Genomic DNA, 108,111 nt, shown 5'->3' on the forward strand with positions numbered 1-108,111 from the left:
AATAAAGAAAGCTCATTTTTATAGAGATTCAAATAAAAGGATTTAAAATAGTAATTTCCTAAGTTATGGAACAATTCTAGTCGGCATATGCGTGGACCAGTTTGACTAGTTAATCTTAATTTATCGTGTCCTCGACTGGTAAAGAGAATACAGTTGGAGAAACATGTGGACGACCCGCACGTCATTTCACTTCAAACCTCATTAAACTATGATCTAGTGTAACATTATATATATATATATATATATATATATAATGTTAAAAGCGTATATATCTTGATTTCTCGTGAAGCTCGAAAAATCTTCTCAACTTTTGTCTGGTGCATGATATCTAAGCATTCGTCAAAATACCGAATTCGGAATCGACAAGCGACCCTTCACATCCTACGTCGTAATAATTATGCTCGTTTAATCATTTTAATCTGAACGAATAAAATGATATTCAATTTTTTTTTTTTGGTTGGGTAGAATAATCTTCAATACTGGAAGCAAGATGCGACCAGATCTGACATCCATAATTGATCCCGATTAATTGTTATTAACAAAGGTACAAGAAGAAATGCTTGATCTCAATTTGTAATGGCGGATACGTTACTCTCACTTTTTAACTCGACCTGACAAATGGCATATGAATTTTAATTATTATTCATAATATATTCCTTGGATGCTGAATTCGAAGAGCATTGTCACGTGTATACTTTTTTATTTTTATGTGACTAATGTGAACAAACTGCCAAACATCAACAATGTTGTCTTGAAATGGAAAATTTAGAAGAAAAGCGATAAAATAGACAATACAAAAATAAGTTTCTAATGTGTTTGGTTTCAAAAAAAATTTAAACTCTATTCAACTCAACTTCACTTATTTTCAATTCAACACAATTATTACTTTTCTCATTTTTAAAATTTTTTTAATCATTTAATTTTTAATATTAAATTTTCTCAACTATTCATTTTTTTTCACAATTCAACAACACAAATTATTATTTAATCATTATTTTTCCTCAACTATTCATTACTTTTTTACACTTTTTCTCATAATTCAACAATACAATCATTACAAACCAATTAAAACCAAAATTCAACTCAACTCGATTCTAAAACCAAACAGGTATAAGCTCGGTTATTTCTTTTTTTTTTCTTTATTTCCCTTCATGTAAAAATCTATTAATTGTTTTGAAAGTGGAAGACATGACTTGATGGAGAAGTTACAGCGATCATGGGAATTCAGTTCGACTTAAAAGCCCAATGATCTTTGGTTTAAAATAAAACCTCTAATGATCATTTCCATCATCAAACAAACTTTCTACTCGAAATCACCTCTATTTCTCCTGCAAATCTCATGTAATTTACTTATTATTGTTCCATGGTGATATGACATCTGGTGTGAAAATTCCTCAGTAAATAGTGATTCTTGACATAATCTCTTTGTTTATTTGAGCAATGCTAAATCATTTGAATCTAGAAATACCGAACACTCTATAGGGGGTAACATGGAAAAACGTACACGTTTAATGCATGAAAAAGAGTAGGAGATTCTTCCTCCGAAAACAGTCCGAGGAAAAGTAATTTCCCTTTTTATTTATTGGTTTCGATCATATATCATGCATTGAATAGTCCAATCAAGATCAACTTTCTTTTCTTTTTTTTTCGGCAGGTCAAATTTTCAATTTTTTTAAAACCCGAAAAAGAAAGGCCTTTTTGTAATTTTCGATGAAAAGGGCAATACAACTTGGACCTCATTCCTAAGCCCACTCAAAAACCTGGGCCACCCTGTGTTGTCTTTAGCCCACCAAGGAGTGTAACTAAATAAATCAAAACAGATAATTCATTAAAAAAATAAAAAAAGATAATCGATATTAATAATTTAATCACCGAAAAACAAATAATTAACAACGACACTAAATGAGACTTTTTTTTTTTCTTTTTTAAATATGATCACGTTAAACGATGTTTGGGAGAGGCCCGTACTGTCGTCCGGATCATGAATGGAGATTCCTCCACCACTCGCTCTCTTACACGCGCCCTCACACTGACCAATAGGAGACGAGATGAGGCGTAGCTTTCCTTTGATGGTGGCGGCAGTGAAGCGCATGGCCCACGTGACGCGTCGGATGCGGATTGAGAAGTACCCGTTGCCGATTTTTGTCCGGCCACGTCGAAAAAGCAACACGTTAAAGTCTCACTCTTGACCGAGCGGGAGGAGCTGTCGATACCATTCATCATCGGAATATAAACCGGTCAGGGCCCCCGTCTTTGGTTATCGATTTGATTTAGAATCCGATGGATTAGACAATCCGTCTTAGTTAATAATTAAGACCGAGTAGCTCTTCACGGAGGGGCCGGTGGGAACTTATTATCGGCTAAAAGGAAGTATTTGATTGTGCTGCGCGTCCTAAGATTGATTTGGAAAAATATACTTATTGACAAACTTCATTCAAAAATAGGCGTGTCTGGCTGGTGAAATGGTTGTCTATCTATATCTGCATGGAATCGATTATTGATATGAGATCACCCGATAAATGTGTACAATTTGGGAGAGCATTTAATGTGTTTGTTTAGTTGGTTGTCAATCAATAAATGATTTTCCACTTTGGCTTTTCTATTGCAAATTGAGAGAAAATCTTAGATGATTTTATTTGAAAAAGAACTAATAATCATAATTTTTATGACAATAGTGATTAATGCCAATTATTTCATTTCATGTAATTTAATTGATACTTACTCATACCTCGATATAATATATAATTATCGAAGAATTGTCTTCAAACTGAGGTCTCAGTAAACGAATTTTACCTATATAACATAAGAGTTCGAAACTTAACGAGAATATTTTGTGATCAATAATAAGTTGGCAGCTTATTGGCGTCCTACTAAATTAGTGATAGGTTGAGAATAATCGTGATTTTTTTAATAAATAATCGCGATTTCACTAAAAAAAAACATCTAGATTTCTTTCCTTTACATTATTACCTGAAAAATATATATTGCGCAAGAAACTAGAATATAGAAAAATGTACAAAAAAAAAATAATAATAATAATAAATGCTTCGAGAAGGATAATAAAGAACCTCCATTTCCATTCCATCTCTTCTTCCCATTGATATCTCCCCACATAAAATACCCATTACCAGTGCAGAGATAATCATACGCACCGCCCCCACAGAGCTATACCGAACGACTCTCTTCATCTCTCTCTCTCTCTCTCTCTGTGGCTGCAATTTTAGTTCAGTATACGAAACAGGAGGGAAAGGGGGAAAGCACGGTTTAAAGAATTCCGCCATGGCTGCTACCTTGCATCTTCAGCATCCACTCTCTCTCTCTGCTTTTTTCTGTTGTCCAATATGTAAATAAACAAAACTGACCAACCAAGCAAATGAAAGGGAAAGCAGCAAGCGGCTGAACTGAACACGGCACACTCCATGCTTTCTCCTCCACTTCCCCCAGTGCATCCCCACTACCTCGTCGTGACCCTCTCCCTCAAATTTCTCCAACTTCAGTACCCAGAAGCCGTTTTTAGCCTCGGGAGTTGATTTCCCCATTTTCAGCTCAGCACCTGCATCGTAAAAGATCGTGTTTTTGCTGCCTCTGCGGCAGATTCTCCATGAAACTGACGGACCCTTCCGTCTGAGTGCAATGTCGAAGACCCCATCTCTTCAATCTCCCCAGGTCCCCGCCTCCGAAGCTACTCCAATTTCGGAGCTCTGCAAGCGGCTGAAGCGACTCAGGCTGTTCGAGCCCTCGGTGGGCGTCCTGGGCTTCTTCATCGTGACCCTCTGCCTCATTGGCTGCTTCTTCTACTTGGACTACACGGCCGCCGCCCGGGGGCTCAAGTTCGCCGGCCGATCGGAGCGGTTCTCCTGGCTGGAGTCGAACAGGTCCGCCGAGGTCAAAAGGGTTGACTTCCTGGGGGAGGAGGGGACTGGGTGTGACGTGTTTGAAGGGGACTGGGTGTGGGATGACGGGAACTACCCTCTGTATGAGTCGAGAGATTGCAGATTCTTGGATGAAGGGTTTCGGTGTAACGAGAACGGTCGGCCCGATTTGTTTTACACCAAGTGGAGATGGCAACCCAAGCACTGTAATTTGCCCAGGTAGCTTAAAAAAAATCAATCATTTTCAGTCCTAAGCGTTGATGATTATTAGTTCATTGAGCACAGATTCAGTTCAAGCCAGGAATTTTCTGTTCTTGTTTCAGTTCACCTTGTTCCTTGTTTGATTCCTCCGAAAATCGTCTGTCTTTAATGCTCAATTAAGCCGGAAGCCGCAGAAATTTTTTGAAGAAGACTCTGACGGTGTCAAAGAATCAATTCTTTACAGCCAAATGGTGTTATTCGATGGAAGGATGGATAAGCACTGCCTGATTACATTCATTTTTCTGTTCGAATTTTGACAATTTGATTTCACTGTCGGGACTGTACCAGATGGTGCTGTAAGAAAGGGACATGCTTGTTTTATCTGCCAATTTTTATCGAAGACATGTGATTGCTGTTTTTTGAAATCCAAAGAATCCACAATTGTCTTCTCTCTTGCACTTTGCATTTCGTTTTTGTCCTTTACCATAGACCAGTTTTGGAGGATAGTTCTCTACCGATGAGCTCCTCCCGTGAACTTGTGTAGAAGAAGCTTTCAGGAGAATGAGGACAATCACATTTCCCATTTCGTCTATCAATTTGTTGCCATTACCTGCTTTGCGTTTTACCTAAATTGACAGCTGCATTTATGTTGTTGCCTTTATTTAACGTTAATCCTGAGTTAGTTCGATAGATTAATTGGATTTATTTCGCCCTTACCTATGAACAGTTGATGTATTATTTTTCCTGTAAGAATGCTTGAAATATTTAGGAAGTGAATGTAGGTTTTTCTTGTGCTGGAACCACCTGGAAGTAGAAGTACTGAGACCGGTTCTATGTCTTTAGTACGCTTGGTGAAGTACGAATGTTGAATTAATTGCTCATCCCTCAATTTTAGACCACTTTGAAATGTGGAAGGTTGTTTTAATTTTCAGTAGTAATGTTCTGACTAGTTCACTTCTTTCTATCCTTTATGTTGCTGCACTATATATATTAGATTGATTTACGATTATCATATTCATCGGAACACGAGAAAATTCAAAACATGGGTTTAGGTTTGACTCTGTAGAAACTATATTCCCGGTTGTTTGATAGGAAATGCACCCATTCCTTCTTATTCTTGGGATCTCCATCAGATGTATCATTGTAACTCAACTTTTATATCTCTTATGATAAAGGTTTGACGCAAGGCTGATGCTGGAGAAACTCAGGGACAAAAGGCTGGTTTTTGTGGGAGACTCCATAGGGAGAAACCAATGGGAGTCCCTCCTCTGCATGCTTTCTTCTGCAATCTCCGATGCCAATTCGATCTATGAAGTGAATGGAAGCCCAATCACGAAGCACAAAGGGTTTCTCGTGTTCAAGTTCAACGAGTTCAACTGCACCATTGAGTACTACAGAGCTCCATTTCTGGTGCTCCAGAGCAGGCCTCCAGTGGGATCTGCAGAAAAGATAAAGACGACCTTGAAGTTGGATCAGATGGATTGGACCTCGTTAAGGTGGAGAGATGCTGACATACTGGTCTTCAACACCGGGCACTGGTGGAACTATGAGAAGACAACCAGAGGGTAAACTCAACTTTCTATTTTTTCGATTTTGACAGTTTCCCGTGCACGATACCATTCCATACGACCTTCTGAAGGTATTTTACAGAGACTTTTGAGAGAAGTTACGTGTAAGAAGCTGAAATTCTCAAGTAATCTGCCAACTTTTTATAACAATAATTTTATAGAAACCCCACTATTACTTTGGAGCAAGTTTGAATTCTCTCCAAAGTTCTATTTTGGTGCAATGCATTTCTGTAATAAGACTGTTCTGCTAGTTTCTTCACTGACTTTTTACGACAATTGAATTATAATTCATATGAAACTAATAAAATTTCTGCAGTGATATGTGATTTCTGAATTATTACTTTTGCAATTTCCCCATCAGTGGGTGTTACTTTCAGGAAGGGTCGGAAGTGAAGCTGGAAATGAGTGTTGAACACGCATATAAAAGAGCCATAGAAACCGTCTTCCAGTGGATACAAAGTGATGTGAACAGAACAAAGACTCAGATCTATTTTCGGACATTTGCTCCGGTTCATTTCAGGTCTGGCTTCATGTCATCCTGCAACTTGCAAATATTCTATAATCTGCACACTCTGCTTACTCACTGTTTGATCAAGGATCAATGGTGGTTCCACAAACTGATCAAACTTTCCACTATCTATGTGCTTGTGAAAACTCATCTATACACAACAATGATCGACTGATATTGAATTCACAGGGGAGGCGACTGGAAGAGCGGGGGAACCTGCCATTTGGAGACTCTTCCCGAGCTCGATTCCTCATTAATGCCATCAGAAACATGGACCCAATTTAAGATATTCAACGAGGTGTTCTCATCAACATCTCTTTTGAGCCAATCAGGAGCATTCGAATTGCAGGTATTAAACATAACCCGAATGAGTTCTAGAAGGAAAGATGGGCACGCTTCTCTCTACTATCTCCCCCCTGGCATTGGGCCCGCCCCCATGCACCGACAAGATTGCAGCCATTGGTGCCTGCCCGGGGTGCCAGATTCGTGGAACGAGCTGCTCTATGCTCTGTTCCTAAAGCGTGAAGTTGAAGCCAATAGTTCACTCAACAAAGCTGTGTAAATGAAGCGAAAAAGGCCGAGTATATATTTTTTGGCAGAGAAAACAGCAGATGGCCTTCCAACATGATGAAAACCGTATAGTCTGGATCGAGCCGGTGCAATTTTTTTTTTTTTGCTTATAGGTGGTTGACGAACGGGATCAGAGTTTTGCTCAAATAAGCCAGCATGGAGCTGTTACATACACAGTAGGGCTATTCTTTTGGGGTTCAGATGGGGTGGGGATAGCACAGTATATTTTTGTAGAAATTGTAAGTAGTGATTCTTGTAATATGTGTGTGCCGATGCAACTTGTCTGTACACTGAACGGAACTGCTTGGTTCCATGGCCATTGGATGAACAATGCGAAAGAGCTCTCAGGATTAACTAAGCCAATGCTTCACCTTCTAGATCAGAACTCGTTATGCAGACTGTTTGCTCCTGCAGGATCCATCTGGAATGATCATTTCGAGATAATCCGGAAGTCCAAACATAGTCTAAAAGTTGATTGTCCTCCTCAAGTTGAGGTCCTAATTTGATCGTCAACCTCAACTGGTACAAGATGGTTCTGCATCAGGGCTTCTGGCCCAGATCGAGAGTCGGGTCTCATAGGCTTACATGCTTCACCATCTGGGCCGGGATCAGGTCTACTTCCCACTTTTAAGGAACGAACATGGAAGAATTTGTGAACGTATGATGGCCCTGTATTAGGAGGAACAGGTCGGAATCAGATCATCATCCCCGCAAACAGAAGTTGAAATCAAATCATGTTCATCATGTGACTTGAATTGCGATGATGTGACTGGTCAATGTTTGGCCGTGTGGTATCTTCCCTCAGATTAGCAATCCATGTGGGGACTGGATCCCACCAGCCCCGTCATAAATGAAGAAAGCATAGGAAAAAGCTAGATCTACTACGCGATTGTTACAAGACAATCTATCCATATTACCAACAATCTTCATTTAAATTGTCTGGGCAGCTATACTGACATGTTTGGTTGCACCGTAGTACTGGTAATGTAAATTATCACACTTCCCACCAAAGTGGCAATGGAGATTTCCACTGGTAGAAGTGTCTACATGCATTACCACCATAGTGACAATCTCTAATTTTTTTAAAGTCCAAAATTACCCCTCTCACCGTTATCTTCCTTCTGCATGCACCTTCGCTGTTATTGCCTGTAGGCCCTCCATTAGCCATCGCTATCGCCATTGCCACCAGCAGCGCTGCGCCAGCCCCGCGACCAACAATCGCACTGCCATTCTTGACCGAAGAACCCTAGAAGCAGTCTTCAGTCTTCAGATCGAAGCACGGTGGCTTCCATCGAAGCCTCTAAGCTTCAAATCGATGCAGCAAGGCTACGATCGATGCCCCTGTGCTTCGAATTGAAGAATTGGAGTAGCTCTGCTTCGATTCGAAGCATTTGAGGTTTCGATCGAAGCAATGCAAGCAATGGTGGAGAGTAGTAGAAAATCTGGATATATGTTGTTGTTGGCTAGGAAATTGGAGGAAGAAAAAAGGGAAAATGGAGGGTATTTTGGGAAGTCTATTATATTTTTTATGATTATTATAAAATGAAATACAAATAAAATATTATTACCAGTAATGTTAATTGAAATACCAAACACGGCAAAATTGATTACTAGTAATTTAATTGGTGGCAATCTGTCTCGAAGCAATGTGGATTACTAGTGGTAGGATTGCCGGGAATCCACCAAATCCAACCTAAGGAGAATTTCTTTTTCTACCAAAAAAAAGGAGAATTTTCTTTTAATTATTATATTTCACCATAATCTAATTAACAATATGATTTATAGATGATGATGATATTTCTAAAAGGTGAAGTAGTAATCAGATCAGTCCGAGGATCACGCAAGAAGTTAGCCGCTGCAACGAGGGGGAATGACAATTTACTACTATGCATTGATTCCGGTAGACGAGTATGCGACTGTGATCATCGTCACTTCCTTCAAAGTTGGATTCATTAATCCTTTTTAGCAGGGCCTTAGTCAAGTTCGGAGAAATTATTCTTCGGAAAAGATTCCATATTTCTCGTGAATAATGCTCAGTCGATGTTCACAACAGATTGTCGGTCTATCAATAGTTACTTATAGTCAAGAACAACGGAGCCACAAAATCTTTGGATGAAAAACTATTGGTTAAGTGTTACTTATTCACTTTAAATGAGTAATAACCAATCAAAATGCCTATAAATGAGAATATGTGAATCCGTTATGGGGTCAATTTCTCACTCTTAAATATTCTAATTGGGTATTATATAGCTAATTGATTGAGTAATACTCACTAAATATTATCTCGTGATTTATTTATCTGTGAAATACGCGAGTGAACCTAATGCATGCAGGCATGCAGAGGGACATGACTTCTCCAGCTAATTCCAAATTTCCAACTCCATTGAATTGTTTGCAATTATCCATTTTCGAGTCCTGGAAAACACACCCACCATTGGTTTTTTTTCTTTTTCTTCTTTGGCTTTGGTTTCCCTGACCTCTTAAATTCATGGAGAGGTACACATACAATGATACAAAGAGGTATATATATGCATAATATATATAGGTATATGTGTTTATATATTTTTAAGGGATATGCACAAAGATTTTAAATTAATTTATAGATATAGAGAGGGGTCTGCTGACAGACATACCTAAAGGAGTATTTTATAGTATGACTATATAAGAATAGAAACGAGTAGCATTTATACATGTGGACCCCCAATTTCAAGTAGTTCAGAAGATATCAACACCACACTCCCTGTCCCTCGAAACAAGATGGAAGGACGACGTAGCAGATCACTTTTGACTGACTGAATGAATGAATAGGATGGAATCAAACCCCAATTATTGCCACACAAATTGAGAATCCTATCACTAAGATGCAAGATATGGCCATGGCCTTGCTATATCAGATAATGACCCAGCCTCGCCTCTTCCCCTAAATTCCCTACCTATTAATTCTCATGTATCTAGATTTCGGAACTTAAGTAAAGAACCGCGTGTAATCGGCGCATGTGTCGTAATATAGATGTTTAGTACTCACATATATTCAAAGAGAGTGGCGTACGTCACATATGCTGCACCGAAAAGACGATAACTTTATTGACATAAAAGATATTCAATGTATCTTGCCGACTTCATTGAAATTCACGAAAAAGATATTCATTATATTGTACCGACTTCATTAAAGTCCATTACAAGGACGTGGTACATGTAGTCATGTATTAGCTTCAGCCCTCCTACTACTTGTGTGTGTTTTGATGACTCTAGTCATCGCTTGCAGGGTCGTCACTTCACTTAAGCGCAAACTGCATTTTACTGGTAATGAAACTTTCCCTTGTTTTATATATTATGTCGTGGTAATGCGAAAATCACAAACTCAACATGCACTTATCATTCGATCTTTCATAATCAACTATGAGAATAAAACAATAAAAAGAAGAAAGGGGAAGTAGAACAATGACATACGCAGATAACCTAGTGATTTCAGATTCGGTTTTCATTAGTGATACTTGTGTTCCTTCATTTTTTAACTTTCTTTTTATTTTTTTCATTGTACTAGTTTCATGATTATCGCAGAAATGTGTATAAGGTATCGATATAAATATAAGTACGATAAATTTACAACCAAACAAGTAAGCATGCATCATGATAGACGAGGATCTATCTTTTCTTTTGGAAGAAATATCTCTCTACTTTATCTGTCTATCTATCTATCTATACCTATCTGGGTGTGGGCTGTTACACTCAAAATCCTCTCCTCCTCTTCTCCTTTTTGCCTCTCAATCATCAAAAATCAAATGGATAATATCATAACTCACCACACAACACACTTGATGATTCCTTCGGGTCCCACTTAGTCTTTCACTACCACATTAGCCCCAACTGTCATTCTGGCCCCACCCTCCCCTCCCATATGCTCTCCCTCTCTCTCAATCTCTACTCACTCCCTTCCTCTGCCCCCTTGATTTCCCTACTTAACTAAACCTCCCCTTTGGATGCCATCCTTATTATAAGGGAATCCAAACCAAAAGGGGAAAAGCAAATCACCCACAAATAGCAAAGATTTTCACCTTCTTTTGCTTTGCTTGAGCAGAGAGCTTCTTCTTCGCACACACAGATTCAGAGCCGGAAGAAGAGCAGAAGGGGCTGTAAGCAATGGAAGTGGCTATGGAGATGGAAGATGACCTCTTCTTTGCAGACTTGAGCAAGCAAATCAATCTTCTAATCATGGAGGAGGATGATGGTGTGGAAGAGGAGCCTGTTGCTCCTTACTGGCAACACTCTTCTTCTCTTCAGGTAATTTTATTCGATTTCCCTTTTCTATTAGATGTATATGAACCGCCGAATACCGATACGTACGGGATCGATCGATATATCGGGATAGTCACTGCTTAGAGTTCACGTGAGTCTTGATATTCCTATCTAATGAAACAGCCAGGTGATTTATCGATGTCTCATGTTGTACTTTGCAATTCGACATGGTCTTTTCTTCCGTATTTTTCGCCTTTCTTTTTATTAGGATTTACAAGAAAATGGAAGTGCCAAAGAATTTGGGTCTGTTTTCCAAAACTAGCGAAGGACCCTGCAAGCTTCGAATACTGAAACCGATATATGTATGCTTCCTGTCCTCCGTCTTCAGCTTAAGTAATTAACATTCGTGTCCTCCAATGGAATCTTCAGGGCTTCTCGAGAGCAGCAAACGTTCCATTGGCACCGTCTCTGGCTTCGGCGTACGAGCAGATTAACTGCAGAAGGGAAATCAGCAAAGGGACCGGAGTGTTTATCCCGAAGTGCTCGCAACCGAGGGGGAAGAACAGGCAAGGGAGGTTCGGTTCATCAGCAGCACCAAGGTCCCACAGGCAGATCAGCAGTACTGATCATCATCATCATCATCATCATCATCAGTACAATGGCCTCTCCAGATCAGGACCCTCCCACATAAATTCTTTCCACCCCAAGAAATAAAAGATTATGAAAACCATTAGTTAATTAATTAATTATTCAATAAAAAATCAATAAAGGGCTGATTATTCCATTTGTAGTTGCCCAAAAATAGATTGGGTCCCAAGGGCATAAATGGAAAAGAAAAAAGCAGCTTACATGAAGTGTTGGATTTGTTAGGCCCTAAGGTTGGGTCTTTTGTGGAGAGGTTCCATTGGAAGGGTTTGGACCTCTCCAAAGGGGTATTGAAGGATTGAATGTGTGGTTGCTTTTGGGTTGTCGAATTTCTTAGGGATAAAGCTTTGTATTATTGTAGGCTCTTCATTTATTGCTTAATAATTAGTTAATATTACTATATCACTCTATTCTTTTTCGGCTATGTGTGGGTTTACGTCTAAGTCCATGAAATATGAAAGCAACTCATTGCATCGCGTACGCAGAATTCTCTTAGTGAATAGATTTTCTCATACAATATGTAGTTCTTTGAATTTTGTATTGCGTATATACATTCAAGGGATGTATCCTTGAACTCGTACCAATGAATTATGAATGATAAGCTGCATGCCCCATCCATAAAGTGCGAACTTGGTAAATCTCTTAAACCCGATTTGGAAACTATAAATTGTATTAAGGAGGCAAAGCTTTAAAAGAGCATGTTCCAAGTTGCCAAGCCAGCCTAAAAGGAAAATGACCCTTGTCCCTGCATTTTATTTTGATGTGTATTATAATATTCATAAGTCTAACTGATTATGACTAATTCAGTTTCAAATATTAGCTCACTAAAAGATAAAACTCTTCAAATCAAGAATTGTCTACATTCACAAGACTCGAATCCGAAACATTACTTAAAAGGAATTAAAAGGAATAAGCGTTGAATCGCTTGAACTAACATTATTTTTTTTTATGTACACTGTAATATTCGAAAAGTCTAACATGTCCCGACTAATCCTGAACCAACCCTTGTTGGTTCCCTGCATTTTATTTTCTTTAAATTATCGGAGAATTTCTCCTTTCTTTTTTCGAGACTTCCTTTTTTCTTTTCCCTCGAGAAACTTTTTTTCCTTAATAAATATTAATTCAAATTTTACATTTCTAATTCATTCAATTTAAAGTAAGCAACAGTAGTAATGTCAAAACTTCACATTATGTTATAGCGCAAATTCGAGATATCTTTTTCTGCTTTCCAAATGAAAAAAAATGTGTTTCGACGGGACATTTTCATGAAATGCACCGAAAATCTGGTCGGGAAAAACTTGCCCGGATAAGTAGTTTTCAGCCACCTTTTCTGATTGTTCTCACACATCACTCCTACCATAAACCCTTCCATGGACACGATTTTGAGGCCCTCTTCCTGTTCATCATGTTAAGTTTGGCTTTTCCTGCAATTGGCATAAAGCAACATGTTGTACAATTGATGATAACAAATTGGTTGCACGAAAACGATACGATTCTCATAATCATGAATCTCGACAACGAAGGAGTATTGCTCAGTTCAGTACGCACATGCTATCAGTATGTACAACGGCCCGTGATATTTTGGGACAGAAATGAGATTAAAGCAAATTGACGAGGGTAATATGTATGAGGAGTAGAGCGGACTGTGGAGAACTCTAGTGGGCAACCGAACATATATTCTCCATATCCGAATACAGATGAGATTGCTCCAAGAATGTGAGACCAAAGGGCAACATTATATCTCTTCCAAAATTTATAAACCTCTTTTGTAACCAACCGGAAAAAATACATTATACATTCTCTTTTGCTATACATGGGAATTTTGAAAGAGGTTTAAAAAATATATATAAATGAAGCAACACGGGGAGTCCCATGGGTGAAAATTTTCAACTCTACTCAACTCAATTCTACTTATTTTCAATTCAACAATACAATCATTATTTTTTCCATTTTTTTTTAAGTTTTTATCAATTCAATTTAATTTTTAATATTAAATTCTCTCAACTATTCATTACTTTTTCATAATTCAACAACACAATCATTACTTTCTCTCAACTATTCATTACTTTTTCTCATAATTCAACAATACAATCATTACAAATCAATTAAAACCAAAACTCAATTCAACTCAACTCAACTCAAAAATCAAACACATTTATATGCCAACTCCAATCTCTTGATCCAAAATTAAGTGCAATGTCACTGTACTAAATCTCATTTCTCTAGTAAAATTAAATTCTTTGAAAGAAATATAGTGTAATTCAATGATAGGCATTCTTATTTTCTTATCTTTATTTAACTTTTGATTTATTTTACTCGACTTATAAACCTCTATGTAATAAAAAGAAAAAGGAAAAAAGTCTTTAGGTTTCGAATAAGAAATGTTCATTTCCGTTACAAATACAATAAGCCGCCATCCGGGCCTTGAATTGCCAATACCATGTCAAATCAACTTTATATGGCCAATATCGAACAAATTGCATGATTGACTGAGATTTTTTCTGAAACGAATAAGGTTTCAGGATAGATGGAAAATTAGATGTGGTATCATTAGCAAAGTGGTTCGGACTAAACACTTTACCAAAGCAAGTGGATTAATGCTTTTGCCCTCTCCATTCTCAGTTATTCTTTTAAAGGTAATTTGTTGATGGGAAAAAAAATCATTTAGTAATTAATAATTATTACTGTTATATTATTATTATTATTATTTACCAAACAAATTATTACTGTTATATTTACTATTTAAAACTAGTCTTTTTGGCTTGCGTGTTGCACGGATTCGTGTTTATAACGCTCTATATCAGTTTTATTATAATTATTTACGTTTTGAAACACTAATTTTCTTAGAAAAATAATAATGTTTTTAATTTTTAAAATAACAATCTTCAATAATTTTTCTACAAATGAAATTTTAAACTAATTGTTTCACTTAATATGTATCATATATTTGATTTAATTATTAATTAGATTTATCACATTTATTAAATTTAGTAATTAGACTTACCTTTTTTTCCTTTCTCAATTAATATGCATCATATATATATTTTCTCTTATTTTATATATGAGCTTAAGGTTCATAGGATCATAACTTTTTCTATATTATAAATTCTTTCTTTTATAGGATCATAATTTCCTCTATAAGTTCTTTATATGATCAATTAAATATTTTAGAATATATATTCTTTAGGTTGTATATATTCATTTTTACACATTTATATATCATTTTTATAACAATTATTCTAAATTTTTAGCACATAATTTTAATGATTAATATTAAGTTTTAAATGATATTAATTAATAAAATTAGAGTAATTATAAATTATTCAATAAATATTTTTCAAAGGTCTCAATTAGTATGCACATTTTATATATTTATTTAATCGCTTGTATTACACATATTTTTATAAATACTCGCACAAACTTGATGATATATTTTCTTATTATAAAATTTATTACATCTTTATTTCAAATATTTTATTCTTATTTTTTTTTAATAATACTATTTTATAATAGAAAATTAACTCAAGATCAATAAATGCTCCTCAATAGTTCATTAAATGCTTTTCAAAAAAATGCAACAACTATTCTAAAATTTATTAAGACAATAATTAAATATGAAAATTGATTAAAACATTATTTTCATTCTATTCAAAGTAATAAATTGAGTATATACAAATAAATTATTACAAGTGACTAATTATAATTTATAGTCATATGCAGAAATAAAAGTTCAACGTTAAAAATATCAACATCGAAGAATACTACTTTAAGAAAAAAGTTCAAAACAATTACTATTATCTAAATTAAATATATGTAGTAATTAAATTATCAATGGATCCTAAATTTTTTTTAAAAATAGTTGCAAATTAAAATGATATTATTTTAAAATAATTAAGTCAATTTTCACACTAGATTTCTAAAATGAATTATTTGCAAACACTAACTCTACGAACTTATGTTCACAGAAAAAAAAAGATTCACCCAAAAAAGGAAAAAAAAAATGACTTCGAAAGTAAGAATATCATTAAATGTTATTTTAAAAGTTTGTTACTATATCATTTAAATTTTTCCTATTAAATTAAAACTTCTTGTTTGAAATTTGAAATTTGAAATTAATAGTTCTAAAGAGTTAAAATTTTCATTGAAATATTAAAATTACGATTCAAAATCCGTTCAACGCACCAGATTGAACACTAATAGCAATTATGTTAAAATTCAAATCAGCAATTGTTAAGATATTTTATTTGTCACTTATTTTAATAATTTTATTTCATTAAGAATAGGTTATTTGTTGCAATGTGGATGGATTGGACCAAGAGACAAAGAGGTGAATTTTTAGAATATATCGCCGGGCGGGTATTAATTACGAATTTGTTTTTAAAAAAAAAAAAGAAGGAAAAATTACCCCAAAAAGTTTCCCAATTATCCCCGGTCACAGAGTCCGCTCGGCGGTCAAATCTCCGGACAGACTCACCGAGCCTGTCGATCTCCGGCCCGACGCCCAAGCGAGGCGAAACAGAGGATCTCCACCTCCAGCCAAGCCGCCGCCACCAATGGCGGACCTCAACCTCGCCTTCCTGCTCTTCCTCCTCACCCCAGTCCTCCTCCTGGCCGTCCTCTTCCTGATCGCCCGCCCCCGCCCTGTCAGGATCCCAATCAAGAACCGCCACGTCTTCATCACCGGCGGATCGAGCGGCATAGGCCTCGCCCTCGCGCAACGCGCCGCATCCGAGGGCGCGCGCGTCTCGATCCTCGCACGCTCGCAAGGCAAGCTCGACGAGGCCAAGCAGGCGATCCAACTGGCCACAGGGATCGACGTCGCGACGTTCGCTGCCGACGTCAGGGACCTCGAGGCAGTCAAGCGCGCGGTGGAGGAGGCGGGCCCTATCGATGTTCTGGTGGTAAACCAGGGGGTTTTCGTTCCTGAGGAGCTGGACAGGCAGGCAATTGATGAGGTGAAGTTCATGTTGGACGTGAATCTGGTGGGGAGTTTCAATATGATAAAAGCCGCTCTGCCTTCGATGAAGAGTAGAACTGATCGGAGGCCGGTATCAATTGCTCTCATGTCCTCTCAGGCGGGACAGGTATCAGTGTTCCATGCATTTTGGGATCAAATTTTGTTAAAATTTCTTCCGTATGAAGCTGATAAATTGATGGAAGTTAGTCTAAACGGCTGATTAATAAATGTGATACTTATGCGATGAAATGCTTGAAGAAATGGTGATGCTACTCCATTGCAAGAAAATCTTGGATGAACAATCTGCGAAACCTGTGATTTGTATCTGAATTTAATCAGATTGTGTTGTTTCGAACTCTCATGTCATATTCGGATCCTTCTGCATATTGTAACACGAGCATAGCATTTGCAGTAATTCTAGATCTTCTTTAGAAATACGCATTTATTCTCATAACTTCAGTAGATTCATCTTATTTCGTTACTTCTTAATCTAGATAGTGAGTTCGACCTGATAACCTCCAGTGCATTCTTATCTAGTTCAGATGTTTCTCTTGTTTGTTTCCTGTTGCTGCTTTCGGGAATTGTAATGATTTGGTGTGGAAATTTTATTTATTTTTTATTTTTTCCTTTAAGGTGGGGATTTATGGGTACACAGCTTACTCCGCAAGTAAGTTTGGGCTTCGAGGTCTAGCAGAAGCATTGCAGCAAGAGGTGATTGCTGATGATATTCATGTTTCGCTAGTATTCCCTCCTGATACAGAGACTCCTGGGTTTGTGGAAGGTACTTGACTCGAATTCAGCCTTCTAATATTCACTCTATCCTAACTTGAATTACTCTATTATCAAGCTGCACTATTTAATACTGCAAGCGGTTCCGCTAGGCTAGGTTGATTAATTGTATACAGAATGCGAATTGCTTGAATTGCGTAATTAGCACAAACGTGTAATGAGAACTGTTTGTCCGATGAGCAGGCTGATTTTACCTATACCATGACCCTTCACTGTTGCTGTTGTTAGATTGTTGCTTTATGGGAGAGCCCTATTTGGAACTCGAAGAAAATGGTATTGTCATCCTTTATGGTCACTGATGTTAATGTAGATGGATGGCTTTGACTGCATGATAATCATATCATAGACTCCTTTTGTTCTTGGATACACGATAAGTGAGACATTTTCTCCACTTACAATGTATGATCTCTCTCAGAACCTTAGGTTGAGGAATGACCATCCTTCTAGGGTGCCTTGCTGGTAACTTGCAATGCTTCAAAGATTGCTTGGCAGAACCAAATTTTGAGAGCAAACTGTTGAGTATCTGATCTAACAGTTGTGCAGTGAATGAAACACCAAAATGTGTGACTACATTCTTTGGATTCATTTAGGCTCTATTGACTGGTAAGGATCTGCTGTTTGCAGAGAACAAGAGAAGACCTCAGCTCACGAATGTTATTGCAGCATCTTCTGGTGCCATGAAAGCTGAGGATGTAGCCAAGAAAGCTCTTAGTGGCATCAAGAGTGGAAGTTTCATTGTTCCTTGCAACTTCGAGGGGCTCTTACTGTCTATAGCAACTGCAGGCTTGTCTCCTCAGAGATCATTTGTGATGGCTTTTTTTGAGGTCATTGCTGTGGGTTTGGTGCGTCTCCTTGCTCTGTTCTTTCAATGGAACTGGTACAGGACTATCGAGAAGTGGCATGCTCAACACTAGTAGTAAGTACACTGGAATGATCCTTAACTTTTTTCTCCCTATTAAAATTTATGTGGAATGCATAAGTTTCGCTTAGTTAAGATCAATTTCCTAATAAACTAAAACCATCGGTTTATCGTGGGTCCTCAACTTCATTTGTTTCATGTTTCAGGGATAATGAAGTCTCCGCTGCTTGACATGAAAAAAAAAAAAAAAACCTTTTTACTCGTCTACTTGTATTCTTACAGAGGTGCTGCGAGATGTTCATCTCTTAATAGAAGAATGTCGATATCAGCATAACAGGGACCAGACATGTTGATGATTTCTCCACTTGTGATTTTGCAGGGGAGTCATATGTTAGCCAGTTAATTGTCTGTAATCTTCTTCATTCGCGTGCAGATGATCCAAAATTATGCCATGAAAAAAACCGACGCGTTCCTCTCTGCTGTTGTATCGTGAATTTTGCCAGAATAGATTTTGGGAGATTGAAGTAGCTTCGATCTAACAGTATCTTCCCTTGATTCAATAAAAGCATTTAATTTTTCCATTCAACCGATCAAATGTCTCTGAGATTGACGAATTCCTATGAATCTTATGAGATCCATATGGACAAATGCACATCTCATTCAATGACATATGACTGATTCGAATTAGATTGCTGCCTAGCAACGGAGCACTGGGACACGAATCAATTCGACTGTGACCCGAGAGTAATCGAAAAATTTGAGCACACCATACCGTTGTTTTTTCCATTAGAGTTTTTAAATTGGCTTTTCCCACTCGTGGGCCGAAGCCCAAGAGTAAACATCTACTGGGCCCAAAAGCATTTTCTGCGGGCCCATTAACTGGACCCAGATGACTTTCTTCCCGCTATATGATCATCTTCCCCTCCCTCATACCATAAGTAAACAGAGAAAGGAGCCCAACGGAACCCATACGATTGAGTGAGGCCGAATCCACAGCCAGCTGAAGGCTAACCCGCCCATGGCGTCGGCTATCATGAGGCGAACAAGCTCGGCCGTGGTCGGAGCTCTGTCGGCGGTGACGGCGAGGACCTACGCGTCGGTCGCAGTGGGAACCGACTTAGTCTCGGCCGCGCCGGATGTTTCCCTCCAGAAGGCGCGAAGTTGGGACGAGGGCGTGTCTTCCAAGTTCTCCACCACTCCTCTCGAGGACATCTTCAAGGTGTGCATCCACTCTAGGTCTTTTGATACCTGTCCTGTTACTCCTTAATTGAGGTGGATTTCTTAGCGTTGAGTGTCATTAGGGCTCTGTTCAGTCTATAATCCACCACAGGTTATACAAATCACTTGCAAAGGAGCTACATTGACGTTGATCTTTTGGAGTGATATTGGTTGTTGAGCTGCTAGTTAAAGATTTTTTGAAAACTAATTTCATTTTCCGGATATTGTTTCCTTTTTCGATTCTTTGATCGTTGTTGAAAATGCTTTCAACTTCATTCTCGAGTCAATAGAGAAAAATGGGAAGAAAGTAAAGAAAATGCGTTGTTCTAAAGCTCCAGAGTCTCATGTTCCCCTAAGAAAACGCTAAGCTAATAAAGAACAAACTGCACCTTAGGAATTGTGTGCTTGTTGTTTATTGATGCAAACTTATGTTGTCGTGTGATATTGCAGGGAAGGAAGGTTGTCATCTTTGGGCTCCCTGTAAGTTGTTCTTTACTATCCATCTCCTCAGTTGCTTAGGACAAATTTGCGACCATGTAGTAGAAAGTACCCTTCTGTTCTAGTTCTTGATAGTTGATGTACAGTTAGCCAGAAAAGGAAAAAACAGAGGGAAGTATATGAAACTATTGGAGGTACTGAAGTAATATGCGAGTAAAAGTTGAAACACACGGATCTCATACTGATGTTATTTGCTCCCCCTTTACGCTTAGTCGTTTTCTGGTGTGAGTTATAAATTTTTTCTGTTTACCACCTTCCAGGGTGCATATACGGGAGTTTGTTCACAGCAGCATGTTCCGAGTTACAAGGATAATATTGATAAGTTCAAGGCAAAAGGCATTGAATCAGTAATTTGTGTAGCTGTGAATGATCCATATGTTCTCAATGGCTGGGCAGAGAAACTTCAAGCCAAAGATGCTGTAAGTTTCTAGCTCTTCTTCAAGATTTTCTGTGTCTCCAGCGTCTCCATGAGGAGACTTTATCTATTATTGAGCATTCACTGGTCAATCATCATACAAACTGCACATACTGTGAATATATTATACTTTAACTTGATTTCTTGATCTTAATAGATTGAGTTCTATGGAGATTTTGATGGGAAATTCCATAAGTGCCTGGACTTGACCAAAGATCTTTCAGGAGCTTTGCTTGGACTTCGCTCGGAAAGGTAAACCTTATTGCCTCTTTGATATGTTTTGAATCTCTTAAATGTTTGAGCAGAAAGATAAAACTCTGTTTAAGTTAGCACCAGCATTGGCATAAGTATTAGACCCTTTGTGCTCAGTTTTAATCTGCACTTTAATCGTCATCTTGCATAGTCTTATCCAACCCTTGTCTGTCCAAATTGTTGCATTGCTTTGTTGCAGATGGTCAGCATATGTAGAAGATGGGAAAGTCAAAGTTCTAAATGTGGAGGAAGCCCCATCTGATTTCAAGGTTTCAGGAGGCGAAGTTATTCTGGGTCAGATCTAAATGCCGATCTGTTCGGTGTCTCTAAGACAAGTGAATCAGTAATCAATAAGACATACCTGATCGGAGTACCTTTTTTGCGTACTTGGAGTCGATAGTCTTCGATTACTCCTTTGTTTATGTATATGATAATCTCCTGTTTTGTTAATACTGGAGTATGAATTGCTTGTGTAGCTTGCCCATCTTCTTGATAATTTACTTCATAACAATGTCAGTTGAATTTGTCTTGAGTGAGGTGATTGAGTTTCCCTTTATCTTAGTGAGGTGACTTGCACGTTGGGGTTTGCTTCATTGAATGGTTATTCAATTTGATATTCCTCTTTTGAGTTCCCGGAACATGCCTGGTGAATTTTATCAGGTAGGCATCTACTAGATATGTCATTGTCACATCATTTTTGTATACACACACCATATGTCAGGCAAACATTATCAGGTAGGCAGCTACCAGATTTGTCATTATCACATCTTTTTCATATATATACCATATGTATGCACCTTGACAGCTCTTTAACACTCCATATATAAAAACAAAGAACTAAAAATGAAGAAGTTGCAGTCAACTCATGTAGAGTATGAAACCTGAATAAGTTTGTAAGATAGCAACTTTGAAGAGGCAGCAAGTCCTAGAAAGTTCCTCTGATACATCAGAAGTTATATTGAGGGGTACAGACCCAGCAGACTCAAGAGAAAATAAGCTCTAGACATTTGATGCAGGACGCAGATCCGACAGCGAAGTCGTTATCTTCTTAGTCTCGTCACTTGCATTGATGTCCTCTGCTGTAATAGAGATACTCACAAATCTTTGGGCTATACCTTACCAGATATGGCAGCATCACTGTCCTCTCTGCAACGCATAAGGATAAAAGATACATATTAATTTTTGGTACATCATCACACGCGGATCAGCTTTTGGAAACGAATACTGGAACAGTGCCTTACATAATAGCTACTAACTACAACACGATTGACCAGATATAACAGATCCAAACCTGGGATGGGACAACTTCAAGTCGACCTGGGATAGAACCCATATCATATACGTCTGCATTTGAGCTAGCATACTGCAATGTTATGTCTTCCTGTACGCCTTCTCCTTTCATAGGGGACTTCATTGTTGTATCACACCTGCTGGGAACAGATACGGAGGTTCCAGATTGTTTTGAATTCAAGTCAAGGCGCTCGATCAATCGAGCAACCCCAGCACTCATCTCACGCTGAACCCCCTTGCTCAGCTCCTTGACCGAATTACGAGCTAGTATCCTGTCTTTTAGGCTTCTAGTGCTCTTTGATATCGATTCCTTGTATCTGATACAAGCAATGTTCTTATTACTTTTTGCATAGTAGATGTATAACATGGGAATGTTGCAAATGACCTGAAGTTATGAACTACGAACCTCGCTGAAGCAGAAGATAATTTCAGTTTTAAAGAGTCCGAGAAAGAGCTGTTTTCAGGAGAGGAGGGTTTCTCTGCAACTCGAGTACTGTTTACAGAAGCAGAGGCATCATGGGATGGAGGGTGCATGGTAACGGAAAATGGCATGTTAGAACCCGTAAAATCGCCATCAGAGGATTGAACATGTATATCATGGTTGTCCGCTCCAGTGGTTTCAGAAGGACATGACATCCGAGGAAAATTCACCCGAGATCTAAAAATTGGGGTTCCTGATTGGTCGAAACTAGTGGACCTTTCACTCTCCCTTTGCTGAACATCACGATCCCTGCTTACCAGAGCAGCTAAACGACGCATGAAGGACTCATCGAACTCTGGGTCCGAGGAAACATCCTGAAAAATCCATTATAACAAGTAAACAACAAAGAAATCTCATCTAACTAGGCAACTAGACAGCAGGTGTGAGAGAACACAGGAGAAAAAAGAAAAAGTCCATAGTCGAATAAATTCGAATATTTACGTGTCCAATAAGTCTCTCTCTCGAACCAGTAAGAGTTGGAGATGTTGTTGAGATTCTTGACCTGATGCTTCTCTCCCTCTCAACAGCATCCAGGAGATCTTGGCTGCAGAGAAGATATTTACATATATCAGTTCAGGATGCAAAAGTTTGCGGGAACAAATACCACTTGCCTAGGCACGGAAACATATGAAAGAAGAAAAATCACGGGAGAGCCAAAACATTAAGACAGAGACATTGCAAAGGAAACACGTTTCTATACCTGTTAGGGTCCTTCAGTGTGAGAAGTTGCCAGCAAATTGGGCATTCTTTGCTTCTCTGTGACCTGTAATAAACAAAACAGTTTCAAGACATACTGGGGCATATGATATACGAAGCAGAACCGAAGAGAAATGATGGGGCATATATCTACTTAGCGGGTTACCATTCAAGAATGCATTGGAGGTGATACTCATGCTTGCAGGTAGTAATCTGACCAAGAAAGAGGATCGACAGGTTCAGAAAACCATAAGAGCTGTCATGAATCTAAAGATGAAAAATTATCCATACAACATAACTCCATAAATTGAATATTCGTCCAGACCATGATGTTACAACTTGTAAAGAGAAAAGGAAGAGTCCGAATTCTTTTGAGGATCAATTGCACCAGATAAAAAGCCGTCAATAAAATATATATGATCAAAAACACATCCTCAATCAAAGCTGCATATTAGGTAGACAGAACAAAATCATCATATCGAAAAACATAATAAAACATAATCGGTCGGGAAAAACACAATCCACCGGGAGGAGCCTTTATAATTTCAAAGATTGACCTCAGCGATTCATTCATTGCCCCCAGAGGACAACCCAAAAGTACGAAACTTTTTATCAGAATCACATCCTTAATCAAAGATGTACATTCATAATCATCATATCCAAAACACAATTGGTCGGACGAAAATCAGAAATTTTTTATCAGAATTAAATCCTTAACCAAAGATGGATGTTCATGATTATCATATCCAAAAAAGGGTGGGTCGGAAAAGAAAAATGGAAAACTTTTGATCAGAATCACATCCTTGATCAAAGACGGACATTCATAATCATCATATCGAAAACATGGTTGGTCGGAAGGCTTTTTTGAAACATCAGGGAGCATCCTAAGTATCATACTTCGACCGAAAAAATTAAAGACTTCAAAGCCACAGTACATTGATCCAACAGTTCCCTCTCTGCTTCCAATTAAGAACACTAAACTGCGAAACCGATGCACCATAGAGCATCTGATCTAACAGTTCCCTTTAAATTTCCAAATTAAGAACACTGAACTACGAGACCGATGCACAATGCTGCCATCATCATTCAATCGAGCCGTACCACGAAAACCACTGACACCCTATTGTGATTCTTAATATGAGATTTTACGGAGGATCTTACAGTGGAGGGGTCCTGAGCCGTAAAGGGCTCGAGGCAGATGCTGCATGAGTCCTCGAAGACCTCGTCGTCAGCTGCCGCGACGGAGGACGAAGCTCCGAAACTGAGCAGTTTCCCCGCGGCAGAGGAAGTGGAGAAGTCGCAGTCCATGGGAAGCTCCGCACTGCCCTTCGCCGATGCAAATCACAGACGCAGATGGAAAGGAGAAAACAATGGGAAGCGGTAAGAGACGAAGCAGAGAACCCGAGAAAAGCGCAAAGAGATGAAGACGAAGACAGAGAGAGAGAGACAGAAAGAGAAGAGTGTGTAAAGGGTCAAAGAAGAAGAATTGAGAATAGCGGGGAGATGAGGAAAAGTGTAATAAAATTAAAAATTAATAAAGAGAAAGAGAAAGAGAAAAAGGGAAAAAAAAAACAAAAGGAAAATTCCTATCCACACGGTTTGATTTTGACTTTTAAATATGTTCTACATTTTTCTTTTTTTTTTTTTTTGTAGAAATTGTATATATTTATGAAATCGAATCAATTCATTCCCTTGCTAATCAATGTTGTTATTCCTTTCCCATCAGATTAATGGCATATTGATATTATCGCATATTTTGGCGGACCCATCATCCATGTCGTTTCTTTACAATCCACGGTAAAACGATTCTTAACTTTTTGTTCGATGAATTTGGATCACATTCACGATTCTGATGTGATAATTGATTCGCCTATTTAGATAATTGTAAGTTGATTTATGAAATTTGGATGAACGTGATATTGTTTGAGAATTAGAAGATTACGGTTGTATTTTGATATTCGGAATCGAAACGTTGCAAGATCACGATATGATTTGATTGCGAACGCTTTGAAGTGATTTTCAAATCATGACATCTCTCACTCACCAACTCAACAAAGAGGATGATTCTTTTCCAACTGCATATGGCTTTTTGGTTACTTTGGATTTAAGAAATCGATTCACTTTTGCTTTCCATCGGAAAAAGGGAAAGCAGATGAAAAACAAATTCGAAGGAAACAAAAGGAAAAAAACCATCAAGTCTAATTTAGAGGGACTAAAAAATTTTCAACCAGTCGATCAAAAGATGTTATTGATCGTATCATGAAGGTTAGATTCTCGAAAGATCATAATTTTTCTTTCATTTAGAACTTATTTTGAGTATTGTATCCATCGATTGTATCGCTACGTTAAATTAGGGAGAATAGGCATCACATATTCGAGTTCTTTGGATAGATCTGTATATGTCAACTAAACCCGCCAGACAAGGCAGCATGTCTTGTCCATGGGCATCTAATTTGATGCATCTCACGACCATAAAATTTACATATATTAGGTATATCAAGAAAATCTATTTATATTTATTGAATATATATTTTCCACGTTTGGAAAATATTATATTAATATTCTTTGGTTTTAAGAGGACAAAATTTACAATTTCGTCCCTGAAATGTACACTGCAAGGCAAATTGATCCCTGAAATATATTATGTGTACTAATTAGTCCGACCGTTTCAAACGTTTGAACCAATTGGTCCATCCATTCGAATAAATGCTGGTCCCTGACGGAGTTTGACTCTCACGGCCGTTAACTGGCACAGTGAGGTCGTCCCTGACCTGTGCAGCCTTCATCCCTTTCCCTTTCACTGTTACACACAACTCTAAAACCCGACAAGAACGCAAAACAGAAAAAAAAAAAAAAAAAAAACTTTCTTCCTGGAAGATTTTTGGCCGTCTTCAGTTTCATGCTCTCCTCCTGCTTCCTTTCCTACTATTAAACCTCGGCGGCACTTCCGCCCGCTCGGATTGATTGTCTGCTTCAGCTGTGTCTGAATTTCGATCTCATCTTCTTCGTACCGAGCTCCTAATTCGTGTTCCAGCGGCGCCTCCTCAGCGTCGTAAGCTTCTAACCCCGTATTTTGCTGTAGAAATGTCCTTACCCATGTAATGAGATTCTCACGAAAGCTTTGCAATTCGAACGAATTTGGTTGTATTAGCATTATGCGGAGATTGTGAGTGAATTTCTTAGGCAATTGATTGAGGAGCTGGAACAGTAGCAGGAAAATCTGGAGGTGAGGCGTATTTCCTCGATCACTTCAGGCGTATACTCACCTGATCCAAGGAAGAGATGGGTGTCGTGCTGTTGATTTAACGATTCAACCAAACAACACGCAAAACATCCTCCGAGAACATTAAGGAAAGAACAGAGCTTGTCCGTGCTTACAAAAAGAACCGAACTATGTCCAATCTCCCTAAGATCACCCAGGTTAGGCTTTCTTCCTTATGAAACTTCAGAATTCTACTGTGAAAAACTGAAACGAAGACGAAAGACGATCTTACGCTTAACGATCACTAGTGTGAGGAGTTCGTCATTAGGTTGTTCGTGGTTTGTTGCTTGGTACAGCCGACACTGATAATATGGGGAGAGTATGACCAAATCTTCCCAATTGAACTGGCTCACAGGCTAAAGAGGTACCATCAACTAGGCTCTTTTCAAGTACTATTCACGTTACTTACTCGAGACCGGTTTTTAACTGAGTAAACCATGAAAGATATCAAGTTGGTATATGTTAATTTGCAGGCACTTGGAAGGGAATGAACAAGTAGAGGTGATGATCATAAAGGATGCAGGGCACGCACTTACCGTGGAGAAGCCGAAAGATATTTCGAATCACCTAAAAGCTTTCCCCGTTGATAGCCTTCCTCGACCGAATCAAGAAAAATAGAGCAACGGCCTGAAGGCAGACTAAACAAGTCTCTGTTCCTTTGCCAACTTCAGCTTCCTCAGCCTCAAAATTGTAATACTTTTATCAAGTGATGATTCTTTAAAGCCTTCATGAGAAAACTAGATTTGTTCATTTGTCTCATATATCACCGTTTGCGTTCAGAACATTGTGGTTGACAGTCTAAGGAATGGACGAATACAATTATTATCCGATTATTTTGGCAGTAAATATAGTTCAGAATTCGATGAATATAAGGGTAAAATTGATAACAGAACCAAATTGAAACATTAGTGTTACAAGATTCCGTCCCCCTAGAAATGAATGGCTCGCCAGACAAATATTGCCCGAGAAGCTGACTCCGTAGGCGCAACTACTTAATGGCATGCTCTTACACGAGTTCCCTCGAATTCTTACTCACAGACCTTGAAGCAGAAATGATTCCTTGACATATGGCTCTCGACTGGACAGGGAGATCTAACTTGACAGAGTGAAGAAGAAAGCAAGCATCAAGCAATTCGATCCAGTGCAGGGGAACAGCTACTCAAAATCTTCGATGCCTCAGCTTCAGATTCTAGGCCCTGTCGTTATTTATGCTCAAGTCTCATGGACCTCTACTGGTTTCCCATCCTCCTTGGTGGAAACCAAAGTTTCGTTTGTATGTCGGTGTTCAATGGGCTCTTACCGGCTATCCCAAAGCTTACTGGTCTTTTCGATTGCAAGAATAAGCTCCAGTTGTTTCTGCTGCTGCTCCTACACAAACACAAGATAACAGTCAAGTCAACAACAAATTATTGCTCCATTTGAACTGAACGAAAGGAGAAGGAAACATGGATATGGAAGAAAACACCATCTAAATGAGCCAAGACTCCACGAGTATTCTAGGGTAATAATATGTTAGAAGAGGTACAGAGACATTTTAGGCAAAAAGTAAAACAAAGAAGAGCAGAGACAAGTAGAAGTTACTGGCCAGGCTTAAATTCTGAAATTATCAAATTAATGCCAAAAACAAAAAAAAAACAATGTTTAAACAACTTCGACAAAATCAACAGCATAGGAAAATTTTTCACGATGATCTTAATATCCTAAAGACTGTTTTTGGAGTTATTCAAAGTACTCCACAAGTCAACTTACATCTGAAGATTCGGTCTCCAAGTAAACTATGTATTACATTTTCACGTCACAATAAATTACTTGCATAGCCAGCAAAACCTTTTGAATTTCAACCAACTCCTTCTCAAGAATGTCTTCTTGAGCTGCTAATGCACGGGTGGCCTCTAAATTCTTCTGAGCCAAGATTGCAGTCTTGACACCAAAAACAAAATCCAAAATAGACTTTTAGTCCCTTCAATCAGTCTTACACAAGATTAGACAAGTTCATTTCAAGTTAACAAGTAATAGAATAATTCCACGCTCTCAAATTTACGGCTAGGAATCCAATGATCATGCCCAAAATTGTCCCGGGGAAAAATAAAGTTGTAAGCACCACATAAAAGAACCAAGTAAGTGTTGAGAGCACATATTTTAAATGGTCCTGTCGCTGGATATGCTGCTGAAAGAGCTTAGTCTCTCCTATAGTCTTAAGAAACTAATGTTCGACTTGGGATAATCTGTGAGATCTTTGAATACTCAATCTAATCCGACAATTCATTCCTTGAGCAACATCTAAATTGTAAGCTCCTTCAAGAGGTTCTGCAAAGTGGAACCAAGACACACACACACATATATATTTTCCGACAAATCCCTAAGCTAATGGAAACATATGTCAATTAGTAATAAAGGCCCAATTTCTTTGATTTTCTAAATATATCATTTCTGTTGGCAGAAGTATATGATTTGAAACTATATGTAAAAATGATATCCCCTTACTCAGACCACTCTCTCATACATAACTACACTAATCCTTACAGCAAAACGAGAGATCAAAGTATGTAAGATTAGGTCTTTTCTGGCTCAAAATCAAACATTTTCTGCACAAGTTTGCAGGAAATGATGACACGAGCTAGACTTTATCGCTTAATATACAAAACAAGCAATAAATCAGTGCTAGAAATAATTAGAACAATGATAAACTCACAACCTCAGCTATTGGTTCTTTCAATGCTTTCCGAGTAAGCCGAAACCTAATCCCGAGCTTCTCGAGCTGCCGCGACAAGCCCTGTATTATTGTTGTAGAGCTTCTCAGATCCTCCTCCAATTTCTCAACTCTCTCCACCAAATTCAAATCCCGACCAGTTGAGGAAGTGTCGCCGAGGTTTAATAGTAGGAAAGGAGGGAGGAAAGGAAGCAGGAGGAGAGCATGAAACTGAAAGACGGCCAAAATTTTTCCAGGAAGATTTTTTTTTTTGCTGTTTTGCGTTCTTCTCGTCGGGTTTTAGGGTTGTTTGTAACAGGGAAAGGGCAAGGGATGAAGGCTTCACAGGTCAGGGACGACCTCACTATGCCAGTTAACGGCCGTGAGAGGCAAACTCCGTTAGGGACCAGCATTTATTCGAACGGAAGGACCAATTGGTTCAAATGTTTGAAACGTTCGGACTAATTAGTACACATAATATATTTTAGGGACCAATTTGCCTTGCGGTGTATATTTCAGGGACGAAATTGTCAATTTTGTCGTTTTAAGAGGGCACATATAGTATGATTTGATATATTAGGAAACTAATATTCTGTAAATATTTTATTTTGTCGGTGATAATATTGCATAAAGAAATATTTATATTTTTTGTTGTAATACTACTTGACTTTTGAATATTCAACGCACTTCTAAAGTGAACAGAAGTAGTATTAGTCATGTGCAACAAATATGACAATGGCATACATCAGTTTTCTTTTCCCAGTCCCAAATTTGTAACTATAGAAATTTTACAAAACAACGCAATTGCCGCTTGCTCACTTGCGTCACGATCATGCCTCGACTGCAAGTTCGGTCTCTGCAGTGATAATCCAGTTCTTATACAGCAAAAAGATTGAAGATGAGTTATATTACGAATCCGTCTGGGATTGTTGAGTTTTTCAGTACAATCGTTATGCCCGCTCGGATGGAGAACCCTTCCGTAGATCTATCAGCCTCTTGTACTCCCTGCAAAGTTCGTGTTAATACCTATTTATTGAGGAATGATCGGCAAAGGATTTGAGCAGAAGTTTTACTATATAGTTCTCCGAGAAGAGTCGGTTCTATTTCGACGGATGATAACCTACGCTATCATCTTTTGTTTAGTGTGAAAATCCGTACCTCCGAGTTTGCGATGACAACATTCTTCCCAATTCTCGCATTCTTGTCAATAATGCAGTCCCTGCGCATTACCAGAAGAATTTATGTTGTCTGCTTAACCTGCTCGGTTTTCCGAGATTAAAACGAATGCAAACAAGAGAGAAAGAATTTCACGAGGAAAAGAGGATTCAAATAGAAGCTTTATTTACTTGATCTTGGTGTTTTCTCCAATCCCGATTGGAACTCTTCCCTCTGCCAACAGGGACGCTGCCTCTGCTTCGGTCTCGTAGAAGTCGGCTCCAAGCATTACCGTGTCCTGCAACCTTGATTTGGTTAGCTCAAACGGAATAAATAAAACTTTAGGACCCCTGACATCTCCTGTCACTAACCTTTAAGTGGACATTGGCATTGATCCGGGATCTGATACCGACGACGCTGTGCTCTATGAAGCAGTCGGTGAGGAAGCTTCCATGGGACACGATCGAATCCACAATCTGTCGAAGGAAAAAATGTTGCATATTTGTAAAATTGAAAAATGGAACTCTGTTCTCAATCTCACCACCGGGGAAGTTTGTCATCAGAACAGGCATGCCTTGCAGTTGTCAATCTTCGAGGGCGGCAAGTTCCTTCTCGATGTGTAGATTGGCTTTGCAGCATCATAGAAACTAAACCTCGGGGGCTGAAATATGAACGGAAGTGAAATTCTGTCACTGATTGCTAAGTGAGATCCCAAGACACAGAATGCTAATAAAAAGAAAAATCTGCAATTTACGTGTTCTGTAAGGGCAAGGTTGGCCTCGAAGAAGGATCTAATTGTCCCGATGTCTTCCCAGTATTCGTTAAATAGATATGCCTGCATAAAATTTATTATCCATCTGTTACAAACTAATGAATTCAAAAGGCTTGAAAATCGAACAGGTTAAAGGTAGGGAGTGAGACCTTTATGAGGAACTCTTTAGCAGAGGCAGGAATTATCTCCGATCCAAAGTCGTTTGCTGTTGGAAAACGCCATCTGACTCGGAACAGATTGCATAAAACTCAGATTGGATTTTGTAAATTTTCGAATGGGAATTATCGAACTCTTTGTGCTTGTTGGAATGTGGTACCTTAAGAGGTTTAGAAGGATCTCCTTCTTGAAGACGTAAACTCCCATGGATGCAATGTAAGGCTTCTTCTGGGCTTCGTCCTTCGAGAGCCCAAGAACAGTTGTGTCTACTTGCTAGAGCAGGAAGCAGCAAGATCAGCACGGTATGAAATTATAATTGCGGCTGAATTCAGAACCGTGCATTCTAAGAAAAGTTTGGTAATGTATATATTACCATTGCCTTGAGTTCATTCCCTTTGGGCTTCTCACTGAAGGAGAGGATCCTTCCTTTATTGTCTATCTTCATCAGCCCGAAATCTGAGGCCCGACTGTCATGGATAGGCAAGATATTATATCGAGTTGCATGCAACTAAATGTCCTTATGTAGGCTCAATGCATCTGTGCAGTTAAGTTGGAGATCAAGAATTTTTCCCAGAACAGCTCATAAAAAGTCTAGTTATTCTGGACGCAACAGAATGTGTTGATAAGAGAAAGTCAAAGACTGCTGTCTGCAAGAACCACTTATGTTTCTTTCAATTTAAAAACCGAATGCTCATTTGAAATTTATCTAATACTGCACAGGATCCAATCTGCACTGATATAATCAGTAACCTACCTGTCATCTACGGGCAAAGAGGAAATGGTGATATCTGCGCCGCTCTGCCTGTGATTCTGAAAATACGAAAATATGGATTACTGCGGTGGAGACTCCAACGCATATTTTGCGAATTCACAATTAGGACCAAAGGAAATACAAATTTGACGAATGGAAGCTGGTTAACTTACCTGAACAAAATCCATGTAGTCCATACGATACAAGTGATCTCCCGAAAGAATGAGCACATCCTCCATATCCTTGCTTCTTGCGTCCTGCAAATTTTGTCAGCAAAAGAAATGTAGTACTCTATCTTCACTGAGCGTTGGGTCCTGTCACTGCTCGAAATTCTCTTGCAAATCTGATACTACTTTTGCATTATGCGATGATAGCTAGCAAAAGCCCGGAAATGGTGTTCAGGTCTTAAGTCACTACAGGGTTACCTCGAACAGCCAGTGAAACTGTCTCACAGCATCCGCAGTCCCCTGAAACCACCTCTTCCCCGCCTCTCCTGGAGTTTGTGTGGCTGCTAAAACCTGTTAAAAGTCATTGCTGATCTTAAGTGCAGAGGCAAATCTTTTTACTCCGGCTGTGTATGCTATACTACAAATAAACAAATGGAGACTGAAGAAATGGGCAAAGTTTGCGGTTATATAATTTACCTCGACATAGCCATCTCCGAAGGTGGTCCCACTGCTGAAGTTGTAAGCACGGGAAATGTGACGATTTAGTGATGCGGAGTTGAACTGGGTGAGGATGTAGACTTTGTTGATTCCGCTGTTAATGCAGTTGCTCATTGGCACATCAATGAGCCGGTATGCTCCCCCTATCGGCACCTACAGGCAAGAAACTACCATCAGGAAATCAAAATTTTCCGCCGAAAGTTTCCTCTACAGAAATGATGTTCACAATGAAAGCAACGGAGGCTTGGATGGTTCTATGCAAGCTGGCACTTCATTCACGGATACTGAACTTCCAAGGACCTGGAACTCAGGTTCCAATAACAAATGCCTCGTATTTCACATTAACAGGAGTCTCATATTGGTTGGAATCACTCGACTTTATGACTGGCAGTGGTGATGGGATGGTTACTAAAATTCTGGGAAATATGTGACAGCCTCCAGACTCATTGATTTCGGTAGAAGCATTCTAAGGAGTCATCCAAACGAATCACATGAACAGAACCAGTAATATTATCTGAGAACATGCATTCAATCGAAACAAGAGAAACTATTTCCAAGACTTGTCGGGTAGAGTGGCATCCAACTTCAAACTCGAATGATAGGGCCACAGGTTAAATAGAATAACCTACAGCAAAAAAGGCTGAACACATCTTTCAATGAAAGCAAGTGATCACAGGTTGCTGATAGGGATGGTTACCCCTATTTTACGCAACATAAATACGGGAGCCGGCATTAATCAGGTAGAGAACAGTTGAAACTAGCATACGATGGCAATGAATTGAAAGTTCTATCTTACAGCGGGCTTGGCACGGCGTTTGGTGAGGGGAAAAAGGCGAGTACCAGCCCCTCCTCCGAGAATTATAGCCACCACCGTCCTCGGATTCCTCTTCTCCATTTCCAAGTCCTTCAGCTGCAGATTATATCATCATTATCTTCTCGTATGTACTAAATATGCAGAGCAAAACGTGAAAAATCAATGCAGAAGTGGAAATCCATAAGAAAATCTTGTACCCCCGTTTCGATAAGGAGAACTTGCCAACAAATGTTCTCGATGTGCCTTCCATTATTGATCATGCACGCTTACTTTGTATATCCGTAACCATTCTTGCACTTCGTATAATTGAACCATTCAACTAAATTTTTTTTTGGGCCATATAATTGCATTGCTTACGAGGTGAAGTTTATAACACAAATTGATTGCTTCATATTGGCGAAGGGATCCAAACTCTCAACTCGTGAAAACATATAAATGAATAGGATATCTGCAGTCTGCACCGCACATATCTAGCCAGTGGATCAAGAACAAGCAAAAGATATTCGACGGAAGACCTTGGAGTCGGCTGCAAAATCAGCTGTGAGTGACATCCGAATGCCCTGCTTAGTGTTAGCATTCTTGCTGCGGCCAAGTGATCCTCCACTAACACCAGCTTGGGCCAGGATGATCTTCTTGCCCATCAACTCTCCATTGCCGAACTTCACCAGCTTGGAGTTGTTCCCTCTGCTGCCACCTCCCAACCCGATCGCCCCATGCAGCTGCCCTGCCGCTGAAAGCGACATTCTCCTCCAACACAGTAGCGGCAACAACAGCAGCAGCAGCAGCAGCAGAAGAAGAAGTAATGGAAGGGAAGCTGTTAGGACCAAAAAACAAGAGTTTGTTTTGTATCCCCAGGCAAGGAGAGAGACAGAGGAAGACAGAGATGGAGGGAGATTTTTCTCGTTGTTGGTTGGGGGGGTTTGCATGGAAGATTTGGGCCGCGTTATCTTCATTCAATCGCATCCACCAATTTCTCTATTCCATCTTGTCCACTTTTGGATTTAGCAGTTGCTTCTTTCATTATTCCATTCTCAAAAAAATTTCAAGTTTCTGTTATCTCTACTCAATCGTATGCCATATAACTTATGGTACATCAGTAGACTTAACGAATCGGGGGAATATGCTGATGCATATTTCAATAACTATGTACGTGCAGTTTTTCCTACATACATTTGATAGTCCAACAATTCAGCGGACAGCGTTCGGGTGTTCGGTTATATTATACTTGGCCTGGCATCTTGGAGCACAGAATATGCGGTTGAATGAGAAATGAGTGTGCGGACATGGAGGCCCAACCTATGTTATGACAGTGCTATGTGAAGCTTTTACGTATCACTATCAACTAATCTGAAAGTTTAAACTTATTATGCAAATTATGTGCTTTAAACTCATCATCTATTCTCTATATAGTGTTGTGCTTAGATAGCAATTTTTTTTTATGGTAAATACGAACATCTTCACTCCGCAATATGCATGGATCAAATCATATCCTGGTTGAAGATGAACTCAATATCAACGAAAATAATTCAAAATAAAGAAGAATTTGTACACGAAATCTACACGGTAAAAACCCTCAAATGCAGTGAAAACGTTTGAATGAAATATTCACGGGCAAAGGAGGCTCGACGATGACTTCTCCTTGAATAATAATGATAGAGAGTACAAAAGGAGTTAAGCTCAATGCATGAAAGCCTAAACCAAAAGAGCCAAACCCGAACTCTCAAAGGCCTCTCAAACCAGCAAAGCACTCTCACTACCCTACTCTCCGATACTTGCATACAATGCTCTCAACAAATATATATAGGACCCCAAAACAGTAATCCCTCTTTTATCTCTATACATAATATTCTAAAAAAGATATTCCCAGGATATTACATTCTCAAAAAGATAAAGATCTAAATATAGAATAATGGAAAATGAAATCGGTTGATTACACCATTGAAAAGAAATCAGCTGAGTAAGAAAATAAATAAACTAGTCAAATCTGATTTTGATTAGTCCAGATTGCGCCGCCAGTCGACTCGCTGTGGTCTATGCGCTCTTCTTGTGTCTGACTGCAGTTCAGTATTGCAATTGATTGTCACAAACTCGATTTTTTCCATTGCTCATCCGTTGAGTCTTCAAGTCCGAGGATCAAAATTCAAGACACACTTAGTATACCGAACCAAACTCAAGAAGCACTTGGGGGCCCATGAGCCTGTGGATGTCGCCAGGAGGCTTGGCAAGGCCCTCCCGTCGAATGGGGCTACGAGCCCCTCTCGTTGAAAGGGGTTCACTATAAAGGCGGGAAAGGCTCAACCAGCCCCAACTTTAAGACTCAGAGAGACTTGGTCTGACAAGTTATGGCACAATTTGGGTTCGTGGGTCTAGGCTGGGGATGACTTCGCCGGCCCGTCCAATCAATGACTTGACAATCCTAGTTTCAGAGACTATAATCCTCGAGAGTTTTTCTATAAATACCCATCTCTTACATTGTTTTGGTATCACGATTCATTCTCTAAAAATTTGGCCGTCTTTTCTAAACAACTAACTTGAGCGTCGAGAGGAGCCTACGTCCCGTTTTGAACTTGTTTTTTGTGGTTTCAAACAATCTCAACATTGACATTAAGATAGTCCCATTTTCAACATTGACATTAAAATAGTAAACACGAGAGTTCGGTTAGGAAATCATTGTGAGCGCCCTCATAATTGGAAGAGGGGAAGGAAAAAAAACTGTAAGTTTGAATTTCGAGAAAGATTCCGATGGTTAAAGATTCTGTTCTCAAATTCTTTTTCCATGTCACTTTTATTAAACAAATTACAGCATTTTCAATTACATTGTCATGTTTGATCACGTTCTCGAGGAAGTTCATAATTCAATTGACATTAAGCCAGTCGATTTCTCCCCCATCTATGGTCCAAGGTCATTATAGCCCAACCTAAATTGTGACACCTAATCATGGTAATTCTCTTTGGTGTTGACTTACTGCTCTATGCTCGGATAATCGAAAGTGGTTGCCTTGGCATATTTGACGTGGTCATAGACTTGACGTGTTCACCGATTATATTCAATTCAACACGATATAGCCTTAAAAAGGAAATTTCTAGGGATGCTTAAATCATGGTTACGATGTATAATAATATCCACGAGATGCATAACGAAAGTAGGCAACGTAGTGGCGAGTATTTGGCAGATTGAGGCAACAACATGGATTGGTACGTACGATTCTTATGTGCAACGAAGAACTGAAAACGGAAACGGAAAACACGGGGGAGGGTGTTCCGGATGCTTCTTGCATGGAAATCTACAGAAAACTACCTTTCCGCGTATTGACGGCGTCAAGACGGTCGACCACTTGGCCTGACCCCCCACCGAAGGAGTCACCGAAGTATCTGTTGTAACGTCGCCGTCACGTTCCGTTGGAAAGTCCATCTCCCCCCGATCATCGTCTTCTTCTTCTTCACAGCAGACTAGTTAAAGCACCAGAGATCGAAGACCTCATTGCACGCAGAGAGATTCTTCAGCCATTCTCCTCCTCCTCTCCGCAACAATGGCGACTCTTCAGCTCCGTCAACTCCTCTTCCCGGTGCTCCTCTTCTGCGTCCTCTCCGCTATACCCGCAGTCAAGTGCGACAGTAAGCTCCCGTTGCTAATCTGCACTGAGTTGCTTAGCTGAGGTTTCTCGAGTTTGCGTGCGCATTGGGTTTCCATTCACAGCTTAAAACGAACGAAACTTCAGCTCATGAGTAGTCAAAGAGAGCTCTGTAGCATCATGCCGAGAGCCTGACTTAGTTTAGATCTGACCGGCCGGTCGGCCGATCTGGATTCTGATGAGTGTGGTTTCCCGTTGCATCGGTGCTTTCCATCGGTTTGCCGCATTTCGAGGTTGAGCGCATGATTAGGCTCAGATTCCGCCGATTCGATCTGATTGATGTCGAGTACAGCTCCGTTTCATATCATTATGTTCTGCATCTGAAGTCTTCTTCTTCATTGCCTTAGCTGGGATTCTGTTGATTGTGTTGAGTTGGTGATCAGCTGTGAGTTGTGGCCGTGCTTGCCAATCTGGTGGATACCTTTGGATCACTGTTCCATAAGCTGCTGCTTTTTATCTTTGCAGGTGAGGAGGATAATCTTCTCCAGGGGATCAACAGCTACAGAACATCCATGAACCTGACGACCCTCACGAAGAATGACAATGCCGAGTGCCTTGCCGACGCACTGGCGGACCAATTCAAGAATCAACCTTGTACCAATGCTACAGGCGCCAACACCGTCCCCGGCACGGAGGCTCAGTTACCAGCCTACCCAACCCTTTTAGAGAAATGCCATTTGAATGTGTCCAACACGAGGGATGGGTCGGTGATGCCTGCCTGTGTTCCCAACCTTGTCCCGAGCCTTGTCCTCAGTAACTTCACCCAGTCCCAATACTCGGGGAACCTCAACGACACCAAATACACGGGAATCGGGATCGGTTCAGAGAACGATTGGATTGTCGTCATTCTGACCACGAGTACACCTGAAGGAGGTTATTCGCCTGCCTCTTCTGACGATGCTGCTAGTCTATGCTCGAGAACACCATTACCCTCCATTTTTCACCTGTTCTTTCTGCTTGTGGGTTGTCTCCTTTTGCTTTAAACTGAATTGCAGTGCTTATACAGAGAACTAATCTACACGCAAGGTAAGCCCAAGAATAATCTTATTTTCGATGTGTGAGGATAAGGAGTTCATTCTTTTGTTCTGGCCATCACTGCAGCTCGAGATGTAGTCCAGATAAGATCGAGATGGATGTTATATTGTTGTAATATTTTCCTCTTACAGAGTTGTCACACTACATTCACTTTCTTGTTATATGGAAAAACCAGAAATTGAGATGTTGATCATTTGGTTGTTCTTGCGCATATTGCTGGGATCCGAGGTTTGGAATCCGTCTAATTCTTTCTTTGTCAACAGCTAATGATCTTGGAGAAAAGAAATTTGGCTGGCAATGTTTAATAACTCGGGGGCTATTGGAAAATAGTGAAAGCTAATTTCCGGGGACACAGTATGTTTGATCTTATTCTATCAAAACTAAAACCAATGAACAATTTCATGTAATCGGATTAAGTCTCATCAAACATTTCTCGACACCAGTGGCCGGTGCTCCTCAAGTCGAGCATCTACATCTTCGTTGATTTAGTTTGCCACCCAGCAAGCATGGAATTCCTGCCACAGCAGCTTCCAGGATAATAGGATATTCTTTCATGCTGTCGATTATCAGACAAATTGACATCCTTCCGCTCTGTAAAGCAAAGAAGCTCATGTCTGTATGTTTTCGCAGCAACAGAAAACACATGTTATTTATGCCTAATTCAAATAAAGTACAACAAATGTCACACAGGAAACCCGTGGAAAAATAATTTCTTCTGCTACATTCTAATTTTCCTTTGTGAGAACTCGGGCCTCTTTAGATTGTACTCTCGATTTTTCTGCTGCAACTACCATCCAGGGCTGGTCCATTTACAAGACATCGATGCATATTTCCTGTCAGGTGTTCTTCAATCTGATACGATTGGCAAGTAGGTACTTTCTGAGAGCGAGCATTAGGACCCATGTGGTCCTTGTGATCTTCTCCTTGACCATCAGCAGCAGGGCCGAGCTCAGCACAGTCTTCAGAATCTGGGCCTGCAGACCTTTGAAGAACCCCAGCAAGCCTTCACTTTTCCAGATGGAATAGAGGGCCCCCGAGACAGTCCTACGAGCTTTCTTCTGATACTCCTCCATCTCGTGTTCTTCTTCTGACTCGGCAGCTTGGATCGTTACTTTACACCTGTTCAATAAAAGTGTATTGTCAAAACTCAGGGAAATCTTCACTGATTAGAAATCCTTCCGGTGCAATAATAGTGCAATGATAATTTTCCATGCTCGAGATAGAAAAATCAAGTGCCAATCGACCTGATTGCGGGGTAGGTGATGCAAGTGGCCACACACTTGGAGACTGCACCCAAGGCAAAAGCAGAAAACGCAGATAGAGCTTCCGGTGATGATACTGTGCCTTTTGCTCTGCTACTCTGCTTCCCCTTCAGCATTCTCTGTTTCAGCTGATCAAACACCGTATACTGTTGAAAAACCAAGGTCATGTATTAGTATACACAACAAATTCTCATTTTGTTGATGTCAAAATGTTTTGACAAGGGAACTTTTATCATTCTTTTTCCCATCGTCCCATCTCATTTTACGAGCTGTGCATGAGAAGATGGCCAGATTTCAGTAGAATGAAAGATAATGAAATACCTGAATAGATGGGTTTACTGTAAGCAGCAGAGAGATTCCTAGACCATCGAATGCCTCGCCCAACGTGCCCTCTGAAAGAATTTTCCAAAGCCCTTTGGATTTACCGAACTCGCTTGTTTGCATTTTCGAAGATGCAGTATCTAAGGGCTGCACAGCGAGGTCAGATCATTAACTCTCTCATCCCACAGGACTACCTTAATGAGCAAACATGCAAATTAAGTTAATAGGCATTGCCTAGAGGATCCAAAGCAGAATTTGAGGAAAACAGCAATGAGAATTTACAAAACGTGTGAACTTCACGTGGTTGTGCATGGGAAAATTGACCTCTCAGCAAAGAAACAATTTTCCAAAATCAAGTAGAGGAATGCCAAATTAATAAATTACCATCGTAATGACGACATTAAAAGCACCAGCTGCAGCAGCTATGATCAAGTTTGCCTTCATGCCAATAGATTTCTTCCCGCTTTTCTTCAAATACAGCCTCTTAAAGAAGCTGTACCCGTAGAAGTAGATGAACTGCGAAATAAAAGACTGGAGATTCTTCGTCCCGAGCCCCTGATACAACGAAAGAACTTGTCGGGTAGATATCGCTTCCCAGAGTACATCTGAAATATTCCTGCCATAACACCAATCCAAAGTTAAGCTCATAGAGTGAACGAAATAGAGCTCGACATCCCCAGTAATATATGAAACACAAATTCAAATTGCTCAATGTAAAGATTTCCGAAGTAAGAGACGCCCAGCAGAATTCTTTAATACGACATGATTTCCATGTCATTGTAATTGCATAATGTCTAACAAGAGAAATAAAAACGATATCCCATGTAAGAATGTAATACGTCAAAGCCAACCAACAAAGAACACAGCATCCTCGAGCACGATAATCATATTGGAGGGAGGGCAGAGTGAAAGATCGGATTTTGAGGAGATAAATCAGACTAACTGACCAGAGTAAGCAAGACCCAGAAGACAACAAGCAGCTCACCTGTACTTCTGCTGCTGGCCGGTCCGAATCTCGGCCTGGTACTTGGTCTTGCAGGTGTCCAGGGGGTAGAGCACGGTCGTGCTGACAAGAGCCCCGATGGCTCCCGACGTGGCCTCCGACACGGACTCCAGATCAAACGCCATGGATGAATCACAGAGAGCTCGACGAAGAGAGACCAAAAGGGAGGAGAAGAAAAGAAGAGTGATCAAGAAAATGGGAGGTGGGTCCGGGGAATTAAGGAGTTCTGACCAGGTGGATTGGATGAAGTTGCAGCTGAGCTGAGGAATCCGACGGGGGTGGGAGTGTGGAACAACACATCTTCTTGGGAATCGGAAACGTACGGGAATGGGGCTCCTTAACTATAGCTCCCCCCACCCCACCCAAAAATAAAATAAAAATGATTGCAATAACGTTTCATGCCCATTTTTGGTTTGATATTTTGTGTTCTTTTTCCTCGAAAGGTCGCAGTCCGATTCTTTCTTCCACGTTTATAGCACTTCACTTGGACTGTTCCTTATCTTAGTTGGACGGAGAAAAGATCACGAGATTACCAAACTAGAATGCTTATTCATCGTCGATTAGTGTAACTCCTTGGTTTTCGAATAGCAAATAGGGTTTTCTCATGACATAATCATTTGACGATGAGCTTTGTGGTTCTTTCCCTGGACAGATTAAGTAGAAATGACATGAGCATTTTTCTTTTTCAAAATTTTTCTCTTTGAATCACGAAAATATTCTCAATTTATCGTGAAAAACTTTTACTTAGACGACTATCTTTTGCGGTTCTATAAGTGAAAGGGAGTTCTTGTGGTTTGGTCAAACAAAGTGCTCTCACAGTCCAACCTAGCCTAACATGACTTACACATTCTATCTTTTACTATTTCCAGGAAGAATACGATTCATTCACCCAACATATTTATTTTTACAATAAAAGTTTCAGATTCAATAAGTATTGTGAATGAAAAAAATTCACAATCATGAAACTTTTATTCTTTAATGAGCCGAAATATTAAGCACTTAATTAGTTAAAGGAAGAAATATATAGGAAGAAGAGAGGAACAAATAAGGATGAGAAAAATTTTGAAAGAGATAAAAAGTATCAACAAGTGAAGAATGACTTATTTTATTAAGTTAAAATTTTTTATTTATTTCACTAAGTGATTTTTAGTTTAATGATTAAGTAGTTTAGATCTTTCTTACATTTATTTTTTCTTATAACTAAATTTTAAGTGCTTATTTAATTAAATTAAAACAAACACACCCTAAGTAGGAGTGGAGTTTTACAATAAGATTAAACTGTAGAAAAAATAAAAGCGGTTACCATATGAGATTTTCGCTTGAATGGCATAGGATAAGAAAGATATAAATGTTGGGCCGAGGCTAAGCCCATAATAAATAATGAATGGGCTTATTGGTCTACAACCCTACCAAATGGGCCAGAATGAACAGAATTCTCATTGAAGGTGAGACTAGAATATAGGCCTTTTCCCCCTAAAATATATCAAAAACGTAATGGGGAAGTATTATGTAGCCATAACGACAACCAAGCAAGAAAAAAGGACCACATGATGTATTATTGCATTAGAACTTCATATCAGTCGAGTGGTCTATTGGCTCGAAACTGCAGTCTGAATATTCACTTTTTTTCTTGGTGGAATATGTATATTTATTTTATAATCGATGCTTATACTTATTAAATTTCGCGCGATTTGAATGAGTTATATATATATATTAGCTAAAGTCAATTTGGTTTTTAATGGGTTTCCTATTCTCAATCTTGAATTTTCTAGTTGGCAAAGACTTTCTTTCGGTCCTTAAAAGGTTCTTAAGGAAAAAAAAAGAAGAAGAAAATTATGCTGCCTTTGGTTTGTAAGTAACATTTTAAAATCAGATTTTGATTTTGAAAAAGAGTTATATAAATAATTATGTATGGGGCCCACTCTTTGACTTTATATGAGTTATTTTATTTTATTGTAAGTAGAATTAAGTTAAAGTGTGATTTTAAAATCACATTGTGAAACCAAACAAAGTATTAATGGAAGAAACACTATTGGTCAGAGCGGCGGGCACTGAAAGGATAAATACCCAAAAGTGTAGGGGGTATGTTGCAATTAACAACATTTATTTCGTAATTTCCTTATTTCTTTATTTTTGAAAATAGCTGCTCGTTACCGTTTCCCTCCTTTCAAATTTCTTCTCTCTCTCTCTCTCTCTCTCTAACTCTCTTCGCTCAGAGTCTCACTCGACGATGCTCTTCACCCAACCCTAAACTTCAGTGAACTTTCAGCACCAGAGATCGTCCAAAACCTAGCACTCGGAATCTCCCAGTTCGAGCTGATGCAGGAGTTCCTCGGATCGGTTCGCCAGTCCCTGGAATTCCGGAATTTGGGCGCCGGTGGTGAAAATGGGAGATTCGGAGGTTTGGTAGAGAAAATTGGCACCAGCATACGAAAATCGCGAATCGGACTCTTGTCTAAACCGCCGGTCACGGCTCTGCCTCCAGCTGAAGATGCGCCTCCGATCCGGTGGAGAAAGGGTGAGCTGATTGGGTCCGGTGCGTTTGGGCGGGTCTATATGGGCATGAACCTCGATTCAGGGGAACTGCTAGCCGTTAAGCAGGTCGGTGACTTTTTCAATTGATTGGCATAGCTGAAGTTGAATTAATGAATTCACTAGTGATCTTCTCTCTTTCTCCTGTTGCAGGTTCTCATAGCAGCAAATAGTGCTTCCAAGGAGAAGACACAGGTAAGAGGATGGGTTTCAGCCCTATAGGCTATGAGTTCATCTTCTCCCAGTCAATTCCTGAAATTCGAGGTCTTGTGGTGGTAAAAGTTCAAAGGATCCATGTGATTTTCCCACCTGCAGTGTTTAGATGAATCCGTAGTTGCATACATGAAATTTCCTTTTTTAGTTGTACTAGTCCACGCACAAGTAGAAATTTGTTCTTTTACTTGATTATACTATGTTTTATCGTCATATTTGATTATTTTGTCACTTCTATGTTTACAGACTCAAATTAGGGAGCTCGAAGAGGAAGTGAAACTTCTTAAAAATCTCTCCCATCCAAATATTGTTGTGAGTATTACTCTTCAGTTGATCTGGGACTGATGTTAAATTCAGTTACTATATTTTTCATACTAAATTCTTTTCATTTGTTTATCAGAGATATCTGGGAACTGCAAGAGAGGAAGACTCTCTGAATATACTTTTGGAATTTGTCCCCGGTGGATCCATATCATCCCTTCTGGGGAAATTTGGATCATTTCCGGAATCTGTATGTGCCCTTTTTCTTTTCTCTCTCTCTCTCTCTTGGATGGAATGTGTCTTTAAACTCCCGTATTGTCATCTCTTTGGGTATTTGGGGAATTGATTTAGTTTCGAACGTCCATGTAGGTTATAAGAATGTATACCAAACAGCTTTTATTGGGTCTTGATTACCTTCACAAGAATGGAATTATGCACAGGGACATCAAGGTACTGAACTTTTGACATTTTCTGTCGAAGCAGAATAGTTTTTCTTGCAAGTGATCTGATGTGGAATTGCTTTTCTAGGGAGCAAATATACTTGTCGACAACAAGGGATGCATTAAACTTGCAGACTTTGGGGCATCAAAGAAAGTTGTTGAGCTGGTACTGATGCTTCATTTTTTCTGTCTTACCATCCTCTCAACTTTTGTCAGTTTTTAATGGGATGATCCTGTTTGTCCATATATCTAATGCAGGCTACAATAAATTGTGCAAAGTCAATGAAGGGAACACCTTACTGGATGGCTCCTGAAGTTATACTCCAGACGGGACATAGTTTGTAAGGCCTTTTACTCTATGCTGTTAGAGAAAAATTTCCTTGTAGAAACGAAAAGCGCCTTGCTTAGGGGATCAATATTATCACACTGGTTTGTTTCATCTGAAGGCATCTCGATAGAGATACTTAGTGATTCTAACAACTAATAATAGACAGGCTAAAATTTAGATCAATGATATAAAAAACAGCTGCACCAGCCGTGAAGTGTGCATCTTCTGTTAGCAGAATAATGGGAATGTGATTGTTGGGGCACTAATCTGTCCACTTACTGTTACCTGCCCCATAATTCATTGCAATCTCACGTGTTTCAAATATAAATAGTTTTTAAAGCTTGAAGAAAAGGTCGTGTATCAAACGTCATGCACTTGCCATACTCGTTAATTTTTGATATTATTGATGGAAAAATTGGAATATGATTCTCTGAGGCATGGTTATAATTATTCCTCAAAGGGCAATCTTTATATGTCTACATATTTGGCTCTTTTGTGACAACAAAATTTCTCAGTTCTGCTGATATATGGAGCGTTGGATGCACGGTGATTGAAATGGCTACAGGAAAGCCTCCATGGAGCCAACAGTATCAGGAGGTATAGACTTGCAGCTTCCTAAACTTATATAACCAACCAATATTTCATTAGCAAGTCTGTAGCTTGAGAAAGAGGCATTTGTTTCAGGTTGCTGCTCTCTTCCATATTGGGACAACTAAATCTCATCCACCAATTCCAGAGCACCTCTCTGCCGAGGCAAAGGATTTTTTGTTGAAGTGTTTACATAAGTACAGTCAGACCCATTCCTTTTTTTCCTTCTTATCTTAATATGTCTTTTCTGCTGTCTTCCTTTTGCACCTTGTATATGTTGTAGAAAATTCACTGCGTAGTTCGGGGCCAAAAAAGAATATTTATTTTGGTGCACAATATAGTTGTTTATTGCAATGAAATTCTGGTACTTGAAGTACTTGCTATTGATTGTTTCTGGCTTCTACTCTTTCATTTAGAAGAGTTGTTTAAATCTTGCAGGGAACCACACCTACGGCCCACTGCGGCTGAGATGCTTCAGGTGCTTGTCCTCTTCACTGCAATGCATTCCATTATAAACGAGCACATATTTATTGTGGTACTCAATCTGCTTTATATTTTGCAGCATCTGTTTGTCACTGCAGAGTTATTGGAAGCTCAAACGGTACTTCGAACCTCAGTAATGATCAGACGAATTGTCTTGATTTTCTTGTTTGCCCCTATATTAGTTGGACTAAATATACTTATCAATGTAATTGGTGAATTTAGGAACCTGGAAATCCAGCAGCAGCATCTGGGGTTGGTCTTAAGAGCTTGTAAGTGCATTCTTCTTCAGTTCCTGCATGTTCCGGAGATCCAGTTTCTTTAAATAATTCCGAAGCAGATATTTTCCTCCAACCTTGACAATTGAAAATTTATTGATGCTACAGTAGGAATTCGTTGATTGGAAGGTCATCCTCTGGTGGTTTGAAGGATGTTTGTGAAATAGGAAGCACTAGGTGCTCAACTATATACCCTGAGAGTCACTTGGGAGTGAAATCGCCCTGGGGAGCAGGCGAGGATGATGATATGTGTCAGATAGATGATAAAGATGATTTTGCAATTAGTGCCTCAGACAAGTTTAAATCTATCTCTGATCTAAATAAGGTACGGGCATATCTTGTTTCATCCTGGGGTTGATATATTAACTGTTGACCACCTGACCGCATGTTGTTTTGATTTAGAGCTTCAATCCTATGAGTGAACCAACTGATGGGTGGCAATGCAAGTTTGAAGAAAGTTCAGAGATGGAAAGAAACACAATGAAAATTACCACCGCAGACAAGGTCATTGTTGATGATGGACCTGATCTTTTGGATAAGGGGGAGAGTGGGTTCTCCTTTCAATGTGCACGATCGACCACAGAGGATGATGAAGAAGTAACGGAGTCAAAGATTAGAGCCTTCTTGGATGAAAAGGTACTTCTGCTTCTCATGGTAGTTTCTTGTTGCTTAATGCTTTACTATATTATTCTCAATTAAAGAAAAGCAGATTGACATAAGATCATTCTTAGATCCTCTTCAATGCCTACTTGACCCTCAATTTAATCTTCAGGCTTTAGATTTGAAGAGGCTACAAACACCCCTGTACGAATTCTACAACACAATAAATACAACAGCACCTGCTGCTGCTGTGGGAACAGATTACGCAGAAAATGGCACACATTTTCCAAATCTGCCCCCTAAGAGCAGGTCTCCAAATCGCATTCCTAGCAGAAGATTCTCTGCCGTGATTGGCATCAATAGCGGCAGCCCTGCAAGTCAAGAGAAGCGGTTATCCACTGCCGGAGCTGCAGTAACTCAAGCTTCAGGGGAAGCTCAGGTTCTACGTGACTCTAAGCAGAAACCTCCATCTCCTAGGTTTGTCTTTAGATTTTTATTTACATGGGTTCTGTTAAAAAATTTATGCATTTTGCTGCTTGAGTACAATTGGCTCCTTTTATTACTGTAGTTTCTCTGAGAGACAAAGGAAATGGAAAGAAGAGCTTTATCAAGAACTTGGTGAGTTCTATACCGTCTCTTCTTATTTTTGCCAAAGCATGCTATAAATATATTTAGCTAAATTCTTCAGTTTTCTGAAATCAAACTTTAGGAGTTTCATTTACAGTAGTTAATGTGATGGTCAGGCTGAAATACTAGTTCCAATTCGTTCATCTTAATGAATCATCACCATCTAAAGTAAACTATGAACAGTTGAGTGGAACATATTCACTGCAAACATGCTTTAAGCTATTCATCATCAAGAACTCTGGGTGAACTGCTTGCCATATACAAGACTTGTAATGATTCCAAGTGATCATTTGCAGAAATGCTGCGCCAGGTAGGGATGGGAGGAAAGATATCGTCACCAAAAGATCGGATTTTGAATAGGCAGAAGGACCGCCCTCGGTTCGCTTTACCAGGACACTGAATCTCTTTTCCACCAATATTCAGGCGATTGCCTTGCCATGTACTATATATGAGGGTCTATATTTGTCAGGGAAAGAGAAAGTCGAGTCGAATAATAGATGGTGGCTTCATTGCACTACTTGCATGAATCTGCAATAGCAAAGCTATGAAGTGTACAATGTTTTACTCCTTTTAAAATTTGTATCTTCGCCTTTCCTTAAGGTGTTGCTTGTTTTCGGGGTCCTGGAGAAAGAACAGATACATATATAGCGCGAGAGCTCGTGCTCTGGATTATGTAATCGGTGTCATGAAGTGAAAAGATTACTCTATACAGCTTTCCCTTCATTGGATTCCAATATGCACGGTAAGGATCATCTGATGCGGCTTCTGCTCCTGTGGCTGAGTCTCGCTCGTTAATCACATGCAGAAATTTCAGGAGTTACTGTCTGAATTTGTAGGCATGCTTTCTGTGGTGTGGGACAAGGCATGTCTGCGATTATCCTGCGATGGTCAGATGACCAGGATGCAACTAGCATTCACTTCTCCTTTGTGTCCATAAACAGTGATATATGCAGAGAGACAGCCACTTACTTTGTTTGGATTATACTTCAAAAACAAACACTATTAATGGCAATGAAATCTACTGGTTGCTCATTTGGATCCATCATCCTGTCCCAGCCTTTGTCAGGCATATCGTAACTTTCTCGGCGAAGATCTGATTGTCTCCATGTTTTATCCAACCGTTTGTCTGGTTTTGTATGGGGACGGAAAGGAACGTAATATGAATCACAATATTGTGGAGACTAATGGAGAAGTGAATAAAACCATTAGTAATATCCTACGAAAGATGATAGACACATATTGGGATTGGCCGGAGAAGTTGCCATTGCCCCCGTGAAGGTATCGGATCTCCAGTCGGACCTTGACAGTATTGATTCGTACTCTTTGATTTACAAGATGGAAGCAGTGCTACCTGTTGAATCGGAAGCTCCAACTTGTCTAAAGTTTCCATTGGTCTGTTTGGGTTTTTGGATAAAAGAATTTGGCAACCTAATTAATGCCTAGCCCACCACCATTAGGTCCATCCATCACCACTGGGAAGAAAGAAAGCCACAACTCAGGCATGAAGAATGGCCCTAATTCTGAAAATTTGAATGGTCCAAAAGGGGAAAGGATATTGGTTAAATTGGATATGGGTGTGTGGGTCCCCCTTGGCAAGGAATGATTGGCGACTTTCTATGGCAAAGATTGAACCTTTTTGTTGATGACGCAGCAAATAACAGGTCTCCATCATGGGAAAGATCAACCGAACAACGACATCTAATAAGCGCTTAGCAATCATGAATTATATTGATAAGACTCCCTACCATAATCCATGAATTGTTTTGAAGGAAAACTTGAATTACGAAATGATTGTGATGCACATATTTTTGTTGGTTCGACATGAGGAAACGGTCAAAATAATGTCTTGCAGGTCATTCTGAAACTCTTATTGAACTACGCTATATTTTTTATTGATGGATACTATATCACTTTATTCTTTGGTTAGTTATATACATAGGATTGGTTGTATTATCGAGGTTCCGTGATGAAAAGACCAAGACAACTACCTGCAAAGCATCTTGAAACTTTTATTGAGCTACATGTCACTTCTCCAATTGTCATGTATCGTTTCATTTCTTTGTTGGTTAAATGCTATTGAGAACGGAGAAATCCGAGCCGGGCAAAGAAAGGAAAAATAGAGGATTTACATAGGACTGAATCTCATAACTTGATAGTTTGAGCTTTTGTATTGAAGTTGAACCCAAACCAATATAAGCCCGTTAGAATTTTAACATGGCATTAGAGCTCATGATAACAATCCTAGGGGCGAGCACGTGCCTGTGTGTAGGGACTCATACTACACCGGTGAAGTTCGAGTCGGAAGTGGAAGTCTGGCTCGTGGTAGTTGAACCCCTCGCCTGAATGTGGAATAGAAAAGCCTACCTCGAGGTAGTTAAAAGTCCGAGTCCGGCAAAGAAAGGGAAAAATAGAGGGTTTATATGAGATTTAGTCTCACAATTTGATAGCTCGAGTTTTTGAGTTGAAGTTGAGACTAAATCCACGTAAAAATGGAACTTAATATATAATCACAGAAGGATTTCTCATTGAAAAGTTGGCGAAGAGGAATTGTAAAATTTTGGCCAAAAAATGGGTCAAAATTCAAGATGCAGCAACCAAGAAAGGCCCCCAATACAACAGTCTCTTCTTGCCCTCAACCTCACCACCTTCCGTACACCTCCTCTCCGGCCTTGCAAACATTTCCACACTCCCTATTTTAGCCCCAAACTTTTCAGTTTTCTGATCCACGTCCCTTCCCAAGCAATCAACATGTTCTTCTTGTTCTTCTATCTGCACTTCTTCTTCTTCTTCTTCTTCTTCTTCTTCTTCCCTGCACAGATATTCTCCTTCAATCTGTTCGTCTTGGGCCATTTCTTGGCAGTCGATAGGCTCGGGATCATAAGCCAGAGCCGGCTCCTTCAAAAAGCAGAGCCGAAGCCGGCCGTGGCTTCTCTCGGCCTGGAGTCTGCTGTAAGCCACAGGGTCCTTGATGGCTTCGATTACCAGCCGCCCGTCTTCGCGGTGGGGCAAGAGCTGAACAGATTCCCTCCCCCTTATTGTCGTCAGTGGAGGCGGGAAGCTCCTCGGGCCGGCTCTCTTGTTTGCAGTGACGCGTTTTATTGAGTTCCCCCATCGATCGGCAGCACCCTCTGGAGAAGGAACAGGAGAGAAGAGATTGGCCTCCGTGATCTCCGTGCAGCCTGTCTCGTTCCCGAGTTTTTCGGTGCAAAGCTCCAAGCTTTTCGCACTCAGCACTGACGAGAAGCTGCAAGAAGAGGATGAAGGAGAAGAAGGGCACGAAGAGAGTCTTGATGGTATCGGGCTGTCGGTGTAGAGGGGCTCCCGAGGAACATCCAAGAAGTCCCAAACATCCGTTTCTGGGGGTTTGATTCTTTGGCTGAGCTCTGCAGATTCTGATGTCGGTTTCATGGGGGACTGATCAAAGGGTTGGCAGAGTGGTGCTGGTGGAGCCAGTCGGAGCCTCAGAGTAAGCGGCTGTGGCTCCATGAAGAACTGGGGATCAACAGAGGGCTTTGTTGTACTTTGGAACACAATTGTTCCCATAGCTCTCAATTATGGAGGGCAATTGAGGGAGTCTTGTTGGGTTTTGCAGGGGAAGCCGTGAGGTTGACGGGCATGGAGGGAAGAAGGGTTGAGTGTGGGAGGGAGGGAGAGAGCAAGGTGGGGAATTTGTAGTGTGGGGGAGAGCGGGGTTGGGATTGGGAGGCAGAGGAACTTTTGACATCATTTGAAATTGTTATTGGTGGTCTGCCACACATATTAAAACCATCGTAAAAGTTCACCGAAAAAATAAATAAAACCATGGTGCAAATAATGTGAGTCGGTTTAAATGATTCGATCCTTATCTTCTTTACATAAAGTATTGAATTTAAATATTATGAATTTAAAAAATTAACGCTAGAAGAGTTTTACCGAGGAGTTGGGGTTGTCAAGCCCTGTTCTACGCTGAGTCGTCCTTTGGAAAAGAAAAGATTGAGGAGTAATTAGGTGCCCTAATAATTTTTTCTTATTTCAAATATTTTGATAATTAGAGTGCGACATTTTTGCCCTTTTATTGATGGTCAGGTGAGTGACATGTGCCTCTTTTTGGTCGGAATTTTATTAAGGAAGCACCTTGTTTAGTTTACGATAAGGTTGGGACTCCGTAAAAATTTGAAAGCGAGGAGACAAAAATCCAAATTCATATTATAAGTACTGGGATAAAGCCTATTTAACCCTTGTTTTGGACTCAAGTAAGTGGGTTTTGAAGTCACCCACATCTATACTAATATGTGAAGGGAAGAGTTGACATCCTCAAAAAATAAAATCATATAGAAACAAAATAAATTACCAATTCAGAGGTTAAAATGAAAAAAAAAAAAAACTGGATACAATCTTTTGATTTTCCTTTTCACATCACGCTGAGTTTGTGCACTAAGCAATAACTAAGATATCTCCGCTAGAAAAGGAAAAAAATAAAATAAAGAACAGTGATTTGATTGCACCGAATTATATGCAGCGATGAAAGTTGACGAAAATAACAATCGAATTGAAACTGATAATATCTAGATGGTCAGTTTTGAAGGAAGAGTTTCTCTTTTGCATTATGCTCTATTTAATCCATTAAAGACACCGTTTCAAATTTATCCAAAAAAAAAAACAATGTTTCAAAACCTTCTTAATCATAGCAAAGGTTTTTTTTTTTATTATTATTATAAGCAAAAGGATTAGGTCGGATTATTAGCCCGCTATGACTATCCCAATTAAGGAAACCTAAATGCCACAGAATGTTCTTTTCGGCATAACTCGATGAGACTTCAGCCCAACTTGATTACCACAGCCCCACTAACACTCTAGTGAATTAAGTCAAAAGCCCATCGAATCAAGTATTATGGGTCGACCACCACCATCTCATAATACACCCATATAGTGACGAATTTTACGTTTTCAGTGAAGTTCAAACTCGTGATGTTCAAGTTGAGTGCTTGATGCTTAACTATTAGACCACCGTGTTGGTGGTAATCATGACAAAGCTTGACTTTGCCTAGAAGGAGCCTCAAAACTTGGATAAGTTCTCATCCTAATCCTTGTACATGCGTTAGCGCGTCCGCGGGATTGAGATTATTAAGGGAAAGGATTACTTGTTGAATGTCGAACGACTCAAAACATGTTTCAAAGCCAAAACCTTCCTTTGTTTGCGTTTTAAGGAAATTACTTTTATATCATTTATTATTATTTATATGCCATTATTATAAGAAAACATCTAGATATTATCAATATTCTATTAAAAAAAAATGCACCGACCAATCCATGCCCATCTGATTCCTTCTCTTTGCCCCTTCAATTGCTTGGTGTAAGCGCGTAGTCGCATCCCTACGGCTTACAGTTACAGCCGAGACATTGAATGCACATTCCTCAAATGGCACCCCATTTGCTTGGCGGCCGTGATTGCACGTAGTTTCTATACGTATCATCAATTGCTTCTTTTTTTTTTTTTTCCTTGCAGTATGCACTCTGATGTCCAAAAATCCAATCGATCTTGATAAATTCAGTTCAAGACGGGGTAAAACTCTCGACCGTGATTTTTTCTATTTTCACTCACAAGATTTGATCATGAAACCTTATTTAAGGGTTATTATTAATATATATATTTTTAAATAAATGAGACTGATGAGTCCAAACGATAGGAAATAAATTGAAATAAAAGAGCACATAAATTTCACCGATGATGATCAAACTCAAGAGCTCTTAGTTCTGAGTTGACGTATTGTTTCTTTGCACCAAGACTCCTTTCTCTTATCATAATAAGATAAATATATGTTTAATAAAATTCTGGCCAAAAAAAGAAGAATTGGAAAAAGAAAATCACGTAATTAATATATTGTTTGGTGAAGGAGGAGAACAGCAGTATCCTCCCACGGCCTGCTCGCGTTGACTCCCAAACACCCCTTTATTTATTCATTGTTTGAACTGCAGGTGGTATACATACAACCCAAAATTATAAAAATGCTCAACAATTTTGCAACATCGTTTCAAGAAAAATGTCTAGTAGCCCTTTAAAAATTCTGATAATTCGACTAATTGGTGCAACAAATTTAAATTTTTCGGCGTGTACATCCGCCCATATTTGATTATAAGTTGGGAGTTCATTGTTATGGTTCAAGTTGCCCTTGAAAAACTCGATGAGTTTCTAAAACAATCTCTGGAATTTATTTTTTTTTCCTATCCGCTTCTTAAAGTGGATAATTAATAACTTGAAAATGAAAAGTACTGCTTTTGAAAAGTATCGGACCGACTTTTTTCCGTGCACTTTAGACACATTCAAAAATTATTTGACGACTTTATGCCGAAAACGAATCATCGTCCGGGCTTTATGCTGAGAAAAAGGGGCTGAATCACGTTGATGACAAGGTAAGCAAGGCAATAGGAATGCGCACACCGAATGCCTTTTTCTCGAGTGCTTGCACGCATTTTAGTTCTTACTATTTTTATTTTATATAATTTATTTTTTAAATTAACAATTAATGATGCTGCTTTCAGCCGTCGTAAAAAATTAATTAGAATCAGACAAGAATGGTCTACGTAACGTCCACTTGCAACACAAAGTTATGCGATTATGTCATCATTTAATTGATTAATAATCTTTAACATCGATGTTAAACTCGTTTTGGATAATCAAATGGGAACACTCCCGATAAAAAGCCCGAGTGACAAGAAATCGTAATCGAAGGTGTACTAAGCCGGGGTATGGCAACTTCTAGCTAGCGTATGTCCGAGTGAGGAGCAATGAACTCAGTAAACCTATATAGAGCTCGAGGGGAAAAGAAAACTGTCTGAAAAGAATGATCGTGATCGAGAAAGTTCTTTATGAAAATGTTGCTACTCGGGTATCGATTTGCTTGCATTTGACTTTGCAAGTGATCCATGCTGCCAAATCGCGGCAGGTGCTGAGAGCGGAAAGAAAGCCCGGGCTTTTGGCTCTTAAAACCCTCCCTACTCAGCAAGACAGGCTCATTACACAGACATTAATCTTACAATTTATTATTTTTCGAGTTACAATAGAGGTCCGTCGCGTCGCATGGGATACGTATCATCGTTTATAGATTTTGGTTCCGCACTTTCTTCAATATAATCCGTCAGACAGGCCCAAGAAAAAATGCTGGTATAGGCTCATGCAACATATTGTTCATTGGACCGAGAGTTGGGCCTATGATTTCCTTCCCTTCGGCCCAATTTCCTGGCCTCCTCTTCGGACCAAGTTCTGTGATAAAAATGCAATTTATTGTATGGATTGTGTAACTTCAAAATCCAACTATTGGTATCAAAAGTTCCACGGTAAATTGCACCGGTGGTCCAAAATGTTTTACAAATGTTTCATAATGGTTCAAAATTTTTTTTTCGCTATATGATGGTAGAAAATGTTTCAAAGTTGTTTCATGATGGTACAAACCGTCAACTCGAGCTGACGCCGTTAACATTTTGCTGACGTGGCGCGTCCTATATGTCACTTTTGTTATGTGGAACCAATCATAGTGCGCCACGTCATTTAAAACAAAATAAAATTTTAAAAAGTCCAAAAAAATACAAAAAATAATTTTAAAAATACAAAAAAGAGTAAAATTTTTGAAAAAAAATTAAAAAATATATAAAATTTTGAAAATTTTAAAATTATTTTTAAAAAAATTTAAATTTTAATTTTTTTTTAAAAATATAAAAAAATACAAAAAAACAAAAAAAGAGTAAAAATTTAGAAAAAATTAAAAAATAATTTTATAAAAATTTAAAATTTAAAAAATTTAAAATTTAATATTTAAATTATTTTAAATTTTAAATTTAAATTATAAATTAAAAGTTGAAAATTATTTTTAAAAGTTTTTAAAATTTAAAATTATTTTTAAAAGTTTTAAAATTTTAAAATTTTTAGAATTATTTCAAATTTTTCGGCCACGTCAGCAAGGAGGTGACACGTAGTAGCCACGTCAGCGTCAGCTTGACGGCGTCAAGCTCGAGTTGATGGTTTGTACAATCATGAAACAACTTTGAAACATTTTGTATCATCATGTAGCAAAAAAAACTTTTTGGACTATCATGAAACATTTGTAAAATATTTTGAACCACCGGTGCAATTTACCCAAAGTTCCATGAAAAGGTTGGATCGCGAGGGCGTGATCCGATTACTGATTCATTTTCTTTCCATAACTTCGAATTCTGTGACTGATCCGACTTTAAAAAGACCAAAACTATATATATATTTGATAATACATCTTAAAATTTGATCTATTTTCATTATATTTTATTTTATTTCTCGAGAATATCCATGACTGAAGATCCAAGTGTCTGGCTTATTCGTCCAACTTAGTTCCGCTGTTGTGTTTACTATATGTTATTATTATTATTACTATTATTACTATTTTTTTTCGGAATGTATCTTACTATTCAGAAGTTCAACGGGTCACAACTAATCTAGTTTGAGCCGGGTCGGCTCACTAAGTAGTAAGATTCATAAATTTTTTTCATTCACATGACTTGAACATGAGATTTTACTTAAGAATAATAAATGCTGAATCACTTGAACTAACTAATGTTACCTTCCCCACTTAAAATCTGAATCCTTATGTCGTCCATTCGTGTATGCTAACTCAGCCAACTATGAAAATATTCTGTCAATATGTCGAGTAAACAAAATGCCACACGAACGAGTCCACATGCTTCTAGATCAATATATATACACGCACATATTATACTCCGATAAAAATGAAAAGGGGGAAATAATATTATAGTCCGAAGAGGTAGGGCGGCGGCGAAGGGTGTCTCCGTCACAAAGAAAGATACACAGGGACAAAAGGGTCATTTCATGCCATAATCTCCCCCATCTTAACACAAACAGGGAGAGATTGACGCAGAGGCTGTGAGGCTGAGTAGAGAGAGAGAGAGAGAGAGAGAGAGAGAGAGAGGGTTTTTGCCGAAGGCCCGAAAATTTTTAATTTTTCGGACTGAAATTTCTTTAAATTTCATCGGGGCTTAAATCCCTTTTTAAATAACAGTTAAAAAGCCCCCCCCAACGGTTGATACGATTTCGCGCGCGGCCATGGTGGCTCAGTTCGACCCGAGTCACCACCCCCAGCAGCCTGTCGAGCATCCTCCCCTCGATGACCGCCGGACGGCTGAGGACGCGAAGTCCCTGATCCATGCCCTCGGCCTCGTCTCCAGGAACCTTCCCCTCCCTCCCGACCTGGTCGACGCCGTCTCCGCCATCTATAGCGATGCTGCTGCTGCTATCGGCGGTTCCACCGGTGTTGAGGGCGGCGGCGGCGGATCTGAGGAGCGCCCCCTGGTCGACAAGGGTTTGGTGAGTCACTCAGGGGCGAGTTCTTTGCAATGCTTTTTTTATTTTCTTTTGTTGTGGGCGGGAGATTGGGATTGATTTGTTGAGGCTTTGGTTTGCTTTCTGCTGTAAAGTTCGGCTTTCTAGGTTAACTGCCTCAGGAGTTGCATTAATCCCTTTCAATCTTTTGATTTTTCATTAGATTCTCAGGTGCCGAGTTTGATTCTTTAGTTTGTGAGTGGGTCATTTTCGTTGTTTGGGTGACTCAGTATCAAGCTTTTGATAATGAAGTTATTTAATTTAATTCGATTTGAGTTAGTTTGATTTGAGGAGAAGCAGACAAGTGTAATTGGAAAAGGTATGTGAGAGAATTCGAAAAAGAAGATGAAAAAGTAATGATTACGTTGTTGGATCCAGTAAAATGAGGAAAAGTGGTGTATATTTTAGAGAATTTAGTATTGAGAAATTAATTATAATAATAGATAAAGAAAAATTATGAGAGTGAATTTGAAGGAAAAGATAAAAAAAAAGTAATGATTGTGCTCTTGAATTAAGGGAAAAGTATAGTTAAGTCAAACTTTGTTACCAACTTTCAAAGGTAACTTGTGTTGATTCTCAGTGTTGCTTTTGCTGTTATGCTGATTTTGTTCCGGGGTCGTGGTGGTTGCCATAACGTTTGGATCTTTATTTGGTTTTTTGAGTGCCCTTTCATGAGTTTTAATTTCTGATTCGCAAGCCTTATAAATTTTTAGGGTTTTGATTTTATTCATCTTATTCTTGTGTCTCATTTGTTTACTGCTGGGTCTTGGAAGTGTGATAGTTGCTGTGTGTAAGCGACAGTTTGACCCTTTTGTTCATTGAATAAACACGGTATGGCCTATCTTAGGCATCAAACTTTGTGGGGAACTTGACGTGCTAGCTCTCACAACTTGCATTCATTTTGACATGTTTGATTTTCTGAGTCACTATGGTTTTGATGTAGGTTGAGCATAGGAAACCTGGACTAGATTTGCTGGCGGAATTCGAGGATGCACTCACAAGAGAGTGGCCAAACTGCAAATCTGGTCATAACTTAGCAGAATCTAGGGAAAAGCGTCTGCAGAGCCAAGTTCAGCATCGTATAAGTGAACTTGAAGGTCAGTAGTCTTCATTGGACTCTTTCCCGTACCATGATGTCAATTACTTTAAAGTTCTTGTGCATGAGATTTTGCGATGCTGGTTTCTTTTTGGGGCTCTTACTTATCAAACTAACAATAACGTCATATCATCATTTGAGATGGGGCTGGTACTAATATTTGAATGTTCAAGCAAGGAACTTGTGCTGCATCCTACTTCAAAAACATGCATGCATCTTGTCAGATATTGTCATCAGTGTTGGCTCTGCTATGGCTCTAGTTGATTATTTCTGCGCTAGTCTCAACTCTTTTGTGATGTACCAGGATTGCCTTCAAGTAGAGGGGAGGACCTACAGACCAAGTGCCTACTTGAACTTTATGGACTGAAGGTAAAGCTGTCCGTTTAACTTTCTTTTGAGAAGCTTTATCTCCTTGCATGAATTTCACATTGTAACTCCTGATTATCTAGGATCGCAGAAGTTCTGATTCCTGAACATTTGTGATGATTTCTTTTTGGCAGCTTGCAGAATTGCAAAAAAAGGTGCGAACTCGTGTAAGTGCTGAGTACTGGCTTCGGGTGAACTGTGCTTATCCCGATAAGCAGTTGTTTGACTGGGGAATGATGCGATTGCATCGGGCCCAATATGGGATTGGAGATGCTTTTGCTACAGAAGCTGATGATCACTTCAGGAAGAAACGAGATGCTGAGGTCACTTATTAGTTTCCTTTTCCCCTTCTATGACTTCTTTGCTTTTTGTCGTCCCAAGGAAGACTAAGAAAAGTTTATATGGAGATGCTTAACTAATATGTAATGAGATTAACGTGTCTTTCAACATAGTAGAGGATTGGGAGTCTGGACTATCATTTTCACAACTGTAGTAGCTAGTTTGTGTTTGGTTCTTTTGGCATTTTATTTCATTGTAGTCACCACTATCATAACCTACAGAGAATATATCTTGGTTACAGAGTAAAGGTTCTCAGTTGTTGAGTAAGTAAACATTCGATAGCATGGGTAGAGATTTTGCCGCAGGAATTATACAGAATACTGATGTGGTAACACTGAATTTTCAGAGGCTTTCAAGGCTAGAGGAGGAGGAAAAGAATCTCATAGAAACCAGGAAACGGAAATTCTTTGCAGAAATTCTGAATGCCGTCCGTGAATTTCATCTGCAAAATCAAGCTACTCTGAAACGCCAAAAGCAGAGAAATGATGGGGTCCAGGTATTTCTTTCTATTTCATTGCATCCGTCCTCCAACTAGACAAGATATATGGAACCCTCTTGTCATCTGACAATCCAAACATAACGAAGTTGACAAGCTTCGCAGAAACAAAGGCTAGCTTGTGGCAGAATATTCTTACACATCCATATGTTTTGTAGGCATGGCATGCAAGGCAAAGGCAACGAGCCACACGGGCTGAGAAGTTGAGGTTCCAAGCCCTTAAAGCTGATGATCAGGAAGCATACATGCGAATGGTGAAAGAGAGCAAGAATGAGAGATTAACTATGCTTCTTGAAGAAACAAACAAGCTCCTCGTTAACTTAGGAGCTGCTGTTCAACGTCAAAAGGATGCTGGATATTCTGATGCCATTGAGCCTCTGAAAGATTCAGAAACAGAATTAGATGCCTCAAGTAGTGGAACCCCTGGGGAATATTTGCCTGAAGAAGATGCAGATATTACTGATTCAGATCGCAATGATGACTCAAGTGATCTGTTGGAAGGTCAAAGGCAGTACAACTCTGCTATTCATGCAATTCAAGAGAAGGCGAGTACCTTAATCTCTGCAATACTTGCTTTTGCATTTCTTTTCTTTGTCTTTTCTGAAATTATATGTCAGGGTTCACATGTTCGTGCTTTTATCTGCTTGTTTGCTGAGTAGTGCTGGTCGTCTCGCTGGCTGTGAATTTACAGGTAACAGAGCAACCCTCCACTCTTCAAGGTGGAGAGTTAAGAACTTACCAATTAGAAGGTCTTCAATGGATGGTCTCTTTGTTCAATAACAACCTAAATGGAATTCTAGCTGATGAGATGGGGTTGGGGAAAACAATACAAACCATTTCACTGGTCGCTTATCTCTTGGAAAATAAGGGTGTGACTGGACCTCATCTGATAATAGCTCCAAAGGCCGTGCTGCCAAATTGGATGAATGAATTCACGACTTGGGCTCCTAGGTTTGCAATCTCTCTTCCTCACTCTCTTGTCTATCACGGAGACGCCCCCACACACCATCCACTGACTAGACATGCTTATGATTTTCTCGTGTGTTCAGTATTGGAGCAGTACTTTATGATGGACGTCTAGATGAGAGGAAGGTATTGAGGGAGCGGCTATCTGTGAATGGATTCAATGTTCTGATCACTCATTACAATCTTATCATGAAAGACAAAACATTCTTGAAGAAAATTCAGTGGCATTATATGATTATCGATGAAGGGCATCGGCTAAAGAACAGTACGTGCTCTCTTGTGCAGACTCTTAACGCCGGGTATGATGCTTCTGTGAATAACTGTACCCTGGTAGTGTTGCTTCCTTGCTACTTCATAGGTTCTTATGTGCTATATGATACCCATGGCTTTCCATTTTAATTGTAAAGGGATGAGAATTTGAAGGATACTTATATTAATTTTTACAGTACTGCAGAACTAAATTTCATGCTAATCTGACTGATCTGATTGCTATATCTGATAGTACTGACTTCATTGATGCAGCTATAACTGTCAAAGGAGACTTCTTTTAACGGGCACCCCAATTCAGAATACCCTGCAGGAGTTATGGTCACTCCTCAATTTTCTTCTTCCAAATATTTTCAATTCAGTTCAGAATTTCGAGGAGTGGTTTAATGCACCCTTTGCAGACAGGGGCGATGTATCTCTTACCGCTGAAGAACAACTGCTGATTATTAATCGTTTGCACCATGTAGGTGAAGGATGTGTCACTATCAACTTCCTGGTTCCTATTCGGTCTTTTAGTTTCTAAATTTTACTGTGTCCTTTTCAGGTTATAAGACCATTTATTTTGAGAAGAAAGAAAGATGAAGTGGAGAAGTACCTTCCTGGAAAATCTCAAGTAATACTGAAATGTGACATGTCAGCATGGCAGAAAGTATATTACCAACAAGTTACAGATGTGGGCAGAGTCGGGCTTGATAATGGTATGCAGATACTGCTCTTACAGACACGTTCCCTTTTTGTTTTAGTTTTCCTGTGTTACCAGAAGTCATCATAAATATAGTTAAGGGAAGGTTGCATAATGTAATTTAATCACCAGACGTGCAATTCGATCGCTATTGTCATAACTATTCATGAAAATATTTGACCATGGATGAGATTTAAATGTCTGCGAATGTTATGTAGGTTTTTTTCTATTGCTCTTTGGTCATTTTAAATGATATGGTGCCATTTTGGATCTTGTATATGTCATGTATGACTTGTCGGACTTCTCTGCAACCGATGCCTCCTTATGTGAAGGCTTTATTAAGCATTTTGAATAATTTTAAATCACAAAACTGGTTTCAGTTATATTTTTCCTTGCACAGAAAAGCCCTAAGTTTTTGTAGATAAGTTCCTTCTGGAAGTTTCTTTTTGGCTAAATCGATATAATTGCAGGATCTGGAAAATCAAAGAGCCTGCAGAACTTGTCCATGCAACTCAGGAAGTGCTGTAACCATCCTTACCTCTTTGTGGGAGAGTACAACATGTGGCGCAAGGATGAGATTGTAAGAGCGTCAGGAAAGTTTGAGCTGCTCGATCGCTTGCTCCCCAAGCTACGCAGGGCTGGGCACAGGGTCCTTCTATTCTCCCAGATGACCCGTCTCATTGACATTCTTGAAGTTTATCTTCAACTTCATGATTTCAAGTATCTCAGACTTGATGGTTCAACGAAAACCGAGGAAAGAGGCCGCATGCTGAGTCAGTTCAATGCCCCCGATTCACCTTACTTCATGTTTCTTCTGAGCACTCGTGCTGGCGGGCTAGGTTTGAATTTGCAGACAGCGGACACAGTAATAATTTTCGATAGTGATTGGAATCCTCAAATGGATCAGCAGGCAGAGGATCGGGCCCACCGGATTGGGCAGAAGAAGGAAGTCAAAGTTTTTGTGTTGGTTAGCATTGGGTCAATTGAAGAGGTAATACTGGAGCGGGCAAAGCAGAAAATGGGTATTGATGCCAAGGTCATTCAAGCAGGACTCTTTAATACTACTTCCACAGGTTTGTTTTCTGCTTTGTGCTTACTTTTAGTGCTTTCTTTTATGCATGTATCGATTTATCTTTGCGTGTCTTCTCATTTTCTTATGTCCAATCTGTCTTTTGCAGCTCGGGACAGAAGAGAGATGTTAGAAGAGATAATGCGAAAGGGCACGAGATCACTGGGAACTGATGTCCCGAGTGAAAGAGAAATCAATCGCCTTGCTGCCCGATCAGATCAAGAGTTTTGGCTCTTCGAGAAGATGGATGAAGAGAGAAGGCAGAAGGAGAACTACATTGCCCGCCTTATGGAAGATCATGAAGTGCCTGAATGGGCTTATGCCGCACCAGATTCAAAGGAAGCCAAGTCCAAAGGTTTCGATATCAGTGGAATCACTGGAAAAAGAAAAAGAAAAGAGGTTGTTTATGCTGATACACTGAGTGATCTACAGTGGATGAAAGCAGTAGAAAATGGGGAAGACATCTCAAAGCTTAAGGTGAAAGGAAAGAGAAGGGATGCCCCTCTCTCTGAGAATAATGAATTGGGAAGCAGCATAAATGTGGTATCAGAATCTGGGAATGAAAATGGAGAAGAGGAGTCTAAGGTTGCAGGCAAGAAAGGCAGCGAAACAGTTAGCAATGGTGCAATATCAGAACCAAGAAGTGAAGTTAAAGGAGCGATACTGAAGTTCTCAGTTAAGGGGAAGAGGAAAGATCCGGTCCTTTCTGCGAGCAATGAGGTGGGTGGAGTTGGTCATAAGAATGTCTCGATTGGTAGTGAAGACACGGGTAAAGAAGATGCCTATGGTCCAACCCCTAAGAGATTGAAGTTGGAACAAATCGAGAAACCCGACTCCAACAGTACGGAGGTGATGGGCTGGAACAGGCAGATCTTGACGTGGAAGACCCACAAGAAGAAGAGATCAAGCTATAATTCTCAAACGACTTCATCAGATTCTAAGGGGCAGAGTTCCGGTGGGAGAGGGAACGGATAGAACCGATTACCATCTTCCCTTTCCATATTTCTGATCAATTTGTCTGCCTCTGCATTACATACATAGATTCGATGCCCTTCGACCTACTGATTTGTGTTATGGTCTTCAGCTCCGGGGGGAAATGTTTCCTCAATTGCTGGGGCAATCTCTCCTGTGACTTCTGTTCATTGGAGCAAAATATAGATGAAATTGTATTTAGCAGCGATTAGAATGTGCTCTGTTCGACATCATCTGGAGATTAGGAAGTCGAGAGAACTAGGGAAGTTAGTTAGGGATGTGAAAGTACAAAACAACCATCGGGGGCTACGATTTTTTTATTGATCGAGCCAAGGATGAAGATGCCCGAGGAATTTGTATTAACTTATAGAAATGGATGATAATATGGGGACCGGTATCAGTTTGTTGGTTCTCAATGTTTTCCATTTTGGGTAACTGCTGGCACAAAACTGATTTCGCATTTGATTATCAGATATTCAAGTCGTCACGGATATCAGTTTTTTTTTTTTTTAAAAATTACCTATGATGTGTCTTTTTTATGGATAAGTCACAACCATCGATTGTTATACATAGCATGTTATTTGAATAACCTTCGATGCTTGTTAGAGCACCTAGCCTAGAAAAATTGAAAGCGGGTGTATTTCATTTTGGAAAATCATATTCAGGGAGATGTTCATTTTTCTGCGGTTCCACTTGGCTGCAGAAAGGTTCTGCTAAAAGTTCTCTCTTTTATGCCTGGAACTCACGCTCGTATGCGCAGGCTCAGCCCGAAAAATCCGAAGCCAAGTTGAACTTGGCCGGCCTGGGTATCTGGAGTTGCTTTTCTACAGTGGCACCTCGAGCCCGTGATGCTTGCATATACAATTCTGCATGCTTACATATACAATTCTGCCCCTAGGAATCTAATAGAGACCAGAACGTCAAAAACAGCACAGGCAACGAAATCTAAACGGGGCTAATCATTCTGTCCCGGTTACTGAATAGACCTATTATTTACTCAAGGATGGAAGACCGAATCTCCCGAAAGAGCAGAGCACAAATGCTTCCTTTTGCTTCACAGCATGAGAAGATGGCCCCAGCCATTGGCTCAAGCATAAGCGATGATTGATCCTAAGACTGCACTTAAGCACCTTTCTTAGGACTACATTGCCAGGAGACGGGTGGTTGGGCGGGACTAGTGCTTTGGCAAAGTAAACCTGAATAATGGGTGTTATGCGTTGGACCAATTCAGAGGACCTGAAAGAATCAATTGCGCATCAAAAAGGAAAACTGATCAGCACGGGAGATGACGAGAAAGCTGAACCATAACAAGAAATAGGTTCGGGTAGAGAAGTTTGCATTCAGGGCTTCGGCCATGTGGTATGTAGACAAGGCATTTTCAGTTGACAGATTCTGCAGCGAAAAACATGAAGAATACATCAAATTCCCCGTCTCCTTCCCTAATTCAATTCGGGTAGAAACACGATAAAAAAGAAAATGAGTTTTGGATGGATAGTAAATTTTACTCACCTGTGCAAAGACCTGCTCGCACTTCTCCTTGAGTTCCTTGAGGAGATATTGATCGGCGGCTACCAGGACATCATATGCCATGGTGATTGTGATATCCACCGATCCCGCATAAAGGAACCTATCAATGACAAGAAGGAAAAGTCGATTAATATGGAAAGAGCAAAGCAGATTTAACTTGTAGAAATAATAACATATGCTGCATGATTTCTGATAATTCTCATCATCAGCTCGAAGACATCCCATTTAATGTTTGGAATCTTTATGTCCTGAGCATGTGTTTCCTGCGATAGAACTCGAATTAGGTGAACACTAATTACTCTTTTCTGTTTCTTTTAGTGTAGGTTGACAACTAGTCAATATTAGGTTGAAATTACTCGATAATTCCTGTCGAACATAGCACGAAATGCATCTGAGGAGAGTGAGCACATTCGGTGAGCGTATAATCTTTTGCCTGCATGACAGAAACAGAAATATTATATGGAGAAGGAATGATATTCTGCTCTTTCTCGCGATAAACAATTAGTTTCAAGTGAATGCAGTAAGAGATTGTGAAATTACACCTTCGATCAAAAAGGTAACATCAGACATCACAGGATTGTTCACATATTGCTCCCCGAGAATGACCTGAAAGACAAAACGACATGATGCATTTTTGTCGATAAATCAATTTTTTTACATATCCATTACTCTGGCAAAATAGAGTGACACGAAACATCCTGCAGCCATCTAGATCTTAGTATTAACTTTCAGTTCGAAAATTCAAAGGTAACAATCCTTAATATTTTGTTTTCTGGACAACCTGCAACTTTGCAGCAGCTCTAACAGTGATCAAGCTACCTTGGAAGTTGAAGATGAGGCAGCTGATTCATCGGGAATAAGATACGTTGCTCTGTTAGCCAATGCAGTCAGTGCACGAGCACCGGTGACTTGCTGATCTTCCACCGATGAACAGAGCATCTTGATTAGAAAATTGAGCCCTTTCATTGACATAGACAAAACGTTTAGCACATTTGATTAAACATCTCTAATGAAATGACTTGTGGAAATCGCATACGACATATCAAATGAATGACTGACGCAGAGTTCGAGGGTGAGGACCCTTGTTCTCTAGGAAGATCACGTGCTGGTCCATGAGACAACGGATGTGGGCAAGAGCAGCGGCCACCTGTTTCTGAACAGACTTTGGCATCGTATTCATCTGATGCAACAGATGTGTTGCAGCCTACCATCACAAATTACGATCATCAAACCACAGAAGTCGAAGCAGTAGAAAATTCAAAAAGTTTGTCTGTAAAAGTAATAAGCTTGCCCGCTCATGCATCTTCTCTTCTAGTCTTTCGAAGATTCTCGTGATACATTCCCTTGCTGCCTGCAGAATGTCAACAAATTATGTAATTTGCTTTTATAAAAATTAGATTACATTTTCATAAATATGATGTGTTATACATTTACTTTTCAAAAAGCAAATCATACCATTTTATTTATAGCTATAGTTATGATTTATTATTTTATAATATGTATGGTACATTTTATAGCGAAGGTACCACAATAAATTGTGATCAATCTACCTCTGAAAAATGTTGTTACCAGCAGAGTTCTTCAACTTTCCGCGCACATGCACGCGAGTTCATTTTAATACGCCTATAATTAGACTTATGAATATGAGTTTTTCAACTTTTTGCTCTTTTCTTTTTAATCACGGATGAACTTTTGCAGAATTTTTGGGTCCTTCAATTTGATGTGTCTGTAGAAGAAAAAATATGTAACGCCATATGAATCGTGACTATATTAAAACCATAAAAATAATCTTTCCATGATTAGAATTTTTTTTTAAAATTTTTTATGCATAATCTTGATAATATTTGATTTTTCATGACTTCTATTATGTTCTCTTCGTCAATAAATAAAGAGCTGAGTGTTAGTGATATGCTCTAGAGCTTGATTTATGTATTTGGATAATTCCTTTTATGACAATAAAGTTTATTCTATTATTCGTATATTGTCTATGTTTATTAGAATAAAGTCCTTAAGATATTTTGAATACTTCATTATTAAGAGTTAAGAATATGAGTGATGAAGTAATTCGGTAAGAATATCTTTAAACTGTTCACGATCGTAGGAGACTTAACTGTACATTATTTCTCCAGATAGATCGTCACCTCTATCTGTTTCCATGATTAGTATGCAGATACTAATGAAGATGGAGTAGTGAGTCTCATGCTATTTGATAACTGTTATCATGACAGATATGTGGATACTTATATGATAAGTAGTCGAATGTGACGTGTAGATAATATTCATACGGTAATTTACTAATGTCAATAAATGTTATCTGGATCGTATTAGTGCATATAGTCCTTAGACCTGAGATGGAACGCTATCTCAAGTATAGGCAATTAGGATTTGCTACTGCTAATGTATTTTTGCTTAGCTTGATTATTCGGCAGATAGTGGTCCTAATTAGTTTTTACTTGGAGTTAGGTGTCTAATCAAGACGGGATTCACTAACCTGAGTAAACAGGAAAAATGTCCTATGGATATGAGTTTTATTCTGGATCGAGAAATCCTCGGCCGGGGTAGATAGACTTGAATAGAAAGGAGTTTCTGTTCAAGTGCTACGGATCTAAGAATGGAATTAGAGAGTCCATATGATCGGCTATAGAGTTTGGCATTTATCGTAGCTCTAGCTAGATCGGGATCTTGTAGTGAAAGGATTCAGTGCATGGTATATACGATAAGAGGTTCATCAGAATGTTCCAATTATACATTCGTCATCTTTTGGATTGTCACGATATGCTGCTAGGTGTCACTCGTGAACTTTGGGAACCAAGGGCATTTTGGGAATTATGTTTTCGGTTACGGAAAGAGTTTCTGGTAGTATCAAATGAGTTGATACTATAATCCCATTGCCATTTGATGATGAACTTAGTTAGTCACACACATTGAGCGTGTCTAAATCGAGAAAAGAATTAATTCTAATTAAGGAAGTTAATTAGAAATTAATTATCGAACGAGGTTTGCAATGTGGTTGCGAGGGTGCTAGCACATCCTGAAGCCGAGATCAATATCAATGATAAATCTAATTAAGGAAATACGATAGTTTCCTTATTTGGAGAGTTTTTGTAAATAGATCGTCTATTTATGGAAACTCGTGTCAAGGGCTTATTTAATCTTTCTTTCTAACTATAAGGGCAAGTCATTGGATGACTTAAATTGTGAGGACTCATTTGTGATATAATTCGGATTAATTAATAATTGCATTTTAATCCCTAGGGTAAGAATATATATATAGATATGTTCTTACGGTTAACTCGAGAGGTTAATTAATCGAAAACCCTAATATTAGAAAGAGAGGAAGAGGAGAGACGGCTGAACAGTTGTTGTTGTGAACTCCCAAGGCTGATCGGAGTTCTTCTCGGATCCGATTCGGCGTTTCGATGTTGTCCTTGGCGTCCTTGAAGAGATCCTTTCATTCCGTGACAATTTCGTTCGAGATCGGTGACCTAGATCGGAGTGTACGGGTCGAGAGGAGTCTAATCTCGGTGGAGACGTGCTCGTGTGGACGAGCTAGAGGCCGGACACTTGGACGGCTAATTTGATCAACTCGAATCAATAAGGTTAGTGAAAAGTTCGTAACTTTTCTTATGGGTTCATTGTGTGATGTTATCTATTTGTTTAGAAGGCGATTCTTATGTCAAGATGTGATCTTGAAGTTTTTGATTAAACGAGCACGCGATAAAAATTTGATTTTTACCGTAATTAAACTTTTTGCTGCGCACGTGCTCGGTTTGCCAACACTGAGAGCTTTAAAAAAGGAGAGTCGTGGCACTTTCTCAAAAGTATGCCCTGACTTTTATATATTTATATCAAATTTTCCTTTATCTTGTTCGTAAAGTTAAATTACCATTAGTATTATATATCTAATAGTATACTGTTAGTAATTGTAAATTAATATATTTCCGGCGTGCAAGTATAAATTACTATTTTCAACAATTCATAGCAAATATTTTTATATAATAAAATTAGTAAAGAAAACGATCACATTTTACTGTATGCATTGCATGGGCTCTGTGACTAGTATATATATATATATGTACACGTGGCATATATGAATTGTGGTGCATGTCAAAATGCCTTTTTTCAGATCCCCTTCTATAAAACGAAGTTTTCCTTTGATTCAATTAGCAGCGTCAACAATAACTGATCGAGAGCCCAAAAAGTCGCACACACAGTAGCATGACCGGGTCGCATTTTATGATTGCTTGGACAAAATTGATTTTGGGTCGTGAACAAGTCTACAGTTACTCAGTCCTCCAAATTTTTTTCTTTCAATTCGAACGTTATGCAGTGCTTCTTCAAGTTTAGCAGAACCACCCCCAAGGACAAGGTTCATTTATGGATCATCAAAAGAAGAATAAAGCATTGACGTGTGATGGCTGGCAAAGACTTATTGGAACAGATGCATATGTACCAACTAATTAACATAAAGACGACTAAACCTTCAGAAGTCTTTCCTTCTTGGATGCTAGTGATTGACTTAATGCTGTAACATTAGAAGGTTACTTCTATAAGGTTCACCTGTAGGGGTCATCTAACTTGTCAAATAGTGAGCGACTCAAGCTTGTGATGCCACAGTTTCTTGCAAATTAAATATCGAGCAAAGTCGTCTCTGAATAAGGGCATATATATATATATATATATATTTCCCGATGCGGTTGGTTCATAACATTTTCCCAATGGCTTCATCCAGTACTGCCTCTATGATTTTCTTGTCATTCGCGCTTTTTTCTTTTCGACATTTGAGCGCGCTTCATGTGCTACTACTTTCACAAATGCCACTTGCATCGAGAGGGACGGGGAAGCTCTTGTTGAATTTAAGCGAGGCCTCATCGACGACTCTCATCTCCTTTCATTATGGGTTGGAGATGACTGCTGTTCGTGGAAGGGAGTCAGATGCAGCGAATGGGGGGGCCACGTTCTGAAGCTCGACCTTCGAAGTCCTAAGTGTTATGTCCTTAAAAAATGAGCAATGAATAGAAAGAGCATACATTTATATATTGGTGAGAATAAGTGATCAAAAGTCATGAGCCGAAAAGGTAGGAGGAAAAGTTACTAAGGTATAGGGACATTTTTGGAATAATAAAAATTGGAGAAACCTATAATACTTTTATATGTAGTATAGATATATTAAAATAAATATATATTTATATTTCTTCAGAATATATGGTCGCAGATGGGCCTCTTTTATGATCGTAAAAAGTATATTAATATACATATTTCTTCTGATAATATATGGTTGCGCGGATAATTTTAATATAATTCTTTTAGCATTTTTTGAATTTATAAAATTGATTGAATATTTTTTTGGAAAGATTATAACAAAATACTTTTGAACCATTTTAAAATGATTTTGTTGTTTGCATAATATTTTATAATTGTGAATTTTTATTTGAGATAAAATACTTTTGAATATATGGTTGCACATGCGATCTTCAGTATAGTTTTTTACTTACTTTATTAGTGAAATTCGATTAACATCAATTTTGTTATACATATAAAATATTTTTATTAAAAATTACGATTTATATCCATTTTAATGCATATGATATATAATAAAATTGAGAAAAAAAATAAAGGACATGTTGGAAATACCGTCAAAAATTACTAATGGAACATATCTGTTAGAAAAATCCAATAGCAATTTACATAATTCTTGTAGTTTTCTTTTGGTAGAATAATTATTGAAGTTTTATCCCATGCAACGCATGGTTCCTATGACTAGTACATATATGTGAAAGCATAGACATGGTTGGTGCGATTAAATGGCCTTAGGATGCTCAGGATGACTACTCGGAATTTTCTAATTTTTCAATTTTTAATTTTTTTAATTTTTTTAAATTTTAATTTAAAAATAAAATAAGACTCATGAGATGTGATAATCTTCTAAATATATTGATTCGATTTTTTATACAAGATGTCTTCACGATCTCTTTTCATATTGTTGGACCGGTCATTAATTTTTTGAATTAATCTACAAAAGATTTTGATTTATCTATCTATTATCTATACTACTTTAAAAAGGAGAAGGAACTCATTTGTCTAACTTTTAAATTTTATTTTTACCCTAGAAGTTTATGTTGTAATTTTTAATTACCATTAGATTGAGGGCATGATTGTAACTTCCACAAGATAACTACCCATTTCTCCACTTTTCTCTCCCTCTCTCTTTCTCTTCTCTCTCCAAATCAAATCAACCGTGGCCCTTTTTATCTATAAAAGGTTTTAATAATATTTTATTATTATTATTTTTAAAATAAAGGATCCTTGGATGGATATAATTGAAGCTAAGAAAATAGAAAATAATTGAGTATAATCTATCCAATGGCAAAAATAACACCAAAAGTTAGCAAATAAATGAGATTTTCATATATTTATTTTTAAATTATATGCGCGGTACGCACGAGTCATTCTCTAGTTATTATATATGTGAGAAATTATGAAATAATTATCCATGAAAAATAAAATTATGAAATTAATAACCGTTATATTAGTAGAAATTTATGGGTAAATGAGAAATTTCAAACATTTTTCATCTATCAATTGTTCCCTCTCTTTTCCTTCATCTCGCTAATGCATTAATTTCTTTTTTTTTTTAATTTTTCTTCGTTAATTTCATTAATTGAAATTTTTAATTAGTAATTCTATAACATTTTATATGAATAAATAAGGCTATTAAATTTTATTAAATATATTTGAAGTGATCACAAAAAATGTTTAATAAACACCGCATGTAGAATGGGTATCTCTAAGGAAAATAGAGAGAACGAAATTTAGGGTTTAGGGGCATCTATCGGTATTGATAGTGTCGGCAACCCATTTTAGCTCATTAATTCCAAACATCAGTATCAGCAATGATCCATGCCACGACTTGAGCATCATCACAGAAAACGGCTCGACAGAGCAAGAAATCACTATTCATTTTCAAGTCGGCAAAAACAAGCAGATGACATGTACACACGACAGAAGGACTCCAGGGGTCACCAAAAGGCAACAGAGTGGCTAAATAGCTCAACAACATTCAAAATCGGCATTTTCAGTGGACCACGTGGACAGTCCTATTTTTCGATAGTTCATTCGTCCATCGGAAGATATCCAATATTGGACTTCAAAAATCCACATCAATGCCAAATAGATGAAAAGTGTCTTCAAATGCATTTCGCAAATCATCTGCTCTATACAGGAAAACTTTCTGTATACAAGCAACTTTTCAGTGGAAGTTCAAAAATACCAGTTTCTCAAAGAAACGTTAATTCTAAATATCAGATGCGGCCATGCCTCACAAGCATACAAAGCACGAGCAATGCTTCAAATTATCTTTTGGAAGCCATATAGACACCCCGAATGACTTCTGAGTGACAAAACGGGCATATCCCTCTTCGGAAGAGTATAACTGGAGACTGGTCTGATGGAATAACGACAAACGAAGTTGACCCTGTATTGCCTCGAAAACTTCAGCGGACAGATGCAATTGGGCAAAATAGATAGCAAAAACCTCTTCAGTTTCCCGAATAACCTCCGAGGAGCATAAAAGGCCATTTTCAGTGGAAATTCATATCCGGATGTCCTCTTTGGGGAAATTTGACGCCGGATGCCTACCTTACATAGTGCTAGCCTTCCCAAAGCTCAATGTGGAATCATCGGAATAAATCACAAAACTCATCTAGACCTCTCGAGCAGTGCTTTAAGGGTCTCAGATGCACTTTTCAAGTCCTTAGAGATCCAATCTCGACAAACAGAAATCACAGTGATCTCCGGATTGCCCAAGCGACTCAGAAAGCAATTTGAGAAATCCAGTTTTGGCCTTTTAGGACATCTCCAGCTCCACGTTTGCATTACCGGCTTAAAGATCAGTTGTTTACGTTATTTGACAATTTATGTCAAAATCACCAACGTGGGATGCAGATACAAGATATGTCGTCAGAAGCAGGCAACCTCGCTCTGAATGCTTAGAATGAGCAAAACCAGCTTTCGAGCTTCATACGGACCCGAGGCATTTTTCCACGAAAAGTGCCAATCTTGGGCTCATTAAATCCATTTTCTCGCGTATATTGACACTTCGACGTTCAATTCAAACCTCGAATTTCGAATACGCGACCAATCAAGACCCGAGCTTTCTTTCGATTTTTTCCTCATGAATCGTGGGGTCCACGAGCCATTATATTGCCCAAAATGCCCCTCATCTCCTTGTCATCTTCTCCATGCAACTTGCATCCTCTTAGGAAAATATCAATCCTACAATTTGAAGACAACACTCAATCTTCATCAATGCTCATCAATGCTCCCATCTTTTCTTCATTAATGCAATGGAAGAAAATGATGCTTGATATTTCCTTAAGCAAACCGACTTTTACTAATGCATGCCCTTAATCAAGCTCTTCTTCACTTAGTTGCTCATTAAGCTTGCCTATATATACTCTTTATGTCATTAAGTTAATCACTTCTCCTCTTGCATGCTCTCAACTCCATAGCTAGCAGCAGCAAGCTTCAGCACACCAAGACCGAAACATTCAAGCCAAAACCAAGCCAAAAACTCTTAGAGTTTAAGTCGGAATCCATGGCGGTTACTATTCCGACTTAGATCCAAAAATCCTCAAACTCCATAGTTGGTGCGATTAAATGGGCACAGAATGCTCAAGATGACCATTAGGAATTTTCTAATTTTTTAATTTTTAATTTTTAATTATTTGGTAATTTTAGTTTAAAAAATATATATATAAGACTCATGAGATGTGATAATTTTCTGAATATATTGGTTCAAATGGTTTTTATACAAGATGTCTTCACTATCTCTTTTCATATTTGTTGGACCAGTCGTTAATTTTTTGAATTGATCTATAAAAGATTTTGACTTATCTATCTATTATCTATACCAGTGTTATCAGAACCGGACCGGATGATGAACCGGAAGGGGTATGAGGTCATGGGTTTATGGGTCCAACCGGGGGTTCGATGGGTCGGACCGCGCGTTTATTTAAAATAAAATAAATATTCATATTATTAAAAAATTATGATAATTAAGATAAAAGTATGATGATTTTAAAGAAATATAACAATAGTATAAGAAAGTATCTATATTTAATATTTCTTACTTCAAAATAAATATTTTATTTTAATAAGTACTTAAAAGTAGAGTAAAAAAAACAAAAAAGTGGTGGTGACTTGGTTGGTAGCATGCTAATATGAGAAGCAAGAGGTCATGAGTTCAAATCCTTACACAACCAATCAATTTTTACATTAAATAGGAAACCCATAAAAATCCATAGAACCGGCCGGTTTAATGAAATTTTACTTAAACCGACCGGTTCAATGGGTCCGGCTATTCAAAGCTGCCATTTCGGTTTTCAGGCGAACCGGACCGAACATGGTGCCATTCCCGGTCCGACCGATCGAACCGGTCGGTCCGGTCCGATTCTGATAACAATGATCTATACTACTTGAAAAAGGAGAAGGAACCCATTTGTCTAACTTTCAACTTTCATTTTTACCCTTGAAGTTTATGTTCTAATTTTTTAATTACCATTAGATTGAGGGCATGATTGTAACTTCAACAAGATAACTACCGTTTTCTCCACTTTTCTCTCCCTCTTTCACCCTCTCCTCTCTCTTTCTCTTCCCTCTCCAAATCAAATGAACCGCGTCCCTTTATATCTATAAAAAGGTTTTAATAATAGTTTTATTATTACTATTTTAAAAAATAAACGATCCTTGGATGGATGTACCTGAAGCTAAGAAAACAGAAAATAATCCAGTATGTATATCAAATGGCACAATTAATACCAAAAGTTAGCAAATAAATGAGATTTTCAATAAATTTATTTTTAAATTATAGAATGGCACGTCCAAGTCATCCTCTAATTATTATATATGTGAGAAGGAAGTTAAGTTGTCCAACTTTTCTTCTCCCAGAATTATCCATGAAAAATAAAATTACGAAATTAATAACCGTTATATTAGTAGTTATATTAGTAGAAAGTTATGGGTAAATGAGAAATTTCAAACTTTTTTCAACGACCAGTTGTTGACTCTCCTTTAATTTTCTCCCATTCCTCTGGCCTCTCTCTCCTCCCTCTTTCACGTTCCCTCTCTCTTTTCCTTCATCTCGCTAATGCATTTATTTCTTTTTTAAAATTTTTCTTTATTAATTTCATTAATTGAAATTTTTAAATAGTAATTCTATAACATTTTTTATGAATAAATAGGGCTATTACATTTGTTATATATATTTGAAGTGATCACAAAAAATGTTTAATAAACACAGCTTGTAGCGTGGGTACATTTATGGTTTTCTTTTAAATCAAATAGTTTGTATGCTCAGATTACTCAGTGAAATTTTCTCCATTTTTTATTTTTTATGAATAAATCTAAATATTTTTATTTTGACAGTTATGAATTTTAATCTTAAAATAAATAATTCTGATGAAATATGGTTATTCGCAAAATAATTTTTTTTATATATTCTATAATATTTTTAGTATATATTTTGTAAAATTTGGAAGCCTGTTTTGAATTTTAATTTTTCAAACTTTTAATTTTTATATTTTATACACTATGCTAAGATTTAACATCCGTATATAAATATTTTGTATGATTTGTTAACTGCATATATAACCATATTATATATCCGAAATAATACTCTGATTGTGATCAGTGTCATCGTTAGAAAATTCTACCAGAAGAAGCCGTGAAAGTAAGTCCATTACATATGGTAATTTTTGTACATTTCAAATCCGATAAGTGCATCAATTACTAACCAATTAAATTATTGTTTTTTCTTATCTTCTTTAATATAGTTTTTTTTTCTTTCAAGTCAGTTGCTATTAGTCATATATCTAACAATATATTATGATAAATTATATAAATTACAATTTAAAACACTCGATCTTATATAGAATGGAATTAACAAAATGGAAAAGTTGATTATATTCTAGACCGTGCATCGTACAAACTCCATGCCTAATAAGGTTGATTTATGGGGTTCACAATTCCTTCCATCCCACAAGGCACGAAGTTTGGGGAGAATCATCAAAAAGAAGAAAACGGATCGATTTGTGATGGTTGGCAAAGACTTATTGGAGCAGATGCATACCAAACTAATTAGCTAGAGACATTCTCTGCCACACAATATAAAGAAGACTAGACCTTAAGAAGTCTTTCCTTCTTGGATGCTAGCGATTGACCTAGTTTAGTGTATTCTTAATGTTATTAACGGACACATACAATTACGGTGGGTTTTCTCCTCAATTCTCTTCCATTCTGATAAAACAAAAGAAAATGAAAAACAAAGACTGGAGACCAAATGTGGTCTGGCCTCGTCGGATTCTATACTTGCACTATTCCTTTTCAGGGCCTTTCTATAAAACAATTTAGCAATGAGGGATATAATTAGGGGAATTTTAACATGACATTCGGTTAAAGTGACATATTTGGTATGTCAGTTCAAGTGTTTAGTATTTCAAATGAATTGTTTAGTACTTTTACTATTTGTGATGAATTATACCAAATACTAGATATTTGAACTAAAATACTAAATATTTGAACATAAAGTAAAAGTAATAAATATTTATAATAATCACGAGCACTAAAATACTAAATACGTCAGGTGAAGTATTAACTCTTATAGAAGTCATGAAGTCATTAGCATATAGAATTCCAAAAGCCCCTAACTTATATGGAAGTTCAAAGGTTCATGACTCGCGACAGTCCAAACGTCTCCAACTTGATCCGAAAATCATATATATAGCACATATATCTCTCTGTTACTATTGATGAAGATAGATTTTTTCTCTGTATTACTAACTTGGAAAGCACAAAGAAATTGTTTTGAAGCAATAATTTTCGTCGTTGTAGGTGTATTGTTGTAAGATTGCCCAAGGCTTTCATATCAAAGAGAATGTGGTGACAATGGAATTTTCGAAAAATTTAAAGTAATAAGATTATGATTAATTCTCCTAATTTGTTGGTTGCGGACTTCGCAATCACTCCATCCAAAATGCTTTTCTAAAAATAATTGAGATAGAGATAATGGACTTTTCTATTCTCGAGTTTTTCTTTTATTTGAGTTTGTGCTATTTTGACGAATATAAGGTGCTTAATAACATTTTCATAAGTCCAAGAGAATTTCTAATTTGCATATACTACTGTGTATTCGAAAAATATAATAAAATATGTTTGAGTTGTTTGTTAATACGGCCCTGATGCAATATTGCACTATAATGTACAACCAATAATATAATTTAAAACTCATATATGATATTCAATTAATTGTTAAATTTCAATTACATATTAAATAAATATCAAAATTTTTAGGTTGGACTGCATAAAAAGGCGGATTACGGGTATGATCACATCCCAATTGTATTGTATGTTTAGCGTCTGTAACATGGTAGTTATCGGTTATTCTCTTATCTCTACAACTCATCATACTCATGTGCTGGCCTCTCGTTTAGTTTTTACGTAATTAACTAAGCACTCATGATTTTTCTGTGTGAATCCCGATATCTGAAAATCAATGGGCTCTGACTAATCCAGTCAAGTCAAGTTGGCCCACTAAAGGTAAAGCTATCCCAACGCGAATTTTCTCCATCCACAATATTCAAATATGAGACCTTACTTAAGGGGAATAAGTATCGAGCTGCTTGAGTCAATCCACTTTGCTACCTAAGCACTCATTAATTTAATAAGTGCTTAAAATTTCATCAATCGATTACTTGAAGTATTTAATTTTAAGTCCAAATGAATACCCATTGAGTCTTCCGCATGAAAATGTTTGGTTTCTGACCTCCAGAGACCAAAACACGGTGGTGGAAGTCAATTGCAAGGAAGTAAGAACTGTGTTATTCAGCAAAAAAAAAAAAGGGAAGAACTATGCGTTTATTGATGGCCAAGAACCATCCAAATGACCAAGACAAAGGTTTTGATGTCTATGTCCATCAAAATTTTGGAAGTTTTAATTATTCCTTTTTATGTGGTTATAACTAAAAGGAAAACAAAATTATTTTTTTCCACCCAAAAAAAGAAAAAAACATAATTTTTCAAAAAATAAGTTGATCTCTAACGGGTTATAGAAATGGAACATTAATGGATAAAAAAAAATGATATATTGATAATGAAATGCCATCACCTCATAAAAAAAATAAAAAAAACGGAATTCTTATGCTTTGCCACGTCATCAATTATATAGTAAGGAAATATATACAAACTTGTTTTAAATTTTATTAATTAATTATACAGTAAAATATATAGATTGTATACACAAGAGAAGAAAATATGCAGTATAATATATAGATATAAATTATATACAATGGAATATAGCTAAATAAGGATATTAAAATAATTTATAAGGCCATGCCTTCCAAGTTTTATTGGTTATATCTCTATATCAGTATATATTTGCATTCTCAGTATATAAGCTAATCTGCACAAGGATAAACCAGCCAGAGCAGAGCAGCGGCAGACAGAAAGAACAGGGGAGAAAATCGTCAGTCCTCCAAAGTTTTCTTTCTGTCAATTTGAACGTTATGCGGTGCTTCTTCAAGTTTAGGAAAAATTAAACACCCCCAACGATAAGGTTGATCTATGGGGTTCACAATTCCTTCCACCCCACGAGACACGGAGTTTGGGGAGAATCATCAAAAAGAAGAAAAGGGATCGATGTGAAGACATTCCCTGCCACACAACATAAAGAAGACTAGACCTTCAGAAGTCTTTCCTTCTTGGATGCAAGTGATTGACTTAATGCTGTAACGTCAGAAGGTTACTTCTATGAAGGTTCCACCTGTAGTGGTAATCTAACTTGTCAAATAGTGAGCGACTCAAACTTGTCATGCCACAGTTTCATACAAAGTAAATATCGAACAAAGTTGTCTCTGAATAAGGGCATATATATGTTTCCCGATGCGGTGGGCTCATAACACTATCCCAATGGCTTCATCCCGTACTGCCTCTATGATTTTCTTGTCATTCGCGCTTCTTGTCTTTTCGACATTTGAGCGCGCTTCATGTGCTGCTGCTTTCACAAATGCCACTTGCATCGAGAGGGAGAGGGAAGCTCTTCTCGAATTTAAGCGAGGCCTCGTCGACAAGTCCAATCTCCTGTCATCATGGGTTGGAGATGACTGCTGTTCGTGGAAGGGGGTCAGATGCAGCAAACTGACGGGCCGCGTCCTGAAGCTCGACCTTCGAAGTCCATGTGTTGTGCCCTTCTACTTTGGTGATGTACTGCTCGACCAATTTCTGGGGCACGGGAACTGCACTTTGACAGGTCACATACATCCTTCTCTAGCCGAACTGCAGCATTTGAATTACCTAGACCTGAGCTGGAACAACTTTTCGTACGCCGAAATTCCAGAGTTCCTAGGCTCACTCTCTAATTTGGTGTATCTTAACCTCTCCAATGTATTCGCCGGGAAGGTCCCCTGTCACCTTGGGAACCTCTCCAATCTGCAGTATCTTGATCTCAACAACTTTCGTGATTTTATTCAATATGTAAGTGGTTATGCAACAGTCAATAACCTTGAATGGTTATCAGGTCTTCCTTCCTTGAAACACCTCGACTTGTCTGGCAACTCCGTTAGGAATGCCCAACAGTGGTTGCAGTCAATTTCCATGCTTTCTTCTCTTCAATTTTTGGGATTAGCAGACTGTTCTCTTCCAATCTCTGACTCCACCTTGCAAGTGAATTTCAGTACTTCGCTGGAGTTTCTTGATCTGTGTGGTAATAATATAGGCATAGGCTCTACCATTCCTAATTGGTTGCTCAATTTAAGCTCTACCACTCACCTCGACTTGTCTGGCGTCTTCTCTAATTTTGATGGAGGAGCCGTCTCCTTTCCCACTGAGATCATCAATAATAACAAACAACTTGCCTTCCTTGATCTCCGATATAATTCCATGAGAGGTGAGCTGCCGAAGAATCTCAGCAATCTCTGCCACCTGTTTGCGTTGAAATTGGGAGGTAACGACTTGACTGGAGGTATTTCTGCTGCATTAGGCAATCCTTTCAGCTGCCTCCAGAATACGTTGAGATACTTAGATCTCCAGGGGAATAAAATCAGCGGTCGTTTGGGGGATGAAATTAGGCACTTCAAGAATTTAGAGTATATTGGACTTTCGGGAAACTCAATCGAGGGTCCAATTCCAGTGTATCTGCCTCAGCTATCCTCTTTGAAGGAATTGGATCTCGGGTACAACAACTTGACGGGTGGCATTCCAGAAAGCATTGGCCAGATGTCGAATCTATTTTATCTAGTCTTGTCCAACAATCTCTTGAAAGGAGTGGTGACCGAACTTCACTTGGCTAATCTCACGAGCTTGACTTGGTTGGACATTTCGTCAAATGAGTTGGCGGTCAAGATTAACCCAAAAGTGGTTCCTCATTTCAACTTAATTTAATTGACATGTCAAACTGCAAAGTTAGGCCTCAATTTCCCGCATGGCTTCGGGCACAGAGGAACATCAGTGAGCTGGATTTGTCCAATGCAAGCATATCAGGTATCATCCCTAATTGGTTTCACAACATCGCTTTTAACATCGAGATCCTGTATCTGTCTAGCAATGAGTTGAGTGGAGAAATTTCTTTGTGCAATATGAAGTCCTTACGAGGTTTTGACATCTCAAATAACAAACTGTCTGGGACACTCCCAGAGTGTTGGAAAAGGTTACGTCAATTGGAAGCAATAAACTTGGGGAACAACCAGTTCAGTGGCCTGGTTCCAACATCCTTATGCTCTATAAAAGAGCTGTCCTTTCTGGGGCTACACGGCGATGCCTTCAGTGGGAGTATCCTCAAATGCTTAAGCACTATGACTTATCTTAATGTGCTTGATCTGAGTCGAAATAAATTGATTGGTCGAATCCCCTCTGGATTGGTCGCATGGTTGAGCTAAGAATGTTGAATCTTGAGTTTAATTCCTTCTATGGGGAGATTCCTATGAGCATATGCAAACTCGGATACCTTCGAGTTTTAAACCTTGCACACAACAACCTCTCTGGAAGCATCCCCCTTTGCTTTGACAACTTAACCACCATGTCCGACCCAAAGTACCCTGGTGAGACAATCAACCCTTATTGGTTTGGAGTTGAGGTCCATATGAAGAGCATAACCCTAATATACACGAGTGTACTCCGGTATCTTTTCTCTATTGACCTTTCAAATAATAGATTAAATGGAGATATTCCGGCTGGGTTGACACGGCTCTGTAACCTTGAAAATCTGAACCTGTCACAGAATGATCTCTGGGGAGGAATTCCTCCAAAGATTGCCAATCTGAAGAAGCTGGAGTCCCTTGATTTGTCCATCAACCAACTCTCAGGCCCCATACCACAGAGCTTATCCGAATTATCTGGTCCCATTCCCTCTAGTGCCCATCTGAGTACATTTACAAATGAATCATATCTCGGGAATGATGCGCTATGCGGGCCTCCACTTTCAAAGAATTGCTCAGGAGATCATGGTCAATTTGACGATATTCACAAACAGCATGGTGATGATTCGGCAGGTAAAGACGAGTCCTATGCCTGTTGGTTATATTCAGGCATGGCCCCAGGCTTTGCCACGGGATTCTTGGGAGTTTGTTGCTCATTATACTTCAAGCATTCTTGGAGGCAGTCCTTCTTTCTTTGGTCGGACAAAATTATCACCCAATTGCTTGTGATGGTAGAGATTAAGCTGCAAAAAGTTACCCGAAAATGCAAAATGAACCCAATCAGGTGAGTCTTTGCCTCTCCATCACTCCTTCCACCCCCATTCCCAAATCCTTAGCGGTTCTTATCTTATACCGGCCATTCGGGGCATGTTGCAGGTGACAACTGACAAGATCCTACAACGAGAAGCACTTGCAAAGATAGCTATAACAAAGGTACCCCCAGGTACTGCTTCTTTTAAAAAAAAAAAAATCCTTTTCCGTGTTCTAGTTATAAACTTTTCTCATTGGGGGCTTTCTCTGCTGCAATAAACCTTTAAAATGTCACACTCATGGCTTCTTAGTTTAGCTCAACTATAAAGTTTGAAGTGCTTCCTGTTTGAAGTTTGAAACCTTCTTTGTTCGGGAAAAATCACAGTGAAGCCCTAGTGGTCTAAAACCAAGCTATTTTTGCATTCCGTGTGTAGTGTAAGACTTGCACTGATATTTAGTTTACAAGTTATTGCGGATGCCTGAGCATGTAATGAAAGCATCCGTAGTTAAGTCGTCGTGATGTAGATATGGGTAATGTCAATTGAAATTGGAATTTATTCATTTTAAAAGCTTGGTTTGTCCAGTATCCAAAGTCTCGACTGATCCCAGGGGCCTTTGGACATAAATATGATTGTAACCATAGGCGTTTTTTCTTCTTTACATGGGTGCATTAAAAGCCCAAGATATTTCCAGTCGCCGGAAATGTACTCACTATTAAAATCTCATATCTGATATTCAGAAATAAAAGAAGTCCAAAGTGAGGAGACGGTTCATCTATGAAGACTCTGGCTAGTGCACTGCGAGCAAGTGAGAGCTTCTCTCATGTGTTTTGTCGGCAAATAAGTCTTTTGTTCTTTGTATTTTTACTGACCAGTTATTGCATTGCTGCAGTTGTGATCTTTCGTAGTCAGTTAAGCCAAGAAATTTGTACAAGCAGTATACTTTCAGTTTGTTGCTAGGCATCACCTCAGCTCTAAGCAAAGCAACTTCTTGTTTACCTAACAGTTTGTTGCTACGAAAGACTTGGGTAGTCCTCTCGTTCTATGCTTTTCTATATTTTTCAGCTGCAGAAAGTGCCTATCTTATCAACCATGGGTCCGACCGGCCACGCCGTGAATTTATTTGTCAGTGCCTTAGACATTGAGTGGTCAAGAGATCCCCTGATGAGTGTGTTTTCTCTGGATTCTTTCTTCAGAGGTTTGATTGTGCCTCCCTCCGTCACACCTTTGAGGTGGTCCAATAACCGAAGATAAACTGGACATACCAGCTTCTCAGGCATTTACCGCATTGTATTCCTCCGCTCGTCTTTCGATCAACCTGCACATATGCTAACCATCAGAATACAATACAATCCAACGAATGGAGAAGTACACGTAATGACCCTTTCCATAGGCATCATATTTTCTTTTTTCGAAAATATGACGGTAACTGCGGCATATAAGCTTCCAATTTCCTGGCTGAATCTATATTATGAAAAAGGAAAATATACTTATGGCAGTGAAGATGATCACACAGCAAACGCAGATACATTAAGATACATTTACCTGTCCACACCAGTCCTCAAAGTATCTTCTTCCTCCAAGCTCTATATCTTCGTCCATTAGGGGTATGAAGTCATCCCACTATGAAAATAGTCAGATAGTTAGAAAACAACTTCGTTATTTTATTTTTAAAGAAAACATAAAAGTGAGAATTACGGTAGAGTAACATAACACCCTCTCCGCAAAAAAAAAGAAAAAAAGAAGGATAATAGAAGATGCAGTAATGACGAAGGTTACCCAAGAAAGAGCAATACAAAAGAACTCGTGCATAGATTGACTGATGCTGCTTATGGACTTAACACCAAGATACAATGGACTGGTTCTACTACTGACTCGAAAGTAACTAGACATCCCTCTTGCCCAGTAACATATGTAAACTTAATTAAACTCGCAATACTAAATAAAACACCAGCAAAGCATGTAATATACGGTACATAACTTCAATGCTTGAATATAGTTTTCACATGAGATCGTAGTCAGCCAGAAATTTGACCATGAGGAGATCACAGGACCACAATGCTGAGCCTCTTCACCAACGTTGACTGAGCAGCGCCACTAGCACTTTTATCCAAAGATGGCTCAGTTGTACTGACATCTTCCCCGATCTGATCTGGCTGCATAGGCTCGGGATTTGGATCTGTATCAGCACCATCAGGCACCGAGATGCTGCCACTCGCATTGCCTCAGGGAGAGGATCCTTCACTGCTATTGGCAGAACTAGATTTGAGTGCCTAACAGAGGAGTAGGCAGACAATCATAACTGGCAATTGAACTGATAATTTCTTGGAGCGTAAGGTGAGAAAGCGAGACTATCTCTCATGTTCAGCTGGCAAGTGAGGTCGGGTCCATTCATTTTGTAGACTGCACGCTCGGTATTTTAACCGGCAGTCGGATTGTTTCTCTTGTCAGTATGTATCCCAATCATTTAAGCATCTCAACTTTCAAGCACAGTGGTCCAACCATCCTGCTCATAGTAGGGGAACGAAGGCGTTCAGCTTTGCCTTTTTCTGGAGAATCTATTATAATTCCAAGCAAGTCAAAGTTCCAATATCCGTAATCTCGAAGATGAGTCCTCCATAACCGTTCTGATTTTTATTATATGTCCGTAAATATATTACTAGATTATTACACAATACAATCATTTATAATGTCCTGCAAACACTCTGTTCCAGACCAACAACACTTATTTTGTTATGTTTTATTAAAAGATCGTATAAAATAATAATAAAGGTTTTGAACTCTATGGACTGAAGGTAAAGCTGTCCGTTTAACTTTCTTTTGAGAAGTTTTATCTCCTTGCATGGATTTCACATTGTAATTCCTGATTACCAAGGATCGCAGAAGTTCTCATTCCTGAACATTTGTGATGATTTCTTTTTGGCAACTTGCAGAATTGCAAAAAAAGGTGCGAACTCGTGTAAGTGCTGAGTACTGGCTTCGGGTGAACTGTGCTTATCCCGATAAGCAGTTGTTTGACTGGGGAATGATGCGATTGCATCGGGCCCAATATGGGATTGGAGATGCTTTTGCTACAGAAGCTGATGATCACTTCAGCAAGAAACGAGATGCTGAGGTCACTTATTAGTTTACTTTTCCCCTTCTATGACTTCTTTGCTTTTTGTCGTCCCAAGGAACACTAAGAAAAGTTTATATGGAGATGCTTAACTAATATGTAATGAGATTAACGTGTCTTTCAACATAGTAGAGGACTGGGAGTCTGGACTATCATTTTCACAACTGTAGTAGCGAGTTTGTGTTTGGTTCTTTTGGCATTTTATTTCATTGTAGTCACCACTATCATAACCTACAGAGAATATATCTTGGTTACAGAGTAAAGGTTCTCAGTTGTTGAGTAAGTAAACATTCGATAGCATGGGTAGAGATTTTGCCGTAGGAATTATACAGAATACTGATGTGGTAACACTGAATTTTCAGAGGCTTTCAAGGCTAGAGGAGGAGGAAAAGAATCTCATAGAAACCAGGAAACGGAAATTCTTTGCAGAAATTCTGAATGCCTTCCGTGAATTTCATCTGCAAAATCAAGCTACTCTGAAACGCCAAAAGCAGAGAAATGATGGGGTCCAGGTATTTCTTTCTATTTCATTGCATCCGTCCTCCAACTAGACAAGATATATGGAACCCTCTTGTCATCTGACAATCCAAACATAACGAAATTGACAAGCTTCGCAGAAACAAAGGCTAGCTTGTGGCAGAATATTCTTACACGTCCATATGTTTTGTAGGCATGGCATGCAAGGCAAAGGCAACGAGCCACACGGGCTGAGAAGTTGAGGTTCCAAGCCCTTAAAGCTGATGATCAGGAAGCATACATGCGAATGGTGAAAGAGAGCAAGAATGAGAGATTAACTATGCTTCTTGAAGAAACAAACAAGCTCCTCGTTAACTTAGGAGCTGCTGTTCAACGTCAAAAGGATGCTGGATATTCTGATGCCATTGAGCATCTGAAAGATTCAGAAACAGAATTAGATGCCTCAAGTAGTGGAACCCCTGGGGAATATTTGCCTGAAGAAGATGCAGATATTACTGATTCAGATCGCAATGATGACTCAAGTGATCTGTTGGAAGGTCAAAGGCAGTACAACTCCGCTATTCATGCAATTCAAGAGAAGGCGAGTACCTTAATCTCTGCAATACTTGCTTTTGCATTTCTTTTTTTGTCTTTTCTGAAATTATATGTCAGGGTTCACATGTTCGTGCTTTTATCTGCTTGTCTGCAGAGTAGTGCTGGTCGTCTCGCTGGCTGTGAATTTACAGGTAACAGAGCAACCCTCCACTCTTCAAGGTGGAGAGTTAAGAACTTACCAATTAGACGGTCTTCAATGGATGGTCTCTTTGTTCAATAACAACCTAAATGGAATTCTAGCTGATGAGATGGGGTTGGGGAAAACAATACAAACCATTTCACTGGTCGCTTATCTCTTGGAAAATAAGGGTGTGACTGGACCTCATCTGATAATAGCTCCAAAGGCCGTGCTGCCAAATTGGATGAATGAATTCACGACTTGGGCTCCTAGGTTTGCAATCTCTCTTCCTCACTCTCTCGTCTATCACGGAGACGCCCCCACACACCATCCACTGACTAGACATGCTTATGATTTTCTCGTGTGTTCAGTATTGGAGCAGTACTTTATGATGGACGTCTAGATGAGAGGAAGGTATTGAGGGAGCGGCTATCTGTGAATGGATTCAATGTTCTGATCACTCATTACAATCTTATCATGAAAGACAAAACATTCTTGAAGAAAATTCAGTGGCATTATATGATTATCGATGAAGGGCATCGGCTAAAGAGCAGTACGTGCTCTCTTGTGCAGACTCTTAACGCCGGGTATGATGCTTCTGTGAATAACTGTACCCTGGTAGTGTTGCTTCCTTGCTACTTCATAGGTTCTTATGTGCTATACGATACCCATGGCTGTCCATTTTAATTGTAAAGGGATGAGAATTTGAAGGAGACTTATATTCATTTTTACAGTACTGCAGAACTAAATTTCATGCTAATCTGACTGATCTGATTGCTATATCTGATAGTACTGACTTCATTGATGCAGCTATAACTGTCAACGGAGACTTCTTTTAACGGGCACCCCAATTCAGAATACCGTGCAGGAGTTATGGTCACTCCTCAATTTTCTTCTTCCAATTATTTTCAATTCGGTTCAGAATTTCGAGGAGTGGTTTAATGCACCCTTTGCAGACAGGGGTTCACTTAATCTTATATAGAATAAAATTAAAAAAAGGGAAAAAGTTGATCATGTTTTACACTATGCATTATACAAGCTCCATGCCTAATATGTATAATATACATCTATATGTATATATATGAAAGCAAGAACATATCGGGCCCAATCTGATTGGTTAAGAGTGCTCCATTTCTAAATAGAATTTTCTCAATTTTTATTTTTTTAAAAAATAAATTTTTATTTTTTTAAAAAATATATAGATATAGATTTGTGGGACAATTCTTTATTTTTTGAAAAAAAAAACATCTATCTGTATATATATGAAAGCAAGAACATAATGGGCCCAATCTGATTGGTTAAGAGCACTCCATTTCTAAATATAATTTTCTCAATTTTTTTTTAAAAAATAAATTTTAATTTTTTAAAAAATATATAGATATAGATTTGTGGGACAATTCGTTATTTTCTGAAAAAAAACATCTATTTGTATATATTTGAAAGCAAGAACATAATGGGCCCGATCTGATTGGTTAAGAGCACTCCATTTCTAAATTGAATTTTCTCAATTTTTTTTTGATTTTTTTAAAAAAGAAATTTTAGTTTTTATTAAATATGTAGATATAGATTTGTGGGACAATTCCTTATTTTCTCAATTTTTTAACTTCCTTTATTATTAAAATTTTATTTTTAAAAGATATAAATATAGATTTATGGGACCGGTTATTATTTTCTCGAGTTTTTAAGCTTTTCTTAAATTTTTCTAAAATTTTAATCATATAGATATAGATTTATGGGACTTCTTATTTATTTTTGATTTTTTTAATTATAAGTATTTTATGAGAAGATATAGATAAAACAAATTATGTAATTTGCTTTTAAAAAACTTAGATGACATTTTCATAAATATAATGTGTCATACATTTACTTTTCAAAAAGCAAATCATATCATTTTATTTATAGCTATAGTTATGATTTATTATTTATATTATATTATGTATGGTATATTATATAGTGAAGGTACCACAATAAATTGTGACCAATCCGCTTCTGAAAAATATTGTTACCATCACAGTTCTTCAACTTTCCGCGCACATGTACGGGGTTCATTTCAATACTCCTATAATTAGACTCATGAATATGAGTTTTTCAAGTTTTTGCTTTGTTTTTTAATCACGGATAAACTTTTGTAGAATTTTTGTGTCCTTCAATTTCACATGTCTATAGAAGAAAATATGTAACGCCATATGAACCGTGACTATATTAAAGCCACAAAAATAATCTTGCCATGACTGGATTTTTTTTAATTTTTTTTATACATAATCTTTTGATTCAATTAGCAACTTCCTGTCAGGCTCTATGTATCCAGATCGGCAAGGCATCATAATCAACAATAACTGATCGAGAGCCCAAAAAGTTGCACACGCAGTAGCATGACCGGCTCGCATTTTATGTTTGCTTGGACAAAATTGATTTTAGGTCGTGAACAATTCTACAGTTACTCAGTCCTCCAAATTTTTCTTTCTTTCAATTCGAACGTTATGCAGTGCTTCTTCAAGTTTAGCAGAGGTTGGTGAGAATCATCAAAAGAAGAATAAAGGATTGACGTGGGATGGCTGGCAAAGACTTATTGGAACAGATGCATATGTACCAACTAATTAACATAAAGACTACTAGACTCCAATCTCCTGTCATTATGTGTTTGTGGAAGGGAATCAGATGCAGCAAACGGACAGGCCGCGTCCTCAAGCTCGACCTTCGAAGTCCATGTGTTGCGTCCTTCGAAAATGAGCAATGAATTGAGTCGGTATATATATATATATATATATGATGAATATATGCGATCAAAAGTCACGAGCCAAAAAGGTGGAAGGAAAAGTTACGAGGGTATATGGGCATTTTTAGAATAATAAAAATTGAAAAAACCTATCATACTTTTATATGTAGTATAGATATATTAAAATAAATATATATTTCTATTTCTTCAGAATATATGGTCGCACATGGGACTCTTTTATGATCGTAAAAAGTATATTAATATAAATATTACTTCTGATAATATAAGGTTGCCCGGACGATCTTTAATAAAATTTTTTTAGCATTTTTTGAATTTATAAAATTGAATGAATATTTTTTGGAAAGATTATAACAAAATACTTTTGAACCATTTTAAGAAGATTTTGTTGTTTGCATAATATTTTATAATCTTGAATTTTTATTTGAGATAAAATACTTTTGAATATATGGTTGCACATGCGATCTTCAGTATAGTTTTTTACTTATTTTATTAGTGAAATTTGATTAACATCAATTTTGTTATATATATATAATATTTTTATTGAAAATTATGATTTATATCAATTTAATGCATATGATATATAATAAAATTGAGAAAAACAGTAAAGGACCTGTTGGAAATACCGTCCAAAATTACCAATGGAACATATCCGTTGGAAAATTCCAGCAGCAATTTACATAATTCTTGTAATTTTTTTTGGTAGAATAATTATTGTAGTTTTATCTCATGTAATGCATGAGTTCTACGACTAATATATATATATGTGAAAGCAAAGATATGGTTAGTGCGATTAAATGGCCACAGAATGCTCAAGATGACCATTAGGAATTTTCTAATTTTTCAAATTTTTAATTTTTAATTATTTGGTAATTTTAAAGTTTAAAAAAATATAAGACTCATGAGATGCGATAATTTTCTGAATATATTGATTCGATTTTTTATACAAGATGTCTTCACTATGTCTTTTCATATTTTTTGGACCGGTCGTTAATTTTTTGGATTGATCTGCAAAAGATTTTGACTTATCTATCTATTATCTATACTACTTGAAAAAGGAGAAGGAACCCCTTTGTCTAACTTTCAACTTTCATTTTTACCCTTGAAGTTTATGTTCTAATTTTTTAATTACCATTAGATTGAGGGCATGATTGTAACTTCCATAAGATAACTACCCATTTTCTCCACTTTTCTCTCCCTCTTTCACCCTTTCCTCTCTCTTTCTCTTCCCTCTCCAAATCAAATCAACCGTGGCCTTTTATATCTATAAAAAGGTTTTAATAATAGTTTTATTATTACTATTTTTAAAAATAAAGGATCCTTGGATGGATGTAACTGAAGCTAAGAAAATAGAAAATAATCGAGTATGTATATCAAATGGCAAAATTAATACCAAAAGTTAGCATATAAATGAGATTTTCATAAATTTGTTTTTAAATTATAGCACAGTACGCGCAAGTCATCATCTAATTATTGTATATGTGAGAAGGAAGTTAAGTTGTTCAACTTTCCTTCTCCAAGAATTATCCAGCAAAAATAAAATTACGAAATTAATAACCGTTATATTAGTAGAAAGTTTTGGGTAAATGAGAAATTTCAGACTTTTTTCAACTACCAATTGTTAACTCTCCCTTAATTTTCTCCCATTCCTCTGGCCTCTCTCTCCTCCCTCATTCACGTTCCCTCTCTCTTTTCCTTCATCTCGCTAATGCATTTATTTCTTTTTTTTAAAAAAAATTTCTTTATTAATTTCATTAATTGAAAATTTTTAATTAGTAATTCTATAACATTTTTTTATGAATAAATAAGGCTATTACATTTATTGTATATATTTGAAGTGATCACAAAAAATGTTTAATAAACACGGCTCGTAGCGTGGGTACCTTTCTGGTTTTCTTTTAAATCAAATAATTTGTATGCTCAGATTACTCAGTGAAATTTTCTCCATTTTTTTTAATTTTTATGAATAAATCTAAATGTTTTTATTTTGACAGTTATGAATTTTAATCTTAAAATAAATAATTCTGATGAAATATGGTTATTCGCAAAATAATTTTTTATATATTCTATAATATTTTTAGTATATATTTTGTAAAATTTGGAAGCCTGTTTTGAATTTTAATTTTTCAAACATTTAATTTTAAATTTTAATACACTATGCTAAGATTTAACATCCGTATATAAATATTTTGTATGATTTGTTAACTGCATATATAACCATATTATATATCCGAAATAATACTCTGATTGTGACCAGTGTCATCGTTAGAAAATCTAACAGAAGAAAAAGTGAAAGTAAGTTTATTACATATGGTAATTTTTGTTCATTTCAAATCCGATAAGTGCATCAATTACTAACATATTAAATTACTGTTTTTTCTTATCTTCTTTAATATAGTTTTTTTTTTCTTTCAAGTCAGTTGCTATTAGTCATATATCTAACAATATATTATTATAAATTATATAAATTACAATTTAAAACACTCGATCTTATATAGAATAGAATTAACAAAAAGGAAAAGTTGATCATATTCTAGACCGTGCATTGTACAAACTCCATGCCTAATAAGGTTGATTTGTGGGGTTCACAATTCCTTCCACCCCACAAGACACGGAGTTTGGGGAGAATCGTCAAAAAGAAGAAAAGGGATCGATGTGAAGACATTCTCTGCAACACAACATAAAGAAGACTAGACCTTAAGAAGTCTTTCCTTCTTGGATGCTAGCGATTGACCTAATGCTGTAACATTAGAAGGTTCCTTCTATGAAGTTTCACCTGTAGTGGTAATCTAACTTGTGATGCCACAGTTTCATGCAAAGTAAATATCGAACAAAGTCGTCGCTGAATATGGGCATATATATATATATATATATATATATATATATTTCCTGATGCGGTTGGCTCATAACATTATCCCAATGGCGGCTTCATCCAGTACTGCCTCTATGATTTTCTTGTCATTTGCGCTTCTTGTCTTTTCAACATTTGCGCGCACTTCATGTGCTGCTACTTTCACAAATGCCACTTGCATCGAGAGGGAGAGGGAAGCTCTTCTCGAATTTAAGCGAGGCCTCATCGACAACTCCAATCTCCTGTCATCATGGGTTGGAGATGACTGCTGTTCGTGGAAGGGAGTCAGATGCAGCAAACGGACGGGCCGTGTCCTGAAGCTCGACCTTCGAAGTCCATGTGTTGTGTCCTTCTACTTCGATGATGAACCGCTCAAACCAGTATTGGAGCAGGGGAACTGCAGTTTGACAGGTCACATACATCCTTCTCTAATGGAGCTGCAGCATTTGAATTACCTCGACCTGAGCTGGAACAACTATTCATACACAAAAATTCCAGAGTTCCTAGGCTCACTCTCTAATTTGGTGTATCTTAACCTCTCCAATGCATGCTTCGCCTTTGGTGACATTCCCCTTCACCTCGGGAACCTCTCCAATCTGCAGTATCTTGATCTCAATATTCAATATTTAAGGGGTTATGCAACAGTTAATAACCTTGAATGGTTATCAGGTCTTCCTTCCTTGAAACACCTCGACTTGTCTGGCATCTCCGTTAGGAATGCCCAAGGCTGGTTGCAGTCAATGTCCATGCTTTCTTCTCTTCAATTCTTGGGATTAGCATTCTGTTCTCTTCCAAAGGTTGACCCAGCAGCCTTGCAAGTGAATTTCAGTACTTCACTGGAGTTTCTTGATCTGAGTTATAATAATTTAGGCTCCGTCATTCCTAATTGGTTGCTCAATTTAAGCTCCATCAGACACCTCGATCTCTCCTCTAGTTTTGCTGAAGTAGCCGTCTCCTTTCCCACTGAAGGAGCCGTCTCCTTTCCCACTGAGATCATCAATAATAACAAACAGCTCGCCTTCCTTGATCTCGGATATAATTCCATGAGAGGTGAGCTGCCGAAGAATCTCAGCAATCTCTGCCACCTGTTTGCGTTGACATTGGCAGGTAACGACTTGACTGGAGATATTTCTGCTGCATTAGGCAATCCTTTCAGCTGCTGATCTCAACAGCTTTCAAATCATAGGTGATTTTGTTCAACATTTCAGTGGTTTTCCAACAGTCAATAACCTTGAATGGTTATCAGGTCTTCCTTCCTTGAAACACCTCGACTTGTCTGGCATCTCCGTTAGGAATGCCCAAGGCTGGTTGCAGTCAATGTCCATGCTTTCTTCTCTTCAATTCTTGGGATTAGCTCGCTGTTACCTTCCAAAGGTTGACCCAGCAGCCTTGCAAGTGAATTTCACCTCTCTCGAGTTCCTTGATCTGAGTGGTAATAATTTAGGCATAGGCTCCGTCATCCCTAATTGGTTGCTCAATTTAAGCTCCATCACACACCTCGATCTCTCCTCTAGTTTTGCTGGAGGAGCCATCTCCTTTAGTATTGAAGGAGCCGTCTCCTTTCCCACTGAGATCATCAATAATAACAAACAGCTCGCCTTCCTTGGTCTTGAATATAATTCCATGAGAGGTGAGCTGCCGAAGAATCTCAGCAATCTCTGCCACCTGTTTGCGTTGAAATTGGCAGGTAACGGCTTGACTGGAGATATTTCTGCTGCATTAGGCAATCCTTTCAGCTGCCTCCAGAATACGTTGAGATATTTAGATCTCGCGGAGAATAAAATCAGTCGTTTGGGGGATGAAATTGGGTACTTCAAGAATTTAGAGTATATTGACCTTTCGAGAAACTCAGTCGAGGGTCCAATTCCAGTGTCTCTGCCTCAGCTATCCTCTTTGAAGTACTTGTATCTCGGGTTCAACAAATTGACGGGTAGAATCCCAGAAAGCATCGGCCAGCTATCGATCCTAGAGTATATTGACCTTTCGAGAAACTCAATCGAGGGTCCAATTCCAGTGTCTCTGCCTCTGCTATCCTCTTTAAGGCACTTGTATCTCGGGTACAACAAATTGACCGGTATAATCCCAACAAGCATCGGCCAAATGTCGAACCTAGAATTTATTGAACTTTTGGGAAACTCAATTGAGGGTCCAATTCCAGTGTCTCTACCTCAGCTATCCTCTTTGAAGTCCTTGGATCTCGGGAACAACAAATTGACGGGTAGAATCCCAAAAAGCATCGGCCAAATGTCGAACCTAGAGTATATTGCCCTTTCGGGAAACTCAATTGAGGGTCCAATTCCAGAGTCTCTGCCTCAGCTATCCTCTTTGAAGCACTTGTATCTCGGGTACAACAAATTGACGGGTAGAATCCTAGAAAGCATCGGACAGATGTCGAATCTAGTTGAATTAGACTTGTCCAACAATCTCTTGAAAGGAGTGGTGACCGAACTTCACTTGGCTAATCTCACGAGCTTGACTGCGTTGGACATTTCGTCAAATGAGTTGGCGGTCAAGATTAACCCAAAAGTGGTTGCTCCATTTCAAGCTAGTACTATTCGCATGTCAAACTGCAAAGTTGGGCCTCAATTTCCCACATGGCTTCGAGCACAAAGGAACATTCGCGTCTTGGATTTGTCCAATGCAAGCATATCAGGTATCATCCCTGATTGGTTTTACAACATCTCTTTTAACATCGAGACCCTGTATCTGTCTAGCAATGAGTTGAGTGGAGAAATTTCTTTGTGCAATATGAAGTCCTTAAAAGGCTTTGACCTCTCAAATAACAAACTGTTCGGGACACTCCCAGAGTGTTGGAAACGTTTAGGTCAACTGCAAGCAATAAACTTGGGGAATAACCTGTTCAGTGGCCAGGTTGCAACATCCTTATGCTCTATAACAGAGCTGTCCTTTCTGGGGCTACAAGGCAATGCCTTCAGTGGGAGTATCCCCAAATGTTTAAGCACTATGACTAATCTTGAGATACTTGATCTGGGTCGAAATAAATTGGCTGGTCGAATCCCCTCTTGGATTGGTCGCATGGTTCAGCCAAGGGTGTTGAATCTTGAGTTTAATTCCTTCTATGGGGAGATTCCTATGAGCATATGCAAACTTGGAGACCTTCGAGTTTTAAACCTTGCGCACAACAACCTCTCTGGAAGCATCCCCCTTTGCTTTGGCTACTTAACCACCTTGTCCGACCCAAACTCTAGCGTGGACGACCCTTATTGGTTTGGAGTTGAGGTCCAAATGAAGAGCATAACCCGAGTATACACCAGTGCACTCCGGTATCTATTCTCCATTGACCTTTCAAATAACAGATTAAACGGAGATATTCCGGCTGGGTTGACACGGCTCTGCAACCTTGAAAATCTGAACCTGTCACAGAATGATCTATGGGGAGGAATCCCTCCAAAGATTGCCAATCTGAAGAAGCTGGAGTCCCTTGATTTGTCCATCAACCAACTCTCAGGCCCCATACCACAGAGCTTATCCGAATTAGACTCCCTGGGTTACCTGAACCTGTCGTTTAATCAATTGTCTGGTCCCATTCCCTCTAGTGCCCATCTGAGTACATTTACAAATGAATCATATCTCGGGAATGATGCGCTATGCGGGCCTCCACTTTCAAAGAATTGCTCAGGAGATCATGGTCAATCTGACGATATTCACAAACACCATGGTGATGATTCTGCTGGTAAAGACGAGTCCTATGCCCGTTGGTTATATTCAGGCATGGCACCAGGCTTTGCCACGGGATTCTTGGGAGTTTGTTGCTCATTATACTTCAAGCATTCTTGGAGGCGATCCTTCTTTCTTTGGTCGGACAAAATTATCACCGAATTGCTTGTGATGGTAGAGATTAAGCTGCAAAAAGTTTCCCGAAAATGCAAAATGAACCCAATCAGGTGAGTCTTTGCCTCTCCATCACTCCCTCCACCCCATTCCCAAATCCTTAGCAGTTATGTTCTTATACCGGCCCCTCGGTGCATGTTGCAGGTGACAACTGACAAGATCCAACAATGAGAAGCACTTGCAACGATAGCTATTGCAAAGGTACCTCCAGGCACTGCTTTTTTTTTTTTTTAAATCCTTTTCCGTTTGCTGGTTATAAACTTTTCTTATTGATGGCTTTCTCATTGGGGGCTTTTTCTGCTTCAATAAACCTTTAAAATGTCACCCTCATGGCTTCTTAGTTTAGCTCAACTATAAAGTTTGAAGTCCTTCCTGTTTGAAGTTTGAAATATTATCAATTCCGGAAAAATCACAGTGAAGCCCCCGTGGTCTAAAACCAAGCTATTATTGCATTATATGTTTGGTTTAAGACTAAGTTTAAGACTCGCACTGATACTTAGTTTATGAGTTATTGCAGATGCTTGACCATATATTAAAAGCATCCATAGTTAATTATTCATGATGTAGATCTGGGTAATGTGCATTAAGATTGGAATTTCATCATTTTAAAAGCTTGCATTGTCCATTATCTCAGAGTCTCAACTGATCCCAGGGGCCTTTGGGCATAAAGACAATTGTAACCGTAGACATGTTTTCTTCTTTACATGGGAGCACTAAGAGCTTAAGATATTTTCAGTCCCCTGAAAGGTGCTCACTATTGACATCTCATGTCCGATATTCAGCAATAAAATGAAGTCCAAAGTGAAGAGACGGTTCATCTAGGAAGACTCCGGCAATTGCACTGTGGGCTAATCATCATGATATAATGTCTAGGATCTTCTGTATAAGGGAGCAAGTGAGGGCTTCTCTTGGGTTTCATCAACAAAAAAGCTTTTATGTTCTTTGTATTTTTGTTAATCAGCCGTCAAGTCGCTGCAGTTGTCATCTTTTGTAATCAGTTAAGCCAAGAACTTTGTATGAGAAGCAATTTCTGGTTACTTAAAAGAACAGATGACGAATGACTACATAACAAAGACGCAGTGCCCAATAGCCAAGGCTTGGGCAGTCCTCTCTTTCTCAGCTTTTGTATATATCTCAGTTGCAGAAAGAGCCTCGACCATGGGTTGTGATCAGCCACACCATGAATTTGTTAGTGCCTTGGACATTGAGTGGTCAGATGAGCTTCTGATGAGTGCGCTTTCTCTGGATTCTTTCTTCAGAGGTTTGATTGTGCTTTCCTTCATCAAACCTCCGAGGTGCTTCATTAACCAAAGATACCAGCTTCTTAAGTAATTACTGCATCATACTCCTCCACTTTGTCTTTCAGATCAACCAGAACACAAGCTTGTCATCATAATACAGTACAATTCCAACCAACAGAGAAGTACGAGTATCAACCCTTTCCACATGCATCATATTTTCTTTCTTCGAAAATACGATAGTAAGTGTTGAGGATAAGCTTCCAATTTCCTGACCGAACCTATGTTATGAAAAAGGAAAATATACATATGATAGGGAGGATGATCGCACAGGAAGCAAGATAATTATCTCCTCGATCTGCAACATTAAGATACATTTACCTGCCCACACCAGCCTTCAGAGTATCTTCTTCCTTCAAGCTCCACATCTTCCTAGGCCAACGTTTAGAAACATTTTTGTGTTCAACCTTCCTTAATGGGGAAACAACTATTCCCTTAGGGGTATGATGTTGTGGTCGATCCTTTTGCCTCAGGGTAGTCATCCCACTATAAAAATAGTCAGATTAAAAAACATACCCGGAACACAACTTTGTTATTTTATTTTTAAAGATGACATGAAAGGGAGAATTACAGTTGGGTAACAACTTCGCAGTAAACAAAAGGATAACAGAAGATGCGATAATGCCATAGGTTACCCAAGTAAAGAGCAATACAAAAGAACTCGTGCAAAGATTGACCGATGCTGCTTATGGACCTAACACCAAGATAAAATGGACTGGTGCTGCTAGGCTACTGAGATGAAAGGAACAAGACATTTCTCTTCCCATACAATAACATAATTACACTTAATTAAAGCCGCAATACTAAATAAAACACCGGCAAAACATCCATGAAAATTGAGTGATACGCAAGATATTTAGTTTTGAGTCAGGTAAATATTTGACCATCATAAGGAGTTATCTGACGCGTTTGGTTGGAGCTATTCTTTTCCAACGGGTTGAGTCCATGTAGGACGATCGGAGGGCCACAATGCTGAGCCTCACAATTCCCCAACCTTGACGGAGCAGCATCAGTAGCATTCTTATCCACAAATGGCTCAGTTGCACTAACATCTTTCCCAATCTGATCTCGTGGCATAGGCTTGGGATTTGGAGCCGTATCAGAGCCATCAGGCACCAGAGATGCTGCCACTCGCATTGCCTCGGGGATAGGATCCTTAATTGCTACTTGCAGCTTCGAAGAACTTAATTTGAATGCCTAACATAGGAGTAGGCAGACAACCAAACCTGGCGATTGAACCGATAGTTGCTTGGAGCAGATGGCAAAGGAGGTCGGGTCCATTCATTTTGTAGAATGCACAGTCAGTATTATAAGCCGGTCGATTGGTTGTTTCTCTTGTCAGGATTTATGCTAATCCTTTAAGCATCTCAACTTTCAAGCACGGCGGTCCAAATATCCCACTTATAGTAGGGGAACGAAGGAGTTCTACTTTGCCTTTTTCTGAAGAATCTGGTCACGAAGCAAAGCAAGTCACCATTCCAATATCCGTAATCTCGACTCGAGGGCAATCAGTGTCAGTAAAGATATATTACAAGATTATTACACAATATGGTCATTTACAATGCCCTGCAAACAATTTATTCTAGGCCATCAACATTATTATGTTATGTCTCATTGAAAGATCACACAAAATAATAATTTTTATTAGACGTCCGTAATAATCTCTTTGCTGCTGCCACCATCAATCTCTTTGCCCGCCTCTGATAAAAATTATTAATAATAATTTTTGTCATCAAATTTTTGAGTTAATATAATCTACAAAAGATTTTGATCTATCATCAAATCAAACAGTGTGTAGGCTCAGATTAATCGATGAAATTTTCTCTATCCTTAAGTTTTTATAAAAAAATTAATCTAGATTTTTTAAGGTTTTTAATTTTTATAATTTAATAATTACAATTTTTAAAATTTTTAATGTTAAATAAATATTTTTGATAAATTTTGGTTATTCACAAGATAACTTTTAGAATATTTGTAATATTTTTGGTATAATATTTTGTGAAATTTGTAAGATTTTTTGAAATTTTAGTTTTCCAGACTTTTAATTTTAGAATTTTAATGCATTAAGCTACGATGTAATATCTGTATATAATATTTTGTATGATTTATTAACTGCATCCATCACCATATTATATAAGATTTTTTTGGGTGAATGTATTTTTGGTACATTTCAAATCAATAAATGTACCAATTACTAACATGTTATTAAATTAATTAAAGAGCATATAGTTAATTGGCGCATACCCTCACCTGGTAATCAAGAGGTTGTAGATTCAATACTCGATGTGAGACTATCATTGTCCTTTTATTACTTGTTAAGAAATTTATTTCATAATCTCCCCTATAATTGAAAAATATATCATTAAATTACATTTTTATCTTCTTTAGTATAATATTTTTCTTTTTTAGTCATTAATTACAAATTATGATTTTCAATAATTAAAAACACATAATCTTATATAAAATTGAAATTTTATGAATAGCTTGCCCTTGTTAACACTATAATAATACCCTCACAATCAACCACTACCAACTGCCACCTGTACGCGATCGAGTGGATTTCAGTTCCTTAGGGCTGGACCACCCGTACTTTACTCTTCGATCGATCACGTTCATGCTTCCGGAAGTTTAAGACGGACAGACTTCCAATTAACCCACAGACACGGAGTTGGAAGAAAAGAATCATCGAAAGAAGACTTTATTAGACCCCCGAGAAGAAGTCTGTCCTTCTTGGCTGCTAGTGATGATTGACTTCATGCCGTGAACTTGAAGTCGGGGACGGTACGTACTATATCAAACAATGGCACTTTTGCCTACGAAAAAGTGTTACAGATATTTTAAGTCATCATGTGACAATTTCAGACGAAGTTCATTATCAAACAAACTGTCATCTTTGATTTTCATCGCATATCCCAATGGAGGCTTCATCCAGTACTGCCTCCATGATTTTCGTGTCATTCGTGCTTTTGGTCCTTGCGAAATTCGAGAGCGCTTCAAGTGTTGTTGCTTTCACAAATGCCACTTGCATCAAGAGGGAGAGGGAAGCTCTTCTCGAATTCAAGCACAGCCTCATCGACAACTCCAATCTCCTGTCATCATGGGTTGGAGATGACTGCTGTTCGTGGAAGGGAGTCAGATGCAGCAAATGGACGGGCGGCGTCCTGAAGCTCGACTTTCGAAGTGCATGTGTTAAATCACAAAACTGGTTTCAGTTATATTTTTCCTTGCACAGAAATGCCCTAAGTTATTGTCGATAAGTTCCTGCTGGAAGTTCTTTTTTGGCTAACTCGACATAATTGCAGGATCTGGAAAATCAAAGAGCCTGCAGAACTTGTCCATGCAACTCAGGAAGTGCTGTAACCATCCTTACCTCTTCGTGGGAGAGTACAACATGTGGCGCAAGGATGAGATTGTAAGAGCGACAGGAAAGTTTGAGCTGCTTGATCGCTTGCTCCCCAAGCTACGCAGGGCTGGGCACAGGGTCCTTCTATTCTCCCAGATGACCCGTCTCATTGACATTCTTGAAGTTTATCTTCAACTTCATGATTTCAAGTATCTCAGACGTGATGGTTCAACGAAAACCGAGGAAAGATGCCGCATGCTGAGTCAGTTCAATGCCCCCGATTCACCTTACTTCATGTTTCTTCTGAGCACTCGTGCTGGCAGGCTAGGTTTGAATTTGCAGACAGCGGACACAGTAATAATTTTCGATAGTGATTGGAATCCTCAAATGGATCAGCAGGCAGAGGATTGGGCCCACCGGATTGGGCAGAAGAAGGAAGTCAGTTTTTGTGTTGGTTAGCATTGGGTCAATTGAAGAGGTAATACTGGAGCGGGCAAAGCAGAAAATGGGTATTGATGCCAAGGTCATTCAAGCAGGACTCTTTAATACTACTTCCACAGGTTTGTTTTCTGCTTTGTGCTTACTTTTAGTACTTTCTTTTAGTACTTTCTTTTATGCCTGTATCGATTTATCTTTGGTGTCTTCTCATTTTCTTATGTCCAATCTGTCTTTTGCAGCTCGGGACAGAAGAGAGATGTTAGAAGAGATAATGCGAAAGGGCACGAGATCACTGGGAACTGATGTCCCGAGTGAAAGAGAAATCAATCGCCTTGCTGCCCGATCAGATCAAGAGTTTTGGCTCTTCGAGAAGATGGATGAAGAGAGAAGGCAGAACGAGAACTACATTGCCCGCCTTATGGAAGATCATGAAGTGCTTGAATGGGCTTAGGCCGCACCAGATTCAAAGGAAGCCAAGTCCAAAGGTTTCGATATCAGTGGAATCACTGGAAAAAGAAAAAGAAAAGAGGTTGTTTATGCTGATACACTGAGTGATCTACAGTGGATGAAAGCAGTAGAAAATGGGGAAGACATCTCAAAGCTTAAGGTGAAAGGAAAGAGAAGGGATGCCCCTCTCTCTGAGAATAATGAATTGGGAAGCAGCATGAATGTGGTATCAGAATCTGGGAATGAAAATGGAGAAGAGGAGTCTAAGGCTGCGAGCAAGAAAGGCAGCGAAAGAGTTAGCAATGGTGCAATGTCAGAACCAAGAAGTGAAGTTAAAGGAGCGATACTGAAGTTCTCAGTTAAGGGGAAGAGGAAAGATCCGGTCCCTTCTACGAGCAATGAGGTGGGTGGAGTTGGTCATAAGAATGTCTCGATTGGTAGTGAAGACACGGGTAAAGAAGATGCCTATGGTCCAACCCCTAAGAGATTGAAGTTGGAACAAATCGAGAAACCAGACTCCAACAGTACGGAGGTGATGGGCTGGAACAGGCAGATCTTGACGTGGAAGACCCACAAGAAGAAGAGATCAAGCTATAATTCTCAAACGACTTCATCAGATTCTAAGGGGCAGAGTTCCGGTGGAAGAGGGAACGGATAGAACCGATTACCATCTTCCCTTTCCATATTTCTGATCAATTTGTCTGCCTCTGCATTACATACATAGATTCGATGCCCTTCGACCTACTGATTTGTGTTATGGCCTTCAGCTCCGGGGGGAAATGTTTCCTCAATTGCTGGGGCAATCTCTCCTGTGACTTCTGTTCATTGGAGCAAAATATAGATGAAATTGTATTTAGCAGCGATTAGAATGTGCTCTGTTCGATATCATCTGGAGATTAGGAAGTCGAGAGAACTAGAGAAGTTAGTTAGGGACGTGAAAGTACAAAACAACCATCGGGGGCTACGATTTTTTTATTGATCGAGCCAAGGATGAAGATGCCCGAGGAATTTGTATTAACTTATAGAAATGGATGATAATATGGGCACCGGTATCAGTTTGTTGGTTCTCAATGTTTTCCATTTTGGGTAACTGCTGGCACAAAACTGATTTCGCATTTGATTATCAGATATTCAAGTCGTCACGGATGTCAGTTTTTTTTTAAAAAATTACCTATGACGTGTCTTTTTTATGGATCAGTCACAACCATCGATTGTTATACATAGCATGTTATTTGAATAACCTTCGATGCTTGTTAGAGCACCTAGCCTAGAAAAATTGAAACCCGGTGTATTTCAATTTGGAAAATCATAGACAGGGTGGTTCATTTTTCTGTATTTATACTTGGCTGCAGAAAGGTTTTACTAAAAGTTCTCACCTTTATGTCTGGAACTCACACTCGTATGCGCAGGCTCAGCCCGAAAAATCCGAAGCCAAGTTGAACTTGGCCGGGCCAGGGTATCTGGAGATGCTTTTCTACAGAGGCACCTCGAGCCCGTGATGCTTAAGTATACCATTCTGGCCCTAGGAATCTAATAGAGACCCGAACGTCAAATACAGCACAGGCAACGAAATCGAAACAGGGCTAATCATTCTGTCCCTGTTACTGAATAGACCTATTATTTACTCAAGGATGGGATCATGGGTTGTGACCGGCTATGCCATGAATTTGTCAGTGCCTTAGACATTGAGTGGTCAAGGGATCTCCTGACGAGCGTGCTTTCTCTGTGTTCTTTCTTCAGAGGTTTGATTGTCATTCCCTTTGTCAAACCTCTGAGGTTGTTCAATAACCGAAGACAAATTGGAGATACTAGCTTCCCAAGTAGTACCGCATTGTATTTCTCCACTTGTCTTTGATCAGATCAACCTGAACGTAGAAGCTAGCCATCAGAATATAGTACAATCCTGCCAACAGAGAAGGACGAGTAATGATCATTTTTTTATGCATTATATTTCCTTTCTTTTGGAAATATGATGGTAACTGTTGAGGATAAAGCTTCCAATTTCCTGACCAAATCTATGATGTGGTCCTGTGGAAAAAGGAAAATATACATATGACAGTTAGGATGATCACACAGCAAAAACCATAACTTTCCTCCTAGATCTGCAACATTAAGATACATTTGCCTGTCCACAACAGCCTTCAATGTATCAGCTTCTTCCTCCAAGCTCCCATTTTCCTTGGCCTATGCTTCATTTTTGTTTACAATACCAACGTGGATTGATTTAAACGGTTCGTTGCTCGATGTCCTCGTGCAAGGTCTCGAGTGTGAACGAATAGAATTTATGATTTAGAGAGTTTTACTCTTTCTGGACTAACCCCGCTAGAAGTGGATTAGTTGGGATTCCGGATATCAGGATGCAAAAAAAGGTACAACGGTAATATCGTTCATCTCTTATAACTCTATTTACTATTTAGTGTATTCTCAATGTTATTAATAGGGAAAAACAACACTGTATGTCACTTTTTTTAAATCTTTTTCATGTTGCAACATAAAATGAAATTATTGATTTTTTTATTGGGCTTATACGGGCTCGGTCCATTTCCACTTAAAAATTCAAGCTTATAAGTGTTGGTATCCAAACCTCATATAAACTCATAGTTATTCTTTTATTTTTTTCATATGTGAGATTATAATTTCCAACACCTGCCCTCACATGCAATATGTGGTCTATTTCTATCTACACGTTGTTACGTGCCCTTAAACACCATCCCTCAATAACTGACCTCGAGTCGGGCTCATCTTCGTACTCAGGGGAGGGGGGACTAACACGAGACGCTCTTTTGGCTGCTCTCGATATTGGATCGGCATAGTGTGAGCCCACGTGGGCACGCGAAAGCGTAACCCACTTTGATACTGTATTGATTTTCCATTATATGGGCTTGGCCAATTTCCACTAAAAAACTCAAGCTTATAAGTGTTGGTACCCTAGCCTAATATAAACTCATCGTTATTCTTTCATTTTTTCCATGTGGAATTATAATTCCCAACAAAAATAATGCACCATCTGTCACCAAATTTTTTTTGTGTTGCGCCTAATATACGATAGTGGAAGACAATATGAACGAAAAGCAGAAAGGACACACGAAATTGATTACCCAGTTCGTCAGAAATTATGACTACGTCTGGGGGCACCGCCAAGCCAGGTATTTTACTATTTTGAGTTAAGGTTACAAGAGATTGAACACGAATGTAATTATCTCTTCATCTTCACAATCAACAAATAACCCATAGAATGACGGCGGCGCCAATCCTCGAACTCATCAAGTTCCAAGGCCAGTTGAAGCCATGCATAGCTTCAACTTCTCTAAGGTCACAGCCTTAGTTAACATGTCAGTAGGATTCTCGCTTCCACGAATCTTCATTAGTTGCAAAACCTTCTTTTCCAAGAGATGTCGAATGTAATGATACTTCAACTCAATGTGCTTCGTTCTCGAATGAAAAGCTGGATTCTTAGCTAAGAAAATAGCGCTCTGATTGTCGCTGTAAAGAATACTATTCTCCTGCTCTTTCCTCAGTTCACACAAGAAATTCTGAAGCCATATCATTTCTTTACTAGCCTCTGTCACTGCTATATACCTCGCTTCTGCAGTAGACAAAGCCACTGTCTTCTGCAACTTAGAAGCCCAAGAAACCGATGTACCACTAAAAGTAAACACGTACCCGGTAGTACTCTTCCTTTTATCAAGATCACCTGCCAAGTCAGCATCAACATAACCATTCAAAACCATGTTCTTGCCTTCGAAACATAGAGCCTTCTCTGTGGTACCTTGCAAGTATCTGAAGATCCACTTTACTGCTTCCCAATGCTACTTCCCTCGCGAGTTGGATCGCCGCTCTCGATCTGGAATCACAGTACTTCAGGCTCTATAACTCAACATTTTGACCCCACAACATTATGTCTATTTTTTTACCATACATTATGGTTTTTGATGGTAGAGCAGTTTTATAGGAACAAGAATTTGAGGGAACTAAAACAAATAAATCCCAATAAAATAATATAAAATTAAGAAAAAGTAAAATTCTCTCCCCCAGATTGAGGTCATCGGTTTTAGGGTTTTGCAGGAATAGGAATCTGAGGGAACTAAAACAAATAAATCAAAAGAAAATAATATAAAATTAAGAAAAAAGAAAATTAAGGGGGCATCGGAGACGGGGATGGAGGCGCCTCAGCCCCTTAAAATTGAGGACATCGGTGTGGTCTGAGCTGACCGACGGCTACGATCGGGGGGTTTGGTCACAATTTATGTGTGTCTTTTCAGCTATTTATGATTGATCATATAGAATGTAATATAGGTAACATATCATATTTAAAAAAAATATAATCTATGTTTTCTGAAAAGCAACATATTACATTGTATCTATATCAATTATGATCCGATTAGTTTTCTGAAAAGCAAATACGATCTTATGTGGTTAATTTTTCATAAAATATTTTAATTTTTAAATATAAAAAATTGTTTCAGTTAAAAATATAAAAAAAAATATTTTTGTTTTATTTTTCATTAAGTATTTTTTATTAAGTTCAAAAAAATAAAATATTGGGGGCAAAAGTTGAAAGAAAGAAAGTTGTGTGGTCACTATGTAATTAGGATCTCAAAATGATATAAAGTTTTCTAGCATTTGTCTTGCCAAACAAATTTCACTAAATTCATTAAGCATTTAATCCATTAAGTACTTCAAATTTTAGCACTTAATTTAAAGTCAAAGCAAATACATACTTAGTCTTATATATAATGGAATTAACAAAAAGGAAAAGTTGATCATGTTCTACACGGTACATTGTACGGGCTCCATGCCACATATGAAACATATATATGCATCGTGGCATGTCGAAACCCTGGGTTTGACAGCTCCTATAAAACAAAGTTTTCCATTAATCTGATTAGCGGTGTCATTTCTTGTCAAGCTCTGTGTATCCAGATTAGCAAGGCACCATAATTAACAATAACTAAGCGAGGGCATACAAAAGTTCCATACACATGGTACGTAGCATGACCGGGTGGGATTTTATGTTTGCTTGGACAAAATTGATTTTAGGACGTGAACAAATCTACAGTTAGTCAGTCCTCCAAATTTTTATTTATTCCAATTTGAACGTTATGCAGTGCTTCTGCAAGTATAGGACAAATTAAACACCCCCAACGATAAGGTTGGTTTATGAGGTGGGTTCACTTAATCTTATATAGAATAAAATTAAAAAAAGGGAAAAAGTTGATCATGTTTTACACTATGCATTGTCCAAGGTCCATGCCTAATATGTATAATATACATCTATATGTATATATATGAAAGCAAGAACATATCGGGCCCAATCTGATTGGTTAAGAGCACTCCATTTCTAAATAGAATTTTCTCAATTTTTATTTTTTTTAAAAAATAAATTTTAATTTTTTTAAAAAATATATAGATATAGATTTGTGGGACAATTTTTTATTTTCTGAAAAAAACATCTATCTGTATATATATGAAAGCAAGAACATAATGGGCCCAATCTGATTGGTTAAGAGCACTCCATTTCTAAATATAATTTTCTCAATTTTTTTTTAAAAATATATAGATATAGATTTGTGGGACAATTCTTTATTTTCTAAAAAAAAACATCTATCTGTATATATATGAAAGCAAGAACATAATGGGCCCGATCTAATTGGTTAAGAGCATTCCATTTCTAAATAGAATTTTCTCAATTTTTTTTATTTAAAAAAAAGAAATTTTAGTTTTTAAAAAAAATATATAGATATAGATTTGTGGGACAATTCTTTATTTTCTAAATTTTTTAACTTCCTTTATTTTTTAAATTTTATTTTTAAAAGATATAAATATAGATTTATGGGACCGGTCATTATTTTCTGGGGTTTTTAAGCTTTTCTTAAATTTTTCTAAAATTTTAAATCATATAGATATAGATTTATGGGACTTCTTATTTATTTTTATTTTTTTAATTATAAGTATTTTATGAGAAGATATAGATAAAACAAATTATGTAATTTGCTTTTAAAAAACTTAGATTACATTTTCATAAATATAGTGTGTCATACATTTACTTTTCAAAAAGCAAATCATATCATTTTGTTTATAGCTATAGTTATGATTTATTATTTATATTATATTATGTATGGTATATTATATAGTGAAGGTACCACAATAAATTGTGACCAATCCGCCTCTGAAAAAATATTGTTACCATCACAGTTTTTCAACTTTCCGCGCACATGTACGGGGGTTCATTTCAATACTTCTATAATTAGACTCATGAATATGAGTTTTTCAACTTTTTGCTTTTTTTCAATTACAGATAAACTTTTGCAGAATTTTTGGGTCCTTCAATTTCACTTGTCTGTAGAAGAAAATATGTAACGCCTTATGAATCGTGACTATATTAAAGCCGCAAAAATAATCTTGCCATGATTGGATTTTTTAAAAAAAAGTTTTTATACATAATCTTGACAATATTTGATTTTTCATGACTTCTATTAAGTTCTCTTCTTCAATAAATAAAAAATTGAGGGCTTTAAAAAAGGAGAGTCGTGGAGCTTTATCAAAAGTACGCCCTGGCTTTTATATATTTATATAAATTTTTCCTTTATCTTGTTCGTAAAGTTAAATTACCATTGGTATTATATATCTAATAGTATACTGTTAGTAATTGTAAATTACTATCTTTCCGGTGTGCAAGTATAAATCACTATTTTCAACAATTCATAGCAAATATTTTTATATAATAAAATTAGTAAAGAAAATGATCACATTTTACTGCGTGCGTTGCACGAGCTCTGTGACTAGTATATATATATATATATATATGTATGTATGTATGTATGTATATGTGGCATATATGAATTGTGGTGCATGTCAAAATGCCGTTTTTCAGATCTCCTTCTATAAAACAAAGTTTTCCTTTGATTCAATTAGCAACGTCATTTCCTGTTAGGCTCTATGTATCCAGATCAGCAAGGCACCATAATCAACAATAACTGATCGAGAGCCCAAAAAGTTGCACACACAGTAGCTTGACCGGGTGGCATTTTATGTTTGCTTGGACAAAATTGATTATAGGTCGTGAACAAGTCTATAGTTACTTAGTCCTCCAAATTTTTCTTTCAATTTGAACATTATGCAGTGCTTCTTCAAGTTTAGCAGGATAAGGTTCATTTATGGGGTTCATAATTCCTTCCACCCCACAAGACGCGGAGGTTGGTGAGAATCATCAAAAGAAGAATTAAGGATTGACGTGTGATGGCTGGCAAAGACTTATTGGGACTGATGCATAAGTACCAACTAATTAACATAAAGAAGACTAGACCTTAAGAAGTCTTTCCTTCTTGGATGCTGGTGACTGACTTAATGCTGTAACATTAGAAGGTTACTTCTACGAAGGTTCACCAGTAGCGGTAATTTAACTTGTCAAATAGCGAGCGACTCAAACTTGTGATGCCACAGTTTCATACAAAGTAAATATCGAACAAAGTCGTCTCTGAATAAGGGCATATATATATTTCCCGATGCGGTTGGCTCGTAACATTATCCCAATGGCTTCATCCAGTACTGCCTCCATGATTTTCTTGTCATTCGTGCTCTTTGTCTTTCTGACGTTTGAGCGCGCCTCATGTGGCGTTGCTTTCACAAATGCCACTTGCATCGAGAGGGAGAGGGAAGCTCTTCTCAAATTTAAGCGAGGCCTCATCGACGACTCCAATCTCCTGTCATCATGGGTTGGAGATGACTGCTGTTCGTGGAAGGGAGTCAGATGCAGCAAATGGACGGGCCGTGTCCTCAAGCTCGACCTTTGAAGTCCATGTGTTGTGTCCTTCGAAAATGAACAATGAATAGAAAGACCCGGTATATATATATATATATATATATATATGGTGAAAATATGCGATCAAAAATTACGAGTCGAAAATGTGGGAGAAAAAGTTACGAGGGTATATGGGCATTTTTGAAAAAATGAAAATTGGAGAAACCTATCATACTTTTATATGTAATATAGATATATTAAAATAAATATATTTTATATTTCTTCAATATATATGGTCGCACATGGGCCTCTTTATGATCGTAAAAAGTATATTAATATAAATATTA

The 108,111-nt window shown here is 38.2% G+C and overlaps 16 protein-coding genes and 2 long non-coding RNA genes across 28 annotated transcripts; 11 read left to right on the plus strand and 7 right to left on the minus strand.

The window, feature by feature from the left end:
- Positions 1-3,083: 3,083 nt before the first annotated feature.
- Positions 3,084-7,077, plus strand: LOC116195627 (protein trichome birefringence-like 10). Its single transcript, XM_031524918.1, has 4 exons — positions 3,084-4,091; positions 5,249-5,638; positions 6,003-6,161; positions 6,339-7,077. The coding sequence occupies exons 1-4, from the start codon at positions 3,634-3,636 to the stop codon at positions 6,709-6,711; spliced, it is 1,380 nt and encodes a 459-aa protein (XP_031380778.1). The 5' UTR covers positions 3,084-3,633; the 3' UTR covers positions 6,712-7,077.
- On the minus strand, positions 6,812-8,256 carry LOC116195630. Its single transcript, XR_004154688.1, has 2 exons — positions 7,828-8,256; positions 6,812-7,388 (listed from the first exon to the last, which is right to left on the minus strand). It is a non-coding gene; the product is annotated as an uncharacterized LOC116195630 (long non-coding RNA).
- Positions 8,257-10,634: 2,378 nt separating this feature from the next.
- Positions 10,635-12,080, plus strand: LOC116195628 (lateral signaling target protein 2 homolog). The gene is made up of 2 exons (XM_031524919.1): positions 10,635-11,000; positions 11,385-12,080. The coding sequence occupies exons 1-2, from the start codon at positions 10,860-10,862 to the stop codon at positions 11,667-11,669; spliced, it is 426 nt and encodes a 141-aa protein (XP_031380779.1). The 5' UTR covers positions 10,635-10,859; the 3' UTR covers positions 11,670-12,080.
- Positions 12,081-15,976: 3,896 nt separating this feature from the next.
- On the plus strand, positions 15,977-18,791 carry LOC116195469 (3-dehydrosphinganine reductase TSC10A-like). Of its 2 annotated transcripts, none has more exons than XM_031524687.1 (4): positions 15,977-16,684; positions 17,191-17,338; positions 17,971-18,262; positions 18,585-18,791. In XM_031524687.1, the coding sequence occupies exons 1-3, from the start codon at positions 16,154-16,156 to the stop codon at positions 18,258-18,260; spliced, it is 969 nt and encodes a 322-aa protein (XP_031380547.1). In that variant the 5' UTR covers positions 15,977-16,153; the 3' UTR covers positions 18,261-18,262; positions 18,585-18,791. The 2 variants fall into 2 exon arrangements, with proteins under 2 accessions (XP_031380547.1, XP_031380546.1); XM_031524686.1 differs by having other exon boundaries at positions 15,980-16,684; positions 18,412-18,791.
- Positions 18,792-19,131: 340 nt separating this feature from the next.
- On the plus strand, positions 19,132-21,149 carry LOC116195470 (peroxiredoxin-2F, mitochondrial). The gene is made up of 5 exons (XM_031524688.1): positions 19,132-19,424; positions 19,874-19,903; positions 20,182-20,340; positions 20,494-20,588; positions 20,788-21,149. The coding sequence occupies exons 1-5, from the start codon at positions 19,224-19,226 to the stop codon at positions 20,891-20,893; spliced, it is 591 nt and encodes a 196-aa protein (XP_031380548.1). The 5' UTR covers positions 19,132-19,223; the 3' UTR covers positions 20,894-21,149.
- A 190-nt stretch (positions 21,150-21,339) lies between these two features.
- LOC116195468 (E3 ubiquitin-protein ligase RHF1A) lies at positions 21,340-24,558 on the minus strand. The gene is made up of 7 exons (XM_031524685.1): positions 24,217-24,558; positions 23,222-23,268; positions 23,060-23,122; positions 22,801-22,903; positions 22,285-22,673; positions 21,880-22,195; positions 21,340-21,734 (listed from the first exon to the last, which is right to left on the minus strand). Exons 1-7 carry the CDS (start codon positions 24,361-24,363, stop codon positions 21,723-21,725), a joined length of 1,077 nt encoding a protein of 358 aa, XP_031380545.1. The 5' UTR covers positions 24,364-24,558; the 3' UTR covers positions 21,340-21,722.
- Positions 24,559-27,175: 2,617 nt separating this feature from the next.
- Positions 27,176-29,332, minus strand: LOC116197284. Its single transcript, XR_004155017.1, has 2 exons — positions 29,013-29,332; positions 27,176-27,685 (listed from the first exon to the last, which is right to left on the minus strand). It is a non-coding gene; the product is annotated as an uncharacterized LOC116197284 (long non-coding RNA).
- A 361-nt stretch (positions 29,333-29,693) lies between these two features.
- On the minus strand, positions 29,694-34,243 carry LOC116196038 (glucose-1-phosphate adenylyltransferase large subunit 3, chloroplastic/amyloplastic). The gene is made up of 15 exons (XM_031525552.1): positions 33,835-34,243; positions 33,302-33,415; positions 32,485-32,658; positions 32,266-32,358; positions 32,014-32,097; positions 31,844-31,899; positions 31,463-31,556; positions 31,250-31,362; positions 31,083-31,155; positions 30,916-30,996; positions 30,736-30,822; positions 30,533-30,637; positions 30,353-30,459; positions 30,165-30,225; positions 29,694-30,011 (listed from the first exon to the last, which is right to left on the minus strand). The coding sequence occupies exons 1-15, from the start codon at positions 34,060-34,062 to the stop codon at positions 29,910-29,912; spliced, it is 1,572 nt and encodes a 523-aa protein (XP_031381412.1). The 5' UTR covers positions 34,063-34,243; the 3' UTR covers positions 29,694-29,909.
- A 2,477-nt stretch (positions 34,244-36,720) lies between these two features.
- On the plus strand, positions 36,721-38,189 carry LOC116196040 (uncharacterized GPI-anchored protein At3g06035). Its single transcript, XM_031525555.1, has 2 exons — positions 36,721-36,934; positions 37,417-38,189. The coding sequence occupies exons 1-2, from the start codon at positions 36,850-36,852 to the stop codon at positions 37,932-37,934; spliced, it is 603 nt and encodes a 200-aa protein (XP_031381415.1). The 5' UTR covers positions 36,721-36,849; the 3' UTR covers positions 37,935-38,189.
- A 194-nt stretch (positions 38,190-38,383) lies between these two features.
- On the minus strand, positions 38,384-40,943 carry LOC116196039 (peroxisomal adenine nucleotide carrier 1-like). Its single transcript, XM_031525554.1, has 5 exons — positions 40,555-40,943; positions 39,954-40,185; positions 39,570-39,716; positions 39,231-39,394; positions 38,384-39,105 (listed from the first exon to the last, which is right to left on the minus strand). The coding sequence occupies exons 1-5, from the start codon at positions 40,695-40,697 to the stop codon at positions 38,823-38,825; spliced, it is 969 nt and encodes a 322-aa protein (XP_031381414.1). The 5' UTR covers positions 40,698-40,943; the 3' UTR covers positions 38,384-38,822.
- Positions 40,944-42,712: 1,769 nt separating this feature from the next.
- Positions 42,713-47,653, plus strand: LOC116193824 (mitogen-activated protein kinase kinase kinase NPK1). 4 transcript variants are annotated; one of them, XM_031522577.1, is made up of 17 exons: positions 42,713-43,173; positions 43,258-43,299; positions 43,564-43,629; positions 43,718-43,828; positions 43,948-44,028; positions 44,107-44,184; positions 44,277-44,359; positions 44,862-44,943; positions 45,031-45,131; positions 45,373-45,412; positions 45,497-45,550; positions 45,640-45,686; positions 45,804-46,017; positions 46,095-46,328; positions 46,465-46,769; positions 46,861-46,910; positions 47,216-47,653. In XM_031522577.1, the coding sequence occupies exons 1-17, from the start codon at positions 42,892-42,894 to the stop codon at positions 47,317-47,319; spliced, it is 1,974 nt and encodes a 657-aa protein (XP_031378437.1). In that variant the 5' UTR covers positions 42,713-42,891; the 3' UTR covers positions 47,320-47,653. The 4 variants fall into 4 exon arrangements, with proteins under 4 accessions (XP_031378437.1, XP_031378438.1, XP_031378439.1 ...); XM_031522578.1 differs by having other exon boundaries at positions 45,497-45,535; positions 45,801-46,017; XM_031522579.1 differs by having other exon boundaries at positions 45,497-45,535.
- Positions 47,654-49,403: 1,750 nt separating this feature from the next.
- On the minus strand, positions 49,404-50,641 carry LOC116194455 (protein FANTASTIC FOUR 3-like). The gene has a single exon (XM_031523262.1). The coding sequence runs from the start codon at positions 50,460-50,462 to the stop codon at positions 49,500-49,502; it is 963 nt and encodes a 320-aa protein (XP_031379122.1). The 5' UTR covers positions 50,463-50,641; the 3' UTR covers positions 49,404-49,499.
- A 5,166-nt stretch (positions 50,642-55,807) lies between these two features.
- Positions 55,808-63,006, plus strand: LOC116196049 (probable ATP-dependent DNA helicase CHR12). The gene is made up of 12 exons (XM_031525567.1): positions 55,808-56,247; positions 57,206-57,359; positions 57,663-57,727; positions 57,859-58,047; positions 58,410-58,559; positions 58,718-59,104; positions 59,251-59,510; positions 59,609-59,824; positions 60,048-60,255; positions 60,337-60,490; positions 60,945-61,547; positions 61,653-63,006. The coding sequence occupies exons 1-12, from the start codon at positions 55,987-55,989 to the stop codon at positions 62,516-62,518; spliced, it is 3,513 nt and encodes a 1,170-aa protein (XP_031381427.1). The 5' UTR covers positions 55,808-55,986; the 3' UTR covers positions 62,519-63,006.
- Positions 63,007-63,312: 306 nt separating this feature from the next.
- Positions 63,313-65,015, minus strand: LOC116197577 (ARM REPEAT PROTEIN INTERACTING WITH ABF2-like). Its single transcript, XM_031527754.1, has 5 exons — positions 64,862-65,015; positions 64,585-64,648; positions 64,399-64,475; positions 64,025-64,142; positions 63,313-63,907 (listed from the first exon to the last, which is right to left on the minus strand). The coding sequence occupies exons 1-4, from the start codon at positions 65,012-65,014 to the stop codon at positions 64,095-64,097; spliced, it is 342 nt and encodes a 113-aa protein (XP_031383614.1). The 5' UTR covers position 65,015; the 3' UTR covers positions 63,313-63,907; positions 64,025-64,094.
- A 12,885-nt stretch (positions 65,016-77,900) lies between these two features.
- On the plus strand, positions 77,901-80,950 carry LOC116197144 (receptor-like protein EIX2). Of its 4 annotated transcripts, none has more exons than XM_031527186.1 (3): positions 77,901-79,573; positions 80,310-80,791; positions 80,884-80,950. In XM_031527186.1, the coding sequence occupies exon 1, from the start codon at positions 77,978-77,980 to the stop codon at positions 79,472-79,474; it is 1,497 nt and encodes a 498-aa protein (XP_031383046.1). In that variant the 5' UTR covers positions 77,901-77,977; the 3' UTR covers positions 79,475-79,573; positions 80,310-80,791; positions 80,884-80,950. The 4 variants fall into 4 exon arrangements, with proteins under 4 accessions (XP_031383046.1, XP_031383048.1, XP_031383049.1 ...); XM_031527188.1 differs by having other exon boundaries at positions 80,581-80,791; XM_031527189.1 differs by having other exon boundaries at positions 77,901-78,344; positions 80,581-80,791.
- A 2,738-nt stretch (positions 80,951-83,688) lies between these two features.
- Positions 83,689-85,899, plus strand: LOC116193894 (probable ATP-dependent DNA helicase CHR12). Its single transcript, XM_031522636.1, has 6 exons — positions 83,689-83,871; positions 84,234-84,383; positions 84,542-84,928; positions 85,074-85,333; positions 85,432-85,678; positions 85,795-85,899. Exons 1-6 carry the CDS (start codon positions 83,782-83,784, stop codon positions 85,897-85,899), a joined length of 1,239 nt encoding a protein of 412 aa, XP_031378496.1. The 5' UTR covers positions 83,689-83,781.
- A 6,032-nt stretch (positions 85,900-91,931) lies between these two features.
- Positions 91,932-95,546, plus strand: LOC116197143 (receptor-like protein EIX1). Of its 3 annotated transcripts, none has more exons than XM_031527183.1 (3): positions 91,932-94,550; positions 94,642-94,708; positions 95,280-95,546. In XM_031527183.1, the coding sequence occupies exons 1-2, from the start codon at positions 91,963-91,965 to the stop codon at positions 94,643-94,645; spliced, it is 2,592 nt and encodes an 863-aa protein (XP_031383043.1). In that variant the 5' UTR covers positions 91,932-91,962; the 3' UTR covers positions 94,646-94,708; positions 95,280-95,546. The 3 variants fall into 3 exon arrangements, with proteins under 3 accessions (XP_031383043.1, XP_031383042.1, XP_031383044.1); XM_031527182.1 differs by having other exon boundaries at positions 94,642-94,698; positions 95,132-95,546; XM_031527184.1 differs by having other exon boundaries at positions 94,642-94,698.
- Positions 95,547-98,632: 3,086 nt separating this feature from the next.
- LOC116197145 (probable ATP-dependent DNA helicase CHR12) lies at positions 98,633-101,169 on the plus strand. Of its 2 annotated transcripts, none has more exons than XM_031527190.1 (3): positions 98,633-99,006; positions 99,098-99,698; positions 99,816-101,169. In XM_031527190.1, the coding sequence occupies exon 3, from the start codon at positions 100,142-100,144 to the stop codon at positions 100,679-100,681; it is 540 nt and encodes a 179-aa protein (XP_031383050.1). In that variant the 5' UTR covers positions 98,633-99,006; positions 99,098-99,698; positions 99,816-100,141; the 3' UTR covers positions 100,682-101,169. The 2 variants fall into 2 exon arrangements, with proteins under 2 accessions (XP_031383050.1, XP_031383051.1); XM_031527191.1 differs by having other exon boundaries at positions 98,633-99,000.
- Positions 101,170-108,111: the final 6,942 nt, after the last annotated feature.

Source organism: Punica granatum, chromosome 2 (assembly GCF_007655135.1).
Source record: "Punica granatum isolate Tunisia-2019 chromosome 2, ASM765513v2, whole genome shotgun sequence".
NCBI lineage: Eukaryota > Viridiplantae > Streptophyta > Magnoliopsida > Myrtales > Lythraceae > Punica > Punica granatum.

Excerpts from the sequence above, each read along its gene's own strand:
- LOC116197577 (XM_031527754.1), bottom strand. The coding sequence starts at position 65,014 with ATGTCAATGAAAGGGCTCAATTTTCTAATCAAGATGCTCTGTTCATCG. Across the intron at positions 64,476-64,584 it reads TGTTACCTTTTTGATCGAAG|GCAAAAGATTATACGCTCAC; the intron begins GTGTAATTTCAC and ends TCTGTCATGCAG. Across the intron at positions 64,143-64,398 it reads TGTTCGACAGGAATTATCGA|GTTCCTTTATGCGGGATCGG; the intron begins GTAATTTCAACC and ends TGTCATTGATAG.
- LOC116195469 (XM_031524687.1), top strand. The coding sequence starts at position 16,154 with ATGGCGGACCTCAACCTCGCCTTCCTGCTCTTCCTCCTCACCCCAGTC. Across the intron at positions 16,685-17,190 it reads TGTCCTCTCAGGCGGGACAG|GTGGGGATTTATGGGTACAC; the intron begins GTATCAGTGTTC and ends TTTTCCTTTAAG. Across the intron at positions 17,339-17,970 it reads GACTCCTGGGTTTGTGGAAG|AGAACAAGAGAAGACCTCAG; the intron begins GTACTTGACTCG and ends TGCTGTTTGCAG.
- LOC116195468 (XM_031524685.1), bottom strand. The coding sequence starts at position 24,363 with ATGGACTGCGACTTCTCCACTTCCTCTGCCGCGGGGAAACTGCTCAGT. Across the intron at positions 23,123-23,221 it reads CTCCAATGCATTCTTGAATG|GTCACAGAGAAGCAAAGAAT; the intron begins GTAACCCGCTAA and ends TGTTTATTACAG. Across the intron at positions 22,904-23,059 it reads ACACTGAAGGACCCTAACAG|CCAAGATCTCCTGGATGCTG; the intron begins GTATAGAAACGT and ends TCTTCTCTGCAG.
- LOC116197143 (XM_031527183.1), top strand. The coding sequence starts at position 91,963 with ATGTCCATGCTTTCTTCTCTTCAATTCTTGGGATTAGCTCGCTGTTAC.
- LOC116193894 (XM_031522636.1), top strand. The coding sequence starts at position 83,782 with ATGATGCGATTGCATCGGGCCCAATATGGGATTGGAGATGCTTTTGCT. Across the intron at positions 83,872-84,233 it reads GCAAGAAACGAGATGCTGAG|AGGCTTTCAAGGCTAGAGGA; the intron begins GTCACTTATTAG and ends CTGAATTTTCAG. Across the intron at positions 84,384-84,541 it reads AGAGAAATGATGGGGTCCAG|GCATGGCATGCAAGGCAAAG; the intron begins GTATTTCTTTCT and ends TATGTTTTGTAG.
- LOC116193824 (XM_031522576.1), top strand. The coding sequence starts at position 42,892 with ATGCAGGAGTTCCTCGGATCGGTTCGCCAGTCCCTGGAATTCCGGAAT. Across the intron at positions 46,329-46,464 it reads GAGCCTTCTTGGATGAAAAG|GCTTTAGATTTGAAGAGGCT; the intron begins GTACTTCTGCTT and ends TTTAATCTTCAG. Across the intron at positions 46,911-47,215 it reads AGAGCTTTATCAAGAACTTG|AAATGCTGCGCCAGGTAGGG; the intron begins GTGAGTTCTATA and ends GATCATTTGCAG.
- LOC116194455 (XM_031523262.1), bottom strand. The coding sequence starts at position 50,462 with ATGGGAACAATTGTGTTCCAAAGTACAACAAAGCCCTCTGTTGATCCC.
- LOC116197145 (XM_031527190.1), top strand. The coding sequence starts at position 100,142 with ATGAAAGCAGTAGAAAATGGGGAAGACATCTCAAAGCTTAAGGTGAAA.
- LOC116196038 (XM_031525552.1), bottom strand. The coding sequence starts at position 34,062 with ATGTCGCTTTCAGCGGCAGGGCAGCTGCATGGGGCGATCGGGTTGGGA. Across the intron at positions 30,460-30,532 it reads ATGCCAATGTCCACTTAAAG|GACACGGTAATGCTTGGAGC; the intron begins GTTAGTGACAGG and ends TCAAGGTTGCAG. Across the intron at positions 30,226-30,352 it reads GGAGAAAACACCAAGATCAA|GGACTGCATTATTGACAAGA; the intron begins GTAAATAAAGCT and ends GGTAATGCGCAG.
- LOC116196040 (XM_031525555.1), top strand. The coding sequence starts at position 36,850 with ATGGCGACTCTTCAGCTCCGTCAACTCCTCTTCCCGGTGCTCCTCTTC. Across the intron at positions 36,935-37,416 it reads ACCCGCAGTCAAGTGCGACA|GTGAGGAGGATAATCTTCTC; the intron begins GTAAGCTCCCGT and ends TTATCTTTGCAG.
- LOC116195628 (XM_031524919.1), top strand. The coding sequence starts at position 10,860 with ATGGAAGTGGCTATGGAGATGGAAGATGACCTCTTCTTTGCAGACTTG. Across the intron at positions 11,001-11,384 it reads AACACTCTTCTTCTCTTCAG|GGCTTCTCGAGAGCAGCAAA; the intron begins GTAATTTTATTC and ends TGGAATCTTCAG.
- LOC116197144 (XM_031527185.1), top strand. The coding sequence starts at position 77,978 with ATGCGGTGGGCTCATAACACTATCCCAATGGCTTCATCCCGTACTGCC.
- LOC116196039 (XM_031525554.1), bottom strand. The coding sequence starts at position 40,697 with ATGGCGTTTGATCTGGAGTCCGTGTCGGAGGCCACGTCGGGAGCCATC. Across the intron at positions 39,717-39,953 it reads TTAATGTCGTCATTACGATG|CCCTTAGATACTGCATCTTC; the intron begins GTAATTTATTAA and ends CTCGCTGTGCAG. Across the intron at positions 39,395-39,569 it reads CAGTAAACCCATCTATTCAG|TATACGGTGTTTGATCAGCT; the intron begins GTATTTCATTAT and ends GTTTTTCAACAG.
- LOC116195470 (XM_031524688.1), top strand. The coding sequence starts at position 19,224 with ATGGCGTCGGCTATCATGAGGCGAACAAGCTCGGCCGTGGTCGGAGCT. Across the intron at positions 19,425-19,873 it reads CTCTCGAGGACATCTTCAAG|GGAAGGAAGGTTGTCATCTT; the intron begins GTGTGCATCCAC and ends GTGATATTGCAG. Across the intron at positions 19,904-20,181 it reads TTGTCATCTTTGGGCTCCCT|GGTGCATATACGGGAGTTTG; the intron begins GTAAGTTGTTCT and ends ACCACCTTCCAG.
- LOC116195627 (XM_031524918.1), top strand. The coding sequence starts at position 3,634 with ATGTCGAAGACCCCATCTCTTCAATCTCCCCAGGTCCCCGCCTCCGAA. Across the intron at positions 5,639-6,002 it reads TATGAGAAGACAACCAGAGG|TGGGTGTTACTTTCAGGAAG; the intron begins GTAAACTCAACT and ends TTTCCCCATCAG. Across the intron at positions 6,162-6,338 it reads TTTGCTCCGGTTCATTTCAG|GGGAGGCGACTGGAAGAGCG; the intron begins GTCTGGCTTCAT and ends TTGAATTCACAG.
- LOC116196049 (XM_031525567.1), top strand. The coding sequence starts at position 55,987 with ATGGTGGCTCAGTTCGACCCGAGTCACCACCCCCAGCAGCCTGTCGAG. Across the intron at positions 57,728-57,858 it reads TTGAACTTTATGGACTGAAG|CTTGCAGAATTGCAAAAAAA; the intron begins GTAAAGCTGTCC and ends TCTTTTTGGCAG. Across the intron at positions 61,548-61,652 it reads CTTTAATACTACTTCCACAG|CTCGGGACAGAAGAGAGATG; the intron begins GTTTGTTTTCTG and ends TGTCTTTTGCAG.